This window comes from Trachurus trachurus (assembly GCF_905171665.1).
Source record: "Trachurus trachurus genome assembly, chromosome: 7".
Taxonomy (NCBI): domain Eukaryota; kingdom Metazoa; phylum Chordata; class Actinopteri; order Carangiformes; family Carangidae; genus Trachurus; species Trachurus trachurus.
Window position 1 is genome coordinate 1,235,423 of NC_139901.1, and position 142,882 is coordinate 1,378,304.

Below are 142,882 nucleotides of genomic sequence, written 5' to 3' on the forward strand. Positions count from 1 at the left end.
TGGTCGGTGTTGAGTGCTGAAGGTAGTGATGAAATCTGACGGCTCAAGCTTGTGTGGTTTTTGAGGAAATTGCTGTGTATCAATCGTCTCATGTATCACTCGACCCGGCGCTCCCCTACTGTTGTCAGGATAATTTGTTGTTGTTGTTGCAACCATAACGACATACATCATCATCGTCATGTTGTGGACAAACTTATTTGAGCCCAAACCACTGAACCAAGCCATGACTGATATTACAGCAACCGTAGTGACAAAGAAGGCATGCTGCTGTGCTGTTGACATGTTTTGTGTTGTAACTATGGCAACCTAGGCCTGGTAAACCTGCTGCCGTGACATGACATGGAGGTGAAGAACCAACTGACGCAAAGTGAAATTTTGGAATATAATTGTCGCATCTGTTGCATGTTCATGTCGGCGCCGGTGTGAATGCTTTTGATGCATTTGGTGTTGTTTATTGGTTATGTCCCTGGTGTGAAAAGCCCTTAAACGTGGCTATAGACTTATGTTGGAGTGTTTAACTATAGCAGCAATAGTCTGGTAGAAAAACAGACATGGCCCCTATGGCTAACTTCCTCCTTCATGATGACTGTACAGTATATAAATGACCTGTTTACATTTTAGTAAGGCTTAAATTTACAGTCACAATTGAGGGCAGGGCCTCTGTGATTGACAGGTGGGTGGGCCTATATGCTTTCCTTAAAGTGTCAGTCACTAACTGGGTTTCCATCCAAATGTATCGAATTTAAGAGCAGATTTTGTGAAAATGCAAAAGCAAATGCGAATTTATGCCCGTTTCCATTCGTTATTGTTTTGCGATTATTGGGAGAGGATGAGTGCGCCGTGAGATTACGTCATAAGAGAGCGTGAATGTATCCATGACAACAGTTGACACTCAGCTGACAGTTGACACTCAGCTGACACTCAACATCATGGACAATTTACTACTTTCCGGACTAGACGCACCTGTATATAATCCGCACCAGCTAAATTTAAAAGAAAATACATATATAGGCCGCACTTGAATATAAGCCGCAGGTTTTCATGTTGTAACATGAGATATTTACACAGAAAGACAGTCGGGAACTGTGCAAGTCCGCTCGCTTTTCCGCTGTATAACGTTACATAACATAGGCTATACGATGTTACGGCGCGTGTTTGTGTAGTCTTAACCGTCATAAACAAAAGATTACGGGTTACGTAGCGTGTTCGTGTTGCGGTGCAGAGACGAGAGCTGGGACACCGCGTCGTTCTCCATTTGTTTGAACGTCAGCGGGTGAAGGACTTTTAGGAAGTCGTCCTCCAGCAGCACTTCACCCACAAACTCTGGCTCAATTCGCATCTGTTTCCATAACAAAAAGTCGCATTTTCCTTTTATCGATACGCTGACAAATCAACCCCCCCAAAGCGTAAAAACTTGAATGCGCATTTACTGCCTTTTTTCGATTTTCCGGCGTTTCCATCCAAGTATTTATTCGCAAATTTTTGAAAATGCGAATACAAAAAAGGTGGATGGAGACGCAACTATTGTCTCAGCTCCAAACACTCCACGACTTTGCGCTTAGCTTAGAGTCGGGGGCAGAGTCCGGTGCTGCTAAGATGGCAACAGTGAAACAGCTCACTCTGAACTCCAGAAACCTGTGGATGATGTCACAGAGACCACATCCACCTTTATTCACAGTCTATGGCCAGAACCGCCAAGAGGACAGGTGCTCAATCACTGAAAACCAACTGTATCACAGGGTTATCTGAACATCACTGACCACAGAGCACTCAGTGTTGAGAAGAGTTCACCCAGACTGTGCTCTGTTTTGACTTTGTCTCACTGAGAAGGAGCAGAGAGGGTTTAACCTCCACCAGACAGATCAGACACAGAAGATGTAACTGGACAGTAAATTATTAAAGAAGATTTTACAAATCTTGGGAGTGGTGGTGAAAACATTCTTTCATTGGGGAGTTTAGAATGATGTTTAAATATTAAAGGCCTTTCCCTTTTCAGTTTCTGGAGGATTTCCTCTAAAACCAATGAGAGTGATGGAGCATCCTGCAGAGACTGTATCTGTCCTGTGTGTTTAACAGCTCATTTTTTACAGTGCGAGGCTGCCTCCTACTCACTGATGTGTCTCAGAGGAGACGACCTGTCAGGATCACACAGAGTCAGCTTCAGACGAGCGCCGTGACCCCCAGGGCTCGTCTCTCTCATCTCCAGCTCTTCACTCAGAACTCACAAACACACAAACACAGGCCCGCTGCGCCCTCTGGGAGTTGTAGTCTTTAACGTCAAAGATCTGTACTCTGCTACGCAACAGCTCAGAGGCGAGAGGAGCTAATGAGCGATGTCTGAACAAAGAGAGCATTTAATGATCAACCTGTGTTCACAGACAGAGCTGATGAGTTTCAGCTGAGTCTGCCCTCTGACCCTAACTCACCCAAATCAACTCGTACCAAACCAAACTGTACACCCACCAACTCTAAATACAGTGGCAAGAAAAAGTATGTGAACCCTTTGGAATTTCATAATTGTCTGCATTAATTGGCCATTTACTGTGATCTGATCCACATCTAAGTCACAAGTACAAACAAACACAATGTGCTTAACCTAATACCACACAAACTATTGTAATACTTAATGTCTTTATTGAACATAATTAAACATCCACAGTGCAGGTGGAAAAAGTAAGTGAACCCTTGGATTTAATAAGTGGTTGCAGCTCCTTTGGCAGCAACAACCTCAACCAAACGTTTCCTGTAGCTGCAGATCACAACTGATCAACACTCAGGATGAATCCTGGACCACTGGTCCTGACAGAACTGCTTCAGCTCAGCCATGTTATTATGGGATGTCTGGTGTGAATGGCTCTCTGGAGGTCATTCCATAGCATCCCTATTGGATTCAGGTCTGGCTCTGACTGGGCCACTCCCAAAGCTGGGTTTTCTTTTTGTGAAGCTACTCTAGATTATCTAGATAGTAGATTTACTTCAATGTTTAGGCTCATTGTCCTGCTGAGTTTCAGCTGGTGGAGCCACCCTGACATCATCCTGTAGGAAACCTGGAGAAACTCTGGATGAGGTCAAACTGTCCAGGCCCTGAGGCAGCAAAGCCCCAAACCATGATGCTCCTCCACCGTACTTCACCTTTGACATGATGTTTACATGTTGCTATGCAGAGCCATTTTTACACCATATGTCCAAAAAATACTAAAAATTAAATCTTAGTTTCATCAGTCCACAAAACATTTACCCATTAGTGTTGTGGAGTGGCAAACTTCAGGCCTGAAGGAAAGCAAATCAATTAATGCAGAAAACTAGGAAATTGCAAAAGGTTCACATACCTTTTCTTGCCACTGTAAATAACCCAAACTACCTCAAACTAAATCAAACTAACCCAAACCTAACTCACTAACCCCTTCAGAGAATAATTTACCCAACAACACTCTCCTCTCCACCCTCCTCCACCTGGACTTGTGAAAATATCTGTAAATATTAAACAAGACATTAAAGTGTAAATAGAATCTAAAGATTAATAATTAATAATCAGGTCAGTTTATTAATAAAAAATAACAAATGCTCAGATCAAAGATTCAATAAAGTGATTAATGCATTCAAAAGGTGTGTACTATATGTAGTGTGTGTGTGTGGAGTGCATATTGTGTTTACTATAGGGATGTCACGATTATAGATTTTCCTGGTATGATTATTGTCAGAGAAATAATCACGGTACTACGATTATCATGATTATTATTCATTATAAAACGGAAAGGTGAAATCAGTGTCAGTCGGTGTTTTTACAATGTTAAAAAATGGACTAAAGTAGTTGAATTGACATGTTTAAGGTTAACTTTCACCTCCGGGGAGGGTTAACAATGGTAGAGGGGATTGAGCAGTGACTTTTACCTGGAAAAAAAGCAGAGGAAAAGACGAGATGCAGAGCTACTTGGAACTAACGTCTGGAGAGGTGGGACTATTTTTTTTCACAGTGAGGCTATTTTATTGGATAATATGTATTTCTGGTTGAATAAAACTACATGAAATTGATTGTGTATTCCTCTTTTATATTGTCATTATTGGTAACCGTTTTATAAAAGCAATATATCACTTCAGTCCATGGTATACCACGGCTAAGGGGCGTTCTTCGGCCCGACGCGAAGCCTGTCGTGATACACTATGAATGTGTAAAATCCAATATACAGTAGTCAAAATATAATTACATTACTGTAGTCATTGTTTACACAAAATATTTCAAGTATCTATTATGACCAATTATTAATCCCCAGAGGAAGTGTTTGAAATATTCAGGTCATAAATTGTCATCTATACCAAATGTTTACATTTATTTTAATCATTTTTTTGTTTTGTTTTGTTTAATTAAAAATGACACTAACATTTAAATTCCTACCAATTCGATGTTACGTTGAGTATCGGTGCATTTACCTTTATTTGTGCGCACATCTGTTGATATGGGTCCAACATAATCTTTTCTAGAGAGTAACGATATTTAGGAATCTTTACGATTAATTAATTGTGGCGTTTAATACCACGATTAATTGTGAAAACAAGTAATTGTGACATCCCTAGTGTGGAGTGCATATTGTGTTTACTATATGTGTATTGTGTGTACCTAAGTAAATGCTGGAGCTCTTCTTCTCTCGTGTTTCTGTGTTCAGACTCTGCTGCATCAAACCAGCAGGTCAGAGGTCAGAGGTGTCTGACAGCAGAGGAACAAATCCTCCTTCCTGTGAGTGTGCAGCCATGACGACGATGTGGATGAGGAGGGAGGACGGCTCGGTGTCCTGTGAGGCTGAGCGAGTCTGACAGCGGCTGTCAGTCTGAGTCCGGGGGAGTCTGCAGACACACAGCGAGCAGAGCAGCCACTGATGACATCACCGCAGACAGAAGCCTCTGATGATGTCATGGGCAGACAGCTGAGCATGGACTAAAACCAGTCCCGACACTGATGTACACCTGGGGTCAAAGGTCAATAACCGGTCTCTCCACACTTCGTGCACATTTCACTTTAAAATCCTGCAAGCTGCATAATCCCGTCAGCACTAAGTCGGCTTTTAATTTGAAAAAACTGCCTGAATCAGTGCAGCATATTAGTTTAGATGTCCTCTTGGTTTGTCCCATCAGCCCCATATTAACTACATTTGAACTTTTCCTGCCGATGACTCCATTTGGAAACACATTGTATAGGTGATATGTATCTATTCATATCCAGTCTGCTGTCTAATAAGAGTGAACCTGCCCTTTATCACAGAACAACTAACACTGTTATCTTCAAAATAGGGAAGATTCTCCAGATAGTTCAACCATACTGACGTGTCCTGATCTGTAAGGGTGTACTTAGTGAGATATTAATGTCCACAACACTCCAACCTGGTTCAACAACAGCTGCAGCTTTTTCACCTTCAGAGAAACAAATGATTCTCTTACAGAGCTGCTCCTCAGTAGGATGATGATAGTTTCATAACTTCAGCACATCTGGAATCTTAATCTAATCTGCATGCTCATTTATAAAAAAAAACAAAAAAGAAAAACAGCTGTAGGATTAAAAAGGAAACAGGAAACAATAATCAACTGCCTGAGCCTGGATCAGCTGTGTCAGACTGCAGAGACCAAAGCTGCTGACGGATCAGATTCACCTCAGACCCAGAGTCTCTTACAGAGCTGTGATCACAGAGGAGACCCAGACCACCAGAGCAGATCCTGATCACATCTGCAATCAATGCGAAATTGACCCATCAGAGTGATCAGAGCAGACTCCAGGAAGAAGACCGTAGCGGAGCAGAGCTTAGACAGATCCTCCTGACTGCAGACACACAGCTCACTCTGTTGTGATGTGCTGACTCTGAAGAAACCATGTCCCCTCCTCCCTCTATTCCTCCTCTACACTCTGTCATTCCTCATCCTTCTCTTCTCTTTCTGTGCTTTCCTCTCTCTCCCTCTCAGTCTCTTCCTCTCATCCTTCATCTTTGACCCCCTCTCTTCTTCCTCACTGTGTTGGTCTGTCTGTTTGTCCAGTTATTTGCATCTGAGAGAGACGTCTCTAAACTCACAGACTGACACATTCAATCTGAATGAAACCAGAAAAATAAAAACACACTTTGTTCTTTTTCTCTTAAGCCGTTCTCCTCTGCATCCAGTCTTAATGCTAAGCTAGGCTAACCACATCCCAACTCCTGCTGTCCTGAACACAAACACTATCTGTTGTTTAGAGGTAGGTTTTGATTGGTCAGTTGATTGCTTGGAAGAAAATCTATAGGAGGTGACTACAGTCAGTTAGTCAGACAGTCAGTTACTCATCTGGTTATCAGACAGTAATGAAAGGTCTCAGACAGGAAGTCAAGAGAGGTTAAAGGTCAATCCCAAGAGGGTGACATGTCAGCAGGTAAACGTTCACCTGTCATTCACCTCACACATGGCTCAATACAAACATATGCACAGCCTAGCGTTAGCCACTTAGCCTTGCCTGTTAGCTCTGACATTAGCTAGCCTAGATTAATATTCACTGCTGGGCTAATCCAAGTGGTCTATGTTGTGTAGCCTATTACGTAACTACATGTCTGATGACCCCCATCTCCTGCTCTGACAATATATATTTAACTAGTTAAAATAATGAAGATGTGACGACTGGTTGACTTCATCCTGTTCAGTGTTTTGTGTGTGAACTGCTCCTTTATGCAGAGCTAAGATAAACCTATCCTAGAGATGAAACTGTAGGCTAGGTTAATGTCGTTGTCACCTCAGTGTTTTACAGAGAACATGAGCTGATCAGATTTCAGCCTCGGACTCATTTGTTTGTTTAGTTGTTGTCATTGTTGACTTGTGCTTTCATTACATTCCTGTGTGAGTTTCTGTCAACTGGTTGTGTACCTGTGTGTGTGTGTGTTCACTAATCTGTCACCTGCTGGAACGCTGGCTAAATATTAACATGAGGAAAACGCCTTCCCAGCACACCCCTCACACACTCACACACTGTTTCTGCTTCATCTGAACAACATGGTTTCACTATCATGTTATTCCTCCACAGAAACAGTCTTTGTTACCTTGTACCTGCATTATCTTATCAAATGGAAATAGCTTCCAGCTGAGTTGCTTGACATCACAATAGGTTCAGTTTATATTATATCTATTCCAGTTTTGACCAGTTTAACCATCTACAACCAGAGTAGAGAGCCTATAACAGAATATGTGTTGACATTTGTTCTTGGGCTTGTTGCAGCATGTTCTGCAGGATCGTTAGCTTTATTAGAAACATACAAGCTAAAACATGCTAAACATTAACTAAAAGAATAATTAAGCACTAATGACACAGGAGAGACTGGTGACAGGTTATTAACGCTGTAGGAGAGAGAGGAAGACTCTGGACACGTGACCAGCTCTTCATCTTCAACATCAGATCCTCAATTTAGCAACTGTGCTAACTCCAGCATATCTATGTTGATGCTTTTGCTGATATGTTGATTCATGTGCATTGTCCTAGACAAATAAATAAATAAACTCCCACATATACCACATGTCAGCAGTGACAGAACAGTGATCACCTCTACACCTGGAGGCAGGTTGTCGAGTACCATGCAGCCTCTCACTGTTGTGTTACTGTGGTGAAAAATACAAACAGCACTGTCTTTAATGTAGCATCTATCACGCCTGTCACTGCAGCCTGCAGCTACAGCCAAGCCACTTAGTTATATGTCCCAACATCATGTTTTACAGTGTGTACAGTGAAGGACACTGGAGAACAGGAGGAGGAAACAGAGGAGGAGGAGGAGGAGCTGGTGATGACACCTCCTCTCTTCCATATTTTTACACTCTTCCTGTAACTTAGTGCTGCCCCCCGAGCACTACCCACCTGGACCCACCTAGTAGCTACACTTAGTATAGAATTTATATAATACATACCTACACAAACACATATCATCCACATATACATACATACATACATACCCTTATACGCATGCATACACATACACATATCTACATACATGTCCACATAAACATCCATATGTACACACACCTCCACGCATACAAACATACATACATGTACCCATATAATATACCAACATCCCCCTCCACACACACACACACAATCTTCCTAACACTTGGTGCTACCCAACATCTCCCTCATCCCTGTTACCTCTGGAAAGTAATATCTTACCTCATTTTAAACTGTGTCATGTTTGGACATTGCTTCAACTCCATAGTGAACATAGAACAACTGACTGAAACCTTTCCTGTTTGTGCAAATTAAAGTTAATTTTTCCCCTTAAATTATAAGTCCCCACATGAATACTGAATAATTTCTGTAGCCTATATTTATTGGTAATAGATTATTTTTAGCTCTGAACATTATTTGAGCTGTTTGATAGTCCACGATGTCTGTAACTTTTAGTAATTTGGACTGTAGAAATAATGAGTTTGTGTGTTCCTGATAGCCAGCATTGTGAATGATCCGTATTGCTCTTTTTTGCATGGTGGTTGGTTAGTGGCCATAGTGATGTTTTGTAGTTGTTGCCCCAAACTTCAGCACAGTACTGAAAGTACAGTATGGTGAGACCAGGGAACAGTCAAGAGTGTGGAGTGATTTCTGATCCAAAACCTTTTTTTCTTTGTTTATTATTGCAGTGGTTCTTGAGACTTTACTTTGTACATGTTTGATGTGTGATTTCCAATTGATTCATCTATGGTTACCCCCAAAAAATTAATTTCATGAACTCTTTCTATTTCAACTCCATCGATTTTTATTTTTACCTGAGTATTCAGTGTACCATTTCCGAACAGCATTATTTTTGTCTTGCTCAAATTTAATGATGATCTATTTCTGTCGAACCATTTGTTCAGTTTGTTCATTTCTATAGTAATGTCCTTAGTTATCTCTAACAGAAAATATTTGTGTCATCTGCAAACAACACAAAATGCAATACCTTAGTGGTCTTACATATATCATTAATGTACAGAATGAAAAACGAAGGGCCCAACACTGACCCCTGGGGTACACCACAAGCAATGTCCAAACACGAAGAAACACAGTCACCCAATTTCACAAACTGCTGTCTCCCACTTTAAATAACTTTTTACCCAATTCAGCACTACTGTATCCCTGATAGCATATCTTTCCAGTTTCTTGATTAATATTTCATGGTTGATTGTGTCAAAAGCTTTTTTTTTAAATCAATAAATACTCCAACAGCATATTGCTTGTGATCGATGGCATTTGTGATTTCTTCTATTGCCTCTATTATTGCCAATGATGTTGCTCTGTTTGACCGAAACCCATACTGATTCTCTACAAGTATTTTGTGCTTTTCTAGAAATTAGATGAGTCCAATCTGTGGTTCAAGAGTTTTTTCCAGTATTTTTGCAAATTGTGGTAGCAAGGACACAGGTCTATAGTTTGTGAAAGGATGTTTGTTTCCATCCTTATACAAAGGTATGACTTTAGCTATTTTCATTTTTTTGGGAAATGAACCAGTTTGAAATGATAAATTACAGTTGTATGTTAATGGATTTGAAATTTCCCCAATGACCTTTTTTACTAGTGACATATTTATATCATTAAAGTCAGTGGACTGTTTGTTCTTACATTTTTTAACAATATTCAAAATTTCATTTTCATCCACTGCTTGAAGAAACAATTAGCAATGATTTATCTCTAATAGATGCTCATCATATGTCCTTGAGTCAGGGATTTTCTTTTTCAGGTCACACTTACAAATAATTCATTGAAACTATTTGCCACATTTTTCATGTTATAATTTTCAATATCCTTATCAATGAAATACTTAGGCAGATCCATTTTTTTTATAATATTGTTTAGTATTTTCCATATTCCTTTCAAGTTATTTTTAATATCATCTCTAATATCCTCTTATAGTAATATTTCTTACTTGTCCATATAACATCAGTTAACTTATTTGTATATTTTTTATATTTATATTCAGCTTCTTTAGTTCTCTGTCTTATGAAATCTCTGTAAAGTGTATTTTTCTTTTTACAGGCATTTTGTAGACATTTTGTAATCTGAGGACAATTTGTGTTTGCTAGTGTTCTGTTATATTTCTTAATTGGACAATGCTTATCATATAATGAGGAAAATATTCTTAGAAACTCGTTATATGCAAGGTCAACATCTTTTTCTCTGTATACCATATCCCAATTATACTCCAATAATTCATTTTGTTCATTTGTGTTATTTGTTTGTAGTACACCATCTCCTCTCTGATCTCCTCTCCACACCACTTCCTCCTCGATATAACCTATCAACTCCTCTGTAATATGCCACCACCTCTCTCCTCTTTATCCCTTACTTCCCCTGTCTTTCCTGGTGATGCTGCTCCTTGGACAGCGCCTCCTCTCAGTGCCCAATACATCGTTTCTTCATATAACAGAACACCTCCTTCCCTCAACGTCAATTAAACACCAATCTGCTCCTAAAAACACCAAACTGGACATGTGTCCAGAGTCTCTGATCCAGCACCAGCCTGAGTGGTCTGAGCAGCGTGTTGTTGTTGACCTGTGATGAACAATGAGGAGGTTCTGTTGTTCATGCATCATGGTGTTTACTACTGAAAACCACAGCATGCACCTCTGCCTGTGGGAAGTAACACACCAGCTCCTCTGTAGGCTACAGTAACACACCAGCTCCTGTCCTCATCAGTGACCCACAGCTTCATACTGTACCCAGCTCCTTCTTACACCTCCTCCTCCTCCTCTTACTCCTGCTGCCATTCATTAGAAACGGTCAGAGCAGACAAAGAGCAGCTTCTATAGCGCAGATCCAGCTGCTGTCCACCATGCAAACACACACACACACACACACACACACACACACACACACACACACACACACACACACACACACACACACACACGGTCAACTCCGTTCACTCACTCTGATCCCAGAGCAGCTGGTAGACTAGTTTACAATGGTGGTTTAACAGGGTGACAGATGAGACCTTCAGGCACACACTCACAACACACACACACACACACACACGGTGGTGGTGGTGGTAGTGGAGGATGCTCCTCTCCTCATCCCGGCAGCAGGCTGCATGTCTCGGCTGTGAATGTGCTGACAGCGCCGTTTGTACCTGCAGGAGAGAAAAAAACGCTCCGACAAAAAAAAAACCGGGTTTCTCGGTCAAAACGACCGAGAACGCGCCCGGTGCCTCGTGCTACAGAGATGGCAAAAACAAACCGGGACCCCGCTGGTTCCGTTACCTTCATTCTTCCTGCCGTTTTCCTCCGGTTCTTCTCCTCCTCCAGCGCCGCGCGACGCGTCTTTTCTCCGCTCCGGTTAAAAATCCTCTCCGGGCTTTTAGCGTATTGATCTCTCCCTCGGTGCCGCTGCTGCTGCTGCTGCTGCGAGCGTGCGTGCGTGTGTGCGCGAGCGTACGCGGCGATGGTGCGCGTGCACGCGTGACAGTGCGTGATGTCCACTGCAGGTAAAAATTCAAAGCTTGAAAGGTGGAAGATCACACACACACATACACACAAGCACACACAGTGTTACACTGAAAGACGCGTGCACGCACCGTGCACTGGTATTTAAGTGTAACATTGTGTGTGTGTGTGTTTGTGTGTCTGTGTGTGTGTCTCTGTGTGTTGTGCCCGCAGGTAGCTGTGCAGCAGCTTAATGGAGCTTTACTACACAGTGAAAGCAATGACGACTAGTGTCTCTCTACCAGCCTCCCTCTCTCTCTTTCATAGCCAATAAGGAAAGAGAGGGTGATGATAAGGGAAGCGCGTGCGTGTGTGTGTGTGTGTGTGGGGGGGGGGGGGGGGGGGGGGGGGGGGCACCAGGAAGGAAAAAGGGAGGAAGTATGAGAGAGAGAGAGAGAGAGAGAGAGAGAGAGAGAGAGAGAGAGAGAGAGAGCTCCACCTTCAGAGGGAGGAGTCTGTGTGATGAGGGGGGTATTCAGGGTAATAGGCTGACATCAGCGAGAGAGGGAGAGGGAGGGAGAGAGAGAGAGAGAGGAGTTGGGGGGGGGGGTCCAGATTCACAGATGACCAGACACCAAAAGCACATCACAGTATGACAGTATGTATGACAGAGGAGGAGGTGTTGATAAATGTGAGGTGAGGTCACAGAGGAGCTGAGGAGGAGCTGGTGTCCCCCCCCCCCATGAAGACTACCTCTGGTCCTGATCACAAGTCACAGTGATGCTTTCTGTCTCCTTGTTCAGCTGCTGTGTTGTGGTTCCTCATCATCAGCTCTGGATGTTGGGCAGCACCATGGGTGCAGATCCCGGGGGGGACGGGGGGGGACATATCCCCCCTAATTTCTGAAAAACATGAATTGCCCCCCCCCCCCAATAAAAATACCCCAAACTATTCAAAATTTAACAAATGTATTTTCAGACTTCACATTCTTCACACCAAAAAGAAATGATTGAAATGGTGGAACAAATAATGTTTGACAAAAATATTTCTGACTCCACATCCCATCTCTGGTCTCCTCCACTATAATGCAAATTAATAGGTAGTTTCTTACACAGACGCTGATGACACCAGCAGGCTTTAAAAAAACGACCCCCTCAATCTTAGGGCTTCATATTTTGATATTCATCCATATCAATTAATCATGCATAAAGTTCCATACACTGGGAGAAAAGGAAGATGGTGAGAAGAATTGGGGATCTGGGAGGGTCGATGGGAGGCGAAAGATAAGAACATGAGTAGATATTATATGTCCGAGACCCTTTAAATTATAATTTACTAATATAACAGCAGTGATATACACGCTGTTGGCTGTTTAGGACAAATAAACAAGAAAGGTAAGCACAATAAAGGATTCCCTGTGCAGTACTTTTTGAATGATATGCCGAGAGTCTGCGGAGTTGTGATTTATGGCGGCATGGTATGAGCTGCATATGGGCAAAGAAAAAAAAATCTCTTTTGTGTCCCCCCCAATCCTGGCATGGGATCTGCACCCCTGGGCAGCACATCTGGAAACAGCTGTCTGCTGGAGCTGGACCATGCAGCACATTGTGCCTGGTTGCCACGGCTTCAGGTGTCTCTTCCTGTGCAGCTTCACCCTCACAGTCGTCTCTCAGGTTGATTCCTGGTGACTTTAGTTCGGCCTGATGTTCTGTTTGGTCCTGTTTCTTTAACAGCAGAAAAAAGCCTGAATTCTTTCTCTGTTTCCATAAAAAGTAAAAGTAAAGAGTCTATTCCCTGTTGACTCACTGTTGCCGATAGAAAACAACATCTGAGACAAGCACACTCAGTTTGATATGTGTGCAGACAGAGTGTTGTTCACTGATGTTCAATTCAAACATCACAGAGCAACAGTAAACAGACACATAGAAACACAGAGGTATCATTCTGACCTCTGAGTTCTGGTATTCTGTTAGTTCTGCAGATATTTAGGCTCCAGTACGGACCCAAATTAGCATGGAGCGTGTGTGTGTGTGTGACGCTCACAGCTCACCTGTTCACCGTAATTACACATTCCAAGACAAACCAAGCGACATGTCTACATTTGAACCTCACCCTTCAGGTCCCACTCCTCTGTCAGTAAATAAAGAATAAAGAGTGAGGAGCTGCTCCATTATCGTCATTTTAGCACAACCTGACCCCGCCCCTAGAGAGATGGGGCTTGGATGGAGCTGAGAATTCTGGGCATATTCATTTCATTTTCATTTATTAGTTTATTTCATACGGACAGTGCACCACTAATCAACAGAGTTAAAAGAAAAACTGTAAGTGGGCCAGAGTTAGCCAACAAAGCTAGTTTTCGTCTGTTGTCCCTGGCCAGATGTTAAAGGCAACCTAAAAGCCAAAAAGGGGCAACAATTAAGTCAAAAGGCTACACTTAAAGCAGAAGTAAGCGATCCGCTCGTTTTGGCTAATGCTGCGTTCCAGGTAGGCTTTTGAAACCGTAAATTACAGCTTCAAGTCACAACTTACGACTTTGTAGCGTTCCAGGCAACCCACTCGTGTTTTTCCGACCTGTTTTACCTGTGAAAGTCACTATAACGGCCACTCGTAACTCGAAAAACACGAGTTACGAGTTTCCTTGAACGCACCATAACAGTCCTCGCCCCTACGTCACCACATGCACGGCGTCCCTTGGCTGCACACACAGCCCTGCATGCCGTTCTCTCTCCTCATTGGATAAAAACTGTAGGATACGATAAAAGTTTTCTCCTCGGCTCAGAGCAGAGCAGAGTGACTGACAGACCCGTGTTTCGGTCCAAACACTCTATGTAAGTGATTGCTGTCGGAAGATATAACTATTTAAGACTTATATTAAAGCAGAACTATGCAACTTGGCCGGAAATAGCTCGCTCCTTCGTTGGTTTCTCTTTTTTTCCCTCTCCTGGGCTCCCCCACAGTTCTGGGAGGCACATGTCACTGTCGTAAAAAAAAAAACTCACCGCCCCACCTCCTCCACCCCCTCCCTACACGTGCTTGTGTTTACTGCTGAAGGTAGAGAGCGGTGTTTGCTAAGCACGGAGCTAATGCTAACACGGAGCTAACGCTAACAGGGAGCTAATGCTAACACGGAGCTAACGCTAATACGGCCACACACAGACAAAGACACAAAGACACAGACATACACACACACATGAATAAAGGTTCCAAAACGCGAAGGCGTGTGTGTGTGTGTGTCATGATGTATTACATTATCTTATAAAAGATCCATGGTGTGTGTGTGTCTGTTAGCATTAGCTCCGTGTTAGCCACAAGCCGAACTTCATCAGTACAAACATGTTTCCATGGTTTCCTCCGACTTTCCGAACTCAAACCAATCACGATTCATGACATGCATGACGTCATCTGCGTTCTTATCTCGTACTGCCGTAAGGCAGTTTCTCGCGATAGTTCTATCCATTGATGAGATTTACACCGAGACGGAGGACTGATCTTGGAAGTGCGGTTTTCAGCCAGTGGGGGGGGTGAGCGCATTGGCCTAGACCCCATTCACCTCATAATAGGTCACTCTACCATCACAGTGACTCTGAGCCACAATAATTACAGCCGAAATCCTGCATAGTTCTGCTTTAACACAAATATATCACTTACTTCTGCTTTAAAGGGATACTTAACCAAAAATCGGTAATTCACCAATCATCTAGCCTGTTCACTGTCATGCCAAAGAAGGGTTTGGAGAACTTTCAGTCATCAAAATGCTTTTGGAGTTGCCAGCCGCTGGCAACGGCGGATAGAGTTCACTTTTGAATCGTCCAAAACACACACTATGAAAAACATCCAGATACCGCCATACTGCTCGTCTGTACTAACTCAAGTGTCCTGAAGCCGCCACATGAAAAAGTTGTTACGAAAAAATATATATTATTTGAAAAAATATTTGATCTAGGCTATGTTCACAGTTAAAGTTTTTATTTTTTAAAGGTAGGATTTTCATTCACCAATAATTACCCCCATCAACAAAGTGAAGTGTTCCTTTCAGCTCTGAATGAGCCGTTCATATCATTCATATCTCCATGGAGCGGGTAAGCTCGGTGCTGCTGCCATGTGGTGTCTCCTTGTTTTTACGTTCAGTGGCAGCGTGACGGTAGGAAACCACGGAAACTCAGCGGAGACACCGGAGCTGTCGGCTCAGGTCGAGGTGGCGTCTGTGAAAAGTCACCGCGGTAACGCAGTGAGGACTGTGAGGACTGCACGTGAATGCTGCATTCGGGTGCAGTCGGAAAAACGGCCGTCGGTAACAAACCAGATGTCATTTTAGTCACAGAAGTCCAGAGAAAGACGGTAAAACGTGGGTCAGGTAAACAATACCACATCGCCATGACAACATATTGTCACGTGTATTGTTTTGCCTCGTGCTGATGGACCACTTGTTTACATAGAGGCTTGTTTAAGCCGTTACCTGCAGCGGCTGTCATCCGTTTGCCACCTAACCGATTTCACGTGAATGCAGCATGAAAAATACAACTAAGTTGCTTGCGATCTACAACCGCACCGCTAGATGGGAGGAATTCTTACACAATGTACCTTTAATCAAATAAACAGTTCATATAATAATAAGTTTATTTGAAAACAGGGACAGTGCACATTAATAACATCACCGTAAATGCGCCAGAATTAGCCAAGAGGCTATTTTTGTCTTTTTTTTTGTGTGTGGCTTTTTTGGCTTTTTTTATTTTTTATTTGATAGTACCCAGTAGAGATAGACAGGAAACGGGGAGGCAGAGAGAGGGGGAATGACATGCATTTTTCATCTGTTGTCCCCAGACGGATGTTAAAAAGTCACCCTAAAAACAGAATATGAATATGATTAAAATTACAAAGTTATATGAAGGAGAATTAGCTATACAGACCAACACTTTGTTTTTTACCAGGCTGTAAACACGTTTATTTCTGCTAGTAACGCTGGACATTTTAACATGGGAGTCTATGAAGACTTGACTCACTGCTGACTCTAGTGGTCATTCAAGGAAGTGCAGGTTTTAGTTCTGCGGTTGCTTCATTTTTTTTGATGCTTGCGGATTTCTGACTCGTTGGTGATGGACAGAGTCGACAGCTGATGTCACTGATCAAAATGACTGTTCTGGCTCTAGTGGGTGAGTGTGTGGTATGGGAGAGCATGTCCCATGAGGCCTCTGGTCCTTTGTACAGGACTCCCAACCACCATGATCATTTACTATGTGTCTGTTCCACCCATTCTCTCTCCGTGTTTCCTGCCATACCTCCACTGTATACCTCCACTAACTAATAAAGACAAAATGCGCAAACATTAACTTAAAAAAAGAAAAGGAGGTTTGAACGAGGCTCAGACCACGTTCTGTTCCATGAGCTCCGTGTAGACTGAAAGACTGAGATCATGAATACAAGCAGCAGCTCATGGATGGAGGAGTTTGCTCTGTAGCTGAGGAGCTCAGAGCTGCTGCTCCTTCACATCTAGAGGAGCCAGCTGAAGGGGTTTGGCATCTGATCTGGTCTGGTCTGTCTGGAGCTTATCCAGGGCACGTCTGACTGGAGGAGATCCAGAACATTCTGGAGAGGCTCTATACAGTATATCACATCTCATCCCAGGGGAGGGGGACGTTTGGACCTCGCTCAGCCTCACAATGGATGGATGGAGGCTTCTCCTCAGATCTGCCAGTTGATCAAAATAATCTAATAAAGAATGGAGAGGTCAAAGGTCAGAGCTGCTTCATCTCTTTGTGCGGAAGAATTATTATCACACAGAAAGGCAACAACAGAGACTGGATGAATAAATAAAGACCTAAAGACTGTACTTTCAGACACACACATGCACACACAGTCTCACACTAACTGTTGTAATGTTGTGGTGTAAATCAATCTTATTCATTACTAATCAAAGTAACTCCAAACAGAGAGCTGACGTCACTGAGGAATCAGCCTCTCGCAACTCAGCCAATCACAGCTGTAGAACAATGTAGAGTCAGTCCTTCCAAGGATTTCACTCTGACACACACACAGACACACACATCTGTACGCTGTCATATGAAGCCTAATGATCACTTCATCATCTTGTGTGTGCGCGTGAGTGTGTGCCTGTGTAACTGCTCCCTCTTGTGGCGATGAGCAGTGACTGGCTCAGTGGACGTCAGAGACGGACCGAGGAGGCAGCAGGTGTAATGTTGGTGTGTGTAGTTACCTGACTAATGTCACTTTCCCCTTAATGAAATGAAAATGTGTGATAATCAATTCATCAAGTCTTGATGATCAGACAGGGAGGACAGTTGTTATCAGATTATTGCATTAATAGTCCAGCCATTTTATGAAAAAAGGTTGAACAAATTGCAACAGAAGCAAACGCAACTGATTTTGTATCCTCAACATGACCTGAGTGAGGGAAAAAAAGCCCAGAAGAATCCCATCAGGGGAAAGTTTAGAAAAAGACCCAAATATATCCCATTTATACGCCTATTCATTATTTTTCTCATGTGAATAGGGTAAAAATTTTAACCTTTAGATATCTCCATGAAAATTACTGAGTTGATTACTTACATTAAGACAAACAAAAAATGTCTTACAAGTTTTTTTTAAATTCTTTGTTAACATGAGCAAATTTGCATAGATTTGCAAAAATGACACCATTTTACGAATACGAAAACGTTATTATCCACAGAGTGGAAATTCCTCTTTGGTTTCACCACCATAGACATGTCTCATGACATGTTTTGACGGCACATGTAAAGGTGCTGTGGTGGTACCAGCTTGAAAATTGGAATGAGTTGACTCCATCGGTCAACCGACAAGAAATCACTTTAAATTTCAAGATGACTGCAATTTTTCAAGATAGTCACATCCTTAGTAGAGCATGTATGACATTACGTATGTCTAATTTGGGTATAGCAGGTGAAAATGTCTTGTTCAGTCTTGTTAACATGTGGAACCCATTTAGGCTATCAGGTGTTGTATGTATGCAAATTAGCCATACGTAATTGGATTATGCACTGTTTGCTTATACCTGCTCTACTAAGGATGTGGCTATGTTGAAAAATTGCAGTCATCTTGAAATTTAAAGTGATTTCTTGTCGGCTGACCGATGGAGTCAACTCATTCCAATTTTCAAGCTGGTACCACCACAGCACCTTTATACATGTGCCGTCAAAATGGTGGAATTTATGCGAATTTTTGCAAATTTGCTCATGTTAACAAAGAATTTCAAAAAACTTGTAATACATTTTTTGTTTGTCTTAATGTAAGTAATCAACTCAGTAATTTTCATGGAGATATCTAAAGGTTAAAAATTTTACCATATTCACGTGAGAAAAATAATGAATAGGCGTATAAATGGGATATATTTGGGTCTTTTTCGAAACTTTCCCCTAATGGGATTCTTCGGGGCTTTTTTCCCCCTCACTCAGACAGGACATGTTGAGGATACAAAATCAGTTGAGTTTGCTTCTGTTGCAATTTGTTCAACCTTTTTTCATAAAATGGCTGGACTATTAATACAATAATCTGATAACAACTGTCCTCCCTGTCTGATCATCAAGACTTGATGAATTGATGTGCCATGTGCCCATGAAGCAGCAAACAAAGACATTCTGCTTCCTCATGGCAGGTGAAGCAAAGATGTAGAGTTTCTATTCATCTATCTTCAAAAAGCAGTGGTCTTATCCAACTTTGACCTCAGAGCTTCATGAATATTCATGTAGGCTACCTTAAAGCTATAGTGCGTAACTTCTATCGCCCCCTAAAGGATTTCTGCGTTACTACAATGATACGGCCGGCACCTCAATATGGCGTGTCCCGGTATATCCCGCCCCTCCCCTCCCCACCGCTACCGTTTGTCACTCTCTTTCTTCGCCAACAGACCTTCTGCCGAACAGAAGGTCTGTTGGCAGAACTGTTAGTAGGATCCACTTCTGAACCTCTTGGTCGCTTCCTCAGAGTTACGGGTTGCCTGGAACGCACCATTATTTCCTGTGCGCCAGCGCAGGAATGTCGCCAAAGACACCAAATACAAAAAGAACAAATAGCCTACTGAAAAATACTGCGAGGTGTTAGAGGAGCCAAACGGCTTAATCAGAGTTGTATCATCTCCTCTTGTAGTGGCTTGGGTGAAACGGATATTTACAGACACGTAGAAGTCACGCACTATAGCTTTAACTCTTGCGTTACCGTTATGTTTATTTGTTTGTTGTCTTGTCACCAGACTGCTCCTAGATTTTGCCCCTTCAATTTGAGACAGTGCAAGTAAATGTTTCCATCTACTTGCGCATGTGCAACCAGTAAATTTGCTGTTTTTTTTTTTTTACACTGGTGAAACATGGAAGGGGTGACTCAAAGAAATCTGAAAAAAAGCTCAAAAATGTTCTGCTTATGCTCCTAAAATTTTAAGTTAGGGGCCACTGTGCTCCGGGTAAAAAAAATGTTAGGCAGGAGTCCTGTTGTTATGTTCATAGGCTATATGCCAGAAGTTTTGTCTGCTTTTATATTGCTGCTCATTATGTTTGAAAATGATTTGTCCTTTTTGTATAAAACTACCTTATTGTGTTTTGTGTGTACAGAGGAGTAAATTAATTCAGCTGTGAAAAGCCATTAGGTTGTTGATATGTTTCTGTTCAACACAGCAAATCCAACTTAAATCGAATATATTATATTATAAATATTAATACATTTTGTGACGGGGGCGTGGCCTAGTTTGGGAATTTGGGCTTGGATTGGGAAAGGGGCGGGAAAGATTTAAGAACAGTATTAGGGACTGGGGAGCAGTGGCAGCTAATGGCGGCAGATCAATATGCGTGTCATCCTAGTGTTCATAGAGACAGTAGTAGCCTACAATCCTGTAGGGACCAGGACCAACAGCACGGGCTACTGTTACCCTCTAATAGCGGATTGATTCAGTGCCACTTCAGTGGTCAGTGGTTGTGTTAGGCCTGATCGGTGTAGGCTACACCAGAATATAAACAAATCACCCAAACACGTTAAAATTTTTCAGCATGGTCAGATTATTTAAAAAAACCTACCTTACATTACTTGAAGCATTTAACTGACCTAAATAAGGTATTCAGAGCTGCAAGTCACTGAGAATATAGTAGCCTAGGCCTATTTGGGCGCGTAGGTTTGCGTATGGACCTATGGACATGTCCATTTTGAGAGAGCATGTCCCTACCAATAAATTGAACCAACCGTTTGTCTGTTGTTCACACAACCATTCAGATGACACTTACCACGTGTATTGCCAGCCTAGGACTCTGGATGCGCACACACAATTTGAAGGAAAAAAAAAAAAAAACACCGCTCAGCTGGTGCAGCTGTTTGATATACACCTGCATGCGGGGTGGGGCTTCTGGGCTTCTGGGCTGGGATTGGCTGAGTTGGACAAAATCACCCGCCCGCCTAGTTAAACTGCCCCAGAGGACAGAACGAGTGCTACGTTTGTGGCTCGTACGTTATGCCAACACCACACAAATAAAGAAACATCGTAAATACGATGAACCTGTGATGCGGCCGTGACGAAGAGTGATACATCTCGCTGTGCTTTGGCAATCTTTGTAAAAACAAAGTTCCAACATGGAGGCGCGGTGCATTGTCCATCTAGCTCATAGCTTTTGAGTGTGAAAGTAAACAAAGAAGGACGACAATACTATATGACAGGAGGAGAGAATTTAGCTCTAGTTCAGCCATCATTCACAGACACACCTGCTCCACCAGTGTTTCTCAACAGGTGCCAATCGTGAGTGATGTTAGCAATGCTAACTTAGCATGCGAGCCACGTGTGTGTGTGTGTGTGTCGCTGCTGTTGTTACTGTTGTTTACTGTTGTTATTGTTCTTGTTGCCTATTTTGGTAAACATGAGCGTTTTGTTTATTTTACAGACAGACACACATAATCTAGGCTGCGTGTTGGTTTGTTTGCAGTTTGCACCTAATGCATCATGGGGTGAGAGGGGTCTGGCTGCAGACCTGCACTGTGAGGCCACCTGCACTGTGGGGACAGAAGTTGATTGGAAGCTTTTCAAAATAAAACGAGAGAGTGTGGCTGAAGCCTGCACTGTGAGGCCACCTGCACTGTGGGGTCTAGCATATGCCATCACACATTAAGGTGTCGGCCTATATATATATAGATAGAAAACCAAACTATATATAGGCTACATATATCGTTTGGTTTTTATCTTGATATTTTCTTGCTAACCCTGACCCTCCAGTTGAACTGGAAACTGCAACTTTGACTGACTGGTCCTGATGTTCATTGTATTAATATGTAATGAGGTGCGCATTGATTGGACGCAGGAAGGACAGAGCCGGAATGGTGGCTGGCCCAGTGGGCTACATGCAGGCTGTATAGAGTGCCGAAGCGGAAGCAGGAAGTAACGGCCCCATGGGTCCTCAATTCGAAAAAAGGCTCCATAGAAATGAACGAGACTGCAAGATTTATTTCGCGATCCGTTTGAATTGTGCCATGAGAAAAAAATATGTTCTCTACCTGTTTAAAACATCACGTTTCATGCCGAGAAATCAGAAGTTTATCGTAAAACGGCAACAGAAGAATGTATTTTGTGTGACGACGCTCTGCGGACTGCAAGATTTATTTCGCGATCCGTTTGAATTGTGCCATGAGAAAAAAATATGTTCTCTACCTGTTTAAAACATCACGTTTCATGCCGAGAAATCAGAAGTTTATCGTAAAACGGCAACAGAAGAATGTATTTTGTGTGACGACGCTCTGCGGACTACAGATCTGTGTCCCACAAAAAATACGTCACCAACTGACACGGGAAAGGGCGGCATGTGGTGGCGTCACCTACGCGACCTGTAGTCTTTCTGGTTACGGATTCTTCCGAATTTTATTTTACAATAGTTTTACAACAAACTGCTGATTTCTCGGGATGAAACGTGATGTTTTAAACAGGTAGAGGACATATTTTTTTCTCATGGCACAATTCAAACGGATCACGAAATAAATCTTGCAGTCTCGTTCATTTCTATGGAGCCTTTTTTCGAATTGAGGACCCATGGGGCCGTTACTTCCTGCTTCCGCTTCGGCACTCTATTGGAAACCACATACTATGCTGCTCTGTCGTGTACCGTAACCATGTTATATAACTTCATAAAATAAAATAAATTTTATTGGTTCATTGTAAAATATGTATTTATTGATGCAAATGTGGTGATTTGTGTACGTAGGCTACAGAGCCCCGGGGCAAAGCTGCTGCTGCTCTGTGTGAAGCTTCACTTTTCATTCAGACAAACTAATACGACTGCCACAATTGTTAGATTTCATCAATGAGACCAACATTTATCTCCTAAAAAGAATTTAACCAGTCGGCGGTAAACCTCTTCAAACCTGCAGGATGATCATTTCCTCCCGGCATGACGACGTAGTTTGACCGGTTAACGAGCAGCTGCAGACGGGTTGCTGAGGAGCCGCTGCTGTGGTGGAGCTTCACTTCTCCCAATGTCGGAGCAAACTTCTAAACAGCCGTCATTTGGATAAACTAACCACATTGGGGATCTAAACCCTTACTTCCCCGCATGAAAAAATATTAAAACTTAATAAAGTGACGAAATAACAGCGCTACAGTGGGAAATAAGAGTCAAAATCTCGTAATTTTGCGGTGTGCAGCCTGATGAGCTACTCTGATTTAAAAAAAGAGCCCAAACGAAAAAACTCAGCCACTTTCAAACTCCAGATTTTCAGGCAAGTTTCCACTGAGGTCCAACACCAATATACATGTTTTAACAAGGAAAAATGTGATTTCCGGGTGATGACTCCTTTAAAATTTTTACCTTAAAATACATTTAAAACCCATAGGCGGACATGTCCATTTTTTTGGCACAAGGCCAAATCGCACGGGCACAAGGGCCATGGCCCTCATAGCCCTCCTGAAATTCTTGCCCTGGTCTGGATCACAGCTTTTCCACACACATATTCCATCTCTTCAATGCAGCTGGAGAGAGGGCACAAGAAAATATTAAACATTTTTGCACCAACCGCCAATTCAGATGTTGAATGCACTTTATACTGTAGATGGCAGGAACAATTTGTTTTGGGAGTTGAAAGAGTAATGAAAGAACCACTTCTTAGACCCACACAGTAGCCTGAATCTGCCTATATGCATGAACAGTCTATGCTATGTTAGCCCAGCCCCGAGTCCAGGATAGCCACATGCAAATGAAACCCATTCAGTCATTTCAGTAATGTCAATCTTCTTTTTCTTTTTTTTTTGGCGTTTTTGCCTTTTATTTGATAGCACACAGTATAGATAGACAGGAAAGGGGGAGGCAGAGAGAGGGGGAATGACAGGAAAGGTCTCCCCGACACGGGATTCGAACTACATGGGGCGGCCGCCTTAACCACTGCGCCACACACCGCCCCAGTAATGTCAATCTTACACTTGATCACATGACACAACTTTGTCACCTTAAACGGACGTTTGTTGCGTTGTCCCCCTCCATGCATGTTGTAATTTGACATACGTAACTCCATTTGTTATGAGCCTGTAAGACAAAATTCCTATTAGCATTTTGTACATATAACAAAATAAAAACAGCACCAAAAGAGTTTGTCATTTACATCATTGGATCAGTAATATAGGACGTTTTAGGAAAAGTGAAATCACAGGTCCAATTTAATTATGTGTAACTATATGTTGTGTGTGAAAGACTGACACGCACACACGTTTTACTTCAGAACATCCGCTGCCTTTTTACTTCAGTCTCATGTGTAGATCAACACTTCCTTGTTTACTTTGCGCGCGCGCCACACGTAACGTAGCATCCCATAATAATCACCCAGTCTCTTAAAGGTATAGTTCAACATTTTGGCAAATTGGCCCATTGCCATAATCCCTATAGTCATAGCAGTAGGTTCGTAAGTCGGTGTAAGCTATTTTTAGAATAGAGCGGAGCAGCAGGCTGCTCAGGGCTGTGCTATGGAGGCTAAAGGAATTTCTTGGTTTCCCTCATCAAGCTCGGGGGTTAGGGTTAGGGTGATCTGCACATTCACCACGCTATGAGATAATAACGGAACGTTACGAAACTGAGACGTTTTCGAGGTAAATACAGGGTAAATACAGAGTCTGCTTGCTGAAAAACTGTCCTTGAACGCAACACGCATCAGCAGTTTTTCATGAATTTCCTTCTAAAACAACTCCGTCTCGTAACATTCCGTTATTATCTCATAGTGTGGTGATTGTGCAGCTCACAACTTGTCCACGACAGCCTTTTGGAGTGGTTGGGTTGTGTATTTGATGAGTTTGATGAGGGAAACCAAGAAATTCCTTTAGCCTCCATACTGTAGCTCTGAGCAGCCTGCTGCTCTGCTCCACCGTTCTAAAAATAGCTTACACCGACAATTAAAGGTAACAAACCTACTGCTATGACTGTAGCGATTATGGCAATGGGCCAATTTGCCAAAATGTTGAACTATCCCTTTAAAGGCACCTTAACCACTATTTAGCAACATACAGTTAACCCCATGTATCACAGTGTGACCATGTTATTAGAACATAACACTATACATGATGAACTGCAGCTATCAGATTGTTTCAACTGGAGAGGACTTTATCTCCTAGCCCATGTCTATACATTTAACAAGGTTTATTTACATCATTTGCACATGTGACTGTGATGGGACACTGGCACTGTAAAGCTGGCAAGTTTTTTTGAAACTCAATAACACCACAGATTTGAAATACAGTACAATTGATATTTAAAAATTTGCCTGACCTATGTAACAGCAAGAGGAAAAACTCCTCCCAGGTATTGTAGGCTACCTCTATTATCAATCAATCAATTTGTTTATTTCGGGCATGTCAATTTAAATCATCATCATCACACTTCATCTTAGTTCAAATAATACAATACACATGGCCGAAAGGGAAAGCGGGAGAAGCAAAAGCTTATCTAGTCCCACCCCCATATTATTATTATATTATATTATTATTATATCATGATGAGCTTCTCTCCCACATCTGATATCATGTCAGAGCTCCCAAGTAAGCATTTATTCTGACAGGGTTAACAATTGTTATCTGTACGCCCAGCATAACTCCCCTGTAGACAAGTTGTATAGACTTTTCTCACACTTCACACCTGTAATAATATTTAATTATTACGTAAACATACCTGTTCATGCACTTGGTAGTGCAATCCTTTATGTTCTTGCCACCAACTCTGGACAACAAGGTTTTCTGTAATGGCAGAACAAGAATGCTTTACCTGAGACAAATGTAAGTTACCAAACAGTACAGATCATTATTAAACATACAAACAACAAAACCCCAAACAACTACCAATCATACAAAACACGACAAGGACACAAAAGAAAATGAAAAAAGAAAAACAAACAAGCAAAAAAAAAAAGAAGAAAAGAAAAACACAACAACAAGGGAAAGCTTTGAGGGCACGGGTTAAAGGGACAATGAGGAGTTTTGGAAAAGCAAAGCGTTTTCACACTACATTTATGAGCCTCCGCGCACCGTGAAATTCTTTGACCGGTGCAAGACAGACTCATGTTTTCATTCATCAAGAATTAAAGTCAGAGGTTGGAAGACGATCACATACCGTCGTAGTTCTGACCATAAACGGAGATTCGGCGGCGTTATTCTCATGACTCGCCACGAAACCGAAAGTAAAGAAACGCTGGTCGACTCGCCCAGCATTTCCACCACCACTAATAATAACAAAATAACCATAGAGACAAAACCATATATTTATCTAAAATGGAGCCATTAACAAGTGTGGGTAGCGGAGATTCATCCACATTAATATGAGACTTTTTTATTGTCACAGAATTTTTTGTTCTGCCGATGGAGAAACTCCTCGTTGTCCCTTTAAAGCAATCATGTACATATCTTTAATTCTCTAAAATTACCATATTTTGAAGAATAAGGAACGAGGGGGCGTGTCGTGAGCAAGGGGGCGTTCCGTGAGCCATGACTGTGGGGGCGTTGAGCTGCAGCCGGACCCTATGTCCGGACCGCCCACGTTGAGCCACGCCCCGATCCGCGGGCTGCAGCCAGGGGCTTCTCTCGCCAACTGCAAACTACTTCTTCTTGCGCATGCGTCAGACACCAGGTGCGCTAACTACACGAGGAAAAATTATTCCTAGATGGATGCTAGAATAACAAACATTTCAGCCCACACTGCCAATATACACGATAGCTACATTGTTTTCTTTAAAGCCCCTGTACAGACTTTTCATTTAGTGTTGATTTTGGCGGCCCCCTGTGGACGAAAGCGGCAGAATGAAGACTGCATTTCCCACTGTCATGAAGACGTTTGTCTGGCCGGTGCGCGTAGATTTGTTTTGGAAACGTTTTTTTTTTTAGCAGCGTAATGTATCTATTGGTATGGTTTGGTCAGTGGTCCGACCCGACCATGCCTTCCAGAGGTCTAGAATTAGACTACTTAGAAAGAGCGTATCTTCACACTGACGGGCTCATTTGCTGTTGTAGGTAACAGAGACACGTCAGCAGAAACCAGAGACTTTTGCGTATCCAGTTAAAAACTCCCTAGCTCCGGACTTTAATTCACAAACATATTTCCATCATTTCGAATAGTCTTCTAAACGATATTTAGACTAATAGTCGTCTAAACAACGCTAAAACAACGTAAATTGATGCCATCGATTGGCTGTCTTCATCTAGACACAGATGGAGAAAATGTTTGCTGCCAGTATTTATTCAGTTAAAGCCCTCTAAAATGCATATTTTTTAGGTCATGTTTGCCCTGATATTATTTTATCATGTTGAAAAACAGTCGAATTAAAGTCACGACGTGACGCGACGTCGATTGGATGTCTTCATCTAGACGTAGGTAAAACAGAACAAAACAACTTGTACTTGGAAATGAGGCCTTTTTAGGACCTATAGGTGAAAGATCTGTTTCAGGAAAATTGCCTTTAATATTTATAGCCTAAATATTGTAGTACATTTTACAACAATAACAATGTTATTGAACTTTTAAAGCAACATAATATGGATTTTTATTGGCATATTTTGAGTTCTGGTATTGGTGGTTTTGAGTTGCTGTTTGGCTGCTTGCCTCACAGAACTTGCAACCCTGGTTCTGGGTTCAGTTCCCAAGCCTGCAGCCTTTCCAGATGGAGTTAACATGTTCTCCCTGTACTGTGCCTTCTCTCCAGGTTCTCTCAATTCCAGTTTCATCCTGTTTTCCTTCTCTACCTCCTCTGGTCATCTCTTCCCTCCTCTTCCTCTCCCTCACTGGTTGTAGAATGCTGTTTTCCCAGCAGGAGGCAGCAGAGATGTGTTTAATATGTGAGGGATATGAGGTCAGCCAGAGAGGATTATGGGATAGAAAAAAAAATGAGATAACAGGACAGGGAGTATTTCCTCCTCACTATGTGCTGCTGATTGTAGCAACTGTTGGTTTATCTTTATAATATTGGCAGGTCTGTATCTGACACTGTAAAGACCAGTGAGATAGTTTGTTATGATACAAAAATTCATACAAATATAATTGATTTTAATTATTTAACTTTATATAGCAGTGTCTTACATTTGATGAAATTTAAAAGAGCAGTAGACAATGTTAACCTATTAGGATCAACTTGCATGAATAAACAGCCAGAAAAAAAAGCAAATGCAGCACACACCTGTAGTGACAGATCAGTTCACCTGTGTCACAGTCTGATAGAACATGAACAGGAAAAGCTGGAGAAACATCTGGATTCATTCAGCTGTTTGTGAACAATCTGTTTGTGGGTTAGTTTTTAATTTAACCTTTTTTATTTTATTTTAACAGAAACAACAAATGACAGAGAGAAAAGAGAGAGGGATAGAGAGAGAGGTAAATCCTCTCTGTGAGTCCAGCAGCAGGATTATGGACGGCTTAATATAGAAGCTTAGTGACACACACACACTAACACAAACACACTGCCTTGCATCCTGCCATCTCTATCTATCTATCTATCTATCTATCTATCTATCTATCTATCTATCTATCTATCTATCTATCTATCTATCTATCTATCTATCTATCTATCTATCTATCTATCTATCTATCTATCTATCTATATGTCTGTCTGTCTGTCGTAAAGAAAAGTGAAGGAAATGAAAATAATTCAAAGGGAGAAGGAGATGATGAGGTAGAGGAGGTGTGGAGGATGTGGTGAAAGAAGTGATGTACAGTATAGAAGGATGAGTGGATGAGGAGGACAAAAGGAGAAGAGGAGAAAGAGGGAGCAAGAAGTATGTAGAAATAGAAAAAACAGAAAGAGGAGAGGAGGTCAAGGAGGTCAGGGGTCAGAGGAGTTCCTTCTTGACTTTGTGTTGGAAATTAACAATAAGACTCCCTCAACCAACACATTATACACTCTAATAGTGTGTGCGCATGCTTTATTAAAGCAGAGATCCTTCACCTCTGTCTCAGCAGTGAAGGTCAATGTTTCATCATTCTCCACTTAAAGCTTCAATTTACCTTCAAGTAGTTCTGATTTGACCACTTACGCAGACTACTGGTCCCTGTCTCTGTCTCTGTGTCTCTGGCTGAACTCTGAGATTCAAGACATGGGGTGAACACGTCTTTACTGACATTTCTGTGAGTTCAGGTCGTTCCAGGTCTGTTCTGCCTCCTGGAAACAAGTGTAATCTTGTGCTCTATGGTCGACATGACGACGGCTCTCACCTTTTCCAGTAGTGGCCACCAGCTGAAAACAGGTCAAGCGTTCTTTAAATCCACGGTCTGTGTCGCTACAGCAACCCTCTGTCATCAGAACCTCCAATCAGACAAAGAAAAGCTTACCTGAGTGTAGGGACTCAACTAAATTTGACTCATTGAATAAGGCTTTCACCTCAGGACTCATCTCACTCTGACTCATCTAAACCTGATTTATTTAAACCTGACTCAACTCAACCCAACTCATCTCAACCTGACTCATCTCCATCTGACTCAATTTATTCTGACTCATCTAAACCTGACTCTTCTTGACCTGACTCATTTCGCTTTGATTTATCATGATTTGACTCATCTCAATTTAATTAATCTCATTCTGATTAATCTCCATTTGACTTGATTTAACTCAAGTCAACCAGACCAGCCACTCTAGCTGATATGACTTGATACAATAATGTGTTGGTAAAGTGTTCACTTGTTAGTTTACTGTCATCTTCCATGTCCTGATAAATAATGACTCACATTGTTTTACTACCATAGTTGTGCACGTGTGTCCTACAGTCTGTGCAGCACTCAGCGCTGGCCTGGGCATACTGGAGATGGTGATGTAATATAATCCCTCCACTGTGCCCTGGTGTCCCCCTCCACAGGCAGGAGGTCTGAGTCCAGTTCTGGAGGATCCTCCTACATTTTCTTCTTTTTCTGCTCCCTGTGAGATGAAATAACCAAAGGTCTGGGTTGAGTCTCTCTCTCTCTCTCTGTGGAGACGAATCACAGAAGGAAATCACAGCTTTTTCCTCCGGTTCCTGTTCATTAAACAAAACGTCAAATCATTTTACTGTTCAGGGACACTCATCTCTGAGCTGTGTGTTCTCTGCAGGGTCATACCTCTAGTCTGACTCTTGAGCCTGTACTTAATCTCCACTGTCATTATCATCATCACCATCTTCATTAGATATCTTTGAATATCTGTCTTTAAAAACAAGTCTATTCAGGCCCATTTTTAGTCTCTCTGTGCCTTTAATTCGCTTCCAGCTGCCCTCCCCTTTAACACACTGAGCTTTTTTCTATTTAATCCCCAATTGGGAGAAAGAGAGAAAGGCAGAGAGACACTGGCATAGAGAGAGAGAGAGAGAGAGAGAGAGAGAGAGAGAGAGAGAGAGAGAGAGAGAGAGAGAGAGATGAAGAGAGAGAGAGAGAGTCAGATTAGTGAACTGAAGCTGAAAAAGAAGCAGAATTCGTCTCCGCGGATTTCTCTGGATTTATTTCATCTCTTCACTTCCCCCTCATCCATAGGCTGTTATATTAATAAATCGAGGATTCTATGAATTGATCGGCAGCTGCAGCAGAAGAAAAGTCGATAGATTTTTTTTGGGGGGGAGAAATTTGACAGTGACCGCGGGAAAATGTGGAGAAGTTGTTCGCGTTCGTGAATCTAAAGAAGATGGGGATGCACGCGACGGGAAACTGATCAAACTACGGATGATTCTCGGTGTTTGGAGCTGAGAGGAAACAAGCAGCGGAGATGTATGAGGAGAGCCGCAAAAGTAAGAAACGACTGTTTCAGCTTTTTTCATTCAGCTGATCTGAGTGTGTACAAATGGTAAAAGTTGATATCGATTAATTAGATGTGATCGATCAGCTGCTTCATGTGAACCTGAGGCAAGTTGTCACTGGATCAAACTGTTGTTTTATTAGCAACAAGATTCTGTTTCCGCCCAATAAATAATAAATCAATAAATTGATTAGTTAATCGACAGGATATCAAATAGCAATTGTTTTGATAAAAGATCTATGTGAGTTGCCTGTGCCGTCAATGCTCCCACCAGCCCCTGCGGCCAGTGTCTGTCACAGGAACTTAACAGACCATTTATTTTACATGTGTCAAAGACTTAATCGATCGATCACCTATACATCTGATAATCAATGCATTTGCAGTTGGAGCTCAGTGAGAAACTCTTCTGGAAGAATTCAGCTGCACAGATTCACCATCATAACAAACCTGTTTCAGAGGATCAGCTTAACATCCACTTACTGCCTTTCTTTATCGATCCTTCAGCCACATCTGTGGGCTTCATCAGTGGATGGATCAGCTGTCAAACTATTTCACAGCTTTGCGTTCAATTTAATTTAATTTAATGGTGACCTCACCATATTTCAATAAGATCTATAAGAATAATTTCTATGACAATCTGAGAAGGCCTCCTGCTGTCTGACCTGAAGCTTCTCACTGATGCTGACTCTGACTCACATGATGATTTATGCAGTGATGGAGTGAACGTTCACACCTTCATCAGCAGCATCGACGTGTTGTTCAGAAGCAGAGAGGTGACAGTGCCTTCACAGAGGCTTCAGCTCTTAAAGCAATACTTACCGATCTGGCATTTCACTCAGCACAGCACAAACATTTGAAAATCAACAGCTCCACCTCCCTCACAAGTCCCACCCACCTCTCACTCCTGCCGCATCTCCACGAGCCCCCTCCCTCCCTGCTGCATGCGTTGGCATGGCAACGGTAAACAGAACAGGAACGCGAGTGAAACGGGAACAACACAAACAAACACAACACCGGAGTTTTAAACCATATAAACGGACTCAGTGATGATGACTGATGAGTTTTATAATAAACTGTTGTTAGCCTACTGCTACTGGAGACGCAGGGGAAGTGATTGTTACAGATTACAGTTCTCAACGAGCCGGGCTGGCGGCCGGACCAGCGCCACCTGATGCGCTGGTTCAGGCCGAAAATAAATCCAGACCGAGCCGAGTCGAGCCGCGCCGGTCCGGAGTTCCACCGGGTCCGGACCGCTGAGAACTCACAGAGCTAACAGTAGCCTAGCCGTTAGCACAGAGCTAACAGTAGCCTAGCCCCCTAGCCGTTAGCACCATAGATATATAAACGTAGATGCCGCGTTCTATATCTGGCGATACGTCAGCGGGGCCGCCATATTGTGCAGGACACAGAACGTCTAAAGCCTGTGAATATTCTCATTTGTCCAGGTCATTTGTCCAGGTCCAAGAGGCTTCATCAGTCTGATGCGTACATTAACTGATGAAGCCTCTTGGATGAGAGGTGAAACGTCTTCCTAGACAAAATAACCAAGTCCAGTTGCGTTTGATTTAAATTTATTTGGGGATATCTACAGGTCTACAGCTCTAGGTCACTGAGTTGATAGACTACACTACAGTTTGGTCATTTCAATTTGCGTGTCTGTGTGTTTTCCTTTTTTTATTTTTTATATAATATTAATTTATATGCGGATCAAGAGTGAGCAAGTGAGCAAGTGAGCAAGCGCGAGAGAAACAGCAGATGCGCACCAGATGCAGATGCAGGTTAGATGTTGATTTCGTATAGGGACTTTGTTGCACCCAAACATTAAGCATATCACCGTGGTGCGTCTTGAAATCCCTCTTTGTCCAAAGCGGGAGATGACAGAAAGAGTCTGAGAACTACTTAATTGAAGCTACATTGTTGCGAGTTGGCTCCGGCGTACAGGAAGCTCTGCGCCGTGCACACTGTTTCAGCTGCTTCTAGGATAATGTAGTTAACGTCCCCAGCGTAAATGACGCATGTGAATAGATTTAATCAAAATCTGGGGTTACAACCATGGTTACAGCGTTTAGAACTGCAGTCCTTTAGAATTTATGCCCTGCACAACATGGCGGCCAGCAGACGCATGGTGGCGCTGTTCGGCAGTATGGAACGCGGCATCTATGTTTCTATATCTATGGTTAGCACTGGATGCTTTATAGATACATGTGACTTCCTGTGTTTACGTATCACTCGGGGCTTATCACTATCAACGTTACAATATCAGACATGAAACTCCGCGACCAGCTGCGGCTGCAGTTATTGGTCTTTTAAAAAACTATTTATTTCCAAAAACCTTCTTTCTAGTGTGTGTTGTGACTCTAGTCTCCTCTGCTCTCTGTGTCCTGCTACTGCTCTGTCAATAAGCGTTCTTCCTGGTCGGGAGGGGGGAGAGGAGGAGAGGGGTGCACAAAGTGATTACATATTAAGTAGGTTCGGTCGCTCGTCAAATCTTATTAATCGGACCGAATAATATTATTGGTCAGACTTTTCTCAGAATTATATGAGAATGAAAAAATGATGAGTTTTTAACCCTGTTGGGTTTCTCTTACATTTTAATGTATCATCAGATTATTAATAGCATTTTAACTTAGACAAAGAAATGTGCAAAAGTTCCAGAAAGGTAAGTATTGCTTTAATGGCTGTCTTCATCTCCAACAGTCTGAGCTGTTGTCTTATCCTTAGATGTTTTTTTTTTTCTTCTGTTCATTTTTCTTTGTTGGTCGTTCAGTTTCTCACCAAACCACCAAACCAGAAGTCAATCAGTTGCTGTGAGTCAAGAGGCCGTTTGAACAGATCTGATCCAGTCGTTGTAAAAGAGCCCAACTTTAGATCAGAGTGTGCAGAATGAGAGCTTAGATATCAGTGATTTAATCAACAGGAAGTAAAGTGCTGTCATGGATCAGTGAGTTCGGCTGTGGGCTACAACTTGAGTGCCGTCCTTTAGTCTGTGTCTGTTCACATTTGAAAAACGATTCAAACTGAATTCACTATGATCAGCTCCTGTTTCCTGCCTTTCATCAGATATTCACACAACAATCACTGGTTTTATGTGAATCAAAGGAAACTGAATGGCCGACAGCGGCTCAGAGCTCCTGTGTGTTTGAAGAGAGATCAGTGATTCATTCAGCAGCAGGCCCAAGAAACGTAGATATCCTCACACTTCTTACTCACAGTGTCCCGACCCCTCTGCACTCACTCAATCTACGGCAGCCTGGATGTGTCATCCCAGGGAGTGAATGTCATAAAACATTGTGGGACCAGAGCAGTGGAATCTCCTGATGAGCTGTAACACTCAGCTCAGGATGACCCACATCACACACAGCACCACCATGATCATTATCATTCATGTGTGTGTGTATGTCAATTATATCATAGTGGCAAGGGTAAAGGTTGAGACCAGGTTCATATGCAGAGGCCAGGTTCTCATCTAGGTTTTCATACAGAGACTTGATTCATATCCAGAGACCGAGTTCTCATCCAAAGACTATTCACATTCAAAGACCAGGTTCTCATCCAGAGACTAGAATCACATCCAGAGACCAAGTTTTCATCCTGAGACTAGATTCACATCCAGAGATGATAGACCCCCAGTTTAGTGATTCTCTAATGTTATGTTATGTTTATTTATTTGATATGGACATCACAAATACATTAAGACTGTTCCAGCGGACAGACCAGATGCTTTGCTTGAGTGTGTTTAGCACAAGTGCTAATTTTCAACACCAGTCCATACAACATAGTGAGTCACTATAGGTGGTGAATGACACCTGTTCCACAACTTGATATCTGGTTGGTTGTAGGTTGTAACATAATGTGACCAGTATCTAATGTCCACCGTCAGTTATTCAGATGTTGACGTTAGAATTTGGTAAATGATGTTTGTGTTACTCAGGGACCCTTCGCTAAGCCCCGCCCCCCTTGGTTACTGTTGCTACGCCAGTCAAGCTTTCACTCCCGGCCATGCTTCTGGCATAAGAAATATGGAGTTTTCAGCAATATTGGCATCGATTTCTAAGGAAATATCAGCAAATTTGTGGATAAACTGTTCTGAGATATCAGAGAGAAGAACTTGTCACTAAGATCATTCATAGTTTTCAGTGATGTGACTCGCGCAGGAGGATCCCGTCTATCAACCCACAAAGACTTAGGTGATCTCACTGATTATGAAAGATGTGTTGTCAAACTGCATGTTTTTGGGCGATTAGGAACCATATACAGCCTCCCCACCCCCCGTCATAGCCTCTATAGATGGCATGCATTGCTGTAGAGAAGGAGGGATGGATCGGTGCGGTTTAGTCGCTGCATTAACGTCTTATGACACAAATCTTCAGGTCTTGGGCTTAGAGAAGGAGAAAAACTCAACACCACCCTATACTTTTGGAATATCGGGTGTTGGACTTGCATGTCCTGTATGCACACCGCCTCAGCATATTGTTTTCTGCCGAAAGCTTGACTGGCCTCTTGTGCATAGTTACAGTTGCTAACGTAGGATTGGACAATAGCCGTTTGTGGGAGGGGCTTAGCGAAGGGTCAATTATTACATGATTACCTGATCACAATCATTTGACCTGACCGCCATTGTGTTGCATAATTAGGGCCACAGGACAAGCGCACCGGGCACTGGCCCCTACAGCTATGAAATAGCTGCAATGAAGTCAATGGGACGAGCGAAAAAAAAAGAGCGAAAAAGAACAATCATTGGAGTTTTACAAACGTCTTTAAACAGTAGACACAAGTCTTGTGTATTGGCGTATTATTCCACGTTTTGATAGGTCATATAGTTTTTGATCAATCACTGATCAATGACCATGATCATTTTTGGAGAAATTATGAGATTGTATTGGACGGAATGTGTGTGTTTGAGTGGGTGACATCATCGGTTAGAGTGGGAGAAAGCCCAGAAAAATTCCAGAATTTTTCTCTTTCCACACTCCTCCTGGACACAATTTACGCTCTGCACACATGATATTTTCCAAATTTGTAGACAATCTTGTTCTGTCTCTCACAATGTGCTCAAAATATCAGAGAGACTTACAGAATTTGAATTGTCAGCCTCTAAGTGTGGCCACATCTGTCTCTGCTCCTTATTGAGTCCAACACAAAGATTTTCTGAGGGAAGCAGAATGGACCTCTGTTTTAAACCAAGACTAAGGAACTTTTCAACCTTCATATAATATTTTCATAACTTTTGTTCTGGTACATCGACTTACAACAAGTTGAATGACACCTCTGTCATGGCCTGAGGGGGTCTGTATCATTATGGTCTGTATCGCCTTCTCTGGCACTAAGCAGCTTTGAGGAGCATGGTGGGAAACCGGCTCTCACTTAAGTTTCACTTTCACTTTAGCGAGTGATGTGTGTTTACTGTGAAATGATCCGCTGGTAACAGAAACTTAGTTTGGACGTCGTCTGTTAATTTACATGCACTGGGAGATCAGGATGTTTACGGCGCTACGCGCTGGTGCTCATGGGAAATGGAGTCTTCCTTCAGGCAAAACACTACTGCTTTGGGCCACTGGCGCCGCCAAACTCAACCAAAATTGAAAGTTCTTAAGTACTGCTTTAAAATCGCACGTTTCAGCAAAATATTTACTGTAGAAACACCAAATCGTACCAAATTGTTCAGGAAGTCCTTGTACACGCTTGCGGTCTGAGTTTTTTCTGATAGGAGTTACCGTTTTGTCAGAGTAAGCCTAAATGTGAGACCAGTGCAGGGGCAGAAAATCGCTCTTTTTCTCCACACAGCCACACACACCAACACATACAGGTAGCTTCATGTGATTACAGTTACACACACACACACACCAAAACACACAGGTAACATACACATGCGCGCGTATGCTCGCCAAGGACGTCAGGGGAGAGAGAAGAAAAAAAGAAATAAAATAATAAAATAAAATAAGTATTAATATTTTTCCACTGGCCTCGGTTCCGACCAGTTTTGATCATTTTTGTAGTCAAAATCGCAGAAATCCTGTATTTCCTGTTCAAATACAGCAAAGAGACGAGAGGTGAGGCAGCGCAGAGGCGTGCCTCCCCCAGATAGCTCAATCCCTCACTAAGTGGATTGTGCGCGTGCACTGGCGCGTGCTGGTTGCCATTTCTCTGTATGTTTCCAATATCCTGCTTCGACATTTTTTAAATTATACATCTTAATTGCCATAGTGTTTGGTAATGTATTTCACATAGGCCTATGTGTGTAATATTTAAGTTTAGTTTAAGTCTTTTGATCGGAGAAAAATCCACAAGGAAAAAGCCTGCCTTGAGGCAGGCAGTATCTGTGCCTCACCGATGGGGGCGATAGTGAGCCTGAAGGTCAATAATTTAATACCCGAATTACTGTTGCTAACAACAAACAATCAATCTAATATGCAATTTTTTTGCTCGCTGGAAAATGGAGGATTTGATTTTGAAGCTAAGGAATTTTTCAAAAATGAACTTTCAAGCAAAGCAAGAATTAATACAAACTGGGAGACCGACACCGGACCTACGAGGTCTGCTTCAAACAACGGGAGTAACTCGCTCTATAGTGTAGTTTGTGTTTAATGTGTATGAACAGAGTACGGGTTCTGTAATGTCCGCCAAGTCCGCAGCTGCTGACTCTCCGCTCCGCTATCACACAACATCTTTCAGCACCACAGGTGTGGACAGCGGCGCGGAGGGAGAAAAGCACTGTTGCTACTGTTTATGTATTTTATTTATGTTTGCCTATGCTACAACCAGCGAGAAGATGTGTCTTATATATAGCCAGTGTTCGAATTACGGGGGAGCTGGAGCTCTGAAATAGGCTGTTGATTTGGGCCCGTTCACACCAGACGCGCATTTCTCTGCGCCGGTCGACAAGCTTCTGCCCCTCAGCTGCGCGTGTAGGTGTGTGTGTGTGTGTGTGTGTTAGGGTTGTTCGGTATACCGGTACTAGAGTGGTACCGGGGTACTGACGCATTTAAAACGGTACTATACTGCGCTTAGATGGGACCGGTACTTTCATTTTGCGCCGCCGGCAGCGGTGACGTCGCCGCGTGAAGTCGCCGCATTGTAATTTGAGCCGAGGCGAGCGAGTGTGCGAGCCACAAACGAAGCAAGGTGCTGTTTCTATTACCGTTACAGCGCCACCTGTCCATGTGCCTGTGTCTTGTGTGTGTGCGCCAGCGCGCGCGAGAGAGACGGGCCGCTACAGACTCGTTAAAGCAGAAGTGAGTGATCCGGTCGTTTTCGCTAATGCTGCGTTCCAGGCAGGCTTTTGAAATCGTAAATTACAGCTTTAAGTCACAACTTACGACTTTGTAGCGTTCCAGGCAACCCACTCGTGTTTTTCCGACCTGTTTTACCGGTGAAAGTCACTATAACGGCCACTCGTAACTTCTGACCGGTGAACTCAGATCGAACTGCTACCACTTCACGGTCGGAAAAATACGAGTTTCCTTGAACGCACCATAACAGTCCTCGTCGCTACGTCACCACATTCACGGCGTTCCTTGGCTGCACACACAGCCCTGCATGCCGTTCTCTCTCCTCATTGGATAAAAACTGTAGGATACGATAAATGTTTTCTCTTCGGCTCAGAGCAGAGCAGAGGGACTGAGAGACCCGTGTTTCAGTCCAAACACTCTATGTAAGTGATTGCTGTCGGAAGATATAACTATTTAAGACTTATATTAACACAAATATATCACTCACTTCTGCTTTAATTAATGCAAACACTGCTGGTTGATTTTCGTTTTTACCGCGCACCACCACTGGCATGCATGGTCTCTCTCTCTCTCTGCATCTCTGTGTCTCTCTCTCTCTCTCTCTCTCTCTGTCTGTCTGTCTGTCTGTCTCTCTCTCTCTCTCTCTCTCTCTCTATGAGTGAGTGAACACAGCGAAGGAGCTACGCGGAGATGAATTAACGGAACGATATTGCGTTGATGGGGGGAAAAAAAGCAGAATCAATTTGGTCTACGCATGGGAAACGATAGGTGTGTGTGTTTGAGTAACATGAACGTTTGTGTTTCATTCTATAAACTACTGATAACAATTTCTCCCAAAGATTACAACTGGTCAAAATAACAAAAAAAGATGCAGTGTTTTCAGACCTCAAATAATGCAAAGAAAACAAGTTGATATTCATTTTTAAACAGACCACTAATGTTTTAATTTAGGAAGAGTTCGGATTAATATAGATGGAAATTTAATCCTGCAGCAGCAGTAACTGTTTACTGATTTACTGATTATTTACTGATGCATACGTTATAGTTCTAAGATTTTCTATTAAAATAAAGCCAATAATGACATTTCTCTTTTTATTTGGAAAAGTACCGAAAAGTATCGAAAAGTATCGAAAAACATGTTGGTACCGATACCGGTACCAACATGTTGGTATCGTGACAACACTAGTGTGTGTGTTCATCTCTCTCTCCGCTCTGTTTAGATTAAATAAAAACAAATGGGCTACAAAGGCACACATACTGGCCCTCGTATTTGTCAATCGCGGTGTTTTATTTTTAAAATTGTTTTAATTTAGAAAATTGACTGGATTCTCTCATGTTTCTTTGTTTGACTTGCTGCCCGGCTTGACGCGATCGCTCGCAGCTCGTGCACAAAATATATAACAGGGCTCCCCCGAATATCACTGTGTAATTCGAACACTGCTAAAGAGAGAGAGAGAACCAGTCTATTTCTATTTTCTGCAAGTTCTTGTTTATGTACAAAATCTCTTGAAGCCCACGATCGCCCGTTTGAGCAGTTTAACATGCAAACGATATTATATGCGTCTCTCCCTCCTCGCCGCTGTCCACACCTGTGGTTCTGAAAGACGTTGTGTGATAGCGGAGCGGAGAGTCAGCAGCTGGATTTGTTGTGGGAATAAAGCTGCTGATTTTTATTACGTTTGTGGACGTTATTGCATTGGCGGGGTGAAGACCCCTTCACCCGAATTATCTAATTTTATTAGAAAAATTACGATTGTAAATCTGACTTTCAAAGTCAGTGCCTCCCCAACCACAAACCTCACCGCACGTCACTGATGCGCGCACTCCTCTCCCACACACACAAACACACACAGGTAACTTCATGTGATTAAGGCTAATGGGATTTCTTGGTTTCCCTCATCAAACTCATCAAATACACAATCCAACAACTCCACAACGCTCTGGTGGACAAGTTGTGACCTGCACATTCACCACACTATGAGATAATAACGGAACGTTACCAGGCAGAGTTGTTTTAGAGGTAAATTCATGCAAAACCGCTGATGCGTGTTGCCTTCAGGGACAGTTTTTCAGCAAGCAGTCTCTGTATTTCCCTCTAAAACAACTCTGTCTCGTAACGTTCCATTATTATCTCATAGCGTGGTGAATGTGCAGGCCACAACTTGTCCACCAGAGCGTTGTGGAGTTGTTGGATTGTGTATTTGATTAGTTTGATGAGGGAAACCAAGAAATCCCATTAGCCTCCGTAGCGTAGCTCTGAGCAGCTTTCATTTAATTTCATTTTTTGTTTATTTGTCGAGGACAATGCACATTAATGAACAATTTAACGCCGTGGCGTCATGTAAGTGTGCTGATTTAGCTCAAAGCTAGTTTCCGTCCGTTCGTTTCCGCTCGCACCGACAATTAAAGGTAACAAACCTACTGCTATGACTATAGCGATTATGGCAATGGCCAATTTGCCAAAATGTTGAACTATCCCTTTAATATAAACGTGACAGTACCAGATGGCGCATGTTAACAGAAAGTGTAACGCTGTATTTAGCCAATAAAATGCAGTTGGTTGGAAAACCAGCATTTAAAGAAATGCTGCAAATGTTTGACAAGCAGAAAAAGATAATTAAATCGTAAACGTAATTATTTCTATGGTAATTAATCGTCAACTAAAAATGTATTATCGTGACAGCCCTAGTCACATCCCAATGAATGTAGAATACCGACATTATGACTTATCACTGAACGTAACAATGTCCAACACTAGTTTTTACATCAACCTGGTTTTTGTTTCCAACTTAAATGTAATGTCTGCACGACAGTTGCGTTTTTAGAGTGTGACTGGCGGGCTGCAGCAGCTTCTCTGTTTGTGTTCGGTCAGAGATTCTCTGTAGATTAAGTCTTTGGTGAAGCAGCTTCTGTTTGTGATGCAGGTTGGAGCTTCACTGTGGAGAGTTTTCTCTCTCAGAGTGTTTCTCAACCAGACAACCAGAACAACAGACATGTCTGTCAGTCCGTCCTCCTCACATCCCCTCCACACCTCTCAGATTTAGACCCTCAGGTCTGGAACCAGCTCTTGGACTGTGTGGATGTTTCTTTGTCTGTGCTGACGTTGACTATAACTGACAGGAAAGATGGACAAACTGTCAAAGAGCCTGAATGTTTGTCTCTCAGTCAACTGATGGGATCAGTTTCCAGTATGCACGTCCCGTCAGTCTGTGACCTCTGACCTCAGGAGGGGCGCGGTCAACACCAGTCACCTTCATCAGTTAAAGAGCCACTCATTAATCCTGATCCAGGAGGAGGATCAGACTTCCTGTTCTCTGCTCACTGAACTAAGATGGCCTCCATGGACCTTCTGATAACGTTGTCATGGAAATGAGCATTAACACACGTGACATCATCTGTTGCCATAGCAGCAGAGTTAATCCGCCCTTTTGATTCCGGCAATGAAACAAGGCTTATTTTAACTTTAGAGTGAGGGGACAGTTTATCTGATCAGCTGATCAGGTTCATTCCAACTGCTCCAGTCTCCGGTTCAGTCAGTAGTTGTATGCTGCCAGCTTCCTCTGAACAAGGAGTTCAGACTGTTACCTTCAGGAAGGAGGAAGGCCAGGTCCAATAGATACCTGAGATCATTGGTCCCATTAGCTGTTAAATATTTGAATCAGCTGTAGCTGATGAGTTGGTGTAACTTGTAGGTAATACTTTTTATGATGTATTCTGGTATTTCTCGTACTGTTATGTATTAAAGCAGAAGTAAGCGATCCGGTCGTTTTGGCTAATGCTGCGTTCCAGGCAGGCTTTTGAAACCGTAAATTACAGCTTCAAGTAACGACTTACGACTTTGTAGCGTTCCAGGCAACCCACTCGTGATTTTCCGACCTGTTTTACCTGTGAAAGTCACTATAACGGCCACTCGTAACTTCCGACCGGTGAACTCGCACCAGATCGAACTGGTACAACTTCACAGGTCGGAAAAACACGAGTTACGAGTTGCCTTGAACGCATCATAACAGTCGTCACCACATTCACGCGCATCCCTTGGCTGCACACACCGCCCTGCATGCCGTTCTCTCTCCTCATTGGATAAAAATTGTAGGATACGAGAAAAGTTTTCTCCTCGGCTCAGAGCAGAGAGTGACTGACAGACCCGTGTTTCAGACCAAACACTCCATGTAAGTGATTGCTGTCGGAAGATAGAACTATTATATATTATATATATTATATATATATTATATTAGACTTATATTAACACAAATATTCCGCTTACTTCTGCTTTAATTATACATTAGGAGCCATGAAACATTTCCCCTGTTTCCATGCACGGTCCGCGGCAAGATCGTGACTGATCCGTGACGGATCCGTGACGGTCTGCCGCTTGGTCTGCGATGGTAATTAAATCCCCCGCTGTGATGTAGCGGATGCAGCCCGTGATTGACACGTGGCTCTGACCTGGACTACCGTGGCCAGCTGCAGTCACTGTCACAGGAATTATTACACTGTTTCATTTCCGTGGTGTCCGCGCGTCTGTTATATTTAAGCCTTAAATTTTCTAAAGTTGCAACAAGTGACGTCAGAGTGTGTGATTAAAAACCACCACGGTCTGCTTCCCGTTCAAGGCATCTCCTCCTTCAGATGCCAAAACTTTATGTTTATTAATTAAGCTTTCACTGACTGTATCACATCTGTACACATGTCTTAAAACATGAAAAATGCATGAACAGGAGCGTTTTGACTCTGACTGCAGCGGGGACTATCATGTCTCGGCTCCGTGAGCGTTTTGGGACCGGGGTCGTGGAAGCACCCACTAATGGTTGAAAACAGCAGTGATACGTGCTTCCATGTCGGAATCAACAAACCAGAAATGTCTGGAACAACATTGGAAAAAGTCGCTTTTGATGAAAAAAAAAAAATAGAGAGAGACCTGATGCCTGTACCACGAAGCGAGCTCAGCCTACCCGGGGTTACTCTCAGCCCATCCAGCTGAACCGATCCACAACACTGTCACTCTGGATCAGTGGTACCACGACGCTGGTTATCAACTCGGTAACTCAAACCCCGGCTTGTCTTGCTGTGAATCTGTGAACGCGCACGTACAAAGGGCGGATTCAAGGCAGCTGACCAATCACAACCATGAGCACCGACGCGTCAGAGAGAAGCGAGGTGAGCGCACCGGAGCGCACACTCCTGTGAGGAAGAAAAAAAAAAAAAAAGTCCGCGGTCGTGGCCCGACCCGAGTTATTAAATGTTTAATCAGTGCTGATTAAACTTGTAAATTAATTCTGCTCTGGATCCGATTCTTTCCTTATATTCTGATTCTTTTAAACAGCAGCCAAACAACAGAACCATTTTATTATAGCCTATTAGACTACGTATATATTTTCCATCTTTGCTGAGCATAAGGTTTGTTCTAAATTAAATAAATTTGCTACTTTTATTTCCGTCTCCTTGGTAACAGTAACCCCCGGTACAAGGATTTCAAAATAAGAGCACACTGAACATCATAAAACATTACAGCCATAAGCTCTTCTCACTATCTGGGCTCCGTGTTACCGGTGAGAGGACACGTCATTATTCCCTACAGCTGATTGGCCGGTGGGTGGAGCCTTTTACTGGATTCAGATCAATCCTGAAAGCTACCCTGCCCCGGAGCAGGTTTGCCGTTCAGAGTAAGTTACCATGGTAACTCACCTCGGTAAGAATGAATCCAGCTTCATGGTACCGGAAAGCCAGGGTTAACCCTGAAGTTACCTCGCTAAGACAATGATCCTGCTTCGTGGTACAGGCCTCTGCTGTGCCGTGTAAAAAAAAAACAACAACAAAAAAGTGTCACATGTCAACTCATGACTTCCTGTATTTGGCCCTTCAAAATAAAAGCCCTATAGCCTTTCTTAATATACAGTTCAGTCATATTGATTTTAACTTAATTTTGACAAGACAGGGTTCCAAATGTTTTGTTTTTTTCCTGCAACCAATCGACCAATGAAATTTTGGTTGACCAGTGCCATTTGGGGTCAGCCCTGATATAATATATATAGATATTACTTAAATTAATACAATTTTAAAACTTTATTTAAAAAAACAAATAATCGGCCGATTAATCGGACATCGGGTTTTTTCCCCCCTAATAATCGTAATCGGCATCGGCCCCAAAAAATCCATATTGGTCGGGCCCTAATATGTAAAGGGTATGCGTTTACGTCAAGTTGCCCTCGGCAACGCCCCTTTCGTTTGGACTGAGTGGCAAAACAAACCTCCCTCGACGTGCTGGCGGATAGCGGTGGACTCATAAACTGGATAAAAAATGTTATATCAAAACAAATTGGAATCGACATCCAGCACGTGAGGAAGATGAAGATGAGCTTATGAGGTCTATAACATCTGTTTATGAAGCGATCAATGTGACCTGACCAAACACCTTAGTGCATGATCTCTGTCTGCGCTTAATGGCTCATTTGAACCACAAATCACACAAATCAGAGCCAAAAATGCAGCTTGTGTGACTCATCATACACATCAACTATAGCGTGTTTTTTTTCCTCTGACTTTTTCTGCATTCGGATCGGACCTGGTGCTGCTGCAGACGGGACTTTAGTCACTAGTCTGTGTTTACGGGGCGCCTGCTCTACGTCAGGTATACGGTGTATAAATACAGTGTTTTTATTCCGAGGTCCCGAGCGGTTCACTATGGAGATGCTGAGCGGTTCACTATGGAGATGCTGAGCGGTTCACTATGGAGATGCTGAGCGGCCTCCGCTGCTGCTTCAGAGTCAGGGCAGACCAGAGACCACAACACCAGTCTCAGTTACTCTGACCATAGGCTACAGTCCAGCTAACGTGTCCTTTTTTGTTAATTCTCCTTCAGCCTCATGTTCTGTACTACAGCTGTTCTGTTGTGTCAACTGAATTGCACAGCTGCTCAATGACTGGCTGTTTGTGTGTCACTCGTAGTCCAGGGATATGATTGGCTGTTTCAATGAGCCAGCAGGGAGCAATTCCCCTTTAAAGCTCTATCAATCAATCAATCAATCAATCAATCAATCAGTGCGTTCAGGACCAGTAGACCCCCACAGACCAGATCTGATCAAGACCACACTGACCCCAGAGTCCTCACGTGCTGCCAGCAGGTGGAGCTGTGACCTGCTGCCCCCGACCTTTACCATGAAAAACACTGATTTTAGCGTAATTTAGGATTTGCTCAGTTCATGTAGCCTAAGTGTTGTTTTGATATTTACGTCATTGTAAAAACTGTGTTGTACATCAGTTTAGTTTAATTATTTATTTCATTCATTTATCGAGCATAAAAATAAATAAATAAATAAAAACTTAATGACAGTATTGTCATTAAATAATGACAATACTGTAACTCTTGAATGAAAGGGGGCAGAAAGATGCAAACTTATATTGTCTACCCCCCATCACAGTGCTTGTACAGACAGCTTTCGCTCCCACTTCCCTCTGGCCACATGGTGTATCTTTAACTATCATCATTATCAATTGATCTGGTTGATTCATGATGTCAATGTCAAAAACTGTTGAAAAATGTGAAATGTCCCACGGACCAGCGGCGTCTCGTTTTTGTCCCAAACCTGAAGAGACTGTGACAGAAAACAGAGAATCAGTAGATGACTGTATTTCAATTGAAACAGTTCCACATGTATGAGCTCCAGTGGCCAGTGAGACTGCTGATTGGCTCAGATCATTTGGAAAAGGATTAACAGAGATGATGGAGGATGTTCCTGTGTTTCAGAGACAGTGATGGAAAATCACCTTTGACGTCATCATCATCATGTATTGTAGACAGACACTTCAGAGTGTTCAACATGTCAAATAAGCTGACAAATAAGAACATTTGATGGGATAATTGATGATTTTCATTAATTAATCAAAATTCAAAATGGTTTCCAAACATTTTCCTTCTATTCTGTCCATTTTGTCTTTCAATTTTAATAAACTGATTGATGCTTCAGTTCAGCACAGATAGTAGATGGAGACATATTGATTGTGTTTTTACTGTTGTAACAACCACTGCTGCTGCTTCTCTCTCCCTCTCCCTCTGTCGTTATCTCTCTCTCGCTGTGTGTGTGTGTGTGTGTGTGTGTGTGTGTGTGTGTGTGTGTGTGTGTGTGTGTGTGTGTGTGTGTGTGTGTGTGTGAGAGACAGAGAACTGAGCAGCGAAGAAGAAGAAAAACTGCCCCAACATTCACTAAATGAACTGATGACCTTCCAGCTGGACCAGGCTGGAGGGCAGTGTGACATACACACGCACACATGTATACACATGCGTGCGCACACACACAAACGCACAAACACAGACACACTCACAGTGAAATTGGGCAGTGAAAAGTAGAAAGTTAACAAGGCGGATGTGGGTTGTGTGCGAGTGATGGGATGGGTTCTCTCTCTCTCTCTCTCTCTCTCTCTCTCTCTCTCTCTCTCTCTCTCTCACACACACACACACACACACACACACACACACACACACACACACACACACACACACACACACACACACACACACACACACACACACACACACACACACTCACACACACACACACTCATGCTGTTGTCATGATGATGTGAGTTGACTTGGGATAATTCAGGGATAATTAGTCGGTGGTTCTTGTCGTCCTGCGGGTGAAGCAGCTCCTCCACACAGGAATAAAACAACGTGACCCACAGTCATGTGACTTGCACCGTCCAAACCTCAGCTGCTCATTGGAGGGATGACAAACCTGCTGAGATGCAGCAGCTCAAGAGTTCAGAGGAGGAGACGCGTTAAAGGAACATGTTGCTGTTTTAGAAACAATCGTTTTTTTAAATTTGTATTTATTTATTTAGCACGAACAATATCATTTAAAACAACATGGGCAATCATCATAACTGGGATGTGCAAAGGGGAGGTATAAAACCCAAAAGGACTTATATATAAAAACCTCACCCACATATTCAAAAACCAAATTTGTTACAATTTAAAAACAATAACATAGGAAATAATTAAACAATAATGAAAAATAAATAGAAAAGTAAGTGATTAAACAGTAAATATTAGGAATTAAGGAAAAATACATACACAAATGAATAATACAAAACAATAATGAATGAGATGATGAGAAAAAGAGAAAAAAAGAGAAACATGACAATAAATGTCTTATGGTTGATAGTTATTAGTTATTTAGTTATTTTCCAAGGTGATCATGTTTGGTCTGATCAGTCAGTCACTGATCAATCACCTTGATTCTCGTATGATGAGAATAATCGTTGGATTTAAGCTCGGTTCTTCTCCTCTCTGCTCTGACTTTCTAACTGCATGTAAAAACAGCTGGACAGGGCAGCAAGGCATTATGGGAAACGCAGGAAATCTAGGAAATCACTAAACAAAGGTCGAGAGAGAGAAAGACTGAAAGAGGAAGAGAGAGAGAGAGAGCAATCATCATATAATCACACTGTGCTGTCCATCACTGGGTTTATCTGTGTGTGTATGTGTGTGTGTGTGTGTGTGTGTGAATGTGATCTGGGCCGTGATTTATATGTTAGTACCTGAGGACCCTGAACACACACACACTCACACACACACGTACACACACACACTGATACACAAATCTAGGTCACAGCTGTTCACTACAATATTTCTGTGTTAACCTCCTCTGGAGTCACATCTCTCCCTTCTCTCCATTCATTTAACCTCCTCTCCTTTGCTCCTCTCTACTCTCGTCTCTCCTGTGGTCAGTCAATCCATCCCATGTGTTGCTAGGTGATAGGCTTTGTTCTGTTTGTACAACCACCTTCCTGAAACTTCAACAACCACATACCAATACTACTACAGGTGATACTCTGTATTACATATGTATTACTGGTATTAAAAATAGTAACAACCACCTAACAATACATTAAAAACCACATACTAATACTGTACATTACTTAAAGGGATAGTTCAACATTTTGGCAAATTGGCCCATTGCCATAATTCCTATAGTCATAGCAGTAGGTTCATTACCTTTAATTGTTGGTGCAAGCTGTTTTTAGAACGGCGGAGCAGAGCCGCGAGCTGCTCAGAGCTACACTACAGGGCTTATGGGATTTCTTGTTTTCCCTCATCAAACTCATCAAATACACAATCCAACAACTCCACAACGCTCTGGTGGACAAGTTGTGACCTGCACATTCACCACGCTATGAGATAATAACAGAACGTTACCAGACAGAGTTGTTTTAGAGGGAAATTCATGCAAAACCGCTGATGCACTTTGCGTTCAGGGACAGTTTTTCAGCAAGCAGTCTCCTCGAAAACGGCTCAGTTTCGTAACGTTCTGTTATTATCTCATAGCGTGGTGAATGTGCAGGTCACAACTTGTCCACGACAGCGTTTTGGAGTTGTTGGATTGTGTATTTGATGAGTTTGATGAGGGAAACCAAGAAATTCCTTTAGCCTGCACATTCACCACAGAGTTGATTTAGAGGTAAATGAATAAAAACTCTGACTAGGCTCGTGTTCGATCACTTTCTCGCTTTTTTCTTTTTCGCCCCCTCCAACAAAACCCTCTTTGCTTTCTGGCTCCTTCAACAAATTCACATACTGTGCTTTCCTGGGGAAGAACCAGCAGTTCACGGCAGAACCAACCACTTGATACTACTTTACAATCACCTAATATACTTCAACAAAAGCCTCATAGTACTTTAACAACCACCTGCTCATTTACCTATATGTTCTGTGTGTTTGCAGGTGCTGGTCGTAACGGCTACACCAATGCAGTCGATGGGGAGGAGGGAGGAGGGGAGGGTGAGGAAGAGGAGGAGGGAGGAGAGGGGGATGGAGGAGGAGGAGAAGAAGGAGAAGAAGGAGGTGAGCAGAGGGACGCAGAGTGGGATGAAGAGTTGGATGGAGAGAATGACGGGGGCGTGAGGATGACCAGAACTGACACACTTCACTCGACCACAAGTTCGACCGGTACTCAGAGAAGGAGAGGACAACATGCTAAGAAACAGGTGAGAAAACAACATGCAAAGGAACAGGAGGTTACATAACACAGGTAAGACTACAAGGTGAAATAACATGACAGGTACGACACAGAGATAACTTGCTGTGAAAGAGGTGTAACATGCAACTAGGGCTGTTCGATTAATCGATTTAAAATCGTAATCGCGATTATTTGCCTAGGACGATGTTAAAAACGTGAAATCCTAAAAATCGATTTTTTACTCTAACTAGGGTAATTACGGTAAGCCCCCGTTCATGAATCTGCGCTGCGCTGAATTACCGTAATGACTGCCGCCTCCTTCCTCCCATCACGCTCTCCCACTGCTCTCCCCACACACTGTAAACAAGCATGTCTGCATTCTGCTATGACCAGCGAGGATTTCATTGCCGAAAAGACCAACAGCCCTTTTCCACTACACAGTTACAGCTCTGCTCGGTTCAGCTCGGCTCGACTCGGCCGTCATATCACAGCGGTACTGTGATATGACAAGGATTTTCTAAGTTACAGCTGAGTTCTTCAGCGGGGGCGGGGTCGTCATATAACAGCGGCTACAGCCGTGTCGTCTCGATTACGGACCGCGTGGTTTTCCACAGAGCAGACACTTAACTCAGGTGACAGAATAACAACAGTTTGTCGGTGTGTTTTTACTGTACAATGAGCGGTATTGATTCTCGTGACGGACGTATGGTCGGACGTCGCGCTTGCGACTCTTCTGGTGACAACGCTCTGGCCAATCAGTGGAAGGCAGTCAGTTGACGTCACGTTTTTAGATAGATAGATAGATAGATAGATAGATAGATAGATAGATAGATAGATAGATAGATAGATAGATAGATAGATAGATAGATAGATAGATAGATAGATAGATAGATAGATAGATAGATAGATAGATAGATAGATAATAAAAAAATTAGACTCTAGGTCCATTTAAAAAGACACAAACAGCACACAAAATAGTTTGTCATTTAACAAAAAAATCGTAATCGTAATCGGAAATCGATTTTTGAGAGAAGAAAATCGAGATTTTACTTTTGGGCAAAATCGAACAGCCTTACATGCAACATGCATTTTTGTTTCAGAAAATGCAAAATGTGAAACCTGAGTTGTTTTGGGTTGATGATGAGGTAAAGTTGGAATGGTTATTCAGGAAGGAAGTCTTCACTATAGAGGGTATGCACATGACGTCACGGTACTCGGAAGTCGCTGTGGAACGTCCACTGAGTGGCAAAAAGACGAGTGGCAGAGCCGCCAAAGTTTAAAAACGAGCAAGTAACGAAGCGATTTTCTCCGAGCCCACACAAGTCTGACATGTCTAGCTAGGCCAGCATGTAAAGCAGCATGACCTAACAGAGCTGCTAGAAATCTTGAGGATACGTCTCACTTTGACCGAGTTACATTCAAGAACCTGTTCTCAATGACGGAAAGTAAATTCACTGGAGCGGTCATTTTTTTCGATGGATCAGCTGTGTTTACAGTTTCAGGTGTCATAGTTATGATGTTTAGACAGATAAATTAGTCCTCTAACACATCCTACAGTTTGACTGGTCAGAGTTTTTCAGAATAAAAGCAGCTCGTGTTTTAGTGTCGGGAGTCACTGTCAGGACGACAGTAACAGCTGTAACCTCGTCCTTCTGCACAGTAACAGCAGCCTGTCAGTCACTCTGCCGGTGCCGCGGTCACACTGTGTGTTACAGGAAGTGTCAGTGGAGCAGACGGCTTTGCGGAGCTGGTTGTCGATTCCTTTTTACATCAATTTGTTTTGATATAAGATATTTTATCCAGTTTATGAGTCCACCGCTATCCGCCAGCACGTTGAGGGACGCTTGTTTTGCCACTCAGTCCGATCGAACGGGGCGTTGCCGACGGCAACGTGACGTGAACGCATACCCTCTATAGCTACTTTCATAAAAAGTGCCTGGTCAAAAAGAAAAAGTGAATTATTTATGTGAATTCCATGTGGTTTTTGGTTTTGTTTGTGCTCTGATGATTTTGTTTGGTGTCTAAATATGATGATAATGTGTCTTGTAAGCCCTTATAGGCTGGGCGCCTTAATTGGTGCACGACACGTAAATAAATATAAATTCATTCATTCATTCATTCTAAGACACAGGTGTGACAGAGAGATGACATGCTAAGAAATGCGATTTCAGTGGCACCACAGAAGTTTTTTACCAACTGTCCTAGCTATTATTGATGATGATGATGATGATGATGATGATGATGATGATGATGATGATGATGATGATGATGATGATGATGATGATGATATGATGATATGATGATGATGGTGATGATGATGATGACGATGATGATCTCATTCCACAGGTGCAGGGCAGTAATCAGGTCCAGCGAGCTCCTCGAGCGTTGTACTGTCTGAAACTCAACAATCCAATCAGACGAGCCGCTCTCTCCATTGTTGAGTGGAAGTATCCTTTATTTTGATCAATCAGCTGTCAGCTTTATACTAGTTTAATTATCTCTTTAAACTACTAATGGGCAATTTAATGAGTCATCATTTTAACTATTTACAGACCCCTGGAAGAAGTATCATTTCACATTCTATATGTGCAGTATACTGGGTATAATACAATAACAATTCAATGTGTGGAAATGACAAGATGATCAACTATATGAAACCTCAGTGGGTTGTTGACCTCTGAGCCACAGCAGCATGAATAACCAAATGCAGTGAAGATGTTTGAATGTTGTTTGAGCCTGCTGTGCTTCCTTAACGTGTCTTTAGACCATTTGATATTTTTATCCTGTTAGCCATCTTTGCTAACTGTGTCGCTCTGGGAGTTTCCAAACCGTTTCCTGAAGACGACTCCAACTCCACCAACCACGACCTGGTGAGATCCACCACACATCTACATAACTACACACTTACAAGACTAACAATTATTTGTATTTTTAGAGACCCACACCAACACTAAGTAACGTTTCAACCTTCATATAATATTTTAAAGGGATAGTTCAACATTTTGGCAAATTGGCCCATTGCCATAATCGCTATAGTCATAGCAGTAGGTTCGTTACCTTTAATTGTCGGTGTTTTTAGAACGGCGGAGCAGAGCAGCAGACTGCTCAGAGCTATGCTACGGAGGCTAAGGGAATTTCTTGGTTTCCCTCATCAAACTCATCAAATACACAATCCGACAACTCCAAAACGCTCTGGTGGACAAGTTGTGACCTGCACATTCACCACGCTATGAAATAATAACGGAACATTACGAGATGGAGCTGTTTTAAAGGTAAATTCATGCAAAACCGCTGATGCGCGTTGCGTTCAGGGACAGTTTTTCAGCAAGCAGTCTCTGTATTTACCTTGAAAAAGCTCTGTTTCGTAACATTCCATTATTATCTCATAGCGTGGTGAATGTGCAGGTCACAACTTGTCCACCAGACCGTTTTGGAGTTTTGGGATTTTGCATTTGATGAGTTTGATGAGGGAAACCAAGAAATTCCTTTAGCCTCCATAGCGTAGCTCTGAGCAGCCTGCTGCTCTGCTCCACCGTTCTAAAAATAGCTTACACTGACAAATAAAGGTAACAAACCTACTGCTATGACTATAGCGATTATGGCAATGGGCCAATTTGCCAAAATGTTGAACTATCCCTTTAAGAACTTTTGTGAAGGTACATCGACTTCACTTCGACAACAGCTCTTGTCTGTATCGCCTTCACTGGCACTAAGCAGCTTCCAGGTGGATGGTAGGAACCCCAAACTACAAATGTGCTGACTGCTTTACGGCATAGGTCACCTCCCCCTTTCCCCATTCGTTAAAAAGACGGAAGTCGCCGCAAACTCCGATATGGGATTACTGCTATCACGACAGAAGCCCTCCGAAACATGCAGAGCTTCTATTTTTGCCGGACGCTGGAGCACCGTGCATAAAGTCAGCCCAGAGCAGCTCGTGCAGGACAGGACATTGTGTACAAAATACAAAACAAAACACCCGGTTAATTTTCAAAATAAAATACCCCATGTTTACGGCGGATCATATTTCCCGCACTACACCTTGACAACGTTGTAATGGGCTGAGGCCTGAAGTCAACAGGTCAGAGGTTTTCAGAGACTATTTCATCCCGTTGACACCATGAACCAGGAGATACTGATTGTAGAATCACTAAACAGGCAGATCAACAGGTCAGCACCGAGTTGTTGCACGCGACCGGGAGATCAGGATGTTTACGACGCTACGCGCCGGTGCTCAAGGGAAATGGGGTCTTCTTTCAGGCAAAACACTACCGCTTTGGTCCACTGGCGCAGCCAAACTCAACCAAAACTGAAAGTCCTTAAGGCTGTACAGAAAAGAAAACTGAATTTGAGCCCACTGTGGGTCCTAATATTAGTGTAATAACTCATCTATCAGATGATGTAGGCCAAACTTTTTGCAAAATTCTATTTTTGAGTAAATCCGGGATGAAAGTGTGGTAGTTTTTTTTCGCATTGGATAATGCAGGTGCACGGAATATACGTCAGCCTGCTCACGATTCACCAGCCACTGATATTGGATCCATCATCCATCAATCAAACGTCTGAGACACACACACAGACACACAGACACACACACCGAGCTCGGTCTCGCCCCAAACATTGAATATCCCGCCCCGCTCGATAACGACCAATCAAATTTGTTTTCCTTGCTCGGGTAAACTCGTGTTGCAGCTCGTGGAAACTTGGTGTGACAAACAGGACAAACGGCCATTTCTGTACACCTTTAAGTATTGCTTTAAAAAATCAGTGTAATCTGCCAAAACCCTTCAAATAACTGATTCCCTTATTATTTTGGAATTTACCCAGAATCCCTCCAATTTTTACAAAGCAACATTTGATTTTGTACCTTAAGTGAATATTTAAATGTATCATATTCAAATATCCATCCTCTCAGTATATAGTGTACGATCACATTTTACTGAAGCCCTTTTATAATTATAAAAGATATTTGTTTATATAAAGATTGTATGGTTTATAACAGATGGTAATGTAGCTAACATTAATGTGCAGTGTTTGTTCTACTCTGAATTATTCCAGCTGTTGTCATTCGTCATCTGTTCGAACAGCTGCCTCCACTGATGAGTGTTCACATGAGGAGTTGGAGCTGTTAACAAATACATTAATGAACACGGAACTCTGATTACAGCTGCATTACAATGTCTTATCAGTTATTAAAGTGTCTTAGTAGTTATTATCCTTATCTACAGATTATACAGATCAATAAACGTGTTATTAGTATCATTATGCATAAATCCAGGAAGTGATTGACAGGTCTGTGATCAAATCTGATCAGCTGAGTTTGTGCCTTGACGGTTCAATGGTTCGGTTCTCTCTCTCTCTCTCACTCCCTCCCTATCTCTCTGTCTCTCTACCTTCAGTTACAGTCGGACTGTACACACTGTTTATCCAGTCACTTTACATTGAAGTGATGCCTCAATGCATGGGTGTGTGTGTGTGTCTGTGTGTGTGTGTTACTACTACTACAGGAGTAGCATCACTGTGTTTATGTTAACTAATACAGGAGACCCTGAAAATGTTGTCCACGTGTTCTCAGGCAGATCATGAATGTAGGTTAGTGTTTTATAATGCTGATAATTCCCTGTTTTATATGCGATGGCTGAATTAAAACCACAACTGATACTATAACGTGAGATGTTTAAGGTGAGAGTGGCAGGAAAAGCATCAAGCCACAGTCCTCAGACTGTCAGAGAGCCCTCACAAGTGTACAAAGACACGTGTGTGTGTGTGTGTGTGTGTGTGTGTGTGTGTGTGTGTGTTGGTGTAGCAGAGACTATGACAGATTGGTAATCCTCTGAAGTGCTCACAAATTCTCTACATCCACATTTACCAGGTCACACACACATACACACGCAGACATCTGAACACACGTACGCACACACACACATATACACACACACATCCATAGCCATAGCTTTCTCTCTGTTTTATTGTGTAAAGCCTGATAAATGTTCTCGTGCAGTACAGCCGTCATTCAGCGAATCAAAGGCTCATCACTACAACTTCAAATCCTATGTTATGTATTACATATTGACCAGTAGTTATGTTTACATTCATGTTGTAATCACTAAATGATAATGTTTCGTGCTCACTTCTAAAGGTTGGTAAGAAATATATTTCGGTTCGTTTTTTGTAAAACACGGTTGTGTCAAAAACAACTGTAACACAGAAATGATCCTTTCAGTTGACTGTACAGCCCTCTAGATGCTGCATTTAAATGAATAGTAGCATTTTTTTAAAAGTGGGGTTGTATGATCTACAAATAGCCCCTAAGTACTTTAATTGCAGTAGAAGACTCTCTGCACTCCTCCCGTTAGCAACGCCAGCCCATAGCCCTGCCCAGAGATTTACAACATACAGTGTTGTGAACAGACCCAAAGAAACGGCCTATTTTCACGGCCTAAAAGAGGTTTTACCTGAAAAAAATACACAGTTCCATTGTTCACTATAATATAATTTTTTCCAGCCCTTCAAAGTGCAGGAAAAACACAGTTTTTATTTGGACCTAACCAACTCACGTATCCCTCCGCCCAGGGTTAGCGCCCGCCGATCAGCAGTTGGTTAGGTCCAAATAAAAACTGCGTTTTTCCTAGTAGGCCGTTTCTTTGGGTCTGTTCACAACACTGTATGTTGTAAATCTCTGGGCAGGACTATGGGCTGGCGTTGCTAACGGGAGGAGTGCAGAGAGTCTGCTACTGCAATTAAAGTACTTAGGGGCTACAGTATTTGTAGATCATACAACCCCACTTTAAAAAAATGCTACTATCCCTTTAACAGTATGAACAAACAACATCCTGATATTTTATCTTCCCCTGAAGTGTCAGTGGAGCATTGGAGCTGGACATGTAGAATTTGCCCTGAAGGTGGCACTGCTGTATAGTTGAGTTCTAAATCCAAAGAGTTGATCTTCTGGGGAACAGGAACAAAAAGGTACATCTGCAGGTGTACTGTGTCTCATATCCTTCTTGATGTCAACTTACATGAGATGATCTCTGTGTTTCAGGAACAAGTGGAGTATGTGTTTCTCATCATCTTCACTATTGAGACCTTCCTGAAGATCCTGGCCTACGGTCTGGTGATGCACCCCAGCTCCTACATTCGCAACGGCTGGAACCTACTGGATTTCGTCATCGTCATCGTTGGGTGAGGAAAGCAGGAACCAATGGAACTGTTCGTTCTCTCTTTAGATGCTGGTTCCCTCTGATATATTGGTTCTGTCTTTAGATGTTGGTTCTTTCTATAGATGTTGGTCTGGTCTGTCTATAGTCTATAGTTGTTGGTTCTGTCAGTGGATATCTGGTCTGTCTAGTTGTTGGTTCTGTCAAGGCAAGGCATCTTTATTTATATAGCACATTTCATACCAAGGCAACTCAATGTGCTTTACATAAAGACAAAACTTTTTTTTTTTAAAGAACAGCATAAAAAAACACACAGTTAAAAGCAGGAGCAAAGAAGAATAAAAAAGTAAAAGAAAAGAAAATTGATGAAGTTAACTCATTGAGTGCCGCGATCCTTTCCAAAGTTTTAGTCAAGTGTACCGGCAATTTAGACCATTTTTGACTTTTTATGTAGAGCCACAGTGTATTCTATATTATTGCCACCAACACATACTGTAGCTCAATTGAAAGGTTTAACTTTATGCTTCAAATGACCACAAACCGTTTGTTTCTACGTGCCTCCGTTCCTGAGAAAAGTCAAGCTAAACATGGCTGGGTTTCACCAAAATCCCTCCTTTTTTTCTAGAAAAGGAGATAGAGCGTCTTTTATGAAAGGTGCGCTGTTTGTGTCTGTCGCTTTTCTGACACTCGCATTTCTGGATCAAAGGGCTCGTATAAGATAAATATATACAACAATTGTTGTTCTATTCACAAAAACACCATCGGGGGCGGGGGGGGGGGGGGGGGGGGGGCACTAAACAACAATAACACAGACGCACCGTGCCGTGTCACAGACTCTCGCCGTGGAACGTGAGGGTCTGTCGGCCACAGCGCCGCGGGAAGACCGGTCCCGCCGGTGGTCGCGGTCCTTCTGTGGTACGGGTCGTGACGGCGGTCTGCTTTGGCCCAGAGACCATCAGATTTTACCGTGGGAGGACTTTGGGGAGGACACGGTGTTGCTCCAGATGAAGACCGGGCGGGACAGTCGGCTGAGAGCTTCCTGTTTCTGCTCCGAGCTGCTGCAGCCTCGCAGGTGAGAGCAGAGCAGCAGCGCAGGTGAGAGCAGAGCAGCTGCGCTGCATCTGCGCTGCATCTGCATGCAGAACTCCGTTTGCAAAAGCCGAGTTATGATAAAAACTTCCAGATCATGAGCTGTCATGTGACTTTGATCATCATCTATTTCAGTTCTCCTCGTCGTAGAGTCCCCAAATTTACATATAATGTGTATTAAAGTGTCTATTTTCATAATTTAAAAAAAAGCAAAAAACGAAAAATCTCGTTTTTGGCAGTCAACGCATGGGAACGAAAAACGAGAAATTACGTGGTTGGCACTCAATGAGTTAAAAGTTCTTAAAAAGAGCTCAGCTCTAAGCACATGAAAAGAGAAATGTTTTTAACCTGGATTTAAAAGTGCTGACAGTTGGGGCTGATCTCAGTTCTGCTGGTAGTTTGTTCCACTTGTGTGCAGCATAACAGCTAAATGCTGCTTCACCATGTCTGGTCTGAACTCTGAGCTCCACTATCCGACCTGAGTCAGTAGATCTCAGAGCTCTACTGGGTTTAGACTCTACTAACATGTCATTCATGTATTCTGGACCTAAAGCATTCAGTGATTTGTAAACCAGTAGCAGAACTTTAAAATCTATTCTGTAGCTGACTGGGAGCCAATGTAAGGTCTTAAGAACCGGGGTGATGTGATCTGATCTCTTTGTTCTGGTTAAAACTCGAGCTGCAGCTGTTTGATACTTTTTTTGTCAGTGGATGTCTGGTCTTACTAGTTGCTGGTTCTGTCAGTGGATGTCTGGTCTGTCTTAGATATTGGTTCTGTCTTCAGAGATAGATTTGACCATAAGATGTTGGTTGCTTGTTAAGATGTCGTTCTTTGTCATCTCCCTGGCTCTTTTTTTATAATGTTGAAATGACATGAGACGTTGGCTTCTTATAAAAAGTAAATATTACTTCTTTCTTCAGATCCTGATTTTTTCTCTACAGAATGGTTCTTCCTTTAGACTCTTAATAGACCCTGGATCTTGCACTAGGACATTGTTGTGGCCCTCTGTTACTCTCTCTATTAAGTCGAGTCTGTGTGTGTGTTTGTGGTGTGTGCATGTGTGTGTGTGTTGCAGCAGTAAATCTGATCTGACTGCAGTAAACTCCTGTGGCCGGTGGAGGAACAAACCCTGCGGCGACGCCACAATTTATCTCATTTTGGTGTTTTTGTGTGTTGAGTGTATGTGACAGCCGACTGTGATCACTGTACACTGTAAGTACACTCTGCTCTAAATATATACACGTCCATCCTGCTACAGGGAACTCTAACTGTCACGGTGCACACAGGCTCCTCACCACAGTGATACAGGGAACTTCACTCTTCACTCTTCACTCTTCACTCTGTTCATTTTTACTCAGCCGCTTCATGGGATCGTTCATGGGATCAGAAAGAGTTCAGGTCCATGTTTATGTGTCCAAAAGTGAGATCTGCACATAAGGTTCATGTGTTGGTGTGAAAGCAGGTACTGACCTATATAGGTTGGACTGAGGAAGCCTGTGCAGCCTGATAATCACTCTGACCTGCAGGGCTGTTTTTACATTATTATACAATAACAGTTAACATGACGACGCAAACCAACCAGGTCATCTTGTCGCCTGTGAAGGAGGAAATTAAAGTAACATTGCGGAGTTTTTCGGCCTTAAAATAATGTTTCCAGACTCATTGCAATGGTAGAAAAATGGTTAATAGGATGAATGGTGCTGCCTGTGCAGCCTGAGCCGGGTCGCGTCGGCTGAAACTGCACTATGTAACTTCCCTGCACGGGTACAAATCACCGTCGTCATGGCGTTAAGCCCGCCCAACGACTCTCTAAACAGACAGAGCGCTGTGATTGGTGAACACAAACGGTGTTCGAGACTCAAAAAGTTCCTATGGCTCGTTTCTAGACCCACCTACAGAGCAAAGAGATTTGCTGCTGCTAGGGGGCAGCTAGATTTCTAGGCTACACCCCCACAGCGATTGGGCATCATTTCATTGTCAGGGTGTAATACCTCTTCCCAGGGAAATGCAACAGACATTATGACCTGAGTTGTGTGATGAGAACTTCATCTTATAATAACGAGCCCTGTATCTTCTAATGACAAGGTTCAGACTTGTTTTATCACCGGTAAATGAGATGAATGACTAAAATACCAGTAACCATAAAGAACCTAGCAACAGCAGAGTCACCTGCTGAGGTCATCATGAGTCCTGCATGTTCCAAGCTTTGTCCTCCATGCTGGTGTTGCGTGACGCTGCGTGACGGCGGTGTGACTGGACGTCCCCGGGCAGGTGATGATGAAGCTTGTTGTCGTGGTAACTCTGCCTGAGGATGCTCTGTTCCACTTTACATTCAGAGATGGTACTCTGAGAGGCTGTTTTATGTGGGACACCAAAGGTTTCTATCGTGAGTTTTAGACTCTGTGTTGGAGGGATGATGGAATCAGTCTTTTTCTGGAGAGCTTCTGGGGACAAGATGCAAAATTAAACCATAAATTAAGTTATGGTTCCATGCTGGTGCCAGCCACAGCCAAAGGCATCGTGTTTTCAGGTGTCTATCATACATATTCATACACTAATTATAGCACAACTCAGATGTCTATAGCAGGCCTATTCAAAGGGTGGCCCAGGGAGCACATGCAGAAGAACCTCCAAGTGGCTCGGCCCAGGGTCCCATAAGAAATGTAGAAAAACCTGAACCATGAGCCTTCAGAAATTCCTACATTATCCTTTATTATTATTCTTTTTTAAATTATATTTTTCATTTTTAACCACAGGGTACACACAGCAGGAACTCACATCACCACATCTCATGTTCCCACACAAAGAGAAAATCAGATCAATCAAACCAAACAAAGTCAGCTTAACAACACTGAGAGGAAAAGAAAAGAAAAGAAAATATATATATATATATTTTTTAAATACAACACTTCATATCACAGTCATTCAATCCCAAATGAGCCACAAAACAAACAAAAAAACAACAACAACAAAACAACAACAACAACCAATCATATACCCTCCAAACACACTAGACGATGACAACAAAACAAAACAAACAAGCACCGGCAGCGAAACATAACTAAAATAAAAATTAAAAAAAATCAAATCAAAAAGGTGGGGATTACCCACACACAATACAACAAAACAATAACACATATCATTACACACACCTTTAAAGGGACAACGAGGAGTTTCTATTTGGTTATAAAAAAGTCTCATATTAATGTGGATGAATCTACGTTACCCACACTTAACGTTAATGGGCCCATTTTCTATAAATATATCGTTTTGTCTCTATCGTTATTTTGTTATTATTAGTGGTGGCGGAAACGGTTTCGTGGCGAGTCATGAGAATAACGCCGCCGAATCACCGTTTATGGTGGGAACTACGACGGTATGTGATCGTCTTCCAACCTCTGACTTTAAAGGGATAGTTCACCCAAAATTCAAATTTCACTCATTATCTACTCACCCTCATGTCAACTAATAGCTGTGAGAATTTTCAGAGTCTTCCGTTCCTTCTCTGAGTTACGGGGGGGTCTGCGCAGCAGTATTTGTCCATATAATGGTTGTGAATGGACACCACGTTTCTTTGTCCAAAAAGACACACCAAAAAACATCCAAATACCTCCATGCTGCTCGTATGTAATGTCCCTCTTGTATTGAAGCCCCGACAAGAGAAATTGTTCCGCCGGTCAGTGCAAATCACGTGAGATTTGCACTTACACAGGCAGAGCAGTGAACTGAGACACTGGGAGCTTCCGCTACAAACAAGCTTAAAATATAGACTTATTTAATTTTTTTCGGAACAATTTCTCATGTCGGGGCTTCAATACAAGAGGGACATTACAGACGAGCAGTATGGAGGTATTTGGATGTTTTTTGGTGTGTCTTTTTGGACGAAGAAACGTGGTGTCCATTCACAACCATTATATGGACAAATACTGCTGCGCGGACCCCCCCGTAACTCAGAGAAGGAACGGAGGACTCTGAAAATTCTCACAGCTCTTAGTTGACATGAGGGTGAGTAGATAATGAGTGAAATTTGAATTTTGGGTGAACTATCCCTTTAATTCTTGATGAATGAAAACATGAGTCTGTCTTGCGCCGGTCAAAGAATTTCACGGTGCACGGAGGCTCATAAATGTAGTGTGAAAACGCTTCGCTTTTCCAAAACTCCTCGTTGTCCCTTTAAAGGTCACAAAATGAAACCTCCCAATTTTAGTTCACTGTTCACAACTAAGGTCTTCTTCTGTTGTCTTTTGTGCAGGTTGTTCAGCGTCGTCTTGGAGACAATGACTCATAAATCAGGCGAGCAAGCAACCAATCATCACGTGCCAGGGAAACCTGGAGGTCTGGATGTCAAAGCCCTGAGAGCTTTCAGAGTCCTGAGGCCCCTCAGGCTGGTTTCTGGAGTCCCCAGTGGGTCTACTGGACTTGATCGTCAGTGACTGTCTGTCATTTTATTATTGTATACATGCTAAGCCTCATGTTTGTGTCTCAGGTCTGCAGATTGTGTTGAACTCCATCATGAAGGCAATGGTTCCTCTGCTCCACATTGCTCTGCTGGTTCTCTTCGTCATCATCATCTATGCCATCATTGGTCTGGAGCTTTTCATCGGACGCATGCACAAGACCTGCTACTACATAGGAACAGGTACACACATACACACACACACACACAAACACACACACACACAAACATATAACCTTCCTCTCAGAAGTTTGGATCTTTGGACACTCCCATAGACAATGAAGCAGCGTCTCTCTCTTCATAACATTTCATTCTTACATGGGTGGAGTTTGACAGGAGTTGTATGCATTCTTATTAACCACCAAGTATTGAAGAAGTATGGACCTTGTATCTATTGTCTGTTTTTGTGCTTTTAAATAAGCAGTGTTCTGGTCTGCCGTGTCACCGTCTTCATGCGTATCCACTTTCTAGGTATTTATTTTCTCTAGAATTGATTCGGTGCTGTATGCTAATACAGTAATATGTTATAATAATTAGATACACTTACCCTCCCTACTACAAGTGTTATTTCCTCAAGTTGGAATCTGATCATATTCTGATTACATGAAACAGAATATTTTTCAGGGATCTGATATCAGGTCTTTTATAAATATATATATATGTATATATTTTTTTTTTTAACAATATTTTTTATTGAAATTTCAAATGCATTTCAAACTCAACATTAAAGCAATACTTACCGATCTGGCATTTCACTCAGCACAGCACAAACATTTGAAAATCAACAGCTCCACCTCCCTCACAAGGTCCCACCCACCTCTCGCTCCTGCCGCATCTCCACGAGCCCCCTCCCTCCCTGCTGCATGCGTTGGCATGGCAACGGTAAACAGAACAGGAACGCGAGTGAAACGGGAACAACGCAAACAAACACAACACCGGAGTTTTAAATCGTATAAACGGACTCAGTGATGATGACTGATGAGTTTTATAATAAACTGTTGTTAGCCTACTGCTACTGGAGACGCAGGGGAAGTGATTGTTACAGATTACAGTTCTCAATGAGCCGGGCTGGCGGCCGGACCAGCGCCACCTGATGCGCTGGTTCAGGGCCAAAATAAATCCAGACCGAGCCGAGTCGAGCCGCGCCGGTCCGGAGTTCAACCGGGTCCGGACCGCTGAGAACTCACAGAGCTATGTAGCCTAGCCGTTAGCACAGAGCTAGCACTGGATGCTTTATAGACACATGTGACTTCCTGTGTTTACGTATCACTCGGGGCTGATCACTATCAACGTTACAATATCAGACATGAAACTCCGCGACCAGCTGCGGCTGCAGTTATTGGTCTTTTAAAAAACTATTTATTTCCAAAAACCTTCTTTCTAGTGTGTGTTGTGACTCTAGTCTCCTCTGCTCTCTGTGTCCTGCTACTGCTCTGTCAATAAGCGTTCTTCCTGGTCGGGAGGGGGGAGAGGAGGAGAGGGGTGCACAAAGTGATTACATATTAAGTAGGTTCGGTCGCTCTTCAAATCTTATTAATCGGACCGAATAATATTATTGGTCAGACTTTTCTCAGAATTATATGAGAATGAAAAAATGATGAGTTTTTAACCCTGGTGGGTTTCTCTTACATTTTAATGTATCATCAGATTATTAATAGCATTTTAACTTAGACAAAGAAATGTGCAAAAGTTCCAGAAAGGTAAGTATTGCTTTAAATGTACAAACATTTTCACCCATATCCCCTCGAACAGACAAAAAAATAAAATAAAAAAGCAAATGGACAGTGACCTCAGACATCAGACTAATGGAGTAAAATAAATAAATAAATAAGAATAAAATGGGACAAAAATAAATAAATAAAATAAAATAAAATAAAATTAAATTAAATAAAATAAAATAAAATAAAATTAAATTAAATTAAATTAAATTAAAGGCAGGATCATTTCATAACCTGTTATTCAGACGGTGTTATCTGTTTCATTGGTCAGGAATGACATACAGTAGATGATTCCCAAATACAAGCAAACTCCTCCTGTTTACCTTTATTTTATAAATACTTTTAATATTACATAAATTCTCCCTCCTTTCCTTCAACATACAGAAAACCTATATTACAAATGAAAATGAAATATTCTGATCACATCAGGCTGAATATCTGGTCTGAGTTGACCTTTGACCTCATACCTGACTGTGTGTGGTTGTGTGTCAGATAATTATGTGGAAGATGACCCGCTGCCATGTGCATTTGCTGGTCACGGGCGTCAGTGCAAAGTGAACGGCACAGAGTGTCGGGGGAGGTGGGACGGTCCAAACGGAGGAATCACCAACTTTGACAACTTCTTCTTCGCCATGTTGACGGTGTTTCAGTGCATCACAATGGAGGGCTGGACGGACGTCCTCTACTGGGTAAGACCAACGTCCCCTTTCATGCTTCAGTCTTCAGTGTGTGTGTGTGTGTGTGTGTGTGTGTGTGATGAAGACTAGGATATTTCCCTCTGTGCAGATGAACGATGCCATCGGCTTCGAGCTGCCCTGGGTCTATTTCGTCAGTCTGGTGATTTTTGGCTCGTTCTTTGTTCTGAACCTCGTCCTGGGAGTCCTGAGTGGGTCCGTTCCTCACTGAAACATATCAGATACACATAAGCCTTTCTGAAGTGTTGTGTGAAGTGCAGTGTTAATGTTATGTCCACACTGTGTGAACTTTGCAGAGAGTTCAGTAAAGAGAGAGAGAAGGCGAAGGCTCGGGGGGATTTTCAGAAGCTGAGAGAGAAGCAGCAGATGGAGGAGGATTTGTGTGGCTACATGGACTGGATCACTCAGGCCGAGGACATGGACGAGCTGGATGAGGACGGAAACCCACGTAAGACTGGGACATAATGATGGATTTCAATGAATGACTGACTCATCTCATTATGAGTTGTTTTAAAGGTCCCATGTAGTCTAAAGGTAGATGTCCATGTGTTCTTTGATTATAAAGCAGCTCTAGATTCTATGTTAGTTCCATGAAAGTATCAAACTCTCCGTCCACAGAGAAATGCACACAGCCTATATTCAGGAACTGAGCCTTAAAACCTGCTGTTAGGACTTCCTGTCACTTTGTGATGTCATAACAAAGCAGTCCCATCTCTCAGCCATGTCAGTCCGGCCCACCTGGACCCATTACCCAGCCATGTCTGGATGATTGGGTTTCTCTGAGAATTCATCTGAAGTCTGCTGTGTTTTTATTGGCTCCTGACTGTGGAATTGTGTCGAGTTTCTCTGTGAGTGTGTGACCTGTTGTGTTTCTTTGTCTCTCAGGTCTGTCTCTGGGAGATCTCTCTAAGAAGAGAGGGAAGTTTGGATGGTTCAGTCACTCCAATGATACACACGGTGTGTGACACACACACACACACACACACACACACACACACACACACACACACACACACACACACACACACACACACACACACACACACACACACACACACAGATCTTTGTGTATTATCATGGTCTTGCACTCAGGTACACTCACTTAACACTCTATTAGGAACAACTGTAGTGAGCTTCATCTAATGAGGAACTACACTGCTGATCCATATACTGGAAGAGGTTTCCAGTGGCAACCTGTGAAGCTCTAGTGAACTCCATGTCCAAGACAGTTAAGGCAGTGCTGGAAAAAAATGGTAGCCACACAAAATACTGACACTTTGGGCACAATTTGGACATTCTGACTTAAGGCCTTTGCACACTGAGTCCGTTTTTGTCGTCCGAAATTGCCGCACGTCAAAAAATAAATTCGACCTCATGTTGTGTCGATCATGTTTACACACCGAGTCCCAAACTTTCGTCCGTCATAAAAGTTTTCGGAACAGGTTCGATTTAATGCGTTTTTCGCATCCGTGAAAAGTCTTTTGACCAATCACATCAGCGTTTTGAGGCTGGAGAGAGAGGGAAGGGGGGGGGGGGGGGGGGGGGGGGGGCGGGGGTTGGGGTCACCGCTGGGTGTCTGTGTGTGTGTGCGTGCGTGCCCCAGCCGCTGTTTACCGCTGAGTGTGTGTGTCTTTGTGTGTGCGTGCGCCAGCCACTGTTCAGGATCATTACATACATACTACATAACATTTAATACATAATACATGGAAATTGTCCGTCTTCTGTTTACTGTGTGAGCTAATAATCAATATCTATCAAACTGGACCACTGACATCCTAAAATAAACTGTTAAAGTGATCATGATAGTTCCGCTGCTCATTTACAAGCAGGCAGATTGGCTCCTCTCAGGATGGACACAATTCATTTCTCAACAAGTGAGAGAACCACAAAGTGCATCACTGCGTGACGATTTTGTCTCCCTCTCCGAAATTTGGAACACAAAATAAAAACACATGCGAATAAAACGCAACGGACTCAGTGTGCAAAGACCTTTAGGGGTGTACTCACTCTTGCTGCCAGCGGTTCAGACATTAATGGCTGTGTGTTGAGTTATTTTGCGGAGACAGCAAATTTACACTGTTATACAAGCTGTACACTGACTACTTTATATTGTATCAAAGTGTCATATCTTCAGTGTTGTCCCATGAAAAGATATAATAGAATATTTAAAATAAATGTAAGGGGTGTACTCACTTTTGTGAGATGATGTATATTAGGGATGGAAAGATTCACAAATTCCACAGTTCATTTTGTATCATGTTTTTGGGCTCACTGTTTTCAGTTGATTGTACATTTCTCTGTTTTTTTTTACAGCCCAGAAATACACACATACAGTTTATATATGCATTTGTGTCTATCACATATGCATAAGGCTGTAATCTTTCTTTAATTATATTATTTTATTTAAAGGGACAACGAGGAGTTTTGGAAAAGCAAAGCGTTTTCACACTACATTTATGAGCCTCCGCGCACCGTGAAATTCTTTGACCGGCGCAAGACAGACTCATGTTTTCATTCATCAAGAATTAAAGTCAGAGGTTTGAAGACGACCAGCGTTTCCGCCACCACTAATAATAACAAAATAACGATAGAGACAAAACGATATATTTATCGAAAATGGGCCCATTAACAAGTGTGGGTAACGTAGATTCATCCACATTAACATGAGACTTTTTTATTATCACACAATTTTTCGTTCTGCCGATGGAGAAACTCCTCGTTGTCCCTTTAAAATAAAGATGGTCATGCCTCTCATGTAATATGTTAAAACCCTCACCCTGCATTAGTGACACCTCGTGAGAGGGATGAAGCAGCGGCACCTCTCTGTGTCTGTCATCACGTTAAAATATCTCAAAGTTTTGGCTTTTTACTTGAAGCTTTTATCACACTTAGGTTCAGTAACTATGAGCATAGTTCACATGCACCCAGATACTCTTCAGGTTGTGTGTTAACTTCACGGCAGCGACCTGTCCGGGGTGTACCCCGCCCTCACGCCCATGTTTGCTGGGATTGCCCTCAGCTCCCCCGTGACCCCGCATGGATAAGCAGTATAGACAGTGGACAGATGGGATGTTGTATATATTTGGATTCAAAACCCATGGCAACCTGTCAGTGAGTTGAGTGAACTTCAGTGACCTGAATCCAGTCAAACACCTTTGGGACATAGTAGAACAGGAGATTGGCAGCATGAACGTGCAGCTGACAAATCTGCAGATAGGATGTGATGCAGCATGTCAACGTGGGGCAGAGTCTCAGAGAACAGTTTCAACATCTGGTGGATCCATGCCTTCCACCAGATTCAGTGTCAGCGTGGTGTTCCTAATAAAGTAATCACTGAGTGACACACACACACACACACACACACACACACACACACACACACACACACACACACACACACACACACACACACACACACACACACACACACACACACACACACACACACACACACACACACACACACACACACACACAGCTGGTATGTGTATTCATGTCTCTGTCAGTCTAAATGTGGAAAGCCTTCAGTGTGTCCCTGAAAAATATCTGGGTCTGTGTCTGACCCTGTTTCTAATCAGGAGGTTTAACTCTCAGTCTCAGTCAGTTCAGATTACAGCGGGTTTGCAGTCCAAGATTTGATTTTGTAAACAAAATGAGATATTAAATATTCACACACACACAGACACACACACAGACACAGACACACACAGTGTAAAAACCTTAAAAAAAAGAGAAAACAACATGTGGAATGAGACTAGTTAACCTCTGTCTGTCTGTCTGTCTGTCTTTCTCTCAGCGAGTCTTCCTGCCAGTGAAACAGCCTCTACAAACACTGAAAACATAGACGAGGAACACACCAACTGCTGCCAGGCCTGCTGGTAACACACACATACACATACACACACACTCTTTGTCTGGCACCTGTAGTCAGTGGGTGTGGTTTCTGACACTTTACGTGTGAACTAACTCCAGTCCGTCTCCTTTCAGCGCGCGCATGATGAAGATCGGCTGCTGGTGAGTTCACACACTCACTGGAGAACACGTGTGTGTTTGTTTGTGGTACGCATCACTGTAACAACTGTGTGTGTGTCTCTCTTTCAGTCGGACGCTGCGTCGCTGGAACCGCGTCTGTCGCAGGAACTGTCGTACTGCGGTGAAATCGGTGACGTTCTACTGGCTGGTTCTGCTGCTCGTCTTCCTCAACACCTCTCTCAGTGCCTCTGAGCACTACAACCAACCTGACTGGCTCACACAAGTCCAGGGTAAACACACACACACACACACACACACACACACACACACACACACACACACACACACACACACACACACACACACACACACACACACACACACACACACACACACAAAGACAGAGACAGAGACAGCAGGCAACGCTGATTGATACAATAAGGAGAAACTGAATCCAGGAGGCGACACCCACAGTCCTGTGATGATTAGGGGTGTAACGGTACACACAAGTCACGGTTCGGTATGTACCTCGGTTCGGGGGTCACGGTTCGGTACGGGTTCGGTAAAAAAAGAAACAAATGGAGCTGGGACTTTGTCCTTCAGACCACCCATTTGTGGGACATTTGAGCCTTATTTGGTGGAGTAAAAAGAAAAAAGAAATATTTTCAGCATCACCAGAAACGGTCGCCAGATTTAGATACATGAACACTAACGTCGGGTGAAATCCACCCGAACATGTGCCTGCTGAAAAAACTAGGGATGGGAGCAGGGTAACATGCCGACCTTCAATGACGTCAGTGAGCAGTATGAAGCTACCCAGGGACCCATGAAACTCAGACAACAGCAACATAATGAAAATTATGAAATAATAATTTCACGGGTGAAAAAAAACTTGCACTTGACGACTGGCAACTATTATTTAAAAAAAAGTACATCAATGTTGGTTTACACAGTTAATTTAGACTAGATGCCAGTTGCTTTGGTGATGTTTCTGGTCCTGTCTGTGTTCATGTCAAGAGGCTTAAAAGCAGCAGGATGAGTTGTTACACACAAGTTGCCTTTTTCCTCGCACCAGTGATTGACATGCGGTAATGTGTTTGATGCGTTTCTAGCGACGCAGCGCGCATCCGTGAAACTTCACCGACGGACTTTGTCCGGTGGACCAGTCGCGAGCCGCTTTACAGTCTATGGTCGCGAGCCGCCGCTGTTGTGCTTCATTGAAGCCACACGGTGACATAAATGAAGCAGGAAGCTCCTCTAACTTCACTCTCTCATCACTTCTCTTCTTTGTCTGTTATGATGGTTGTGGCAGCTTTGAGGCTCATTACCGTTCATGTAGCATCTGACCAGGCTGGGACTGGTCCAGCTAACTGGTGTGTCCCAGCCTGGTCAGATGCTACATGAACTGATGAAGCCTCTTGGATGAGAGGTGAAACGTCTTCCTAGACAAATAACTAAGTCCAGTTGCTTTCGATTTAACCTCCTTTGAAATATCCCTTTAAGAGATATCCTATCCATAAGGCTTATGAGGTCACCATGAACCCAGGTGAGTCCAGGTGAATGTTTGGGTCAAAACTGCACAAGTTCCACTGAGGCTTGTGTGAGCTTGGACCATGAGGATGTGTCAGCGTTAGGACCATGATGCTGTCCGTGGTGCTAAAGAAACAGATGGATTTACTTACTTTTATTGTGACACGACTACACAACTACACAAACTCTTTTACCTACATGTACACAAGTGTCCACTACAGCAAATATCAAGTTCTCTCTGGACTATTTCAGAGACTCGTTGTTGCAATATTAAAAGAGGTACAGCCGCTGTTTTTAGAGCTGATGTTTGATTCCCACCACTACAGTAATGTGTTGGATGCTGTAGCTACTGGAAGTCCCTGCTAATGTCCAGAAGTATAATGATGAACATACGGCTGGGTTTCAGTCTCCAGATAAATGAATGAGATACTTTGATAAGTGAGGCTGTGTTCTCCTCCATCTCCACAGACATCGCCAACAAGGTGCTGCTGTCTCTGTTCACCGTGGAGATGCTGCTGAAGATGTACAGTTTGGGTCTGGCTCACTACTTTGTGGCCTTCTTCAACCGCTTCGACTGCTTCGTGGTGTGTGGAGGCATCATGGAGACCATCCTGGTGGAGATGGAGATCATGCCTCCTCTAGGCATCTCCGTGCTGCGCTGCGTCCGCCTGCTGAGGATCTTCAAGGTCACACGGTGAGAACACACACCTGGACCAGGGCTCCGTTTCACAAAGCAGGTTCAACAAACTCTGAGTCTAATCCTGAACTCCGAGATGATCTACTCTGAGACAGGAAACTCAGAATTTTGGGTTTCAGAACAGGTGATAACAGTTAGTTCAATTAACTCTGAGTAACCCCCCCCCCCCCCCCCCCCCCCCCCTCAAAAAACAAAAAAAAACAAAAACAAAATTGGCAGCAGCGGCAAATGGACGTGAGCTCTGATTTTTTTTTTTTATATACCGCGGGACAATACGTGAGTATTAAAGGTTGAATATGTAGAATATTTATTAAAAGCTATATTTTTTCAAAAATAATACATCCATGGGGCCTTTAGAGGGGTACAGAATGAAAGTATTGCGTTTCCATAAAAAAAATTTTTTTAGTCTGAATTATTATTTTTAATTTTTTTGACGGGCTCGACAATGACTTTCTGTCAACGTTCTGTTTACATTCGTACCTGCCACGTGGCTCAGTTCTCCGCTGTTTTCCTGCCTCCTCCCGGTCGTATGCGTTTGTTTCCAACCAAGCCTTTTTAATAATCAATCGGTGGATCAATGGATTATCATATACATGTTAGGATGGGTGTATTTGTGTAGTCTCTTATCTGTCATAAACACGTTTATCATCGCGGACTTTCGGTGCCACGGAGCTCCTTTTTTTTTTTTTCCCCCCAACTTGAAGAGAGCAGTGAAAGCGGAGGCACTGTCCCTGTAACACGCTACAAGTCATTTATTATGCTGTTAATGACGGTAAAAATGAAACATAAGGTAAATGTCCTGCTTAGTTCTCCTCCTCTGCTGTCCTCTGTTCAGAGCGGAGTCCCTAGCAACGGCCCGTTTTACCTAGCAACGGTCTGGCAATCGACTGCTGGAATTCTTTTTCTGTTGTTGTTCTTGTAATTCTACATAGTCAACCTTTAATCTAAAATAAATATAATAATAAAGTGTCCATGTCGTGTCATGTAAGGGTTGTTGAGATAAAGTGACGGTGCAGAACAACGGGAACGATCAAACTACTCCTCATGGAGAATAAAACATCCAGCTGAGGGAGTTTACACGTCCTGTCAGCCGCTGCTTTCAGTCTGCAGCTTCAGATAAAAAGGAGAAACTCAGGGTTAGTTGGAGAAAACCTGCTCCCGACCAGGTTAGGTTCACAGAGTGTGTTACCATGGTAACTGACTCCGAGCTTCAGTTACCTCTCTTTGTGAAACGGGCTGGAGTTACTCCTCTTTCCCTGGTTTGAGTTACCTCCCTTTCTGAAACGGAAAACCCAGAGTTTGCCTCATTTCAGGGTGAACAGACTCAGAGTTTTCACTAAAGCTGCTTTGTGAAACGGAGCCCAGGTGACAGCGACTCACTCCTGTTAGAGTCAGAGAGCCACGGCTCATCACCTCCTCTCATGTCACTCTGTCTTCTGCTCAGCCATTGGACGGCTCTGTCCAATCTGGTGGCGTCCCTGCTGAACTCCATGAAGTCCATTGCCTCCCTGCTGCTGCTCCTTTTCCTCTTCCTCATCATCTTCGCTCTGCTCGGCATGCAGCTGTTCGGAGGGAAGTTCAACTTCGATGAGACGCAGACCAAACGCAGCACGTTTGACGCCTTCCCCCAGGCGCTGCTCACCTGCTTCCAGGTAATACCCTGCAGTGGTGGACAGGAACGGAGTCAATTTACTTGAGTACTGTATTTAAGTACATATGATTTGTACTTTACTTTAGTATTAGATTTCTTTGGTACTTATTACTCTTACTTGAATACATTTCCAAGACAAATATTTTTACTTTTACTCGAGTTAATTTCTAGGAAGGCTGAAAATGACTCGTTACTTTCAGGTCTGCTCTTTTTTTTTTTCTAAAATACTGTTGAACACAAGTTCTCCACTGGGATCTACGTAAAAGCGGAAATATGTCATCCCTCCCCATAAGGATACCAAAGTAGCCACGCTCTCAACTGCGGCAGCTCGTCTGTTTGGTGTGTTCCTCTCCGTCGGGGAGCGTCGGGTCTTGTCGGGTCTTGTCTGGGCCGATTGAACATGCTCAGTCGGGACTCGTCGGCCGTCGGGAGAGTAGACTCGTCGGGTACTCTGATTGGCTGTGTGCTAGCTATGGCGATTCTGATTGGCGGTGCCCTAAGCGAATCAGCGCGGTGTGTGGGAGGGACGGAAGTGACCACAGTAAACAGACGGTGTCCTAGCCTGTCCTACAGTAAAACTGGTATACAAAATAAAAAGAGGAGTAAAGCTATATATTAAGTGGCAATATATATATATATTTAAACATCAAAGATGTTCAATCAAACCCACATAGTTTGAAACAACGTTCAAAACACACACAGCTCACAACTAAGCATATAAAGCCCGCTAGCTTAATGCTAACGTGTAATGTAAAACACCATAGACGGGCTAACAGAAATTAGCATCGGCTATCGCCAATTCGCGGCAACCGAGCCACAGCAGTAAGCTGCTAAAAACTGTTTTAATTTTGGCTTTAGCGCTGTTAACACGTGGCTGGTTAAACTGTTTTGGGGAGATAAATGTTGGTCTCATTGATGAAATTAACTGTGGCAGTGGCATTAGTTTGTTTGAATGAACAGTGAGCAGGTCTGTATTTCTATGGGGGAGTCCTCGCCACTCAGTCGCTCTGGTCGGCAGTCGGGGCAGTGTGTTTCACTTTTTCCTTTCTCCCGACGAGAGGCGACAGACTCGTCGGCCAAAGCCGTCGGCGTCGGGACGCGTCGGGAAGCGTCGTGGCGGTGTGTTCCTGGCTTAAGAAACAAGAGTTAAAAGGTCCTTAAATTCATTTAGAAAAATTTAGAAGTTTATTGATGTGAAAAATAAGAAATGTACTCTTACTCTTACTTTTACTTAAAAAATTAAAAGCATGTACTTTTGGATACTTAATTACCTTTAAAAGCAAGTACTTTTTTACTCTTACTGGAGTAACATGTGGACTGAGCTACTTTTACTTGTAACGGAGTAAATTTTGACCAGTAGTATTTGTACTCTTACTCAAGTACTGGGGTCGAGTACTCTGTCCATCTATGCTGGTAGTTTACACAGCAGTGTTGATGTGTGTGTGTGTGTGTGTGTGTGTGTGTGTGTGTGTGTGTGTGTGTGTCTGTGTGTCTGTGCTCAGATCCTGACGGGCGAGGACTGGAACATGGTCATGTATGATGGCATCATGGCCTACGGTGGCCCCGTGTTTCCAGGGATGATTGTCTGTGTTTACTTCGTCATCCTCTTCATCTGCGGTAACTGTATCCTTCACCTGCCCCTTGTTGGTGCATTCAGGCACTGCAGGAAAACGTAGCGATTGGTCTGTAAAACCTTGTAAACACACAAATCCCAGTGTGTCATATCTATCATATGTCCCGACCGTGTTATATACGTTGCATGTTCTTAGCGTGTGTCAGACATCCTGCTGAACGTCTTCTTGGCCATTGCCGTGGACAACCTGGCCGGAGGAGACGGGGACGACAAGAAGGACGAGTGAGTGATGGAGGGAGGCTGGAGGGACATGGTGCAGGGAGGGAGGCAGAATGTTTACTTCCTGTTTCCTGTTTCTGCAGAAAGAAGAAGGAGGGGGAGGCTGAGGAGGCGGAGGCGGAGGCAGAGGCAGAGGGAGAGGGAGAGGCAGAGGGAGAAGTGAAGGTGATTTTAAACTTTTACTGTGATACGTTAAGTATTATTATTATTATTGTGATACCTTTAATACAGAAACTGCTTTTAATTTGATAGTTTAATTACACAAATTAGTACTTTTACGGTTACACTAACATTAATGAAGTGATGAGCTCATAGGTTTTCGGACATGGTTAAAGGGATAGTAGCATTTTTTAAAAGTGGGGTTGTATGATCTACAAATAGCCCTTAAGTGCTTTAATTGCAGTAGAAGACTCTCTGCACTCCTCCCGTTAGCAACGCCAGCCCATAGCCCTGCCCAGAGATTTACTAACCAACTGCTGATCGGCGGGCGCTTACCCTGGGCGGAGGGATACGTGAGTTGGTTAGGTCCAAATAAAAACTGCGTTTTTCCAGCACTTTGAGGGGCTGGAAAAATTTATATTATAGCGAACAATGGAACTGTGTATTTTTTTTCAGGTAAAACCTCTTTTAGGCCGTGAAAATAGGCCGTTTCTTTGGGTCTGTTCACAACACTGTATGTTGTAAATCTCTGGGCAGGACTATGGGCTGGCGTTGCTAACGGGAGGAGTGCAGAGAGTCTTCTACTGCAATTAAAGTACTTAGGGGCTATTTGTAGATCATACAACCCCACTTTAAAAAAAATGCTACTATCCCTTTAAGCTTTTCCCTAAGTGAGGACTCTAAGGACTTCCAACATCACTCTGCCCAGTCTCAGTCTGACTGTCTGTCTCAGGTGGACATTGACGCGGAGGTCGAGTACGAGGAGGAGGAGGAGGAGCCTCCTGAAGGAGACGGAGGTCAGTCACATGATGCTTTGAGAGGATGAGCTGAGCTGCAGTGCAGGACAACAACCAAGGTCCAAATGAAATGTGAATTGGCTGAACTCTCATCAAACCACAACATGGGCTGTCTCTGGAGGAACTGTCCTCTGCTGCAGCTCTCAGTCATCTTCATTTGTAGTGGCTTTACTCTGAATATTGAAATTGCACGTTACAAAGATACTATAATGTGATTATTTTCCCCCAATTAAACAGCAGAGGAGGGTGAGTATAATTTTCTCTTCAGCCCTGAGTACTGTCTGCAGGTGCTCCTATGAAGCCTAAAGTAGCCTCTGCAGGGGGAATCCTGAGTGATACCTGAAGAAGACTCGGAACAAGAGCCAGCTCACTTCACTTCAGAGTTAACGTCGCTTTTACCTGCACACACCATGAGCGTCAAGTTCTAAACGTGTCGGACTAAACTGTTCACTCTCATTCTCTCTTCCTGACAGAGGCAGGAGACCAATTAAAGATGGCCGACCTCGCTCCTCCTAAAGAGAAGATTCTTCCGATCCCAGAAGGCAGCGCGTTCTTCTGTCTCAGCAAAACAAACCCGTAAGTCTGTCTTCATCGTGGGTGTTTTTACAGAGGAGGTGTAGCACCTCCTCCAGTGGTCACCTGTGGTACTGCAGCTACAAAGACATGACGCTGGGCTACATCCTTCAGAGGCAGCATCACAAGACTGATTGCCTCACAGACGTGCAACTATTCTGTCCCAAGTTTTTGTGGAAAAGTTGTGTGTTGTTCAAGGAGACGTATTATACACCCTTTTCCACAAATTAAAACAGTCCCCAGGTGTCTTAAAGACATGTCTGTCACATGCTTTGGTCAAAATCCCCCAAGGATCAAACATCACAGCTCTTTTCATCCTCTCTAAACAGCCCTGTACAGAACAGCTGGTTTCAGTGTCTGTCCCTTTAAATGCAAATGAACCACTGCTTGCCCCGCCCCCTCTACCGGTTCCAGGTAGGGGTGGGATTATGCAAATTCAAAAACTAGTTACATCATTGGAAGACAACTGAGGGAACAGCTCATAAAACCTCATGGATTTCAACCTAGGGAGTCTGAAAATTACAGATTTTTTGTCAATTCTCACATGTTGGGGGCCGAAAGGCAAAACACCTAAATATATGTTAAAGAGGCTTCAAAAAGTGATATTTCCATAATATATCCCCTTTAAGGTTGCCAGGCAATAGGAGGCATCACTTAGAGATGCTGCAGAAAGACCATCAGGAGCAGACAGGAGAGTTCTGCAGTGTCAAGTCTGTCCTCTGGAGGATGTGGCCCCTAAATTGGGCCACAGCCATTTGTTTATCCACGCATTTCCACTTTGAAAGGGACATATCTTAGATTAACATGAGATGATCAGCTTTATCTGCTTTAGAGTTGTCTGTTAGCATTAGCGTAGCTCGTAGACTGAAACGGTCCAAGCTTAAGACTGAGGGAGGTCTTTTTCCTGAGCAGCTGTGGACATCAGACAATGTCTCTCCATCTCTGTCTCCAGTATCCGCGTGGGATGTCACATTCTGATCCACCACCACATCTTCACCAACCTCATCCTCGTCTTCATCATCCTCAGCAGCTGTTCGTTGGCCGCCGAGGATCCGATCAGAGCCCACTCCAACAGGAACATCGTGAGTCACAGATCACACACACAGTGGCTTTAATTATTCTGTAGCAGCTGTATGGTCTGTAACATACTGTCTGTTTCATGTAGGTTACTTCTACAGCAGCTGAGTCCCTGCACTTTACAGTTCCATGTCTTCTTCACAAACTAGCATTGTTTAGCATCATGGCTAAGCTAAAAGAGGAGGGAGGTTGGATTATAGGGTTGGATCTTATTTTTTGATCCAGGGCCAATTAGAGCATAGTGAGGCTCAGTGAGGTCACTGGTGATGTCATCATCACACCTCTATGGTTGGGGCTGGAGGCGGAGCTTCCACAGATTACACAGCGGAACTGGGTCAGTGACTAACCGGGTTAAAGAAGGAAACACATGGAAACGCATGGAGAGAAGATCACCAGTTAACCGTCTGATCTTGAGAACTGACTACACACACACACACACACACACACACACACACACACACACACACACACACACACACACACACACACACACACACACACACACACACACACACACACACACACACACACACACACACACACACACACACACTGCAGCAGCAGCTGTCTTCACGGAAGACGTAGCAATTAGAAGCAGCTGAGGGAAGAACGACTTCTAACATACAATCAACAACGCACACATACTGTACACACACTCACACACAGATGTTGACTCTATATTTTATCCAAAAACCTGCCCACTTCCTGTGCTGACCCTGCCAATCTGTCCACCAGCGTGTTTATTTTGGAAGTTCTATCATCAGGTCACAAGTTCAAACCATTAAGCTGAAGTGAGACAGGAAGAGAAGAGGACAAGACAAAAAGCAAGAGCCGATAGAAAGTATAAACTGTACTGATTTCCATGTTGTCTGTATTACTTAATATCCTTAATGTTTGGTTTGGTGTGAATCTTATAAGGTTAAAAGTGACCAAACTGGACATAAAGCCTTTTAATTGGTTGGGCTTGATGTCCACAGACAGGACTCTCTACTGATATTCACATCTTGATGAAGGTCTTACCTTTCTTTACTTGGGGTTTGTTGTGTTGTGTTTACCTTTTTCAACTAGGATTTAACTCATCTTTTTTGTCTTACTGTGGGACACCCCCAAGATGACTTGGGACAAATCTGTCTTGACTTGGTCCTCTCTCTGTTATCTGTCTTGGATTGTAACTTTCTCATCTAAACTTGACAATAGTTTGCTCTCCTGACTTTTATTTTACTTAAAGCAGAAGTAAGCGATCCGGTCGTTTTGGCTAATGCTGCGTTCCAGGCAGGCTTTTGAAACCGTAAATTACAGCTTCAAGTCACAACTTACGATTTTGTAGCGTTCCAGGCAACCCACTCGTGTTTCTCCGACCTGTTTTACCTGTGAAAGTCACTATAACGGCCACTCGTAACTTCCGACCCGTGAACTCGCACCAGATCGAACTGGTATGACTTCACAGGTCGGAAAAACACGAGTTACGAGTTTCCTTGAACGCACCATAACAGTCCTCGTCCCTACGTCACCACATTCACGGCGTCCCTTGGCTGCACACACAGCCCTGCATGCCGTTCTCTCTCCTCATTGGATAAAAACTGTAGGATACGATAAATGTTTTCTCTTCGGCTCAGAGCAGAGCAGAGGGACTGAGAGACCCGTGTTTCAGTCCAAACACTCTATGTAAGTGATTGTTGTCGGAAGATATAACTATTTAAGACTTATATTAACACAAACATATCACTTACTTCTGCTTTAATTACTATAATTAAATTACTTAATTTTGAGACTCATCCATATTGACTTGTACTTATTTCTCTTGACTTGCTACTCATTGATACTGACATAGGACTTGTTGGTCTGACTGGTCATGTGTTAAAGGATAATTATGTTTTTTACAATCTGGACCTTATTTCTAGCATAAAAAACGATCATATACTCACCCAAATAACTTTGGTGTCATTACAAGTCGACGAAATGAGCTCCAGCCGAGAGCCGCGTATATCTGTATAATATGAGTCTACAGGGCAGCGCAATGCAGCCTCTAAATAACACATTATCTGCAGAGAAACTCGTTCATTTCACCAATATTTAGTTCTGATAGGCTAGTGCTATTCCCCTCTGAGTCCGGGGTTAGCTGTTATCAACATCCGGGGTCTGTAGGTTGACCTACTGACCTCTGACCTGGATGATGTCATCTCCGACCGCGGCGTGGCTTGTTGCTTCCGCTAATGCTACGGTTCGTTTCTGCGTGTTTCTGACTTGTCAGAACAAAATGAGCAGCTGGATGAAGTTCAGCTTCCACGGGCTTCCTCTCCTCAACCTGGACTCACTAAAGCTCCGGCTAGTTGAGATAAAAATGGACCTGAATGCTGAAGTGGAATAATTATTATCAGAATGAGCCGCACGGCACTCAGAGATGACATCATCCAGGTCAGAGGTCAGTAGCACTAGCCTATCAGAACTAAATATTGGTGAAATGAACGAGTTTCGCAGCAGATAATGTGTTATTTAGAGGCTGCATTCTGCTGCCCTGTAGACTCCATTATATGGATATACGTGGCTCTCGGCTGGAGCTCATTTCATCAGAATGACTTGTAATGACACCAAAGTTATCTGGGTGAGTAAATGATCGTATTTTATGCTAGAAATAAGGTCCAGATTGTAAAAAACAGTAATTATCCTTTAATGCTGTGCTATGATTTGGACCTACCTTTCGGCCATTTCTCTGTTGTCATGCTGAAAAAACGTTTTTTTTTTAATTTTTTTTATTGAATTTGTGATCTGAAATGAGTTTATTCTCTGTATTTGTGTTAATGCTCAAGTTGGTGTTTGTTTGTAGATCCTGGGCTATGCAGACTACGCCTTCACCTCCATCTTCACTGTGGAGATCCTGTTAAAGGTAAAATAAAACCACATTCAGTCAGACTGTGTTCTCTGTTCTCGTTATCTCCATTTAATGTTAACATTCATTCTCTGTGTATCAGATGACAGTCCACGGAGCGTTCCTCCATCAGGGCTCCTTCTGCAGAAACTGGTTTAACTTGTTGGATCTACTGGTCGTCAGCGTTTCACTGGTCTCGTTCTTCCTGCAGTTAGTACCACATCTGAAACATCTTCCTCTAACCATCAGCAACTGGACAAATGTTAAGACAGGACAATATCATTTTTTTTGTCACGTTAGTTTCTAAACAACATTAATGGTGAGGTCATGTGAGGATGAGCCAAGAGGTGGAGGCAGGAACATCTCCAGCCAGTGTAGGATTTATTTTTTATCGTCAAATAAAAACAGGATAGTTCAGATTGGGATCAAAAGAACTGAAGTGAACTTAAGGGAATTTCTTTGTTAATACTGAGAAACTAAGATGTATATAGCCTAATATATATTATTCAGAAAAGGGAAAGCTGATATTTTTGATATTTCATGATCTTTCATGGAAACATAGATTTTCTTACCATATGAGGATTTTTTCATAGGTTATTATTACTGAATCTGCCATACAGGCAAGGCAAGGCAAGGCAATTTTATTTGTATAGCCCGTTTTTACAAACAGTTTGTCTCAAAGGGCTTCATATGGCATCGTAACAACATCCTCTGTCCTTACACCCTCACATCCACTGAGGAAAGCAGATCAGATTTAAATTCCCATGTTATGTGGAGCTTCTACTCTACATACCACATACTCTATCAGCTGGTCTGGCTTTTAATACCACACAACAGAAACACAACTCAAGCTTAATCTCTCTGAACTGGGGTTGTGGTGGATCTTCAGTCTGTAGGTCGATCCTTGTGGAAAATAAAGTCTGACAGTCAGTAATATAAATCAATGTACTGACACACATGGTTCTGAAAACTATCAGCTGGAGTAGGAAACAGGTTTTATTGCAAATGCACTTTTAAATGAATGTGTGTGTGCTGCCCCCTGTTGGTAGAAACCAGTCTCTAACAGCTGACTGATGTTCCCGTCTGCAGCTCCAGTGCCATCTCAGTGGTGAAGATCCTCCGAGTCCTCAGGGTGCTCCGACCTCTTCGAGCCATCAACAGAGCCAAAGGACTCAAGGTCAATGGTCACTGACTGTTCACTTTCCTGTCCATGATATCATCAGGTCCTCACTTTACTCTGGGAGACTTGAGATGGTGTTTGTCATGATTTGGAGCTGAAATCTAACTAAATAGACAGAGACCTTCATGATTCTGCCTCAAGTTGCCATTCACAAAAACTGGTGGAATGATGACCGGAGGGGAAGACGGTCATTTTGGATTTCCTGTGGTGGTTATCACTGTGGGAATCACAGCAGGGTGTCAGTGCCCGATCCGTACCCGGAACACGATCCGTTCCAGGACGCTTCTGCGCATGCGCACGCACATGCGCACTCCCCCCTTCTTTTAGTTTACGGCAGACACCGCGGATATGGATGAAAACAGAGACGTTCTATGAGGAAAAACACAAGCATGTCGCAACGAATTCCCCTCTGTTCTATTTCTGATTAAATTAAATGTAATGTAGACCGATCAGTTAATTGTAAAACATTTATTTATTGATGTAAATGTGGTGATTTCTGCACATACAGACAGCAGCAAGTCAGCACTGCTCCTCTGACCAGCTCCTCCTGAAGCTTCACTTTTCATTTACACAAACTAATCAATGAGACCATAAATTAATCTGCTCGCTTTCTCCACCGGCATGACGACGTCTGGGTGACCGGTCAATCACCTCAGCCGGCCGGCTGCTGCCTCTGAGATGAGCCGAGCAGCGAGCTAACGTTAGCTCCCGGTGGCTACTCCCAGGTAGCTGCTCCCAGCTCTGCTCCCAGCTAGCTCTGCACTTCTCCCAAAACCGGAGCAAACTTCCAAACAGACGTCAGTTGGATAAACTGCCACAGATTAGGACTCTAAACTGTGACTTTCTCGCATGAAAAAATATTTAAAATTAATAAAGTGACGTTTTAACAACGCTACGGCGGACTTTTAGCTGCTCTACTGCTAGGCTATCAGTTAGCATAGCTTTGAAGCTAATGCCGTAAAACGGCGCATGCGCAGAAGCACTGGAACGGATCGTGTTCCGGGTACGGATCGGGCACTGACACAGACTACAACTTGCAGCCTTGCGTGTGTGATCAGGGGAGAGTGATGTGATGCTGTTCAGTCAGACGACACACTGTCTTGAATTGTCTCTAAATGCAGCAGCCACAGAAGACTTATCAGCAATATGGGCGTGGTAGTGGGGGGAAAAGGGGCCCTGACTACCCAGGGCCCGAGTAGGGAGAGGGCCCATGAAAATCCTGAAATTATAATTTTTTTGTGGGATGTTTTTATTTCGAGTGAATTGGGCCCCCCAATTAATTGGTGTCATAATTTATTCCAAATACATTGATGTCAAAGTCCTCCCAACATATTGGACATTCTTGGGGCCCCCTCTTGGAGGTGTAAAATGGTTTAGTCCGCCCATAGACAGCGGCCAGCGACAAGTCAGTTTGCCCAGATTGAATGAGGCTAGCTTTCATCATGCCACCCAAAAAACATAAATTGGGGTATCAGAAAAAGAAAGAGCGGAAAGAAAAAGAAAGAAGGCAGAATTAGGGAAAGCAACTGTTAAAGGGATAGGATAGGCATTTTGGCAAATTGGCCCAATGCCATAATCCCTATAGTTTTAGGAGTGGATTTGTTACCTTTAATTGTTGGTGCAAGCTATTTTTAGATCGGTGGAGATATGATGAGGTAAATGCAAAGCCAGTATTGTGCCGAAAAGAGATTGCTTGCCGAAAAACTGCCCCCGACGGAAACGTGCTTTGGCGGCTTTGTATAAATTTACCTCAAAAACAACTGTGCTTCGTGCACTGGCATGGATAGGGGCCCACTGACATTACGAGTGTACGGGGCCCAGAATTTGGTGCTACGCCCCTGATCAGCAACTGCAGTATTTTGATAATAAATCAGGTTTGGACTGTGCTGCTTAACTCTGCCGTGTTCAGCTCTGAGTGGATGTGATGTTGTCTGACATACTGTCACTTTGACGTTGTGTGTGCAGCATGTGGTGCAGTGTGTGTTTGTGGCCATCCGCACCATCGGAAACATCATGATCGTCACCACTCTGCTGCAGTTCATGTTCGCCTGCATCGGAGTCCAGCTCTTCAAGGTGAGGCTGGCGATCACCATGACACCTCAGTGATGTCATCCACACAAAACACTTTGACTGTGTTTGTGAGTCACTTGTTTACCTGCTCACTCAGGTGTGTGTTTTGTATTTCAGGGTAAATTCTATCGCTGCACAGATGAAGCCAAACACACTCCTGAACAGTGCAAGTGAGTTTATTTTACCAGTACTGCTGTATTTCTACCAATACTACTACTACTACTACTGGTTCTGTGAGAGCATTTGACCACCTCGTTCTGTCTATCTATCGTTCTATCTATCTATCGTTCTATCGTTCTGTCTATCGTTCTATGTATCGTTCTATCTATCTATCTATCTATCTATCTATCTATCTATCTATCTATCTATCTATCTATCTATCTATCTATCTATCTATCTATCTATCTATCTATCTATCTATCTATCTATCTATCTATCGTTCTATCGTTCTATCGTTCTATCATTCTATCATTCTATCTATCTATCGTTCTATCGTTCTATCTATCTATCGTTCTATGTATCGTTCTATCTATCGTTCTATCTATCGTTCTATCGTTCTATCTATCGTTCTATCATTCTATCGTTCTATCTATCTATCGTTCTATCTATCGTTCTATATATCTATCGTTCTATCTATCGTTCTATCGTTCTATCTATCTATCTATCTATCTATCTATCTATCTATCTATCTATCTATCTATCTATCTATCTATCTATCTATCTATCTATCTATCTATCTACCTATCTATCTATCTATCTATAATCATCATCATCACCATAATAATCATAATAATTATACACACATACGTGAAGTCCTGACATCTAACACTGCGTGCCTTTGTGTGTGTGTGTGTGTGTGTGTGTGTGTGTGTGTGTGTGTGTGTGTGTGTGTGTGTGTGTGTGTGTGTGTGTGTGTGTGTGTGTGCAGAGGGACGTTTGTGGTGTATAAAGACGGGGACGTGAACCACCCGATGGTCCGGGAGCGTATCTGGCACAACAGTGACTTCAACTTCGATAATGTGTTGATGGGGATGATGGCGCTCTTCACCGTGTCCACCTTCGAGGGTTGGCCAGCGTAAGTATTGAAAAATTTTTTTTTTAAAGGGATATTTCAAATTAATTTCAAAAATATTGGCAAATTGGCCTCTTGCCATAATCCCTATAGTCATAGGGACAATTCGTTACCTTGAATTGTCGGTGCAAGCTGTTTTTCGATCAGCGGGGCTGAGACGCGAGCTGCTCAGCTAACGCAACGGAGGCACACATGTTTCCCTTATCAAACTCATCAAATACACAATCCAACAACTCCAAAACGCTCTGGTGGACAAGTTGTGACCTGCACATTCACCACACTATGAGATAATAATGTCTAGTTATGTAACATTATGACACATGAAGCAAATACTCAGAACTACTTTCACTTTTGAAGTCACTCTGCTGAGCAGCTGTGTCTGGAATATAGTTCCGGCTACTTATTTACCTTGAAAACAGCTCTGTCTTGTAACGTTGTGTTAGTATTATCTCATAGTGTGGTGAATGTGCAGGTCACAATGTGTCCACCAGAGCGTTTTGGAGTTGTTGGATTGTGTATTTGATGAGTTTGATGAAGGAAAAGCGAAAGTACCGCATGCCTTGCAGAGCTCACGTCTCTGCCCCGCCGATCTAAAAACAGCTTGCACCGACAATTAAAGGTAATGAACCTACTGCTAAGACTATGGGGATAATGGCAATGAGAGAATTTGCCAAAATGTTGAAATATCCCTTTAACTTTATGATTAGAGTGTTCAGGTAACAACATCAACCCCTCACCCCTTCCCCTCCCCCTACAGTCTGCTGTACAAAGCCATCGATGCCAACAAGGAGAACTCTGGTCCCATCTACAACTACCGGGTGGAGATCTCCATCTTCTTCATCGTCTACATCATCATCATCGCCTTCTTCATGATGAACATCTTCGTGGGTTTTGTCATCATCACCTTCAGAGAGCAGGGGGAGCAGGAGTACAAGAACTGTGAGCTGGACAAGAACCAGGTAAACCCACCTGACTGTCTGTGTGTGTGTCTCTGTTGCTGCCTCATGATGAAACCTAGCCTTATCCCCTAAAACCCACTTGTGTGTGTGTGTGTTGCAGCGTCAGTGTGTGGAGTACGCTCTTAAGGCTCAGCCTCTGAAACTTTACATCCCCAAGAATCCGGTTCAGTACAAGTTCTGGTCCATCATCAACTCCACGGGCTTCGAGTACGTCATGTTCGTCCTGATCCTGCTCAACACCGTCACTCTGGCTGTTCAGGTCAGTCTCTGCCCTCCCTCAGTCACACACTCACTCATGTTGACACCTCTGCTGTGTGTCTGACTGTGTGTGTGTGTGTCTGCTGCAGCACTATGAACAGTCTAAAACCTTCAGCCACATCATGGACATCCTCAACATGGTGTTTACTGGACTCTTCACTGTGGAGATGCTGCTGAAGCTGCTTGCTCTCAGACTCAGAGTGAGTAAAACAAACACACATCATGATCATAAAAACATGGATGTGACAATCTGCATCAGCTGAAGTCATGTATGATGACCCCGTCCACTCTGTCTGTCTGTCCCGCAGCACTACTTTATCGATGCCTGGAACTCCTTCGATGCTCTGATCGTGGTCGGCAGCGTGGTGGACATCGTGGTCACTGAGTTCAGCGTGAGTCATCACATCTTACTCACCTGTGACAGTGGGCGTGGCTTAAAGGGATACTCTTTTTATCAAATACATAATCCAACAACTCCACAACGCTCTGGTGGACAAGTTGTGACCTGCACATTCACCACGCTATGAGATAATAACACAACGTTACCAGACAGAGTTGTTTTAGAGGTAAATTCATGCAAAGCTGCTGATGCGCGTTCCCGTCGGGGGCAGTTTTTCATCAAGCAGTCTCTGTATTTCCCTCTAAAACAACTCTGTCTGGTAACGTTCTGTTATTATCTCATAGCGTGGTGAATGTGCAGGTCACAACTTGTCCACCAGAGCGTTTTGGAGTTGTTGGATTGTGTATTTGATGAGTTTGATGAGGGAAACCAAGAAATCCCATTAGCCTCCGTAGCGTAGCTCTGAGCAGCTCGCGGCTCTGCTCCACCGTTCTAAAAATAGCTTGCACCGACAATTAAAGGTAACAAAACTTCTCCTAAAAGTGTAGCGATTATGGCAATGGGCCAATTTGCACACAAAAACTGCCACCGCAATCTGTTTCAAGTTTGGTAAATCACATTGCATATGCTAAATAAGTCTATTTGCATCTAATCCTAACACCCATATTTGCATATTCATTAAGGCAAACAGGCTAAATGGATTGTGCGTGCTACTTTGCCTGTTACCTTTCGTTACCTTTAGTAAATAAGGCCCTTAGTTTCTACAGTAGTAAGTAAACACAGTATTAAGGGGAGACACCCCAGGTGAATAGGGTAAAAATTTTAAATAACACATATCACCATGAAACTTCCCAAGTTTATCACTTACATTAAGACAAATATTTTTTGTATTACAAGTTTTGTCAAATTTCATGTTTAAATATGTAAATGAGGCAATATCTGATGAAATATGCGCTAATTTGCATACATTTCCAGACCTGAAATCTGAAAAATGGATAAAGCCTCTTTCAAAATTCTTGTTTCATTTTGTTGACATATTAGAGTCAGAAGTTTTTACAGAGGGGATTTTGGATATCTCTTTTTATCACTCTGTAAATGAGAAAATACTGTCACCAGCCCTAAAAAAAAATCAAATTTTGCCCTGTTTTTAGAGATAAAATGTTGTATAAATCAGGCTATGAATGATATATCAACAATCCCCTCTGTAAAAACCTTCAGAATATAGACAGGAATAAAACTGGAAAGTTTGGTGTCTGTAAGTGCTGCTGAAGTTGAGATTTCGGGTTCAGAGTCGCAGGAAAAACTCATTTTGAGAAAATGGCCTTTAAAGTCTTGTACTGTAAAATTCCATAGATGTAAATCATACTTTTACGATTGGTTGCGGATACGGAGGAAATGACAATTTTTGAAGCCTACATCATTGTTCAGGAGAGAAAGAGCTTTACAATGATACCTGACATGACATGGGTCAGACAACAGACACACCACAGTATGTCGCAGTAGCTGTTAACTTTTGGCGAATTTAGGAGAAATCTACCAACAAAAGAGACAAAATGATGTAAAATAACCACCTTAATGTGGATTTGCTACCATTTCGTTTGACTTTTATGAAAGAATACATGTTATAGTCTACTTGCCAAAAATGAGTACCCGGAAATGTTGAGTACCCCAAAGTTTTATGTTAGAAATATATAGTATGGGTCCCCAGTATTCAGAAACTGCCGGATGCTAACTTATATATATTGGGCAATTAGCACAATTGACATAATTAGCATAAATTAGCATAGTTGCCTATATGGGCAATATTTCAGCAAAATTGACTTGGCTGATCTGGGCAATATTGGAGTGGTTTTAGGGGTTATTGATGATGCTGAATCCATTTCTGACATTTTCAAAATTCAAAATGGCTGTCTAAACCGGAAGGGACCAGATTGAAATCCATCAAAATCGGCCCACTGGCAGTTTAAATCTGGTCACTACCGGTTTAGACAGCCATTTTGGATTTTGAAAATGTCAGAAATGGATTCAGCATCATCAATAACCCCTAAAACCACTCCAATATTGCCCTGATCAGCCAGGTCAATTTTGTTGAAATATTGCCCATATAGGAAATTATGCTAATTTATGCTAATTATGTCAATTGTGCTAATTGCCCAATATATATAAGTTAGCATCCGGCAGTTTCTGAATACTGGGGACCCATACTATCTATTTCTAACATAAAACTTTGGGGTACTCAACATTTCCGGGTTCACAATGGGGCCCTATGGGCTGGCAAGTAGACTATTAAGGAAGAAAAATAGCCAAAAATATCATAATTGATCAGTGCATGAAAAAACAGTGTTTTTGCCGGTGTCTCGCCCAGTGAATAATCCTGAGATAGTGGAGCTACGGTCACAACAAACACACTCTCCAAATGCATTATGGGTGGAGCATGGTTCAGAGGACTATTGTATGTTACATAATGTATATAATTGTCCTACTGTTTCTTGATGATGGTGATGATGATGATGATGATGTCTCCTTGGTGGTGTCAGAGTGGAGAGGACAGCTCTCGGGTGTCCATCACCTTCTTCCGCCTGTTTCGAGTGATGCGATTGGTCAAGCTGCTGAGTAAAGGGGAGGGGATCCGCACGCTGCTGTGGACATTCATCAAATCACTGCAGGTCAGGGGGAGTGGCTCTCGTTGAGGGGCGGGGCTAAGTGGAATGGGTGTGGCTAACTGGGGGGCTGAGTTGTGAGTCTCTTGTCTGTTCAGGCTCTGCCGTACGTCGCTCTGCTCATCGCCTTGATCTTCTTCATCTACGCCGTCGTTGGCATGCAGGTGAGCTCACACACACACACTCCTGACACACACTCCGGACACACACCTGTTTGGCTCAGACAGAGTGGTTGTGATTCTGGTTCTGAGCCTCTCACCTGCTCTCTCTATCCTGCAGACGTTTGGGAAGGTAGCGATGCAGGCTCACACTCAGATCAACAGGAACAACAACTTCCAGACTTTTCCTCAGGCGGTTCTCCTCCTCTTTAGGTCAGACCCTAACCTCCTCCTCCTCCTCCTCCTCCTCCTCCTCCTCCTCCTCCTCCTCCTCCTCCTCCTCCTCCTCTTCCTCCTCCTCCTCCTCCTCCTCCTCCTCCTCCTCTTCCTTCTCCTGTGTTAAATCCCACACAGCTTTGTTTCTTGTTTCTAAGGCAGCAAGAAAGTTTTAGCTTACCTCTTTTGTGTGTGTGTGTGTGTGTGTGTGTGTGTGTGTGTGTGTGTGTGTGTGTGTGTGTGTGTGTGTGTGTGCGTGCAGGTGTGCTACAGGTGAGGCGTGGCAGGAGATCATGTTGTCCAGTCTACCAGGTAAACGCTGCGACCCTGAGTCAGACTATGAACCAGGAGAAGAGTTCAGCTGTGGCAGCAGCTTCGCCATCGTTTACTTCATCAGCTTCTTCATGCTGTGTGCTTTCCTGGTCAGGACTCTCTCACACACACACACACACACAGACACACACACACACACAGACACACACACACACACACACACACACACACACACACACACACACACACACACACACACACACACACACACACACACACACAGGTTTAAGGATAATTTTTTACATTCTGGACCTTATTTCTAGCATAAAATACGATCATTTACTCACCGCCGCGTATATCCATATAATGGAGTCTACAGGGCAGCAGAATGCAGCCTCTAAATAACACATTATCTGCAGAGAAACTCCTTAATTTCAACAATATTTAGTTCTGATACACTAGTGTTATTCCCCTCTGAGTCCGGGGTTAGCTGTTATCAACATCCGGGGTCTGTAGGTTGACCTACTGACCTCTGACCTGGATGATGACATCTCTGAGCGCTGCCCGGCTCATTCTGATAATAATTTTTCCACTTCGGCATTCAGGTCCATTTTTAGCTCAACTAGCCGGAGCTTTAGTGAGTCCAGGTTGAGGAGAGGAAGCCTGTGGAAGCTGAACTTCATCCAGCTGCTCATTTTGTTCTGACAAGTCAGAAACACGCAGAAACGAACCGTAGCATTAGCAGTAGTATGACATCATCCAGGTCAGAGGTCAGTAGGTCAACCTACAGACCCCGGATGTTGATAACAGCTAACCCCGGACTCAGAGGGGAATAGCACTAGCCTATCAGAACTAAATATTGGTGAAATGAACAAGTTTCTCTGCAGATAATGTGTTATTTAGAGGCTGCATTGCGCGGCCCTGTGTTCTCGCATATATGAATATACGCGGCTCTCGGCTGGATCTAATTCCGTCGGAACGACTTGTAATGACACCAAAGTTATCTGGGTGAGTAAATGATCGTATTTTATGCTAGAAATGAGGGTCCAGATTGTTTAAAAAAACGGTAATTATCCTTTAACACACTCTGTTTCTGACTCTGTTTCTGTATTTCCATGCTTTAGATTATCAACCTGTTTGTCGCCGTCATCATGGACAACTTTGACTATCTGACGCGTGATTGGTCAATTCTGGGACCACATCATCTGGACGAGTTTAAGAGGATCTGGTCTGAATACGACCCAGAGGCCAAGTATGACACACACACACACACACACACACACACACACACACACACACACACACACACACACACACACACACACACACACACACACACACACACACACACACACACACACACACACACACACACACACACACACACACACAAGGCAGGTGCAGAATGAGGTGGTGGTATTTTGTGTTGTTCTAATGTACGCTCCTCTCTTTGCTCAGGGGTCGCATCAAACACCTGGACGTGGTGGCTCTGCTCAGGAGGATCCAGCCTCCCCTGGGCTTTGGGAAGCTCTGTCCTCACAGAGTGGCCTGTAAGGTACGACATGCTGCTCTCCAACACACACACATCAGTCGTGGCGTCCCACAGGGCTCCACTCTGGGTCCTCTACGTCTCTAACCCAGTAACTGTTGTAAGACCATGACTTGTGCAGCTTCTGCTCTACTGACAGAGAACTGATCTTCTCCCTGTCAGCGTTTGGTAGCGATGAACATGCCTCTCAACGCTGATGGGATGGTGACCTTTAACGCCACGCTCTTTGCCCTGGTTCGCACTGCCCTCAAGATCAAGACTGATGGTGAGAGTACTTTTAACCCTCCTGTTGTCCTCCTGGGTCAAGGAAGAAAGGAAGGAAGGAAGGACGAAGGGAAAGAAGGAAGGAAGGAAGGACAAAGAGAAAGATGGGAGGAAAAAAGGAAGGGAAAAAGGAAGGAAAGATAGAAGGAGGGAGGGAACAGATTGGGTCAATTGGGTCAAAAAGGAAGGAAGGAAGCAAGGAAAGAAGGGAGGGAAAAAGGATTGTGGAAAGAAGGAAGGGAAAAAGGAAGGAAAGAAAGATGGGGGGAGGGAACAGATTAGTTCAAGGCAAGTCAATTTTATTTGTATATCCCGTTTTTATGAACAACATCCTCTGTCCTTTAGACCCTCACATCCACTGAGGAAAAACTCCATAGAAAACCCTTTTAACAGGGAAAAATTGTAGAGAAAGCTCAGGGTGAGCAACAGAGGAGGGATCCCTCACCCAGGACGGACAGACGTGACATAGATGTTGTTACAGACAAGAAAACAGTTTACAACAGAGAATGTGAAAAACATGGAAATGTTAACAAGGATGGAAGAGGAAGGAAGAAGGAAGGGAGGGAACAGGGATTGTGGAAAGAAGGAAGGGAAAAAGGAAGGAAAGAAAGATGGAGGGAGGGAACAGATTTGTTCAAGGAAGGGAAAATATGATAGTATAGGGAACAGATCAGGTCAATTGGATCAAAAGAGGAAGGAAGAAGAAGTAAGGATGAAAGGAAGGAGGGAAGGAAAGAGGATTGTGGAAAGAAGGAAGGGAGAAACGAAGGAAAGAAGGAAGGATGGATGGATGAAGGAAACAGATTGGCTCAATTTGACCTGACCCCAGACACACACTGGATACAGTCTAGGTTCTGTCAGCTTCATGTCAGCTGACCCATCTCTGATCAACCATAAGGTTCTGCTGAGTCTGTGGTAGAGATCAAGACAGTTGTATCGGTTTTATCACAGCTGTATGACACTATAACAACATCCTCACCACATGTAACCATGGTTCAAAGGTTCAACGGTTACTTTATTTGTACCCTCAGGTACCTTTTGTTTGTAGTGAATCACATTTATGACAAAACAGCACAGAACATGCAACAGGACATACATATAAAGTGACAACAGTGCTCGGGGGTAAGAAATTAAAATGAATCAAATAAAACCAAATAAAAACCAACAGCTCTCAAGGTTTCTTCCCTATGTTAATGTGACCGATGGCTGCTGGGATAAAACTATTTTTGTACTGCTTAGTTTTACAGGCTGGTACCTTGAGCCTCCTGCCTGATGGGAGCAGCTGAAACTCAGCATTGAGGTTGATTCAGGATGGAGCCAGCCATCCTCTGTAACTGCCTAGTGTACAGGGATGGTGGGTAGAGCTGGGCCTCACCAATCAGCCTGCTCACCCATTTCACTATTTGGTTCAGGCAGTTTTTGTTGTAAAGAGACAAGTTTCCAAACCAAGAGACAAGACAGAAGAATAAAACAGATTCAATAAAAGCCTGATAAAACAAGGTCAGCATGGTTCTGTCGATGTGGAAAGATGACAGTTTCCTCAAACAGTACAGGCGCTGGTGTCCCTTTTTACACACAGCTTGGCAGTTTGCCTCGAAGTTCAGTTCAGTTCCAAGATATTTATATGTATTGACACACTCCACCGTCTGACCTTTTAGAGTTGTCTCTTGATCATGGGCCCACTTGCAAAAGTCAGTGAGACATTAGTTTTAGCAATGTTCATTTGGAGGAAAGACTTTTCACACCAGTCAAGGAAGTCATTGACAACCGGGCCGTGGCTCGTCTCATCGTCCTGTAGAAGTAACGCTGAGTAACGGCGGCAATAACGGTAACGGCGTTGTAAAGGGGGAAACAGACATTTATTTGATTACTCGTTACTGAAAAAAGTAGCGCCGTTACACATTCTACATCACGGAGCAGATGTCTTTCCACATACGGGCTTCCTTCACCTTACAAATGGGCAGAGCTCCGTGGGAAACAGTAGGGGAGACGCCAAGAGAGAATCAGGGTCTGACACCGACACACACGTGCATGCAGGGTTCAAACTTAACTTTTTTGCTCACTGGCCAACTGGCTAGTGAGCTTCAAAAATCTACTGGCCAGAAATATTTTTTACTGGCCAAAAATTATGTATAGCTGTTTTGTATATTTTTCATCTGTATTGTATATTTTTCAATGTGTTAAACTGTTATAATACACTCAGAAGCATTTTTAACACATATCATAGCAATATTAGCATATATTTGTGTGGAATAAAGGAGTCAAATGGTTAACTGTTAACCTATAACAAGAACTTGACTGAATAATACTATCAGTTTTTTAGCCTATATATTTTTTTTATTAGCTCCTTATGTCATCAACTCATGGGGGCGTGTCGACACGTGCAGACTTCCTCTGCCTTCAGTCATATTTAGTAGCTAAAAGTTTCACAGGAGGACTGACACTGTGCACCATGAAGGAAGATCAGACAATAAATGTAGCTACACGGACATAGATGTGCATCACCTGTAATAACGGCACCTGTAACGACGTGGCAGCTCTCCTGCAGCTCCACAGAGGAGCTGTCAGAGGAGCTCTGCTGTTCCTCTCTCTTCAGTCTGGTGTTTGGCTGAACTTTCAATAAGAACAGTTCCATATGAGTGTGATCAGCTGAGACAGAGCACAATGGATGTGGCATTGATCAGATATCGCAGCGCACATGTGTATTGAACGGCAAAAATTAATAAATAATTGGAGCGATCTTTTTTTTTTGCCGTTAAATACGTGGATGTATTATAATTGATCCATGTTAAATACACACGTGCGCCGCAAGCGTTGTAATCGGTCACAAATCATCGCTATACGGCATGTTGTGAGCTTGAAGATCTGCACGACACCGGCTCACAACCCAAGCGTCACAGCCGGGTCGGGAGGAACAGTAACAACAACGAAGTAGTTGGATTTTTTTTCACTCGCCAGAGTGGCCAGTCAGCCAGCTTCCTTTACTCGCCAAAGCATCAAAGTTAGTCGCCACTGGCGACTGGCGGCCGCTAATTTTGAACCCTGCGTGCATGTAAAGACAAGCGCACCGCTACGGGCTGTGATCGCACATGACGCGCGTCTACAGTATATTGAAAGTAATGCGTATGTGCACACAAAGGCCAATACATCTGAACGACGCCCCCTATATAACACCATACCACCTTTACGCTTTTCATGTGGCGCACCCCCTAGCGGCGGCTTGCGCACCACTTTGGGAATTCCTGAAAGGATGAACAGGAGAGGAGAAAGTTAACATGAACTCTTCACTCTGTTTTTGTGTCCTGTTTGTTAAAAAGTCACAAACTATACGTCTGTTTGTGGCAATAAGTCAGTTACAGTCTTTGGTCATAAATCAAATCTGACCCCACCCACTGTGTGCTGTTGCTAGGTAACCCTGACCAAGAGAACGAAGAACTGAGGGTGATCATCAAGAAGATTTGGAAAAGAATGAAACCAAAACTACTGGATGAGGTCATACCACCACATGAAGGTACTAATTCTCCTGCAAGTACTATGAATAACACTACAAGTTCTACTAATACTTTTAGAGGTACTGTTACTTCAAGTAGTACTAATACTACAAGTGTACTACTTCAAATACTACTAATAGCCTACTCCCTACAAGTAGCCTACCACTAATACTGCTGCAAGTGCTGATACGGCAGAAACTACAACTATAGTAGTGACAGTAGGAAAATGACTGATAGTAGTGACAAAAGAAACTTAAAAACTTTACTTTTTAAGAAAGCCTATCCCTGATGTCCTGGTTTTTTAGAATGTCCTCGTGCTTTTTTTTTTTGTGCTTATCTAGCTTTATTTTTTTTTATTTCTTATTTCTATTTTATTTTTATTTTCTATTTTTTCTAATTTTTATTGTAAGCGCTTTGAGACTTGTTCTTCAGGTGAAAATGCGCTCTATAAATACAATTTATTATTATTATATTAAAGCAGAAGTAAGCGATCCGGTTGTTTTGGCTAATGCTGCGTTCCAGGCAGGCTTTTGAAATTACAGCTTCAAGTCACAACTTACGACTTTGTAGCGTTCCAGGCAACCCACTCGTGTTTTTCCGACCTGTTTTACCTGTGAAAGTCACTATAACGGCCACTCGTAACTTCTGACCCGTGAACTCGTACCAGATTGAACTGGTATGACTTCACAGGTCGGAAAAACACGAGTTACGAGTTGCCTTGAACGCACCATAACAGTCCTCGTCCCTACGTCACCGCATTCACACGCATCCCTTGGCTGCACCACAGCCCTTCATGCCGTTCTCTCTCCTCATTGGATAAAGGTTGTAGGATACAAGGAAAGTTTTCTCCTCGGCTTACAGCAGAGCAGAGTGACTGACAGACCCGTGTTTCAGACCAAACACTCTATAGAAGTGATTGCTGTCGGAAGATAGAACTATTTAAGACTTATATTAACACAAATATATTGCTTACTTCTGCTTTAATGGTGATGGGACTGATAGTAGTGCTGGTGCTCCTGTGAACAGCACACACTCACCTCTCCTGTTTCCTGCTGCAGAGGAGGAAGTGACAGTCGGGAAGTTCTACGCCACTTTCCTGATCCAGGATTATTTCAGGAAGTTCAGGAAGAGGAAAGAGAAGGGAGCTCTAGATGGAGAGCCCGACTCCGCCAACCCATCTGCTATCCAGGTCAAACATGAGTTTTCTTTGACTGATGTGAGTCTTGTCTGTGATGTGATGTCAGAACCAGGAAACAGATCCTCTGTGTACATGGTCTGTGTCTTTTAGATATTTAGGGGACCAGACACCACAGACCGCCTAATTCTCTGTGTAACTGTTAAAGCGATAGTTCACCCAAGATTGAAATTTCACTCATTACCTACTCCCCCTCATGTGGACTAAGGGCTGGGAGAAGTTTCAGAGTCCTCCGTGGCCTCTCTGAGTTACAGGGGGTCTCGGCGTAGCAGTGCATGTTCATATAACGGTTGCAAATGGATACCAACTGTCTTCATTACAAAAAGACACACCAAAAAACATCCAAATACCTCCATGCTGCTCGTATGTAATGTCCATCTTGTATTGAAGCCCCGAAATGCGAAATTGTCCCGAAAAAAATTAAATAAGTCTATATTTCAAGCTTATTTTGTAGCGGAAGCTCCTCTTCCTGGTTCGTCAAATTTGGACGAACTTGGAAGAGGACAGACCCTGGTTCATCCAAATTATATGAACCGGGAAGAGGAGCTTCCGCTACAAACAAGCTTGAAATATAGACTTATTTAATTTTTTTCGGGACAATTTCGCATTTCGGGGCTTCAATACAAGAGGGACATTACATACGAGCAGCATGGAGGTATTTGGATGTTTTTTGGTGTGTCTTTTTGTTATGAAGACAGTTGGTATCCATTTGCAACCGTTATATGGACATGCACTGCTACGCCGAGACCCCCTGTAACTCAGAGAAGACACGGAGGACTCTGAAACTTCTCCCAGCCCTTAGTCCACATGAGAGGGAGGAGATAATGAGTTCAATTTCAATCTTGGGTGAACTATCCTTTAAATGTTGGTGAGATGGTAACCATGACAATGTGATAAAACACGGTGTATTAATGTGTATGTCTGTAGCTGTGTAAAGCCGGTCTGAAGACCCTGCAGGATCTGGGTCCAGAGATGCGTCTGGCTCTGAACGAGGACTTTGAGGAGGATGACGAGGCCATGATGGAGGACGAGGAGCTGGAGGAAAACACTGCATACAAGGTCTTTTCTTACACACACTGGAAATACTTCAATACTGATGTCACAGGTCAAAGGTCACAGCTTCTGACCGTGTGTGTGTCTGCAGGGTGAAAATGGTTTTGGTCCAGAGAAGGATCGACGAGGCTCCATCCTGACCACACCCACTGGTAAACAACAACAACAACAACAACACACACTCACATCACACACGTATTATCAATGGTTATTATCCAGCTGCAGACATACTGAAGACTGAAGTGATTTGCTTTCAGGTGGAGCCACGTGGCTTTTGTCAAGCAGATTGTGAAACTATGGAGCACCTTTTTTATTCTTGTCCGGTAGTAACACAATTTTGGCAAACCTTGTTTGACTGGTTAAAAACTCAAATGGATAACATTAAATATGATAAGGATTAAGTATTTGTATTCAATGAAAATGTTCCTCCAAGTGTCAGATCTAATCAATATAATGATCATTTTATCATTTGATCACATTCACACTTGCAAGTTGAAAGGCAGATCTCCCTTAATGATGTGTTTTAGGAATGAGTTGAATAAGTACTTCGGTGTCTTGGTTTTGCTGCTGGATGAATATGAGAAAATGTAGAAGCTGGTGGAGGCTAGTTGAACGGAGGGGAGTCTCAATGGGAGAAGATGCCTTAGATTTGTATTCATACATTTATTTATTTATTATTTTACTTCATTGTATTTGTTTTAATCTTATTTTTATTTTATAATATTAAAAAAAGGTGGAAATGCCCTTTTTTTATATGTATATAAAATGTATATACATATATATTTCTAATGAAGCCATGTAGATTTTATTTATGGTAATTGAGATGAAAATGTATTGTTAAAGGGATAGTTCACCCAAAATTGAAATTTCACTCATTATCTCCTCCCCCTCATGTGGACTAAGGGCTGGGAGAAGTTTCAGAGTCCTCCGTGGCTTCTCTGAGTTACAGGGGGTCTCGGCGTAGCAGTGCATGTCCATATAACGGTTGCAAATGGATACCAACTGTCTTCGTAACAAAAAGACACACCAAAAAACATCCAGATACCTCCATGCTGCTCGTATGTAATGTCCGTCTTGTATTGAAGCCCCAAAATGCGAAATTGTTCCGAAAAAAAATTAAATAAGTCTATATTTCAAGCTTGTTTTGTAGCGGAAGCTGGACGAACTGGCAAGAGGACAGACCCAGTTCGTCCAAATTTGACGAACCGGGAAGAGGAGCTTCGAGAAGCTTCCGCTACAAAACAAGCTTGAAATATAGACTTATTTAAAAAAAAAAATTCTAAAGTCTATTTTTTATTGTCGAGGGTGAGTAGATAATGAGTGAAATTTCAATTTTGGGTGAACTATCCCTTTAAGAAAAAATGCAATATATGTTCCTCTTGAGAGACTTTGTAAATATGTTGATATAATAAAGTTTGGAGGAGAAACAAAACCAAAAAACCCACTTACAATGTACCTGCCATGTTGAAATGATGACAGTAACCCCCCCCCCCCTGTCTGTCTGCAGGTCCTGGTGGCATTGTCGGGGATGGAGGAGTGTCCAATGGAGGTCTGATCCACCGGGTCGGTTCTCTCACCAAGATGCCAAACGGCAGCGAAAACGAGGAACATATTTACCGTGGAGACAACATGAGGTCGTCCGTCAATCATCATCATCACCACCACCCATCAGCCAAGAACGGCGTGCTGGACCACGGCCACAAGAGAGCATCATACTACAAACATCACGGAAGGTACAGTAGGCCTTCATACAACCTTGATGAGAGGATTTAACAGCAGTCTCTGTATGGATTGACAGGTACTTGAGCCAATCACTCTCCATGCTTGTTCTGCAGGAGGGACTCAAGGGACAGATACTGGAGGAACGGGGACATGGAGGCATATGGAGAGCAGGGTTACTACAGCAGAGAGGAGGACAATGACAGCATCACCTCCAGAGACAGGTCCACTGACAGACATGTACACACACACACAGACAGACAGACAGACAGACAGACAGACAGACAGACAGACAGACAGACAGACAGACAGACAGACAGACAGACAGACAGACAGGTGTGTGTGTGTGTGTGTGTGTGTGTGTGTGTGTGTGTGTGTGTGTGTGTTAAAACCTGTTTGTTTTTTCAGACATTACCCTGATGAGCCTCCTCTGTACAGAGACCAGTATGATGGCCACGCCCCCTACAACAACAGTAACTATGGTAACGGTTACAATGACGGCAGGCGGACGACCCGCAGACGGCTGCTTCCTGCCACGCCCACAGGTCAGAAGATTTATTCTGTTGTATACAAACAGACTGAACATTAAAGGGATAGTTCAACTTTTTGGAAGTGGGGTTGTATGAGCTACAAATGCCCATGCCCAAGTACACTAGATGCACAATGGTCGGAAAAAAGTTTGTTTATCTAGAACTACCCAACTCACTCAGTACTCCTCAGTCCACCTATCAGCTGTTGCGTTAAAAAAAACATGTGATTTTTTTTAACACATAAATGAGGCATTCTGGTGTACTCTGAGGAGAAATAGAGGGAAAAGACAACATTGCTTCAGATTTTAAAAAAAAAGCAGATTCAGTACTGACTGGGGTTTCTATCATTGCAATGGCAAGAATGGCTAGAGTTTATGAAACTGGTTTAGTGTGGAGCTGTGGCTGGAGAGCAAACACAAAACTCATTTTTTAAAATCTTTTGGCCTGGACCAACAGGCTGCTACTGCATCTAGGGTACTTAATGGGCATTTGTAGCTCATACAACCCCACTTCAAAAAAGTTGAACTATCCCTTTAAAGTGATTTCTGATCTACATCCAACACACCTGACACACACCTCAGTGGTGACAGGAGAGTGATGCAGTGCGTTTGTTTCGTTGTCGTTGGCCAGGTCGGAAGCCCTCCTTTAACATCCAGTGTCTGAGGAGACAAGGGAGCAGTGATGACCTTCCCATCCCCGGAACCTACCACCCCACCTCTCCACCACGCCGCGCACGCACACAGGTGACACGCACACACACACACAGCACATAGCAAACACACGCTTCTTCTGGAGAATCTAACTTGTCCCTCCTCATTTCCTGTCCTCTTCCTCAGACGTACAACAATTATGAGTCTCGTCACTCCTCTGGTCGCTCCTCAGCGGCCTCCTCTGCTTCCTGGGCCAACCCGTGTCCTCGCCGCGGACGCCTCCTCTACGCTCCCCTCATCCTGGTGGAGGAGGAGGGCAGTCCACCCTGGGGCGGAGGAGGAGTTCACGGGGGTGAGGGGAAGAAGGGAGCAGCAGGAAGAGGTGAGGAGAGTAGACCCTGTAAGAGATGTTCTCATGTCCCGGAGCCAACGGTGCGTTCACAGACTGTCCGTACAAATCCTGTTGTTCCAGCTCAGGGTCTTTGAAGATGCACTTCATCTGAACTGATTTACACTGTGGGCTGTTGCCTAGCAGACTGGGTGCAACCCCAGTAACCCAGTCTGGAAAAACCACTGGAAGAGATTGCCACTAACCATGTCTCCATCCACACGTTTTTATTCGCATCAAGCAATATTGAATGAAAAATGCCTTATGGAAACAGTAAAATTTGATTAATTAAAGCAGAAGTAAGCGATCCGGTGGTTTTGGCTAACTTCCTGTCAGCAGATGGAGTTAGCAGTCCCCGCCCTCGTCCCTACGTCACCACATTCACGCGCATCCCTTGGCTGCACACACAGAGAGGACCGCCCCTTTATGCCGTTCTCTCTCCTCATTGGATAAAGGTTGTAGGATACAAGGAAAGTTTTCTCCTCGGCTTACAGCAGAGCAGAGTGACTGACAGACCCGTGTTTCAGACCAAACACTCTATACAAGTGATTGCTGTCGGAAGATAGATTGTTTCGTTTTGATACTGTTCACCTTACTTACTCTCTTCGAATGTAATTTTCCTACAAATTTTGTTTTGTTATTGCACTTTTTCTTCTTGTAAATAGGGTAGGCATTAATAAGCTTTGCTTCTGCCTTGCCCTTTCGCCCATATTGATTATGAAATTTTGACTTGTTTGTGTATGTTAATGTTTTGTGGAATGGACGAATAAATCAATCAATCAATCAATCAAAATAGAACTATTTAAAACTTATATTATTATATAACACAAACATTCCGCTTACTTCTGCTTTAATATGAATATCGATAAAAACTGAACACGTCGGTCTCATCGGATTTTCTCTTGATCCATACAAAGTTTATGTGACAGTTGCTGATGGAAACAATTCTTTGTGGGATAAATGTGAGTTTCATCATGTTTTATGTCGATCCTGCTCCGTATTCCAGCTGTGGAGTAAACACAGACAGATGCAGGTGAACAGGACAGACTGGCTTCATGTGAAGAGTCTCCATCTCCCAGAACAGTTTGAAGCGCTGCCGTTCACAAACCAGTAGTAGTTAACGTGCGCTGCATCTGCATCAAAGCCGTGTTTAGATGACAGCCATGTGGCATTATAAACACCAGTCTATAGAGCCTGTAAGTTGCCTATTTACGAACTTCACTTGGCTGGCGCGTGTATGGCTCCAGCAGCTCCTCACACAGCCTGACCTCAGATAGTCGGTTAAAGATGGAGGATGGATGTCCTTCTATTTTATGATTTAGTACAAAAATGAATGGAAACACCTTAAACTGCAAGAAAACAATTCGATACAGCAATATGATCGCAAAACAGCACATGACGTCATTACGCACGGCTTTTTATTTAATTTAAAGGTCTGAGATGGAAACGCACTTGAGCAGGCATTGTACACATTCATATTTTTATCGATCTTGAGATTATTAGATCGACAAGTGGATGGAAACATGGTTACAGACTTTCAGTGTAATCATGTGAGAGTAACCATGGTGATGGCGTCACAACGATCCAGGCACATGTCACCGTGAATGTCTCATTAGTTAACAGCCGGTGTGGTTTTCTGACAGAACTGAACAGCAGTGTGATGCAGATGCAGACTGCTCATGTGACTAATGTCTATGTATCATAACTCAAGTGTTTGTGCTGTTCCCCAATCAGGTGTCAGTGTGACAGGTGCAACGCCCAGACCGGCCTGGTACGGTGGCCCCGTGGGGACATCAGGTAGGAAGCAACTGAAGTGAAACGCTGAGATTGAGATTTATTTATTTCATGTTAATTGAATCAGACTTCATCACACACTATTTCAGTTATGCAATACAAGCAACATGACCGAAAGGGAAAACGGGAGAAGCATAAAGCTTATCAGGTCCCGCCCCCATTACCATTCAATTTCATCACAATTTTTCTTTCTTAGCATACATGATCCAGACAGCCAGTCCAGAATAACGTTAAACCCCTCTCTCTGGGTTTAAATCAATTTATAATTGTCTAGAATAGAATTTCGTATTTCTTTTTTAAAAGCCCACAAGTTTCTTGATTTTTTAACCCCATCATCTAGTTTGTTCCACTGTTTGACACCAGTGACTGAGATAGAAAAGGATTTTAGCCTAGTTCTCACTCTCCTCTGCCTAAATAACATATTTCCTCTCAGATTGTGTGTCACATCTCTGTCTATGAAAAAAACCTTGTAAGTTATGTGGAAGGTCTCTGTTTGCAGCCCTCTCTGCAGAATTTTGTAGTTGATTAAGTCGTGTAGTTTGAGGATTTTTACATTGATGAACAACTGGTTTGTGTGTCTCTGTACTGGGCATAGTGTAGAATTCTTACGGCTCTTTTTTGAAGTGTGAACAGGGGGTGCATGACACTTTTGTACGTGTTTCCCCACACTTCTGCACAGTATTGCAAATGTGGTGATACTAATGCTGAATATATTACATGGAGTGACTTCTGATTTAATATTTTTTGAGCTTTCCATAGGACGGACACACTCCTGGCCAACTTGTTTTGCAAGTGTTTTATGTGTGGTCTCCAACTTAACATATCATCGATAATTACTCCTAAGACTTTATTCTCGCTAACTCTTTCGATATTTACCCATTCACCTGTATATATATTTTTTTTTTTTTAGTTTTTGCCAGGTTTTTGTGATAGTTTATTTATGTTAAACCACACGTGTAGTTTAGACATTTCATTATTGACTGTCTCAGCTAGTTGGTTCAACTCATTCCCAGAACAGAAGATATTTGTGTCGTCGGCGAATAATATTAGTTTTAAATCATTAGATACTTTGTACATGTACAGTATAAACAATTTTGGACAGAACGTTGAGGAACAGTTCCTGTTTTCTCCCTCAGCGCCGCCGCCGTACAGAGCCTACACCACGCTCAGGGTTCCGTCTCAGCTCGGGGCGCAGTTCACCGAGAAACGAGGATCAGCTGACAGTCTGGTGGAAGCGGTGAGGAAGCGTTGATTGATCACTGATCAGCGGCAGCGTGTCAGACCACAGTCACTGATCTTTCTTCCCTCTGCAGGTGCTGATCTCCGAGGGTCTCGGCCTTTATGCCCGAGATCCAAAGTTTGTGGCGTTTGCGAAGCGAGAGATCGCCGACGCGTGCCACATGACGGTGGACGAGATGGAACTGGCCGCCAGCGACCTGCTCGGCTCGGGGAGTCACGGCCTCCTGGGCAACGCCACCGCTGACCCCGCTGCGCTCTACAGTGACGAGGAGCCAATCAGGACGGGCCGCGACGAGGATGAACTTGCAGATGAGATGACCTGTGTGACATCATTCTAATGCTCTGGACTGATCACGGATAAGAGAGAGAGACTGAGACGGACGGGGCATCAGCAATGTATGAACCTGTCTGGGTCTGATTGATGGGACATGTGAGGAATCAGGAGACAAGACAGAGGGGCGGGGCTTAATCAAGGCTAAACTGAAAGAGTTTGGTTGAAGGTCAATGAAGTTGAGACAAAGATTTCAGGAGATGAATACATGAGGAAAGAGGTAAAATACAAAGGGAGGAAGAACAGAGGGAATAAGAGATGAAGAGGGAAAAATGCTGATAAAAGGTGGAGAAAGAAAGAGAAGACACAAGGATAAAGATTTAAGAAAAGAGTTTGGGAAGAAGAGAATAAATACAAAAACTGGGAATAGTGGAGGAAGACAGAAAAGAAGGGACAAATGAAATTGGAGGAACAAATGGAGATAAAAAGAGAACTGAAAAAAGAATTACAGAGTGAGAAGAGTTGAAAAAGACAAAATGGTCAGGAAAGAGGAAAAGAAGAAAAAAGAATGGAAAAACAATACACGTTGTCATGGTGACACTGGCTGTTTGACACTGGCTGTTTGACACCACCAAGCAGATGGATCTGTGAACAGAGCTGACTGGACACAGGCCCGGGGGCCCTGGGGGCCCCTGTCCAAAGACCAGAACTAGACAGTGTGTGTCCCTTCAACATGGGATCACACTATACCCACAATGCACTTTTGCTGTGCATCAGTTTGGTCTTACAGGTTTGATGAACAATGTTTTTGAATATTTGGTACCTAACTCATGTACATACTGATGTTCATACTCACCAGAAATTATACTTTTAAAATTGCAAAACTTTGAATTGATTATTGCAATTTTTAAAGAGGGAATTAAGACGATGTGATGATTGACAGAGGTGGTTTTTAAACATGTCATTGCTGTAAATTCAGTGGTAGTTTAGTGTTATTATTGATTCAATTTCAGAACTAGATTTGTGTGCAGAGGTTAATTCATTCCTGCTGTTAATTTGACTTCAAATAATAAACAGATATAGTTTATTTGTCAGTCTGACTTTCATCCTAGTTTGTTATCACCATCATCTTCACTAACATCCTCACTGTGGCTCATGTGTTCCTGCCGTTAATGAATATGTTGCTTACACTGTGTAACTCCACCATCTCTCTGATATGACCTTCATATGTGAAATGTCTCCATTGTTTGTAGTGAGTTAAGAGCAGGAATGAGTCAACTGTGTTCAGATTCAGTCGCTGACTTCTTTTAATACTGTTGAAAGCTGTGTTTAATATATTTCTCATATTTTATGAAGGTGTATTTTTATTCTCATAAACTAAGTTGTCTACAATCAGACGATGAACTGAAAAGCCTTTTTTTGGATTCTGTTGTTTTCTATTTGACAGGAGAAACTGGGTGTTTGTGAAGTGTGTTTTCTTTTTTTAATGTTTGATATTTTGTATTCATTCTGACAGAGAGGACTGGCTTGTTCCTGTTGATTTGTTTGGTGACGGACAGCTGACAGTCCGCTGTGTTTCTGTCTCGTCTGAAATTTTGTGTTTCCGTCAGACTTTTTGTTTTTCTTTCCAACAGTTCGGACAGTTTTCCAGCAGTTAAGGGCTTTTCGATTTCACGCCTGGATTTCCCCATGAATCCTCCTCAGATGTTGAGAACATGTTCAGCTGAGAACCGGCTCTGTCTGGACCTATATTTACCTCAAATAAAGACCGACTAAGCTGCTGTCTGACCTCCTTCATGTTTTGTTTTTTCAAAACGGGCTTATAGAAAATAAAATAATATGTTTCATGTTTCATTTTATAGTTGTAATACAGTATAAAAACATTGTCTACTATAATGGGTTATAATAATGAACAAAGACAGTATTTTTTTATGACTCACTGAATGTTTTGGACACAAACTGATCAAAGGGCAGTTTTCTGCTGGCTGAGGGTCAGTTGGATGGAGAAGAACAGACAAATACATGAGGAAAGAACATAGAAAAGGATTATGATCCTAATAATTTACAAAAATATACAAAAAAATGCCATGGATTTAAAAAAAGAAAAGAAAGATTATTACAGTACAACATTTATTGTATAATTATTTAATTTATTGCATAATAACTCACAACATCTCATGCATTAACACTAGATACTAGTAGATGCTGCCTCTGACGCTGCTGCCCATTGGAACGGATCGTCGCCGCCGCCATCTTGAGGGGGGGGTGAATGGGTTTTGTTATGTTTTGTTTTACCTCGTACTGCTGTTCGTGACATGCATGACGTCATCTATGGTTTTTACCATAGATATATATAAGAAGACTAGATGACTCACCCGCAGCTGTTTCCCAATGACAAAGCGTAGCCAGTACGGCGGCCATCTTGGGACGCGAACCTCTCCCTCAAAGCATTAAAGCAGAAGTAAGCCATATATTTGTGTTAATATAAGTCTTAAATAGTTATATCTTCCGACAGCAATCACTTACATAGAGTGTTTGGACCGAAACACGGGTCTGTCAGTCACTCTGCTCTGCTCTGAGCCGAGGAGAAAACTTTTCTCGTATCCTACAAGTTTTATCCAATGAGGAGAGAGAACGGCATAAAGGGCTGTGTGTGCAGCCAAGGGATGCACCTGAATGTGGTGACGTAGGGACGAGGACCAATAGATCCATGACGAGGGCGGGGGCTGCTAACTCCAACGGCTGACAGGTGCGACCTGTGAAGTCGTACCAGTTCGATCTGGTACGAGTTCACGGGTCGGAAGTTACGAGTGGCCGTTATAGTGACTTTCACAGGTAAAACAAGTCGGAAAAACACGAGTGGGTTGCCTGGAACGCTACAAAGTCGTAAGTCGTGACTTGAAGCTGTAATTTACGGTTTCAAAAGCCTGCCTGGAACGCAGCATTAGCCAAAACGACCGGATCGCTTACTTCTGCTTTAAGCCTCTGCTGCATATTCTGCTATAATGACCATAACTTTTTGTCCGATTTCAAAACGGTTTGATTTTTATTAACATTTATGCAGTTATGATGCAGCATTTGAATGTTGATAAAAACATTCTGTGTTGTATTTGATTTTGTTCTTGAGTCACTTTGTGTTGAGAAAAAAAAAGTGCTTAATTGACCAATCCCCATGATTCTGTTACTAGTCCGACATTAGTTCTGGGATGTGTGGTTGTCAAGCTAGCTGTCAGGATTCTAAGTGTTACAACATGTGTTGTTATGGTAGTTTCAGAGTGGAGAAAGTAAGTGGATCAGTTTACCCCACTGATTTCTCTGGTTTGTCTCAGTTTACCCCTGGGCTGGGGTAAAGTGAGACACAAGACCACTTTTTTTAAAACAATCATATTTTCACTGCCCTTCGTTCTAAATACATTCTGATAATTTCCATTGCTAGGAAACATCCTGAATTAATGGGAAATGTGTAAATTTGACTGATAAATCATTTTAGCTCGCTTAGAGGGGAGCAAATGTAAAAAGTGTCTCACTTTACCCCACTCTCCCCTAATATGGTGTAAGTTCAAAATTATTATTTTTGGGTCTTAGCCACTTTTGAATGTCTAACCACAATCTGACTACATGTTGTACACATGTAGTCAGATTGTGGTATTAGAAGATTGTGGTCAGAAGTGGTATTATAAAAAAATAAATGTAGCTGATCCTCCACTTCTTCATTGCAAAGTTCACATAATGGAGAGTGGTTAGTGTTAAAAATATTAAGTTGTTTATTTGTAGCGGTAGAAAATCTTAATTTGAAAAATTCTAGATTATGAATCAATTGTTATAAATAGACCTAAAATAATCTTTCCAGGGAATCAAAGTGTTACTCGTCTTCCCATGTGACGATGTTTCCTGATAAATGGCAGAGATAAGAAAGTGCACGGTGGTGGTTTGAGTTTCTTCCTGTTTTTTGTTACTGGTGTAACAAAGTGAAAGTGTAATGTCATGATGTGATGTGATGTAAGTGAAGATATGGAAGTAGAACAGTATACAGTAAATGTGACTGGCTGATGGACCTCGTGTACACATTTCTGTCTGTGCACTCCATGAACCCGAGGTTAAATCAAGTGACACTCAAAGTCATGGAGGGTGAGTTATGATGGAACATAGACACACAGGAGCGCGTGCACACTGAGCAGTATGGCAGCATCATCACACCTACTCTGCAGGTCATAGGTAAAACTTTAATTAATTCATTGAATGATTAATGGCACATAATGAAATTTTTGTCTTTACATACATTTCTGTACATAAACATTCACACCTAGATAGTTAATACATACATACATTAATATTTTCTGTTACAAAATGATATTTTTGCTACAAGTTTGGTGATTTAAGGCAACAGGTGCACTAAAGGGTAATTATGAGGAATAGATCTGGATGGAAAATCTTGCTGCTGTTAAAAGCTGCTGTAAAGCAATTTGACCTGTGATTTGAAAACTTTTTAAGAACCAAATTTTGAGCTTTTGAACAATGGCAAAGAAAACTCAAAGATTTCTGATTTGAGAGCAGCTGTATAACTTGTTGAGTTTGTAGACATCAAGTGATGACATATCCCTGCTCTGGCCGATCTGGACTGATGGGTCTGGGATTGGGGTGATAGTGTCTGAGCCATTTATGGAGAAAAAATCTCTTCCATAGTGCATAATGGAGGAGTAGTCATACGGAGTGTCCAGGTTGTTTGTTTCAAGCTTCTGGAAGTTATCCCTCTCTGAAGGTTCGATATTGTTCCAGTTGATCCAGACATACCGGTCTCTGTCGCTCCGGCTCTGCTCATGGTGGAAACCCAGGGCGTGGATGAGCTCATGCTGGATGATACCACGGTGGATGCAGCCGTCTCGGTTGAGGGAGAGGAGCTGAGCGCCACCAACTCTGCCCACAGCTGAGAAGCATCCATCTCCGTTCACGATGCTGATGTAGTCTCTGTGTGTGGTTCTGGGAATGAAGTTGATGCAGGTCCTGCCACGGAAAGACCGCATGGCAATGCGGATAGAAATTCTGTCAGTCCTTGAAAACTCTTTGCTCAGTACATAAGGGACCTGCACTAAACCTCTGGAATTGTTCCTCCATAGATTGGTGGTGCCCCATACGGCGTTCCGTGCTGTTCTGGTTCTGGTCCTGGTCCTGGTCTGCAGTAATATGTCACCTTCCATCAGCTTCTCTTTGGCCTGCTTATTAGCTGTCAAAATCCTGTCAAAAATATTCTCTGACCCTTTGTCATTGTAGTCAGATCCTGTTTGGTTTCCACCTTCAGTAAGAAGACAGGTGTGGAAGAGGACAAGCAGCACCACAACAAGATTGAGACTCATCTTCAGGGTCTGGGAGTGTGGAGGTCTGAGGGTCTGAGAGCCTTGCTTCACGTGAACACTTGACTGTGCTGTGTTGGCTTTGAATTCTGAAAGACAAAGAAAAACTATTAAACCAGTGAATGGCTAAAGTGTTGAATTGAAGATGTACTATCTCAATATTTTGTGCAAAACTATATTCAATATTCATTATTATACAGAATGCAATGCTGCCATTAAGTATTAATTAATTATTAATTTATTAAGCTTTTCGGACAAATCATTGGCTCAACAATACCCTTCAGAATTACTACGGTTGGGGGCGCCGTGACAGTCATAAAACACAACCAAGTAAAGGCTGAGGATACTCACAAGCAGCTGTTGTCTTCAGGTGGATGGGGTGATGTGGACTTATCTCTCTGAAGAATGATAAGATTCACAAAGTGCTGTAAACCTGCTGTGTTTCTCTCAAACCTGTGTATTTATGTGTTCAGGGTGTCAATGTTTCCCAAAACGCAAAAGATAACAGGCAATGTCATTGGACAACCAGAGAGAGAGGGCTGAGCTGTGGTGTCAGGTGTCATTCTATGGAATGATGTGATTTTTCAAATTAATTTTGCAGAAGTTGGGGTCTGATTCATCTGAACTTCCAGCTAAAATGATTTATCAGTAAAGATTTACACATTTCCCATTAATTCAGGATGTTTCCTAGCAATGGAAAGTATCAGAATGTATTTAGAACGAAGGGCAGTGAAAATATGATTGTTTTAAAAAAAGTGGTCTCGTGTCTCACTTTACCCCAGCTCAGGGGTAAACTGAGACACTCATGGATTTATTATAATACATCCATGGTCTCACTTTACCCCGCAGCATTTGTCTCACTTTACCCCCAACACCCCCATTTTAGAAAAAACAACCTCTCTTAGAAATTCAGGCTAATTTTCAGCCAGCATCATCACATGGTTTTATGTGTTGGTAGTTCATCATCATGTATCATATAAGTTTTTCTACCTGAATCAATTTGCTTTGGCACAACAGTTGATTAAGTTGACAGCAAGAAAATGTACTTTTACATGCAAAAAACATATTTTTAAGAAAAAAAACATGCTTTCCACAGCATCATGAGGTCCTCCTCTCATGGCCATGGGGAAATGGAAGGGGCTTAATAGAACATATTGGTCACATGACCAAAAATGTGTTCCGTTGCCTAGATACAGGGGGTGTCTCACATTACCCGGTGTATCACATTACCCCACTCTCCCCTACCCGTCTGCAGCCCGCAGAAAGGGGGGTGGCTAAAGGTCGATTGTGATTGGAGGAGGAGGAGGTTTATATTAGCGCCCCTATCTGGGCTGCACAGCCGGCCAGCCTCCTCTCCTTAGTGGTCGACTCGCCCAGCATTTCCTACTTACGTTTTCCCGGACGCTGCCCGGCGGGTCATGGGAATAACGCCGTCGGATCACCGTTTATGGTTGAAACTACGACGGTATCTGATCGTGTTCCAACCTCCAATTTTCATTCTTGATGAATGAAAACATTCTTGGCAAATGTTTTCGCTTTCGTCCATCTTGCGCCAGTCGAATAATTTCACGTGTGTGTGGAGGCTCATGGGAAATGTAGCTACTTCGCTTTAACTTTCTGACATGAATTTGGCACATGAACAGTTCATGTGCCAAATTCATGTCAGAAAGTTATTATCTGAGTATTTTGTATCTAAATCGATGTATTCTCTCTTCCTGTAAAACGATTTCAGACATTTGACGGCTTATCCAGCACTCGAGGCCGAGGGCCATCCAATAATTTTGCTTCCAAAATTGTTTCTTTTTTCTCAGCTCTGGGCTCAAACAGTCTGCATGGCCCCTGAAAGAATACTAGAGTGGGCCCCTACCCCCTGACTTTTCCACTTTTTTTCTTAGACTACGTATGTATTATCATTACATGCAGCATTACTATGAGTATTAGTCAGGGTCTTATGCAGAATAATTCAGTCATACAAAGATTAGACTACTGGGGTTTTTTGTGGGCCCTACTGGGCGCTGGGCCCCTATCATCACCTTTCTCCCCTATACAACGGCCCTGCTCATCACGTGTGTGACGGTGCGGTAGAGAAGTCTTCCACAGCAGCAGACAATCCCTCAGGTGGTGCTTAACATACCTTCAGTGTGACAGCAATCAATATCATATCCCTGCTTAGCTTCCTGTGTTCAGCAGATTTGCATGCAGAGCTGCATAACACTCTGAGAGCTGTTTCAGGACGTTCTGTGCTGGAATTTACACAGATTTAATAGTTTTGAGGTACAGTAGGCCTGTTTGTACCTAACATGAGTATTTCCATAATTGCTAATACTATTGTCTTCACAAAGTAAACTGCAGCTCTGTACAGACTCCTTTCCACCTGGAGAACAAGTTGATCCCCCTACATGTCACTGTGTAATAAGCTAGATAATATACATGTTTCCATCCAATAATTGATTCATTCATTGATGGATAAGTATGTGCCAGGTGTTACTCTGTGCGTAACTCAAAGCGCTCAGCTGAGGGAACTATTATTTAGGTAAATTAGGCAAGGCAAGGCAAGGCAAGTTTATTTGTATAGCCCGTTTTTACAAACAGTTCATCATCATAACAACATCCTCTGTCCTTAGACCCTCACATTGACTGAGGAAAAACTCCATAGAAAACCCTTTTAACAGGGAAAAACTGGAAAAACCTCAGGGTGAGCAACAGAGGAGGGATCCTTCACCCAGGACGGACAGACGTGACATAGATGTTGTTACAGACAAGAAAACAGTTTACAACAGAGAATGTGAGAAACATGAAAATGTTAACAATGGCTGAAGAAGGAAGCTTCTGGTAGGCAAGGGAGAGCAGGCCAGCTTATAGTCCATGAGCCAGACCACCAATCGCAATCGAAAGGGTGGGCAAATTCTTGTTGCTATTTTATTATTCCTATATATGTCCAGATTATTAATTGGTATGATAACCTTCGCACAAGAGTAGCTTAACAATATTTATCATGCATTCACTATTTTGACCATAAAAATGCCATATACACCAATTATGGCCATTCTCCGATGTTGCACATTTCATAATTTGTGTGCCACTACTGATGATTTAGAGCGCCTTTGCAGTTGCAGAAAGGCCCTGCAGATAATATTTGTTTGCACCACTAGTTGGCGCTAATTCCACTGGGTGCATGAGGGAGCGAGGGGGAAAATCGGCTTTAATACTGCTGTTAGCAGGAAGTAGCAGAGGACTTTTGTGAAATCACATTATACAGGGAACATTTTTAATGGTTTATATATACATCCAAGGTTAAGAAGGCTAAGATGTAGTGAGTAAAGATGACATTAACATTATAGCATGTTACATCCATAGGTTTAGGGTTATATAGGGGGAACTGGGGCATTGTTCATTAGGCTGACTGCAGAGAGGAAGAAACTGTTCTTGTGGCGTGAGGTCCTGGTCCGGATGGACCAGAGCCTTTTGCCAGAGGGGAGGGGCTGGAAGAGTTTGTGTCCATTGTAAGAGGGGTCAGCAGCTATTCTGGCTCTGGTCCTGGAGATGTACAGCTCTTGAAGAGATGGGAGGCTGCAGCTGATCACCCTCTGGGCAGAGTGAATGACACGCTGCAGTTTGGCCTTGTCTCTGGTTGTAGCTGCAGCACACCAGACTGACATGGAGGATGTGAGGATGGATTCAGTGGTGGCAGTGTAGAAGTTCACCAGCATCTTCACAGGAAGGTGAAACTTCTTCAGCTGCAGCAGGAAGTATAGCCTATCCTCTGCTGAGGCTTCTTGGTGAGGGAGCTGATGTTCTGCTCCCATCTGAGCTCCTGGGAGATGGTGGTGCCCAGGAAGAAGAAGGACTCAACCAGGGTCACTGTAGAGTCACAGAGGATGACAGGGGGGATGGCAGCTTGGTCCTTTCTGAAGTCCACTATCATCTCCACTGTCTTCAGAGCATTCAGCTCCAGGTTGTTCATGCTGCACCAGGACACCAGAGGGTCCATCTCGCTCCTGTAGGCCGACACGTCCCCATCAGAGATGAGGCAGATGAGGGTGGTGTCAGCAAATTTCAGGAGCTTGACAGACTGGTGTCCAGATGTGCAGCTGTTGGTGTACAGGGAGAACAGCAGAGGAGAAAGGACGCAACCTTGGGGGGATCCAGTGCTGATGGTCCGGGTGTCAGAGACATGCTTCCCCAGCCTCACGAACTACCGTCTGTCAGTCAGGAAGTCCGTAATCCACCTGCACATGGAGTGAGGCACGTTAAGCTGGGAGAGCTTGTCACGGAGCAGAGCTGGGATGATCGTATTGAAGGCAGAGCTGAAGTCCACAAACTGTATCCTGGCGTAGGATCCTGGGGAGTCCAGGTGCTAGTGGAGGGCCATGTTTACAGCATCATCTACAGACCTGTTGGCTCTGTAGGTGAACTGTAATGTCCTTAAGGTGGGTCAAGACGAGGCACTCAAAAGTCTTCATGACCACAGAAGTCAGAGCAACGGGTCTGTAGTCATTAAGGCCTGTGAGCCTTGTCTTTTTGGGAACTGGAACAATGGCTGAGGCCTTGAAGCAAGCTGGCACATGACAGTTCTCCAGTGAGGTGGGGGAGACTTATACCCCTTTCCCACTGGCCAAAAAACCCGTTTAAACCCACAAACGCACCGACCCGCGTCAACCCGGGACGTCTGTCTGACTACCCATTTCTCCGACCATACATTTCTTTATTTTTGAGTCCATTAGTCCGACCTCCCATTTCTCCGACTTAAGTAGCCCTAACCCTCAACCTTACCCTAAACCTAACCTTAACACTGTAGAATGGGTAGTCGGAGAAATGAGCTGTCGGACTTTTCAGTCGGACTGATGTATGCCCCCCCGTCGACCTGCGTCAAATGACTCGGCAAGTGACGCGGGTTAAAATCGCCTTCAATCGGCTCGGCTCTGATCGGCTTGCAGTGGGAACACCAGACCCGGCTCAACCCGGTCATTTATGTGATGACATTGGGCGTTACGTGATGCCACATCATCGCACCAGTCGCGTCTCACGTAGGCTACCAAAACAAAGCTCTGCTTGCATTCAAGACTGGGATTTGAAGATCAAAGAACACTGACCAAAAAAGATTGAAAAAAAAGAAGCGACAGTCTGTTTAACTGACATGTTGTGCCGCAGACGTCCATCATAAGGCGGCCGCGGCAGACTCGCTGTCCTCCGTGGCGGGCGGCTGGGGCATGACACAGTGTTTCTCGCACTGCGAATGAAGGCGGGGCGACTGGTTTATGCGGGGGTTAGACAGACAGACCCCATTTTGGTCAATGGGAAAGGAGCCAAATGCCGATTGTTAGCGGGTCGACCCGCATTTAACAAACCTGCGTCGACCCGCTGATGTTAGTAGGAAAACGGCTAGAGTTTGGGCCTGCAGCTTTGCACGGGTTCAGCCGTTTAAACAGTCTCTTCACCTCTCCTTCTTTGGTTTGATTTGATTTCTATGATGGAGAGAGGTGTGAGAGGTGTGGGGGAGGGTGGCACTTGGGTGTGGGGCTGTGTAGGTGATCCAGGTGTGGAGGAGCTGTTGCTGATCGATGGCTGGTGGTCGGAGGTGTGGGGGATATCAGGTCTGTCCCATTGTCTTTCTAAGCGGCAGTAGAACTCGTTCAGGCTGTTGGCCAGGCGTAGGTCATTGACAGAGGGACACTTGAAATACTGTACTGGCAGTATGCTCCACATTATTTGAGACAGAAGGAGCAAGCTCTTTAGTTGATTTTAATTGTGTAAAAAAATATTTGTTTGTTCTTGTTATTGCATGAAAAGTAAAACACTCTAAAAACGTTGGCTATTTCATGTGTAGGCCTATGTTCTAATTTTTTATCACATTTTCATTCACATATTCCTGAGGTGAGTCTATTATTATTACAGTAGGGTCTTGATAAAAGGGAAAAACATCCTTGAAGTGATTTAGGCACTGAGTGGTCAACAAACAGCATAATACCGAACAAGCACTATACACAGTTTTCAAGTTTCCTCTCTACCGGTCCACCTATTCAACACATGATAACCACCACTAAGCTACCTGTTTGCAATGGTTATCATGCCAAACTGTTCACTAGAGATGTCTACCAAGTCAAAAAAACAAACTAGAAATTGCCCACCCGTTCGATTGCGGGAGGCCAATTTTGGGGTCTTGGCTCATGGACTATTAATGGGAGGACTGGATGGCAGACTGGCTCATAGGAAGGAAGGGCAGGCTGGTTTAACAACAGGGGAAAGGGGGGGGGGCAATGCAGGCGGAGGTTGGTGCAGAGAGATGGAGCTCCGGTGGATCTGTGGAAACACAGAGAGAGTGCGAGACACCAAGGCCAAACTACAAAGTGCAACAGATAATGATAATGACAGTTCAAAATGTGCAGAGAGGAGAGGAGAGGAGAGGAGAGGAGAGGAGAGGAGAGGAGAGGAGAGGAGAGGAGAGGAGAGGAGAGGAGAGGAGAGGAGAGGGCTCTGTGTAACCAGATGTGTCCCCCAGCAGTCTAAGCCTATAGCAGCGTAGCTATAAAATGGTTCAGAGCTACCTGAACCAGCCCTAACTAAAAGCTCTGTCATAAAGGAAGGTCTTAAGCCTAGACTTAAATGTAGTTAGAGTGTCTGCCTCTCTGACCCATGGAGAGAGCTGGTTCCAGAGTAAAGGAGCCTGGTAACTGAAGGCTCTACCTCCCAGTCTGTTTCTAGAGATACTGGGAGTCACTAACAGACCTGCATTCTGGGAGCGGAGTGCTCTGGTAGGACAGTAAGGAATAAAATTAAAGGTCGTCAAGAGAGATTTTTAAAAATAAATATATGTCTGGATTTTGTTTATTTACTTTTTTTTATCAATTCCTTTTTTATCATTATTATTTTTATTTTTTTTATTATTTTCTTTTCGTTTGCTTTTCCTTTCTGATGTCTTTTTTACTTTAGTCATGAGCCAAGTTTACATTTGGGTTTGGATGGTGGCTTGTTTTTCTTTCCGTATCTGTGTGAATACAGAGAGCACTTGTATGTTGTCGATGTTTTGTTCGATAAAAATCAATAAAAGTCTATTGGAAAAAAATAAAAAAATAAATAATAATTTTGCAATAATTACAAAAAGTGAAAGAGGAAGTGGTGGGGGCCATAGATGACAGGATCAAGTCTGACAGTAAATACAGGACTGTGTACTGGTCAGTGAGTCAGTGATTACTGGGTGTGTCAGCATTTGTCATTTTACTGAACATCACAGTTTCTGTTTTACTTCACTCATTTGGTCTCAGTATTGTATTCCGCTAAATCTCAGTCTGAGCAGTGAGCCACATCATCGTGTACTCATACACCTGTGGCCAACATCAGAGGTGGAACCAGCACCTCATATCCTGATGTGTGCATCACCTCAGTCAAATTCAGCTCTGCAAGGAAAAATGTGCACAAAATCCTATTCTATGGGTGCTCTTTAATATTTAATGCAGAAAAGAGTCATTATTATGTTATTATTATTATTATGTTATGTTATTTTACTGAGGATGAAGTCTGAAAAACACAGGTTGTTTTAGGCTATATTAATGGAACTCACTTGTTAAAATTTTCACAATTTACATAATTCACTGAATTGTTTTATACTGAACCCCTTCAACACGTATCATAAAGCAGATATTTTTATTTAAAATAAAAAATATTAGGTTTATATTAAAGTCACATGACTTTACTGATTGACCGAAGTGAGTGTCAAATCAAGCAAGAAAAGCATGAAGAAACTGGAGCTGCTGAAAAGAGGCCCACAGACAGCGAGCATAATGAAGACGGTAAAAAGAAGAAAGCTAAATATGACAGCTATATAAAAATGTGGTTTCATCGCTGCTGGGGATGCAACAGCTCCAAATCTGCTGTGTGTAGTGTGCGGAGAGAGACTTTTCATCTGCTTATAACAACGTAAATAACACTCTGCTACACCGCCTCTCTGATTTTATAGATAAAAGATTTTTTAAAGAATAGACCACAGCACATGCTTTTTAATAGTTTTAAATCGAGTGCATTGATTTTATAGACAGGACTGCCCTAGGGCTGTGTAGCAGTGAAGGAATGACATACAAGGACGCAGATGACACAGCCCTGGTAGCTCACCTCACGGACACCCACACACAATACCAGCAGGAAGTCCACACCTGGTTCAAACCTTTGCTGAAAGTTCATTGGAGCTGAACATCACGAAAACCAAGGTGGTCTGCTGTGGGTCCATGGAGAAAACCCCAGTGGATCTGCTTCAACCACTCAGTATCCAGGGACACTATCTATTGACACACTGACATTTTGTTTCAATACGGCATGAATCAGTTGCTAAAACATATACGATGACATCATAGAGTCCTAACTTGGAAACACACCTCTCTAAACCCTCAGCTTCATTGCACTTCTGTTCCATTTACAGTTTCCTGTGCCACCAGCAACTTTCAGCCAGTAGGTTCCACGTAAAGTGTTGCGCCCTGATGTGGGGTCTCCTGACACAATCAGTCAGTACGTTTTGAAAAAAAACAAATTATTGCCTTAATCCGACTATAACTGGACAACTGAAGTGCAGGTAAACAGTCCAACTGAAATCGGAGTTGGAGAACTCCGATTAAGACACCCAGATAATGCGATTGGAATTCGATTTTCTCCGTCATGTATACGCCTTAGTCGGACTGAAGCTGGACAATGCATGTGCGCATGCACAACAGTAGAGACGGCACCAAGTGGAGCAGAGAAGCCGCCTGAATCCTGCAAAGTAAAGAAAAAAAACCAATGTCAGCGCCGATTCAATGCATTTCACACAGAGTGACCAGCAAGAGTGTTTTATTTATTTTTTTTAAAGAGAGAGGGTTAGGTTAGAGTTTATTATTAAGCTTATAAGTTGTTTATATTCAGTTTTTTACGAGGTGACAGAAAAGTCAGCAGGACGGGAGGCGTATTAACCCGCTGAAACAACGGGTGACGCCGCATGAGGGGCGGACCCCGTCAGTTACTCGATTTTCTCAGTTGCATGTATATTGAGACAAGGACAGAAGTCCGACTTGACGCCAAAATCGAATTTTGAGCATAGCTCGATTAAGCTCTGCATGTAAACGTACTGAGTGACTCATCACAGACAGCTGGAGTTGTCCAGGCCTCGCTGACCTCTAGGATAACAGAGGCCTTGTGTTGAACCACTGTCTTTTTTGGGGTGATTTCCACTTGTCCCACTTTCAAGAATGTACTGTACTCGTTTCCAGTAACAAATACAGGATTCCATTACTCCTCCTACAGGCTGAGAATGCAACACATATTTGTGGCTATCAATGGTTTTATGTTTACCCTAAGTCCAAATCCACTTCTGAGGACTGCTGGTGACCTCATCACACATTTGCCACAGCCTCCCCAGTAACACACAGGAGGGTTCTTCAGTAGACTAATTCCTCTGTTCCTCTGACACAATACTTTTTCTGTCGGATGTGGCATATGGTTCATCATCATCCTCAACATCAACAAGTCTGGCTGAAACTTCCATCATCATCACTGAGGCTTCTTTCACTCAACTCAAACTCATCGTCACAATGACATTATCTTGAGCCACCATTAAACTCTCTTCAGATAGGGATATTGCAGATGTGCCATATAGTCATTGTTTTGTTTAGATAATGGACATGTCATCTGTCTGTCAAATCAAAGTGCCTTTGCAAATGTGCTGTTTTCACCTTATCTTGATTCTGGTCCAGTGCATCAGTCTGTGTGCTGAGACACTGTCTCATGCTCAGTGATCTCAGCCTCTGAGAAACTGCTACTGGTCACCAGTTGCTGGTCTGTGGCTGTCCTGTAGAGACACATTCATTGACAGACTGACAAATCCTCATGATAATAATGTGTGTATAAACTGGCACTAAGTGTTGTGCTTCTGGGGGGACATTGATCCATCAAATTAACAAAATTGCAGTGTTAATGTCACATTTAGGAACCAATTTGTGTGTGTGTGTGTGTGTGTGTGTGTGTGTGTGTGTGTGTGTGTGTGTGTGTGTGTGTGTGTGTGTGTGTGTGTGTGTGTGTGTGTGTGTGTGTGTGTGTGTGTGTGTGTGTGTACATATGTATATATTTATATATTTATAGGCATACTCAAAACCAGGATATACACATGAAGGAAAGTCAGCTCTGATGAAGGCATCAGCACAGGCTGGAATTTGCTGCTTCCTCTTTCCCTCTTGCTTCCGGGCCCAAAGGGTAAACTGCCTGTATGAGGAGAAAGACATTAGCTTAATTATTCTGGAACAGGTTTTTGAACAGAGGTGACATACATAGTAACATGATGCCCACTGAAACAAATTCCAATCAACAAGTTGTTGACATGGCAATAAAGTATTGAAACTTGAAACTTGATGATGATAAATCATATGTTTATAAAACATATGATTTTTTTTGGCTGACATTATTGCCATGTTATTTTCTGTGCAGCTTTATGTATTATATCCCTATTATATAGCTAATAAACTTTACAAGATGGTGACTTTTTTCTTTTAAATTAAATTGAAATTTTGAATTAAATTTCTGAATATTCCTATAGGGTTTGATCATCTACTGGTGATCAAACCCTATGCTTTGCTAGCTGGCGCTCACCGTAATATTGACTTTGTCAGGGTTGAGGGAAGCAGGACCCAAATGCAGACAGCCACGATTCCAGTTTCAGTTGCACAAAAGGGGTTTATTTACTCACAAATCCATGGGGAAACACAGGAACATGAAGGCAGGAGGACAAACCACAATGACCCGACAAAGACAAAGGGAGACACTGAGGTTAAATACATGAGGGAACGAGACACAGGTGGTGCACATTAGGCACAAGAAGACAAGACAAGGTCTTCAAAATAAAACAGACAAGACAACAGGGTCATGACAGACTTTGGTGGTTTCTGAAAACCAGTGTTTAACCAACAATTCCTCCAAGGCAAGCAACTGACTGCAGACTGGTGCCTCAGCCCTGACCTTGTAGGCTCCTTGATGTCTTCCACAGCCCACTGCAGGGGCTCCACAGCTTAGTTTGAATTTAGTTTAGTTTATTATTACAGGACAGTGTACAATACCATTAATCAAATGAAGAACAACGAAGAGATGGTTGTACCAGATTTAGCCTCTAGGGCTCATTTCCATCTGTAGTCCCAACATAAAATACAGATCACAGTAAAATACAGGAGGAGCCCAGGACGCAGAACGACACATGTGAACACAGCTCTGCCTGTGACTCCAAAATTAGCTCGATAGGTCAAAATGATGAAAACAAAACAGAAAACACCCATATCTATGGTTTTCACAACCTATGGAATATGAGTTTTGACACTTGTATTGGCAAAACATGCACTTTTTATGTTCCCTATAAGCCTTAAAGTCTCAGCTCAACATGCAGCTCTCAACTTTATCAGGCGGAGTCAGGAAATTGCTAAATGCTTCAAAACCACTGATCAGCCTGATGAAACCTCAGCTCCATCTGCACCATCTGACTAAAGTGACAGGAAACAGTTAAACTACAGAGGTTCAACATCTGGAGTCACGTAGCCATATGTGTCGGCTTGAGGCCCCCTGCACACCCTCTTTCCTGTGTAATTGCATCATCTGTATTATAATTTGCTTTGTGTTTTGCAAAAGTCGTCCAAACATTTATTCATACAGCGCTTTACAAGATAAAAGGTACAAAGTTCTTCACATCAAAAGCATCAAAGACGCCTGAGGTTGTTTGCAACACGCCACGTGTGCCCAGGAGGTTCCTCTGTCGGCGTGCGTTAGCTTACTGAGAGAAGATCAGAGTGTGTGATGGTGAATCAGAAGAGAAGCTCTGAAGCTGCTGTTTTGATTGACTGTTGTGAGTGATGAAATAAAAGGGTGAAAAATACCTGCTGGGAAGTCTGGAAAACAGTGTTATTGATGACTGTACAAACCCCAACATACTATATTGCTGCATACTGACACGGAAATACAACTTTCCCCAATGATGTGCTTATTTGACAAAGAAATCAAAGACAGACAGTGACATTTAAAGTATCTTTAATATGTAAGTCTTTTCTACAGGGTGGGGGTCAGTTATTAGCCTATAATATGTCATGTGACCTGATGTGTCATGTGATCATGTGGTGGTGGTGACCTGTGATTAAATATGCAGTGAAAAGACCGAGACACTGTCACTTCCTGCGTCACGTGGCACGGTCAAAAGTCACCGTCATCACCGCACGTCAACGCATCCTACTACCATGATGACGCAATCATGACCCCCCCCCCCCCCGCCGACTATCCCAGTAGGAGTTAATCTGATGTGATGGAAGCCGTGTGTGTGTCTGATGCGTGTGCAGATGTTGAGGCTGAGGCCGCTCATTAACCCCTTCATGCCCTGTGTGTTTCACATCCAAAGCTGCTGTGAGCTGCTGTAGCTTTTGAGTCCAATTAATAGTAAATAAAAAATTAATGACGCGGGCACAGAGAGAGAGAGAGAGAGAGAGCCTCCTCCCACCGCCCCCCGTCATCCCACCGCCTCCCCTCCTCCTCCTCCTCCTCCTCCCTCCATCTCCTCTCTCCTCTCGACAGGCGACAGGATGGACGTCGTAAACCAGGTACAAACATTGAACGTTTCCCGTCTTATTTCTCATATTTCTGCCTTTTGTTTCTCATATCTGTATCCTACACTGTGTGTGGTTGTTGGGCCGTGTGTCTGCATCGTGTTTCGGAGGCCGAGCTGCCGGGGTTTTAGTGCGCGTCACCCGGTTCAGCATCCTCTCTGTGTGTGTCGGGGCCGCAGCGCGGACGGCCAGAGCAGAGAGAGAAAACAGACATCAGATCAGCTGATTGCTCTGATTCCGTGGATGAAATCCGACGCTGCAGATGTTTGTGTCGTTGTCACATCGGACTCATTAGACCGTGTTCACAGCTCAGGATGCCCGGGTGTAAAGGAGTGGGGATGGGGGGTGAGGGGCGGTGGGGGGGTCTGGGTGTTTTCTGTGGCGGACTGCGGGAAGAACGGGTCTGCTCAGCCCTGCGCACTGTCTGCAGGAGAAATAACCACATTAATACTAATGTTCAGTGTTCGTGTGACGAGACCAGATGTGTTTGCGTGTGTGTGTGCGCGCGCGTCTGTGTCTGTGTGTGTTTGTGTGGTTGTAAAATGGCAGCCGGAGGAGGAGGAGGAGGATTCCTCTGGATGCTGATGCTGATGTTGTTGTTGCGGGTCAAACCGGCTCTGGTTTTACATGTTCTCGTCGTTTTCCTGCGGATCTGCTGTCGTGTTCTTTTTTTTTTTACACGCCAATAACCCGGGTCTTCTTCTTCTTCCTCCTCCTCCTCTTCCTCCTCCTCCTCCTCCTCCTCCTCAGCATCAGCAGCAGCAGCAGCTGTAAGATGGAGACCAGCAGAGAAACAGTCCCTGTAATGTTAGAGCATCACTGTTTTTTCCTCTGGCTTATTCTGTTCCACCTTCATCAGGGTGGAGCTTCTCCACAGTAACAGAAGAGGATATTTATAGATACGATATCAGTATTTGGGTAGAGCAGAAGTGATATGTCGATTTTTTTATTTTATATGATTAGATCCGTAGCAGGTGTTTTAGTCAAATTAAGTAGCCTATAATACCTGCCGTTTGGTCACATGACAGGAAGCTGGGTGAAGTGCTGGTTGGACAGAAGGAGTCTGAAGATATTTTATCAACAAAACTATCTTTTATCAATATTGACAACATTTTTGTGGAATAAACTAATCATGAAAACACATATTTATATGAATATTACAAATGCAAGGACTGCCTATCTGTTTCTACATTCACATGTCTTTAACAGTCTGATCCAGTCTGGTTTGAGCTAACTTGGGGTCTCAGGGCCCCAGTCCTGGGTGTGGTCCTTCCCTACTTTAAGGTTGTGGAGATGATGAAACAGCAGAAAGAAGGAAGCTGTTAGTTATCTTTACTTATTTATGATCTGTCTTAAAAATCGGATCATTTAAGAAGACACAGTCTGAACTAATAACTCAATGAACTGCTCTTTTATCAATTCTTGTTGATTGAGTCACTCACACTGCGGCTAAACCTCTGCTATCACATCCAGAGTCCACATGCAAGGCAAGGCCATTTTATTTGTATAGCCCGTTTTTACAAACAGTTTGTCTCAAAGGGCTTTACATGGCATCACAACAACATCCTCTGTCCTTAGACCCTCACATCCACTGAGGAAAAACTCCATAGAAAACCCCTTTAATAGGGAAAAACTGGAGAAAGCTCAGGGTGAGAGACAGAGGAGGGATCCCTCACCGATGGACAGACGTGACATAGATGTTGACAAGAAAACAGTTTACAACACAGAATACAGTATGGGAAACATGGAAATATTAACAAGAGCTTCAACATGCACCATGATGTGTACAGAAACCATGTATGCTATGGTAGTACTGGTATTTATCTGATCATAAATAAACATGGTTCTGCAAAGTGTGTGAAACATACAAAAAAATGATCCTTATAGCCTTATTTCCATTAGCTCCTCTACTGTCTGCCCATACAGTCCATTTTGTTTCCTTCTCACAATGTTATATATAATATAACCATGTTACCTTATTTCTTTGCACTTGCCTATCTAATTCTTCTACTTTAAGTCTTCTACAGTGGTTACATAGATGTACATCAAGAATCTGTCTTTTGTTTATGATTTCACTGTGTAGGCTACATCCCCTCTCTGACCACCACCTCCACCTCCTCATCGTATTATGTCCCCAAAAACCTAGGTCCACATGATGTTTGAGCTATATGTCTCTTGGATACAAAGCACATCTTTCTCATTTTATTGATGTATTGAAAGCTTGACCTCTTGCAATAAGGCTTATAGTGCACAATTGTAGAATCAGGAAAAGCATTAATCAAAAACCACTACTCTGTGATAAGCCATCCTGGATGTAACACGACAGCTTATCACAGTCAAATCCTTTACACATCAGTAGTAACCACTCTAGTTTTTAGCCTTGATCTCTTTTTTTGTCTGTTGTAAAGAAACATTTACAACCTTGCCAATAAATGCCACAAAGCTGAACCACAATCATTTTTTCATTCTATGTAACTATTACAGGACTCGAATTCTGCACCTGAGACAGCATGGGGGACTCTCCTTTAATGTCAATGTTTGAGACTGACTGTTGAATCACTGTCATACCCTGCACTACCTACTTTACTTCTTCAGTCTATGATGTTTGTTTTGAACTTTCTAACTTTGGATTTCCATTGCTCTTTTCTGCACCCCGTCCTTACAGAATTTGAACTTGGAATAAGATGCACAGCCCCCACCCATACTATTGCCAGCACATCTTACACATCTGGGTCTTGGTCTTGCTATGCCCTATTCTCTGTGATTTAAGGCTTCTCAAGATTTTGGGAACATAGTGTATCGATGGGGAAATTTGTTCTTCCAGTCATTACTTTGTCTGAGATCTTCTCCTCAAACCAAAGAACTGACAGGCCACCCAACATTTTACCTTACCCTAGACTAATCTCTAAAGAAACTTCACTTATTATAGACTCATTTTCAATATTTACCCTGTTGAAAGGCATTGTCTTCATTGAACAACAACCTTCCCTTGCTTCCCCTCACTTACAGCCTCTGTAGTCTTCTTCTAGACGTCCCCCCTCCTACTCTAGTCCAATCTGCTTGATCCTGTTCCAATTCACTGGGCATCGTTTCAGCATTTTCATTTTCAAAGTTTGCCGCTCCACGATTCACAGGCGTCATTCTCCATCTGTACTGCACGATACACAGAGTGCCTTGCAGCGCTGCAAGTCAGGAGCAGCAGTGTAACTTCAAGCTCTGAGAGAAGCTGCTTCTCTTCGTAGACAGCGGGCAGAATAGATGCTACGCTGACTCAGTAGCATCTAGTGTCACAAACTGGTATTACAACACTGGACAGGTTTAATACAAAACCTAATTTTACTGTGACAGTAACAACAAGAAGCACTTTTACTTAGATTCTGTAACCACAAGGAGCAACTGTGTTGTGATACTGTAGCTGTTGCTGATACTAGTTCAAATAGACAATAGAATAGAGTAGAATGTCGTACTTTTACCTGTGATGTAGTATCTTTTTGTGTAATGCAAACCTTTATTTGTAATGCAGTCGGGTTACTCACACTGCAGTCACTTTATTTGCACTGCAGTACTTTTACACTGTCGTACTGGCACTGTTCCTGGAGTACCTCCAACACACACCTCCCTCTCTTCCCTGGTTACTGGTCCGGTCCGTCATACTCATCTTGACCACTAGAGGGCACAGGCTTCAGTTTAACCCTCCTGTTGTCCTTCTGGGTCAAATTGGCCCAGTCTGTTCCCTTCCTCCATCCTTCCTTCCTTCCTTCCTTCCTTCCTTCCTTCCTTCCTTCCTTCCTTCCTTCCTTCCTTCCTTCCTTCCTTCCTTCCTTCCTTCCTTCCTTCCTTCCTTCCTTCCTTCCTTCCCTTCGTCCTTACTTCTTCTTCCTTCCTGTTTTGATCCAACTGACCTGATCTGTTCTTTTCTTCCCCTTTTCATTCTTCTTTCCCTTCTTCCTTCCTTCTTCTTCCTTCCTTGAACAAATCTATTCCCTCCCTCCTCTTTCCTAACTTTTTCCCTTCCTTCTTTCCACAATCCTTCCTTCCTTCCATCCTTCCTTCCTTCCTTCCTTCCTTCCTTCCTTCCTTCTTTCCACAGTCCTTTTTTCCTTCCTTCCTTCCTTCCTTCCTTCCTTCCTTCCTTCCTTCCTTCCTTCCTTCCTTCCTTCCTTCCTTCCTTCCTTCCTTCCTTCCTTCCCTTCGTCTGTTCCCTATACCTCCATCTTTTTTTTCTTCCCCTTTTCATTCTTCTTTCCCTTCTTCCTTCCTTTTTCTTCCTTCCTTGAACAAATCTATTCCCTCCCTCCTCTTTCCTTCCTTTTTCCCTTCCTTCTTTCCACAGTCCTTCCTTCCTTCCTTCCTTCCTTCCTTCCTTCCTTCCTTCCTTCCTTCCTTCCTTCCTTCCTTCCTTCCTTCCTTCCTTCCTTCCTTCCTTCCTTCCAATCTTTCCCTTTGTCCTTCCTTGACCCAGGGGGACACAGGGGGGTTACAATGAGTCCCTGTAATCACAATCACTTCCTGTTGCTGAGAAAGGTACCATGGCAGGTAACAGGTCAGCAGTGTTGGTCTCTGCTCAGTTCACAGTAATTAACTGATGTGTGTCTCTGTGTCTGCAGCTGGTGGCCCAGGGCCAGTTCAGGGTCCTGAAGGTTCCTCTGGGCTTCATCAAGGCCCTACAGTGGGTGAGTTCATCAAACCAGCACCTGCTCCACAGCTCCAGTCACACACCACTATCACCCTGTGGTGTCTCCTGTCTCTACAGCTGCAGGACTCAGGACAACGCTCTGAAGCTCAATCTAAACAAACCTTTTTAATAATGTCCCAATGATCCTAAAAAAAAAATTCAAAATTCTTTGAAACCCAGCAGCAGCCTGAGGTCCTAATCAAAATATTCAACATGTTCTCTGAGCGTTCCAAACATGTTCCCTGAACGCTCTGAGAATGTTCTGAGAGGTTTTCACCCTGCGCTTCCGGGACTTCCTAAACCAGATTCAAACCAAAACCCTAAGAGGACCGGATCACATGTCCTCACTCTATCAGGTCTAGAGCTGGTCCTCACAAAGACGGAAGTACAGTCTAACACACTGAGCAGATGGTCACAGTCGGACCATCCCTGCTTGGCACGGTGTGTGTTTGTGTGTGTGACTGTGTCCTCTGTAAGTCTGATCATCAGTGATGATGATGATGATGATGATGATGAGGATGAGGATGGTGGTGGTGGTAGTGAGGGTTGTGGGTTTGATTCCTGCAGCAGCTCTACTCTGACTCTACAGATAGAAGTGATGATGAGTCATCATCCTGCAGACAATGACACCAACTCTGCTTCAACAGAACTGCATTTAAAATAGCTGTAACCAGAGCCTCAGTAGGCTCTAGCTACATGTCTACAGAGACAGGTGGTTTGGTTTTAAACCAGTAGAAACCTGACATAAACCTATATCAACCTATACTGTATCACCCAGGAAATTATAGATTCTACCTGCTTTCTATAATTATGTCACTGAACCGGAGCAGACCTCAGAACCATCTACATTTTCCCTTATTGACCTATTAAGGATAAAAATGCAAGTTTCCTTTTTCTGTTACTCACCGTGTGATCATCACAACCACAACTCTGTTTGGAAGAGGTCACACATTTTTTACTGTAACCACAGAAAGGGTGACCCAGTCACATGTCAAAAGGAAACACAACTGTGTCAAATGATCATATAAAGTATAAGTAACGGTTATGAATCATTTTATCCTCCCCCAGATGTTCACAGCTTCTTCTTAACTCCTCAAAACTTCAACCCTGTCAAGAGAATTTACCAGAAACTCAAATGTTACAAGCAGGTTACAGAGAACAATGTTTGCAGTTAAGCAGAAAAACAAAGATTATGGTCTCGTGGGCCTGAAAATATAGTTATCAAACTATCACTGATCAGCTGTTTGTCAATTGATAGATTAATTAATATTATATCCCTGGCTCACTGTGTTGTGTGTTGGTATTTTAACATGATATAAACGTCACTAGGAGGCTTGCCCACGTTCAGCCTGATTATTCTGAAAGATGGGAACCCCGGAGGATTCTGTTACTGCCATCTAATCAAAATCAAATAAATCACTGGCAGTGCTTTTTGTTTGATTTTAATTTTGAATAACATGTCCAACACATTTGTGTTTTGGACAAAGCAAATGTCAGGAGTCAGTAATGGTAAAGGGTTACCCATGTTTCAGAAACCTGTTTACAGACGCCATCTTTGGTGTTAAAGTAACATTGCGGAGTTTTTCGGCCTTAAAATAATGTTTCCAGACTCATTGCAATGGTAGAAAAATGGTTAATAGGATGAATGGTGCTGCCGCCGCAGCCTGAGCCGGGTCGCGTCGGCTGAAACTGCACTATGTAACTTCCCTGCACGGGTACGAAACACTGCCCCCCCTCCTCCCCCCTCCTCTCTGCGTCGAGGGAGAGACGTGGTGGGTAAAAGCGAAACTACGGTTCTCCTCCGGTCGTCGCCGCCGTCGCCCCCCCACCCCACACCCCCCCTCCCCCCCTCCCCCGACCACCCGCCACACAGTCTCCTTGCAAACATGTGGGAAATACTGTCGTTTATTAATGGGAATAAACGCTGGATGCGCTCGCTGTTAAGTTTCGTTTTCGCTTTCACCCCCAGACGATAGCGCTTCTCAACCAGATGGTGGAAGCACTGAGCTGAAACTCCGCAATGTTGCTTTAAAACCTTCAATGTTCAATTCTAAAACATGTTTTCAAAAGAAGACAACAAAATTTGTACTCAGATCAGTATTCATACACTTATTTCTTTAAAAGGATATTGGAAAGCTGACAAATCTGCCATTGCCTTCTGTCATATTTCAGACACGCTGAAGAATGTGCGTTAGATTAACCACAGTTATTCCCATGATCATTAACTGTTTTTAGTGATAGTGTAATACTCAATGTCTGCCATTTTCACACACAGTGACACAGCGTGAAACTGGTATCTGTTTTATCTCTAGTTTGGACAGTTGTGTAAAAAGTCAAGTCACATCTGTGCTGTTGATTTGTCAGTTTCTACGGTTTGGGGCAGAACCAGATTATGATCTGATCCAATTCATGGGATTCACATACATCTAAAGGTCTGCACTCTAGTGACTTACATTCTTCCATTGCTCCTCCTCCTCCAGTTCTTCGCCATCTTTGCCTTCTCCACATGTGGCAGTTACTCTGGGATGTTTCGGATGGCGGTGGAGTGTGAGAACCGGACAGACAGCGACCTGAGTATAAAGGTGGAGTTTGAGTATCCATTCAGGTAAGTACAATATATCAGTGCAATAGCTACATCATTACCATCCATCATCACCATCAAATCTACTAATGATTTAGAGAGAAAACACAGTCAGACCCCATGAGTCGGTTGATGGAAAAGAAAACCACAGAAGAGTTTGAGGTCGTTAAAGGGATATGCCAACATTTTTTTTTTTTTACGTGTCTTGCCTCACTCCCGAGTCCATGACCAGTCCAGCAGATAGACACCATCCTTTCAGCTGTGCGTGAAGTAACAAAGGGAGATAGAGCCGTATCACCCGTAATTAGCTTAGCTCAAACGCTGGAAGTGTATAGGTAGTGTTAGCCTGCCTCCACCTAAAGTCATCAGAGAAACTCTTCAGCAACTCTAAACGGACTGATCTTCGTCTCAGAGCTGACAAAACTCTCTGGTAAGGCATCTTGAGCGGTCAAATGCCGGTAACGGGACGAGATCGGTCAAAACGGAGGGTTTAAGCAAAGACGGTTTATTTTGGTTCAAGCTAGCTACATCGAGGGTAGGTTAGCTTCCTATTTCAAAGTAAAAGCACTTCTGTATGTAAAGAGCAACGGGTGTTTTATTTTGTGAAAGTAACCGGAAGTGCGTTGGTCACAACGGCTAGCGTGAGTAGCGCCGAATTCGTCCGAACAAAATTGTGAACAGCTGGTATTTAGACAAATTAATGACACACTGCTGATCTAAACGGCTACTTTCTCACCTAAAAATGTTGATAAAGTGATATATTTACAGAGTTTAGAGCTAAAATGAAATCAGCTTCTGACTGCTGCTTTCGGCTCGGGTAGGAGGCAGGCTAACACTACCCATACACTTCCAGTGTTTGAGCTAAGCTAATTACGGGCGATACGGCTCTATCTCCCTTGTTACTGCACACACAGTCGAAAGGATGGTGTCTATCTGCTTGTCATGGACTCGGGAGTGAGGCAAGACATGAAAAAAAAGTTGGCGTATCCCTTTAAAGGCAGAAAACTGAAAGTTCAAATTTAGAATAAATCACTCCAGATGGAAAAGACAAAAGATGTATGCTGTAATAAAAAAAGGACTGAAATAGTTAAGATTAAAATTATCTTGCGACAATAAGAGGGAACCGAAATATCTCCAACAATCTGGAACAAAAGGATTCATCCTCTGAGAACCATGAACATCTCATGTTGGTCTGTACAGATGCTGGAGAGAAGCTTCAGTCTGAACCTCCAACCTCACCATGAGTAGATGTTTAAAACTGAGACCGAACCAAAGTATTTCCTCTTCTGTCAGACTCCACCAGGTGTATTTCGACGCCCCCACCTGTAAATCCGAGAGCAAAGATCGTCTCTTCTTGGTTGGCGACTACTCTTCCTCAGCTGAATTCTTCGTCACCATCGGAGTCTTCGCCTTCCTCTACTCCACAGCGGCTCTCAGCATCTATGTCTTTTTCTTCGAGAAATACAAGGAGAACAACAAGGGCCCGCTGGTGGTAAGTCTGTGCACCCGCCTGACCGACTGCCCAGGTGAGCTGTGGTGGGAAACAACACTCATGCATTGTGTGTTTTAGGACCTGGGGGTGACCGGAGTGTTTGCCTTCATGTGGCTGGTGAGTTCGGCAGCCTGGGCCAAGGGTCTGTCTGACGTGAAGAGTGCCACTGATCCAGACAAAGTCATCACTATGATCGAGGCCTGCAAGTCCAAGGAGAACCACTGCCGTGAAGTCCACGACCCAGTCATGTCTGGACTCAACACCTCTGTGGTAAGCTCTGTGGTAACCTCCAACCTCATGCAGGATACAACCATCACACCAATAATTTGTTTATTAATTTGAGGGTATTAAAGTTTGCTGTCTTAGTAAAAATTAAAACTGCACAGATAATATACAAAGCAAAGAATAATTTACTCCCTAACAATATTCAAAAAATGTTTTAGGAAAGAGAGGGGAGATATGAGCTAAGAGGGAAACTTAAATAAAACAACTAAGTATAGGTGCAGTGTTAAGCTCAGTTGGTAGAGCACCCGCCCCATGTGTTGAGGCTAAAAAAGCCCCAAAAATAAAAAAAAAAGTCACTCCATTGTCCTCAATGTAAATCCATAATTCTTTGATAAGTTGTCACACAACCTTTTGCATGTTGGAAGAAGATTCATCAAATATCAGCACCAGTTAAAAGTATTTCTGTTATGTTGTGTGAAATGACCTTCACCCTCTTCTCCTCCAGGCGTTTGGTTTCATTAACCTGATCCTGTGGGCGGGAAACCTCTGGTTCGTCTTTAAGGAGACAGGCATCATTGCTCCCTTCATGCGAGCTCCTCCTCCAGAGGGGAAACCTGCTGCACCGGACGCCTACGCCCAGCAGGGCGCGTATGAACAAGACCCGTATGCCAGCAACCAGGGGGGATACCAACCCGACTACAACCAGCAAGGATACAACCAGGTGCCCCCTCAACCTGCCTCTGCTGCTAATTAAACTACCAGGAGACTTTGAAAGGAGTTTAGACTGTGATTGGCTGAGTGAGGCAAATCATGAAGTAGATTTAAACCCAGTTTACACCTGGCATTAAAGGGATAGTTCACCCAAAATTCAAATTTCACTCATTATCTACTCACCCTCATGTCGACTAAGGGCTGGGAGAATTTTCAGAGTCCTCCGTTCCTTCTCTGAGTTACGGGGGGGTCCGCGCAGCAGTATTTGTCCATATAATGGTTGTCAATGGATACCAACTTTCTTCGTCCAAAAAGACACACCAAAAAACATCCAAATACCTCCATGCTGCTCGTCTGTAATGTCCCTCTTGTATTGAAGCCCCAACATGAGAAATTGTTCCGGAAAAAATTAAATAAGTCTATATTTTAAGCTTGTTTGTAGCGGAAGCTCCCAGTGTCTCAGTTCACTGCTCTTCCTGTGCCAGACCGGCGGAACAATTTCTCATGTCGGGGCTTCAATACAAGAGGGACATTACAGACGAGCAGCATGGAGGTATTTGGATGTTTTTTGGTGTGTCTTTTTGGACGAAGAAAGTTGGTATGCATTGACAACCATTATATGGACAAATACTGCTGCGCGGACCGCCCCGTAACTCAGAGAAGGCACGGAGGACTCTGAAAATTCTCACAGCTCTTAGTCGACATGAGGGTGAGTAAAGTAATGAAATTTGAATTTTGGGTGAACTATCCCTTTAACATGCGTTTTCAGTTATCAGATTGTTGTTGGATAGTGCATGACCACATGAAAGTACAGGTGTAAACTCACACCCAAGAAAGGACGAGAGAGGACGGATTGTGATCCGATCGGCCAAACCACCTCCGAAGGAGTTCAGGGACGCATCGTGACCATTGAACACACGTGTAAACAGTAATCCTGTATCCACATACAACTACATGGGCTGAAATACTTCTACTATTCATTTTCTCATTACTTTTTTAATTTTCCCATGCAAATATATGATCAGATCTCAATGTGGACACTGGAGACGCATATTAATGCCAGGTGTAAATGCTATCTGGTCAAATTGTATCAAGAAAACAATCTGGAGAATCTCAAGAATCAAGAAGTGCATACTGTTGGAATCCCACGCCGAGCGGCCCTATCCTGCGTGTTATTCCCACCCTGTCTGCCTCCCATTTACTGTCTCTCTCTTGACTCTCCTGTAAAAAAAATACTGAATTTGGTTTACCTGGTCTTTAAAGGCAAAAAAGCCCCAAAAATTATACTTAAAAAAAAAAAAACACACAAAAAAAACAACCAAGTACATTAAAAAGTGTTCCTATGTGTATCTCTGTGGCTGGATGAAGCTGTGGAATAGCTCGCCAGAGGATCCCAAACAAAGCAAAAACATAACACTGTTTAAAAAGAAATGAAAACATAGTATGATAGAAAGCTATGAACAGGATTGATCATTTGGGATTTAACTGCAACTTTAATGCTGTTTACTTATTTTGGCTTCATTTGTTGATTATAAGATTTCTGCTACTTTCTGTTACACTGAAACCATAAAGAGCTCCAAAGGTTTAAAGGGATATTTCAACATTTTTGGCAAATTTTGCCTATTGCCATAATCCATATAGTCATAGCAGTAGGTGCATTACCTTTAATTGTCGGTGCAAGCTGTTTTTAGAACAGCGGGGCAGAGACATGAGCTACTCAGCTAACGCTACAGACGCTCATGGTATTTCTACGTTTCCCTCATCAAACTAAACACAATCCAACAACTCCAAAACACTCTGGTGGACAAGTTGTGACCTGCACATTCACCACACTATGAGATAATAACGAATAATTATGTAACATTATGACACATGAAGCAAATACTTGGAACTACTGGCTCTTTTTAAGTCACTCTGCCGAGCAGCCGTGTCTGGAATATAGTTCCGGCTACGTATTTGCCTTGAAAACAACTCTGTATTGTAACATTCCATATTACCTCATAGTGTGGTGAATGTGCAGGTCACAACTTGTCCATGAGAGTGTTTTGGAGTTGTTGGATTGTGTATTTGATGAGTTTGATGAGGGAAAGCCCTGACATACTCAGTGCGCTGTGAATCTCAAGAATCAAGAAGTGCATACAGGATTAAGAAGTGGAAGTGGATACAGCCACAGCAAACTGTTACTGTGAGACTGATGCACACTCACTCAGTGTGTTGTTATCTGTGTCTTCCAGGATGCAGAGTACGGTCAGGGGCAGGGGCAGGGGCAGGGCTATGGCCAGCAGGGGGCGCCAACCTCCTTCTCCAATCAGATGTGAAATGACAGGAAGCAGGTGAGTCCACTTCATTCATCAGTTTTGGTCATTGAAGTCCTTAGGCTGATTTTCAGATTTACACCGACAGTGTTTCCTCCTGTTTGGTCACAAGTACAGGGAACAGCAGAAAAGAAATGTCACAGTCCAGATACACACTCCAGTACCAGAAGGTTATTATGGTTTGCAGCAGAGGTGGTTTGAAAGATTAGGTCTTCAGGGGAGTCCACAGAGAACAGGAGGGTCACTCCAGAATTACAGTTTTTCTCAATTGTTGAGACACATGTCTTGAAACCTTCCATCCTTTTCTCTAAGCTGAAAACACAAAACCCATTCACAAAACCTCTGACTCTTCCTAAAACCAAACTATTGCCTCAAAACAGATCAAACAGCTCAAAACCGAACATTGTTGTCCAATCAGACCCAGAGTCAGTCAAAATGAAAAACACCACTGAACAGTCATTACACACAACGTAGAAAAAAGGAAAACACAATGCTCAGATCATAAAGCTGTAGAAATAATCTTTATGTTCAGAACAGGTAAATGTACAGGAAAATGCATTTTGCAAAACAAAACAAAATTCCTGTTTAGCACTTGTAGTAAAAAAAAAAATGAACTGAACTGAACTGGCTTAGACTGGTTTCTTCACATCATTAGCCACAAGTGTGATCAGTTTTGATGGAAAAACACTGTTTTTATTTGGACCTAACCAACTTACGCATCCCTCCGGCCCAGGGTTAGCGCCTGCTGATCAGCAGTTGGTTAGGTCCAAATCAAAACAGCGTTTTTCCTGCGAACAATGGAACTGTATTTTTTTTTTTCAGGTAAAACTTCTTTTAGGCCACGAAAATAGGCCATTTCTTTGGGTCTGTTCACAACACTGTATGTTGTAAATCTCTGGGCAGGGCTATGGGCTGGCGTTGCTAACGGGAGGAGTGCAGAGAGTCTTCTACTGCAATTAAAGTACTTAGGGGCTATTTGTAGATCATACAACCCCACTTTTAAAAAATGCTACTATCCCTTTAAGGTTCTGCCAAAAGGGCGACCAGTCCAATAAATGGGTTGAGGTGCACTGAGGATTTGGTTCAGACAATAAGGTTTAGTGTTTTAGCATTTGAGAAAAACTGTAAGACCACTCTCACTGTTTCTCTAACAATTCCCTCCATGAGCAGCACCTGGCGACAGTGGCAAGAAAACCAAGAGGCACAAACCTCACGCAGAACTGGAGTCGGGGTGGATGACAATCTGACATGATCTTCTTTATAACTGTGACTGAACTATTCTATGTGGCTAGTAAAAGAGTTGTGTGCCTCAGAGGAAACAGTTTGTCCAGTCAGGAGAGATCACAAAGATACGTTTAGGTCACAAATTAATTCCCGTTATTAGTCAATTAAATAGCGAGGTGAGACTCAACATGTTTTTGTGTTCCTCCACAGGAAGCCTCGGAGTGAACAGAGAGTGGGTCGCCTGCAACCTACCCACAATGCAACACTCCTGTCTCTCTGCAAAGTGAATGGGTGGGGTGGGCAGTGGGAGGGGGAAGGGGGAAGGGAGAGATATGTGGTGGTTGGGGGGGAGGGGGGGTTTAGATGTTCACTATAATGAATTGATGTGTAAATGATTGAAAAGAGTCTTATAACTAACAAATCCACAACTTGAACAAAGAACCACAATAACAATGCTGTCAAATAGAAGCCCTCTGAACCAGTGACAATGTTGATAAGAGTTAAATTCATATTAATCTGTGGAGAGAATGTATGTTTGTGTTGTATAGTTATCACTTTGAACAGATATATAATATAGACTGAACTGTTTCTTCATGTTTCTGATTAAACCCTGCCCCTGTCCTATGCCCCGCCCCTCCCTTAACATCAACAAACCAGATTCACATCGGCAGTCACAAAGCTGTTCAGACTGGGTTCACACTGATCCAAACCAGATTCAAACCAATTGAAAAACAGAAAAAAAAAATGTTTAAACAACAAGGATCGGAGCCAGCGGCCCTGCGTCCACCAACATCACCTCCCAGCTGTTTGCTGTTTGTCTTGCTGCATGTAAATATCAACACAGGAAGTGATGTCATTCTGGAGACGCAGTAAACCCAGTCTGGATTCAGCTCCGTGGTGACGCCAGGTAGGAAACTGGATCCAAAATGGCTCCTTGTCAATACAGTTTTGCGCTGTGTGATTAATGGGCTCGGCTGGAGCTTCGTTCTGTCTGTTACATTCCTGCTGCTGCTCAGTGGAGAGGCCGCGACCTGCAGACACGTCCATCCATCCCACAACCTGAGCCACAGATCCAAAACCACACTCCAGAGACAGTCCCAATGCTTCAGGGAGACCAGATCGCTGGTAGAAACACAGATGTAAGGCATCTTGTTCAGGTGTGAGTCAGCTGTTCTCTGCTACCAACACAACACAACAAACCCAATCACTATTCAATTAGTTTATTATCGGATCAAACAGGACAAAGAAGCATGTAGCTGATACTGTCTGAGCCTCCATCCAAGGTCAGGTGAAGGTGAGATGGACGTGTCTGAGCTTTTGTTGGCCCTCAGCCAATCAGCAGCAGCCATGAGCTGTTTTTGTATTTAAAAAAAAAAAAGCTTCTTCTTCTTTGGTTGTTTTTTGGAAAGTGAAGCTGTTTCTAGCGTCGGTATCTTCCTCCGCATGGTGATGTGTTTCCTGCTCGTGTTGTACAGTAACTGAAGATTGGTGTGATTCTACTTCCTGTTCTCCTGTACAGGGGTGTGTGTGTGTGTGCATGTGCGCGTGCGTGTGCCTGTGTGTGAGTGTGTTACCTGTCCATACCTCTTAACTTCAACTCTTCATTAGTCTTTACTTGAACTTCTTTTGTTTGGATCAACTGCCACTCCTCTTTTCTTTCTGTTTTTTCTTCTCGTTATCTGTTCTTCCCTTTCCCTTTTCCTTTCCTCCATCCTCCCCCTCTCCTCTTTCTCCTACTATTTTTTAAACTGTATCATATCTTTCTTGCTCCCCCTCCCGGTGTCGTTCTTCTTGTCGTTCTTTTTTGTGACTCTCCTCTGCCTCCGTGACGTGACTTCCTGTGTGATGATATTCTACTCAGCATCAGTGACCATGACGACGGTGTTGACAGTGTTGATGATGATGATACGTGTGTGTGACTTGTTGCTATGGAGACGCACCCCGACCCCACCCTCTCCCCCCTCCCCCTGTTGTGTTTATTCAGTGGAAAATTTCAATAAACAACAAACTCGTCTCTGATTCTGTCTGTTCATGAAGAGAGAGTGGATGAGTGGATGAGTGGATGAGTGGACAAATGAATATAGGCTATTAGTATGATTGTAGTAAATTAATTAAAAAAGAGTAGAAGAACCAATGAAGATCTGTGGATGAATGAGTGGATTAAAATCAACTAAACAAATGATGCAGTGAATGAACAGATCCGTACACAACTGAATGAATGGATGGATGGATGAATGAATGGAAGGCCAAAGGAGTGAGTAAATGAATAAAAAATGAAGAGAACAGATCAATAAAGAAATGAATGAATGAATAAATGATCAATTAATTAATAAGTAACAATAAATAGGATAAGTAGTCCGAGTCAGTGAGTGAGTGTGTCCATCCCTCAGGGTGAATGACTCCTTCCCTCTTTCATTCCATCCATCTCTACCACTTCTTTCAGTCCTCATCCTCTCTCCATCATCCTTTCTCATCTATTTTTCTCCCCACTCCTCTTCACCTCCCTCTGATCCCTCACTCTTGTTTTCCTCCTCACCCTCCACCTCTTCTTTAGCTCCTCCCTCTGTCCTTATCTATTCATGTCCTCTCTCCTCCTCTCCTTAGTCATCACTCCTCCCCCCTCCTCTCTCTCTCTCACTCTCTCTCCTCATCACTGTAGCACCTCCTCCCTCCTCCCTCCTCCTCCTCCCTCTGTTATCAGATGGGTGTCTGTTAATCGGAGCCAGTGTGTGTGTGTGTGTGCGTGTGTTCAGTCAGTAGCATGGCGTCTCTGGGTCTCCTGCTGCTTAGCACCGCTCTGCTCCACACCGCCCAGGTAAGAGCCTCAGCCTCAGCCTCACCTCAGCCTCAGACCGCGTAGCCTACACACACAGAGTATATGACAGAGAGATGGAGTGTTTACGTGTGTGTCGTATGTGTTAATTCATTGTCACGGTGCTGTGTCGTCACGGTAACCTGATCACCATGCAGATGAACAGAGTGCAGGGTGAATGATGTCGCTGCTGTTTATCTTCCACCTGTCTGTCAGCACTGTTACATCACAGTGTGTGTACGTGTACTTATCGGCATACAGTATGTGCATTCTATTTCATATAGTATATATAGTAGCCTATATATGTGTGTATGTATGTATTGATTATTGATTTACTCATCAGGAAAATTGATGGAGGGAGAGACAGGGGCATTGGGAGACCGTAGCGCTCTGCTTTGTTCACACGCGCATGTGTGTGTGTGTGTGTGTGTGTAGTAATGGCAACTGAAGGAACATTTCATTTCAGCTCCTGTCACCATAGCGACAGGAGACAGTAACCCACGGCAACAGGCCTAAATATTGTGCAGGTTATAGATCTTCTGACACCTGGCTACTGGTGCTACAGTAGCTCTCTCTCTGTCTCTGTTAGAATCAACATGATGTAATTAAAGTGCTGATGTAGCAGGATATTTGACGGGCCAGTGCTGCACTCATACATCAATGCACATTATTGCCAGTGAATTCCTGTCTGAGGAGCAGAGATGGTCAGTCTGACAATGTTCTCCACAAGCCTGTCCTTTGACTCAGCATTTGAAATGATCCTGAAAATCATTCAGGATACTTTAACACTGCTTTGTCTATGCCTGAGTATGACTCAGTAGCTGTGTCCCAGTTCAGAGCTGCATTTGTCGGTTCACTGCGTCACGGTGACGTCACTGTCCCGTTTCAAAGGTTGCTTTAAATCTTTTTCCTTCGTGGTCCGATTGCAAATAATAATATGGCAGCAAATAACACTCAGTTTGAGTATTTACATATCAGCACAGTTCAATAGCTGATGATGGTTCAACTGTTAAAACCAAGGGCCTTAAAACCTCATGTTTTTATGAAAAGGTTCTGTGTTGTGAGGGCTGCTGAGTGTCAGTGATGCAACATTAAAGGAAAAAGCTGGTGATGGAAAGAGGACATCCTCCATTAGAGCAGACTTGTTTGGTGTTCTCCAAAGAGCCACACCTTCATACACCATGTCCTCTGAGCCGGAGTTGGGACACAGCCAAAGAGGACAGGGACATGGTCCTAAGACCCTGACTCTATAGAGAGATGGTTTCATGTTGGTTCCAGACTGCTGTTTCCAGCACTGGACCAGTCAACTTCACCCAGTCCACCCCAACCTGAACACCCACACATGTGCTTTGTTAAGTTTGGGTTAACAATACTTCCTTGAGATAGGCTAAGTGAAGATCCGTCGTCACGGTTACAGTAGTAAGGTGATGAACGCTGTGGACTGCTGGTTTTACACAGGAAGTCAACATCCATCTCCTGAGTGTTGAAACGTGATCTGATCCTGTCTCTGACTTCACCCTCCTCACGCCTGTTGATTCACTTCAGACTCACAACAACAACAACAACAACAACAACACTGTAGTTTTAGACTATGGGTTCACTTGATGATAAAAACTAATTAAACACTCTTCAGCTCTTTTTTTTAATGGAATCTAAGACTTTACTGTAATTAAAGCATTTCTAAGCTTCCAACAGACCATTACTACTTTAATCATCACATCATGGCTACCAGACAATGAGTCACATACTACATAGAGGCTAGGACTGGGTATTGACACTTACATCCTGAATCGATTCAATTTCAATTCACAAGGCCCTGATTTGATATCAATTCATTTTGCCTGGATATGAATGAGACTCAAAAAACTAAATTATTCCTATGACCTGGTGTTTGATTAGAAACATTAACGCATACCGGTACTCTGAAATGGACTCCACAGCAGCTACATTATGTTGTACGATAAATGATAGATGAGATTGTATCCCAGTGCAATATTTTCCTGTGTGTTACTCAATGCATGATGAGAATCAATCAGTACACCTTAAATGTCAATAAGACAACTCTGACCACTTGTTTGCTCTCTAAATAATAATGAGGATCAGATCTTCAAGTGCTGGTTATGTTTCTCAACTGGACTCTCTCTGGAGGATCGTAGCTCTGGCTGCATTCACATCAACATATCTCATTGTGACAGCTTCACACATCCATAGGATAGTGTCAAAGAAAAAAGATTGATCATGGATTTGTAAGAACTGACATTAGATTATTCAAATGAAGATTAATTTTAGGACTATAGCCTCAACACGTGATTCTTTTCAACCCAGACCACACATAACAACCTGGGATGAGTCCTGCAGTGTTGGACCATTTGCTGCCGCTCTCTCCTCTTCTCTATCGGTCTCTACCACTGCTGTCAAGAAAATATTTTTTAAAAACCAACATTAAAACAATCATGATAATGATTTGAAGTCATATCAGCCAGCTCTACTGCTGACTCATACACCAAAACCTGGTCCTGTATCTCTACACACTGCGTCACCAGGCTCTCCTCCTGTCATAACGACAATGGCCACTAGATGTCTCCTTGCAACAAAACCATCAGGTCATAACAAGCTGCTGCACAAACAACCTATTGGCTCATTTATCACAGTGGGACAGACTTATTTCACAACATTAAACTCCTAAAATCATTCCTGCACCCGAATCTGCCCCTGCACAGGCCCCTGAGGCTCTGAGGTCACACTTCAGAGTCAGGGCTGGCTTTATGGGGAAACAAAACCACAGTCAGTTGCTTTACCTGTGGCTCTTTCTTTAGAAGTTCAACATCAAACAGGCAGGATTTGCATCAAAGTTCTCGTTCAGCTCTTTGTGTTCAGACGTTGAACAACTAAGATCTTATGAACACACACCTTCATGTGTCTCCAAGGTAAACAGTCACAGGTTTCATTTCTACCCATCTCTAACTCCTGCAGGAAAAACTGATGCTGCAGTGAGTCAGACAGAAAGATGCTCCACAGAGGACTCATTATTACCTCCCCCTCCCCCTCAACTTCATATATCTGATATAGTGTTATGGTTTATCTCTGACAAACAGCAGGAAATGAATGAACCTGTTAGAGACTGGATCTAATCATGAGACAACACTTTCTGCAGGGAGATGACTCATCATTATCACCTTCATCATGACCACCTGACCTGCTATTATTACAGCACAAACACACTCATCAGCAACATCATTAAAACCTGTTAGTGCTGAAGTTTGTTTCACTGCAGCTCAGGGAGTCACACAGAGACTGTGTTAGTGAGGTGTGTGTGTCCCTGTTGTGTCCCTATGTGATGTCAGCTGTTGTTTCTGTTGAACAGACTGTTGTGTCTTCAATCTGTTGATCAGTATTCATACAAACATTAGTCACTTCCTGTTTCAAGTGTGTCGGATTTCATCTTGTTCTTTACTGACTGTTCATTGGTTGGTGGTGCTCAGCTGTAGACAGATAAACCTGTTCAGCCTGAAAGTATTGATACACCCGCGCGCGCGCGCACACACACACACACACACGGACCAATCAAATTAGTGGAGGCTGGAACAGAACAGCTCGTTCTGCCACCATGGCAACAGCATATCTCCCTGGACAATGACAGCTTCCATATAACACAGGCTTTCCATACGTAATATTGGAGCACCTGTCTGCTGTTCTATGTAGCTATAGTTGTTTGTACCTACAACCTTTTTCAATAAAGTTCATTGGAAAAAAAAAAAACCTAAAACGCACAGGCTTTCTAAATGTTTTAGCTGAGAGCTGCAGTGTCAGGTCTGACACACTCCTCAGACTTTCCTCAGCTCATGTGCACAGAACAAGCATCAGATATAAATTGTGTGATAAGGTGACCAGGTGTCTCTATTTTTCAGGGACAGGTCCTCATTTTTGGCGGCCTGTCCCCACTAATGTCCCCATTTTTAACTGTGAATTGAAGCCAGAAATATGGGAAGCAAGGGCCGTATGGAGATACTAAACCTTCTCATAATTCAACAACAGAATTTTCAGTTAGTAACGCTGTAATAGGCTACAATGCATGCTATTGGTGTGCTTCTGCATAGGGACATGGTAATTCAGCAGCTGAATACCGTGTAGTACGGTGCTAATGTGCTAGTAAAGTGCTGTTTTGATGGACAACAAGAGGTTAGGACGTGTAAAAATGTAGCGGAGCCTGTCTGTGCAGAGGAATACCATGGATGAATTAGGAATATTGAGTGAGTTGGTTAGTTCCAGGTAAACGTCTTTCTTCAGAATAGTTGATGGACTGAAAAAAAAGTCTATAAAACATACACTTTAACTTGTGTATTGTTTTGTGTCAGGGCTTCTTTGAGTCAAGCAACGGCACATTTTACTGTCAGTAATGGTAACAGCGTTATAACAGGATCATCCCCGTGTTCCCCGGGTCCTACAGTATGTTCCCCACTTTGTATGGGACCGGGGAACATAGGACCCTTTTTCTAAAAAAGAGTCCTATGTTTCCCGCTTTTTCCCAAAAGGACCCAGGGAACATGCAATTTTTGGTCCCATACCTGGAAGTTGAGTTGTGACTTTTCAGATTTTTGCTGATTTCTGAATGAGAAGTTGAGTTGTGACTTGAGCGAGAAGTAGAATTGTCCCATTGATTGGGTTTAGGCAATGAAGAAAGGAGGCTAGACAGGCCAGATAGATAGAGAGAATCCATCGACCAGCAGGTCCATCCACCTTTGAAAAAAGGTCCAATGTTCCCCGGCAACAGCGGGGAACTGCTTCACCGCACAGTTTATGAAGACTTTGTCAGAGGGAATTAATTAATCAAATTTCATAGCTTTGTCGGGGTGCAGTAGTTTGAGCAGACGCCCCATGTGTGTAGAGCAAGGTCCTCGCTGCAGGCGGCCCCAGTTCGAATCCCGCATTGGGCGGTCTTATCCTGGATGTCATTTCCAATCTCTCTGCCTCCCAATTTCCTGTCTCTCTCAACTGCACTATCTAATAAAAGGCATGAAAAGCCAAAACATATATACTTAAAAAAAAGCTTTTTTATATATATAGCTTTGTGTCATTTAATATGTAGGCTGGTCAGTGTTCACAGGAGAGGGGCATAGTGTTAAAAATGTTAAAACAAACAAACATATATATGAGTATGTTTTGACCTCAGTGCTGTGACTGTTCCATTTCTTTGTGTACCTTTTTGAGCCCTTGCAACACTGGACACTCAATCACACACTAGGGGACGTTAAGTTGTTGCCTGAGAGTCAAAGACTTGACTAACGGTGACTACACCCAGACCACACCGCCCCGTTGCTCCTCGTTAATCTTCCCGCTCCGAGCTATACGTCTAAACTGAGGGAGGCTGCGGCTCTGCAAATCACACTCAGCTGAAAGCATAAATATGTGGCCAGTGCAGCATGTGACAACAGACCGAGACAGACTGCTGGAGCATCACATTCATTAGTGGATGTTACTTGTGGGCCTGTGGTGAAGTAATGGTGATTCTGCTGTGGTCAGATTTGTCTGCAGAGTGGGGCTTCTCTTCTCACTCAATCAAAGATCTGTGCTCCAGCTCAGACAGACGGAGCATCAAGCCTGGTGCCTGAGCTGAGTCACCCACAAACTGTGAGTGTGGGTGACTCAGCTGTGACTCAGAAGGTGCAGTGATGATGATGATGATGATGATGAATGTTGAGGAGTCTGTAAAGCATCATTAGAGACTGTGCGGACACTGACAGGTTCTAGTGGGCGATCCTGATCACACTTAAACCCTGAGATCACATCTCAACAGCCATCCTGGCTTTCAGCAGGATGTTAGAGTCAAGTTTTTAAAATAAGTAAAAGTCTGCCAACCAACAAAAACATGCTCAATAATAATAATAATTACAGAAGATCTCTAATCAGGATTCCCCGTTTTCCTGCTCAAGACAAACATGATGTCGGCAGACTGCACAACCCCACCCATCATACACCTGAATATGATCTTAATGGTGGTATTGGTTTTTTGGTTGTTTTTTTTTTTCAATTGGTGACGTGAAAAACAAGGTGACATGAAGGACAAATACATTACAAACACATGGACAAACATACAAACAGTCAACATTGGTACAAACGACAACAGGAAATGACGTACCGTAGTGATATATGAATGTAGTATTAAGTGTGTGTGTGTGTGTGTGTGTGTGTGTGTGTGTGTGTGTGTGTGTGTGTGTGTGTGTGTGTGTGTGTGTGTGTGTGTGTGTGTGTGTGTGTGTGTGTGTGTGTGTGTGTGTGTGTGTGCGTGTGCGTGTTTGTGTGTATGCGTGTGTATGGATGAAAGGTAAGTGGAGTGCTATTGCTTGCATACAATATGATAATAATTAAGTAAGTAATAATAATAATAATAATAATAATAATAGAGAAAATAACATAAAATCAACAAATAATATTAATATTAGGGATAATGAGTAGGTAATAAGAGAAAAGAAAAATACATATACGTATATAATAATGAAATACAACTTTGAAATTAAATAATAATAATAATA

At 43.0% G+C, this 142,882-nt stretch overlaps 3 protein-coding genes across 3 annotated transcripts in view; 2 read left to right on the forward strand and 1 right to left on the reverse strand.

The window, feature by feature from the left end:
• magixa (MAGI family member, X-linked a) overlaps positions 1 to 11,518 on the reverse strand; it is an 80,257-nt gene extending 68,739 nt beyond the window's left edge. The window contains exon 1 of the mRNA XM_083976000.1: positions 11,218 to 11,518. The gene's annotated coding sequence lies outside the window, so the exon portion shown is untranslated. The remainder of the gene's footprint in view (positions 1 to 11,217) is intronic.
• A 37,180-nt stretch (positions 11,519 to 48,698) lies between these two features.
• Positions 48,699 to 102,449, forward strand: cacna1fb (calcium channel, voltage-dependent, L type, alpha 1F subunit; the record flags this gene model as incomplete). Its single annotated transcript, XM_083975700.1, has 49 exons — positions 48,699 to 48,794; positions 51,113 to 51,213; positions 51,531 to 51,636; positions 55,806 to 55,945; positions 61,263 to 61,414; positions 61,497 to 61,649; positions 63,677 to 63,873; positions 63,971 to 64,074; positions 64,176 to 64,327; positions 64,765 to 64,836; positions 67,676 to 67,757; positions 67,867 to 67,893; positions 67,981 to 68,141; positions 69,850 to 70,075; positions 71,523 to 71,730; positions 73,232 to 73,352; positions 73,509 to 73,584; positions 74,413 to 74,537; positions 75,011 to 75,113; positions 76,063 to 76,192; positions 79,012 to 79,071; positions 79,157 to 79,263; positions 80,143 to 80,230; positions 82,199 to 82,306; positions 82,421 to 82,473; positions 83,232 to 83,378; positions 84,133 to 84,334; positions 84,435 to 84,593; positions 84,682 to 84,792; positions 84,901 to 84,984; positions 87,470 to 87,598; positions 87,691 to 87,756; positions 87,872 to 87,963; positions 88,229 to 88,388; positions 89,364 to 89,491; positions 89,698 to 89,794; positions 89,951 to 90,053; positions 93,462 to 93,563; positions 94,602 to 94,732; positions 95,666 to 95,797; positions 95,883 to 95,943; positions 97,299 to 97,524; positions 97,627 to 97,734; positions 97,919 to 98,055; positions 98,671 to 98,783; positions 98,877 to 99,072; positions 100,813 to 100,875; positions 102,009 to 102,109; positions 102,186 to 102,449. Exons 1-49 carry the CDS (start codon positions 48,714 to 48,716, stop codon positions 102,447 to 102,449), a joined length of 6,045 nt encoding a protein of 2,014 aa, XP_083831826.1. The 5' UTR covers positions 48,699 to 48,713.
• A 17,844-nt stretch (positions 102,450 to 120,293) lies between these two features.
• On the forward strand, positions 120,294 to 132,319 carry sypa (synaptophysin a; the record flags this gene model as incomplete). The annotated part of the gene is made up of 7 exons (XM_083975252.1): positions 120,294 to 120,311; positions 124,925 to 124,990; positions 127,473 to 127,597; positions 128,867 to 129,065; positions 129,144 to 129,335; positions 129,796 to 130,011; positions 132,236 to 132,319. 7 exons carry the CDS (start codon positions 120,294 to 120,296, stop codon positions 132,317 to 132,319), a joined length of 900 nt encoding a protein of 299 aa, XP_083831378.1.
• Positions 132,320 to 142,882: the final 10,563 nt, after the last annotated feature.